Source organism: Pipistrellus kuhlii, unplaced genomic scaffold, assembly GCF_014108245.1.
Source record: "Pipistrellus kuhlii isolate mPipKuh1 unplaced genomic scaffold, mPipKuh1.p scaffold_m20_p_144, whole genome shotgun sequence".
Classification (NCBI taxonomy): Eukaryota; Metazoa; Chordata; class Mammalia; order Chiroptera; family Vespertilionidae; genus Pipistrellus; species Pipistrellus kuhlii.
In genome coordinates, this window is record NW_023425454.1 from 95,789 (window position 1) to 215,958 (window position 120,170).

Sequence of the window (120,170 nt, forward strand, 5' to 3'; positions counted from 1 at the left end):
TGACAATTGTGTCATCATCTTCTGAAACATCATCATAACAATCCAATTCCTGAATTCCTGGTGAATTTCTTGTGACTCCATTTCTTTCAGAATCAGTGGACCAATTTTCTCATGTTTAGCAATAGCACTGTCTTTAAATGAGTACTTGTTAAGGTAGCCTGCTCGCAGTGCATTTGCAATGCAACTGTCAGTGATTTTCTCCCATGAATTCTTCACCCAAGTCACACTTCTTGCAGTTTAGGTTTCATAAAGTTTCCACGCTGATTTCCTTCTATTCTATTTTCAATGTAGTCATTATTTCCATGCACAAATTTTCTTTGAATGGCTTGTTTATTGCAATATCAAGAGTCTGGAGATAGGCCGTCATTCCTGCGGAATCATTATCTGATCTATTTTTCTTTCGTGAACAAATGTCTTTCATGTCTTTAGCACAGTGAGTGCTGGCTGCATCCCAGACTAGTAGACCTCTTTGGCTCCCTCGCATAACAAGTGGCAGCATTAAACTGACCCACTTCCTTATAACTGCCTGTGTGGCCCAGGCTTTTTCAGTTTCAAGAATAAAAATGCCCAGAACACATTCAATCTTTTCCTTTTGCTCTTAGAAATGATTAAAGGTGGGATTTTAGTGCCATCCAGACAAATTGCCAAAATACAGGAAACATGTGCACTTTCGAAAGCAGTGGAGGGAATGTACACTAAGGAGGCACCCGCTGTTCAATTGTTGCTTGAGATGATTGGCCCATAAACACTGCAGTTTTATACATAGCAATCATGTTGGAAAGATTGTCTTTAGAGAAGTCAGCATCATCAATAAAGGACTTGAATGCAAGTGCTCGCTTAATAACTGAGTATCTTCCCCCCTAAACAATATTGTACCGGTAGATCTTCTTAAAGACAGTTCAATTCGCTGAAGGAAATTATCCAGCCAGTGTTGTGATGCTTTGAAGTCTTCAGGGGCTATGTCAAACTTGGTGCCATTGCAAGGGCAAATTCTTGAATCTGAGCCCTATTCACAACCAAAGCCTTTGCTCTCCTGTCAACAACACATTCACAGATCAGTCTTCAGCTGGGAAAATAATGGTTGCCGACCTGACCCACACTTGCGCTTTTTAGCATTTCCCTGTCCACTGTCAGTGAGGTTACCATACTCTGCTCACCATTTTTGGACCAATTGGATACTCAGCATCTTCTCTTTGCAGAAAGCAGTAAGATTTTGGCCCAAGAGTTTTCCATGATTCCTTTCTTGTACTCCATGGAGTAGCTTTTTTCTTTTTGCGCTCATTTCTAGGGGTAAAGAAAAGGAATTGGGGTATCAAGGTGGGGGAGGGAATCACTTAAAATGACATAGGGGGGATTAGAGGAGGAATCTAAATGGCATAGGAGAATCAGAGGGGGGATTACCATTTTAGTAACCCCTTTTGATCCTCCTGTGTTATTTTAAGTGATTCCCCCTCCTCCCACCCCTGTGCCACTGAACACCTTCACCAGTCATCCCCCCTACCCTTTTATCAGACATTTACCCCCTGGGGCCTGCCTGGGGACTGTCACTGGGCTTGCTGGGGCCTGGATCTGGGCTGGAGCAGGGTCTGCCACTGACTGAGAACCTTCGGTCATGAGGGCGGCCGCGAGCATCAGGTAGTGTCACCAGAGACAGACCAGCACTCACCAGCTTCACTGCGTCCCATCAGCTCTAATCCTCCTGTTCTTCTACATGCATCTGCGAAAGTCTCCTCCTCTCTCCCGCCCCAAGCTCACCGCTCACTCTGACCTCCGCTCCGCCTCCACACAGCAGTGACGTCAGGACTCCGAGTAACGTCACTGGTTGCTAGACGCCAGCCGGGGTGGCCCTAGCGACCATTTTATGATAAATTAATTTTCATTCTGAGACAGTTGACACTGGTTGCTAGACGCCAGTCGGGGCGGCCCTAGCGACCAGTTTATGGTAAATTAATTTTCATTCTGAGTCAGAGCCTAGGGGTGGGCCTTATTTTCTGGGGGATGCCTTATATTTCACTTAGGAGGAAACGTGTAAGTAGATCTTATTTTTGAAGGATGTTTTATTTTCGGGGAAACACGGTACTTTTGCTTACTTCCTCATGTAATTTTTGTCTTTTTACCCAATATAATTAGCTGGCTTATGGTCTGGTGGAGAGAAGATTTTTTTTTTTTAAATAGGTTTTTGTTTTTTATTGATTTTTTTACAGAGAGGAAGAGAGAGGGATAGAGTTAGAAATTTTGATGAGAAACACCGATCAGCTGCCTCTTGCACACCCCTCACTGGGGATGTGCCCACAACCAAGGCACATGCCCTTGACCGGAATCGAACCCGGGACCTTTTAGTCCGCAGGCTGACACTCTTTAGCTAAATCAGTTTCAGTGGAGAGCAGATTTTTGTGGATGACTTGCTGCTCTCCCATGATGCCTGTTTGTTCTTACCTAATAATAAGCAAATATGTAAATTGACTATACCTCTGTTATGCCCACAGCCAATCAGGAATGAGTGTGCAAATTAACCCAACAAAAATGGTGGGTTAATTTGCAAATGCAAAAGATCAGGTTGCCTGCTATGAGGGGGAGGCTGGGCAGCAGAGGGAGCTACAGGAGTGGTAGTCTGGCCAGGAGCAAGGACTTGCAGACTCCTGGGCAGCTTGGAGTGAAGCCAGGGGAAGAAAGACCTATTATTGCATGAATATCATGCAACATGCCTCTAGTATTAGAATAAATGTTTATATAGGATTCAACCCTGACTCTGCTTAATTAGCTCAAGTAGTGACAAGCAGCACAGACTCATTGATTGCTCAGTTACACTTTCAGGGTGCTGTCACAATTTCAATATAAAAGAAATTTTAATGTATAGTTATATTCTATGTTCCTTGTGTTTTACAATTTGGGAGCCTATGTTGTGTAGTGAATTTTTGTATTTCCATATTTAAGGTAGTAATGGATATGGATGTCTGTGTGTGTCTAACAACTGCTTAAATAAGTACTTATAATTTAAAGACATTTGAGGTGGAAAATGGAAAATGTATTGATTAAGCAGACTTATCAATTTCAAAAAACATATTTTACATTTTCATTACTTTACATTTTATGTGTCTTTTCATAATAACATAGAGGTGAGAAAACAAAATATAGATTTTTTTTTAATATGTATTAGGTTGGACAGGGTGGCAGGGTCTGAGCCATTCTAAATATCATTACTAAATGCTATTTTTGCTAATTGTTAAAAGGTAGCATAGTATTGAAGCAGGAATTTTAGGGGAATATAGTCAGGCTTAGGAATTTTTTAGAATTGGGGTTTATGGAAAAACACAGGACTATTGACCAGGAGAAGGTATATTTCCTTAAGACATGGGAGCAGCAACAGTTCCATTTACATAAGACAAGGGAACTGGAAGTAGCCAAGAAAGGTATATATTTACAAAATAAAGGGAAGAAAGCCATTTATTTAAATGGAAAGCAAGAAAGCCCAGAGGAATGGAAGGACTATAAGTGAGGAGGGTCTCAGGGATCACAGCAGCCAATTTGAAGGGGAATACTGACCAATCAGAAGGGATAAAAGGACAAAGGAACTTCAGCCTTTATAAACCATAGGAAAAGAAACTCAGAGGGGACCCTTTTCCTCTCCCTAGTTTGGGAGTCTATTCTGTGTTATCTTCCCTCTTCCCATGTGGGAGTCTGTACTTGTTCTTCAATAAATCTTCACATTTGCTATACAACTTTCTGTCCGTGGATTCATTCTTCAATTCCAGTGGACAAAGAATCTTAGTTCCAGTCCAAAAATTCGGTATCATTATTTTGCAGATTCAGATGTCTATAAATAGAATGAGCTTAACAGAAATCCAATCCCAAAGTAGAGCCAACTGCAAATAAGAAATCTGTTACAAAGCGAGTCCCCAAGAGATGGACCACCGGAGCCAATTTGATTAAGCATGCTAGAATTTATTACAGATTCGAATCTGGACTCAAACCATGGCTGACCCAACAGCCAGTAAACACCCAGGTAAGAGCCCCGATGGAGGGGCAGTCCCTCCAGAGCGCTCACACAAAAACACAGACAAACACACACCTACCGCGGCCAGTCAGGCTCTCCGGAATGGGGATCCCTCATGGTCCTGGCTGGGGATTCCAGTCATGATCCCCAAGGACCACCAGGGAGCCGAGTCCGATGCAATAAACAAAAGAGCCATCTCCATGCTAGCATGGGCTGTCCCACTCATGCCGGCAGCATGGCGGAAGAGAGCGAATTTCGCCCAGTCCAGGGGTTTTACTCAGGTCGGTGATGTCACTGCCTCGGCTAACCCTGATTGGCCCCTCAGGACTAAATTCTAAAGACTGGGGACAGCCTGCAGGGTTGGTTCCCAGTCACACCCTGCTGAACATTGGAATGTGGCCCTATTGTGCCCATAATACAAAAGCAGAACTAAAGGTTATCTACAGTTTCTACCCCTGAAGCTACTGAGTCAGTGGGAGTCAATCTCCTGCAACTACCCTATTGTTCAAGCAAGTAATCGAAGGTCGAAGTCAGATAGCAAGGTTAAAATTCAAACAGCAGTTTTTACTCAAGTGTGAGTGCTACCATATTTCAAAATCAACATGCAACTGACCAACATGCAATGGTTAAGCTTTGTATGTAAATCTCCCACCTCCTTTACTTGTTAGAGGATATAAAACTACCTAGCTGACAACCACATCAACATTGAATTCCCCAAGCAGGGGACCCTTTGAGTTCTGTAATGTATTCTCTCTTTTTTTTTTTTTTTTTTTTTTTTAATATATTTTATTGATTTTTTACAGAGAGGAAGGGAGAGAGATAGAGAGCTAGAAATGTCGATGAGAGAGAAACATTGAGCAGCTGCCTCTTGCACACCCCCTACCGGGGATGTGCCCGCAACCAAGGTACATGCCCCTGACCGGAATCGAACCCAGGACCTTTCAGTCAGCAGACCGATGCTCTACCGCTGAGCCAAACCGGTTTTGGCTGTAATGTATTCTCAAAACTACCAAAGTGCAATTTGTTCTCTTCTCATATATCTATAAATTTTTTTAAAGATAGGGAAAGGTACAATTATGTGGACTAAAAGGGGCCACATGCTCAACTGACTAACTCACGAAAGGCCAGTGTGACAGCCTTGCATACTCAAGAGCTCTTAGTAAATACAAAGATGATTTGAAATTAAACCTTGTTGTAAAAGAGCAGTTTACAATGGGTAGTCATTATGTAGGCCAATTGTTGTGTACCCCTCAAATTATACAAGGATACTTCAAGAAGTCAAATTAAGAAGCCACACTTATTTCATAAGCTAGTGACTATGAATGGTCATCCAAATCTCTCAGCCATGAATGGTAGTAGTATCAGGCTTATACAGGCAAATATCATTAAGGTATCAATTATATCTTTAGGCATGGAATGAAGAAACTGATTTGCAAAAAGCAGTTACAGAAGCTAAATTGAGCAATTTAGTTATCTACAAAGATTAATTATAGTTTTAGGTGTTGGAGTCACTGAGTCAATGAAAACACATTTCCTGGAGCCAGTAAAGCAATTTAATTGTGCTGTCCTGGTCTCCAAGTACCTAGAAATGGATTTTGAAAGACCAGTAAAACCACAATGAATGGGTATACAATTGAATTGGATATCTTAGAAAATCAAAATAACTTCTCTATCATTTTAGCAAGCAAACAATCACAGAAGCTAGAACAGCAGGATTTAAAATTAAACAGCAGGGTTTTTTTTGTTGTTTTGTTTTTTTAAATATATATTTTATTGCTATTTTACAGAGAGGAAGGGAGAGAGATAGAGAGCTAGAAACATCGATAAGAGAGAAACATCGACCTGCTGCCTCTTGCACACCCCCTACTCGGGACGTGCCCACAACCAAGGTACGTGTTCTTGACCGGAATCGAACCTGGGACCTTTCAGTCCACAGACCCACGCTCTACCACTGAGCCAAACCGGTTTCGGCTAAACAGCAGTTTTTAATCATGATGACTGCTACCATGCTTCATTATGACAAAGATCAACTTTGATCTTTACTAAGTTTATTATCTTTTTGCATCTAACATAATATATCTGTGGAATGACAGGGTAACTTCTAACTTCCCCTTTTCTAGACTCCCAGGATAAGAAAATGGCACATGAATACAAATAATTTTTTTTTTAATCTTTTTAAAAAATATATATTTTATTGATTTTTCACAGAAAGGAAGAGAGAGGATAGAGTCAGAAACATCGATGGGAGAGAATCATCGATCAGCTGCCTCTTGCACACCCACTACCGGGGATGTGCCCGCAACCGAGGTACATGCCCTTGACCGGAATCGAACCTAGGACCTTTCAGTCCGCAGACCGACGCTCTATCCACTGAGCCAAACCGGTCTCGGCAATTTTTTTTTATCTTAATCATTGTTAACTGTTAACTTATCGCATGCTTATTTATTTATAAAATATATTTTATTGATTTTTTTACAGAGAAGAAGAGAGAGGGATAGCGTTAGAATAATTGATTAGAGAGAATCATTAATCAGCTGCCTCTTGCACACCCCCTATTGGGAATGTGCCCGCAACCAAGGGACATGCCCTTGACTGGAATCAAACCTGGGACCTTTCAGTCCGCAGGCGGATGCTCTGTCCACTGAGCCAAACTGGTTTCGGCTCACATGCCCATTTAAATAAAACAAAGCATGTGCCTATCAGTTTACTTATTATCCAATCCCAGTGATTTCCCAGCTTTGCTTTCTCCCACCTCCCTAATATATCACTAATAGATTATAGGTAACCCACTTATGCCTCCTCCTTTGGTGGTAATTTATTAAAATAGATGAAAAATCGAAATAAGACACACTGGGTCTGGGGCCACCTGTCACTACTAGAGCCAAATTAAGCAGAGACAGGTTTAAATAATATATAACCCTTTATTCCAATAATGCCAGCAGTATGGGGAGAGCAGATGGTCACACTGAAAATTCTTTTCACACTCCCTTGACAGTTGGCTGATTATATACACACATGAGGTAGAATATAGAAACATATAGCTCAGAACTTCAAGTATAACATGGAAAGGGGAGGGGAGGGCCTGCAGTCTAGCCTTCAGGAACTCAAAGTCCAATAACAAGGTGATTAATCTTCTATGACATTAGGAACAGCTCAGCCCCTTCTTAAGACCAAAGAATGAAGAGTCCCAGAGGTCAGGGTTTGGGCACAGCCTCCAGATCAAAGCATGTCCTGACCTTAGTCTGTTCCCCAAATGCAATTCTTTTCTGAGTAATAGGCCCATTGATGCATCTTATTTTTTATTGTCCGTTTTATCCTCCAGTTTCTCAGAGTCTGTAAGAAATCTTATTTAGGAGAAACCAAGATGACAGCATAGGTAAACACCTAAACTGCTGCCTCACATAACAATTTCAAAACTACAACTAAAAGAAAAATAAACATCATCCTGAACCCACAGGAAGGCTGAATGAGTGGAAATTCTACAACTAGAAGGGAAGAGAAAAGCACACTGGAACTTACAGAAGCTGTGAAAGGCAGAGGTATAGAGATGGCTGGCAACTGAGTACGAGGCTGGCTTTCTCAATCAGAAAGGAGACAAAAGTTCCCAACTGCACTAAATTTTAGTTCTGGGTAAGACTCTGGGAACCCAGACTCATATGAGAAATTGGATTGTCTGGCAGCATGCACAACTTGAGGACAACTTTCCCTAAGAGGTGCTTGCAGGGATTCTGCGGGACACTAGGAGCCAGGGGCCTCTTAGCACAGGGCTGACAGGAAGCCAGAGCTGTTTGCCCTGCCCGGAGATCCCGCCTCATGAAGCCATAGTTTTTTGCTCCGCCATGAGACTCTGCCCCATCCAAGGTGTGCACAGAGGCTTTTGCATGTGACTGGCTGGATCTTTTGAATTTTGTCCTGTGGACCAAAAGGTTGCAGTTTCAATTCCTGGTTAGGGTACATATCCAGGTTGCAGGTTCCATCCCTAGAGTACATGCTGGAGGCAGTGAATCTATGTTTTTCTCACATCTATGTTTCTCTCTCTTTTCCTCAGTCAAAAATCAATTTAAACATTAAAAAAAAAGACAACATAAAAAGGAGGACCACAAAATGCGCAGGTGGGGTCCCCCCAACACCTGCCTTTTTTTTTCTGTTTTGAACAGACTCATGGACTGGAGCAGACTTGTAGCCTGATGGAGAAGGGCTTAGGTCTCTGTGGGACGCAGGGCCAGCTCACTGTTTACCCATCTGCCTGCCAGTGCCTGGGATCCCTCCTCTGCCCAGCGCCAAAGACACCTTGCAGAGCATTCTTACCTTGTGATGCTGCAGACTACCATGGCCATGACCCTTGGCCATCACCTCTTCTTTGACCATATTAATGATCTCATCAGGAATGTGCAAGTACTTTATGGTGCTGCTGCAGATGTGGCACTCAGGCATCTGCCAGAACTTGTCCTAAATCCCTCAATGTGTGTATCAACTAGTGCAGGTTGATGTTCATCCAGGTTCCCATTGTATGTCTCCCCACTCATATATATATATATATATATATATATATATATATATATATATATATACACACACACACACACAATTTTGTACAGAGAGGAAGAGAGAGGGATAGTTAGAAACATCGATGAGAGAGTCATAGATCAGCTGCCTCTTGCACACCTTCTACTGAGGATATGCCCACAACCAAGGTACATACCCTTGACCGGAATCGAACCTGGGACCTTTCAGTTCCCAAGCCGACGCTCTATCCACTGAGCCAAACCAGTTTCGGCTGTCTCCCACTCTTAAGCTTCTCTAACAGGGTGATTCTGAGCTGTCTTCAGCAGTGATAATGAGAGCATGGTGGCAGCAGGGACCTAGGCTGCCAGTCATTTGTTGCTTCTGTCCACATGCCTGCCAGGAGCTGCCCTGCTGGGCACCCTAAATGTTTTCTTATGAGAACACTGGTGCACCAGTGGGATCCCTCAGCCTGGCTTGCAGGATCAAGCTAAAACCAGCTCTCTAACAACCCCTGAAGAGTCCTAGATTGCACATGCCAGGCCAGGGGGCCCCACTGTTCTCATATGAAAACATTTATATTCCACAATCAAGGCCAGAAAGAGACTGGCAGATTGGCCAGCTGGAGAGACCACAGTAAGACTCCAAAGCATGTCCTCCCCATTTGGAGCTGCCTATTAGCATGGAAAGATTAACATCTTTGCTGCAGGAATCAGATCCCCAGCCCTTGAATATCATTAAGCCCTTAGAAGATCCACAATACTCTGCTTATCTATTAACTGCCAATTTTGCCCATCCTTTGGCTACTTGTCATGTAAATCCAGCCCTTGAATATTACTAAGTCCTTTGAAGACCCAGCCTTTTTGCATAGCTGTAAACTGCACATTTGTTCTCTCCTCTACTTTCCCAAGAAATCTAGCCAATATAAGCAGCGGCTTATGGTAGAAGGTAAAGCAGATTCTTCTGAACCTACAACTCTCTCATGCTGCTGGTAGTATGGAATAAACACTCATAATGACTCAATCCTGTCCCTGTTTAATTAGCTCAAGTATTGACAGGCAGCATAAACAAATTGTCTGGTTACATTTCTTGAAAGTGAGAGTATAATTAAAATGTGTTCATAGACATCAATCCAGGGAATGATGGCCTTTTATTTTATCTTTTGGTTATTATTAGAAATTAAGGCTTCAAAGACTTAGAAGTTCAACTTAAGTTGGAAACAATTATATGGTTGTGATAAAAAAAAAAGGTATAAGACATGGAGATTCATTTTTGAGGAAAAGGGAAGAAAACTTCTTCTAAGGACAATTATTTTTCTTAAATTATCTGTTAAGTAAAGCATTATAGGGCAATTATCTCTGAAGTAGAGGCCTGGGGCACAAAATTCGTGCATGGGGGTTGGGGTGTCAGCCCATCCTGCACCCTCGCCATTTGGGGACACCTTGAAGGATGTCTGACTGCCCAATCACAGTAGGGTCGAGCCTAAATGGGCAGTCTGACATGGGCAGTCTGACATCCCTCTCACAATCCAGGACTGCTGTGTCCCAACTTCCCTCCCCTGCAGGCCTGGTCTCCCAAATTGCCCTCCCCTGCTGGCTGGTCCCACTTCAACTGTTTTCCCTTACAGGATTCCCCCCCCCCCCCCCCCCCAATACCCTCCTTTGCTGCCTGGTCTCCCACAACTGCCCTCCGCTGAGTGCATGGTCACCCCTAAATTCCCTCCCCTTCTGGCTATCTTGTGGCAGCCATCTTTGACCACATGGGGGCAGCCTTCTTGTGTGTGATGAGCAATTTGCATATAACTCTTTTATTAGATAGGATGGATAAGGTTTGTGAAAAATTGTAAAAAGGTCTATGAAATGTAAGGTTTATAAAGCTTGTGAAAGCTTTATTTTAAAAAATTGTTGCATTTTCTCTGCAAAATTTAGTAATTAAAATTGTGTGTTCTACATACTGGAAATTAATTCTTTTCAATGCTCAGTGCATACTTCCAATAAGCCATGTGTAATGTTTTAAGACCTTAAATGTTATTTGTTCTGTATATGCTGAAATTACATATTGAATTTAAACATATATTTATAATAATAAAAGTATAATATACTAATTAGATTGGACAGCCAAAGCAAAACATCTGGTCACCTTATTTTAGGAGTGATGAACTCCTTTAGCTTTTTCTTATCTGTGAAGCTCTTTACCTGCCCTTCAATTCTGAATAATAGCTTTGCTGGGTACAATAATCTTGGTTGTAGGTTCTTGCCATTCATCACTTGCCATTCCTGTCTGGCCTGCATAATTTCTGTTGTAAGAAATCAGCTGACAATTGAATGGGTGCTCCCTTGTAGGTAATTATTTTTCTCTTGCTGCTTTTAATATTATCTCTTTGTCTTTTGCCCTTGGCATTTTAATTATGATGTGTCTTGGAGTGGACCTCTTTGGATTCCTTTTGTTTGGAGTTCTGTGTAATTCCTGGACTTAGTCTATTTCTTTCACCTCGTGGGTGATGTTTTCTGTCATTATTTCTTCAAAAAGGTTTTTGGTATCTTGCTCTCTCTCTTCTTCTGGCACCCCAATAATTTTGATGTTGGTATGCTTGAAGTTGTCCCAGAGGCTTCTTACACTATCTTCAAATTTTTGGATTGTTTTTGCTTTTCTTGTTGAGTGTTCTTTATTTCTTTGTATTTCAAATCTTTGACTTGATTCTTGCGTTCCTCTAATGTGCTGTTGGATCTCTGTAAAAGAATTTTTTTTTTTTTTTTAATTTCAGTCAGTGTATATTTAATTTCTAGTTAGTCCTTTTTCAGATCCTAAAGGGCCTTGCTAAATTTATGGGCCTTTTCTAGGAAATTATTGAAAAATCTTGTAACTGTGGTTTTGAACTCTATTTCCAGTCATTTGTTTTCCTCCATTTCCTTCATTTGTGATCTGTTTCTTTATCTTCACATTTTCGCTGCTTCCCTGAGTTGGGAGGAAAGCTTTGTGTGCTTGATGTCCTATCTGGACCAGTGGATTGGCCTCCAGAGGTGCCTGACCCTTTGTGAAATGTGTGTACAGCCTTGTTGTAGTTAAGTCTTGATTGCTGTTGGTATCACTGGAGGAATTGACCCCCAAGCCAACTCGGTGTGAAGGACAGCTGTATCTACTATGGGATACATTTCTGTGCTAGAGACAGCCTTCTGAGACAAGACTTGAGAAAGCCAGCAGCGCACTCAGGAATCAGTCCTCTCTGTGCACTTGCATGTGTGCCTCCAGACCTCTGACTTTTGCGGCTCCCCTAAGTTTCCACCTGACAGTCCAGATTCCCATTTAAAATCCTGGGTTTCAAGGGGCTCACCCAAAACTGGGGTTCAGTGCAGTCGTAACTGAGGTTCAGCACAGTTGGGAGCTTCTGAATCCCTCCTGCTAGGGAAAACCAGCAACCTCTTGCGTGTGCCTCAGACCACTGCCCTCCATAGCTCCCCCGAGTCTCTGTGTTCCTTCTCTCTGACAATCCAGACTCCCCCGTATGAGCCTAAGTACACAGAATCTTGCCCAGAACTGGGGTTCAGTGCAGTCAGAGCTTCCTTCTTCCTTCTGCCAGAAAAAGCTAGCCTTCTGCCAGAGAAAGCTAGCACCCTTCCTCTTTGTGCATGCATTTCCTTACCTCAGCCCTTTGCAGCTCCATCTAGTTGTAGAATTTCCATTCAGCCAGCTTTCCTGTGGTTCTGGATGATGTCCGTTCTTTTTGTTGTAGTTTTGAAATTGTTGTGTAAGGCAGCTATTTAGGTGCTTACCTATGCCACCATCTTGGTTTCTACCTCTAATTTACTTTCAATATACATGAATCTGTGCCCCAGGGCATTTGTAAGTATCCTATATAATAAAAGAGTAATATGCAAATCAATCATCACTCCATCACAAAGATGGTGGCACCCATAGCCACAAGATGGCAGCACCCAGTCCCCTCAGGCCTTTCAGCCTGCCCAGGATTTGTGGGGACCAAGCAGCGAGGCTAAATCTGCTCCTAGACATGGCAAACAGAGTTTGGACAGCAGGGCTTGTGGGCTTCCTTAGATGGCAATGGTGGGAACACCCCCAGGCCTAGCAGACACAGCCTGGACAGCTAGGGCATGGGGTCTTCCTTAGTGTGTCTGTATAGGTGAAGTCCCCAGGCCTGGCAGACAGAGCACACTGCAGCATATTGGGGCTTTGTTCACATGGCGATAGTAGATAGAGAGCAGACAGCAGGACATTAGGATTTCATATCTATGGCTGTGGTGAAGCCCCCAGATCCCAAAAAGAGCAGATAACTATGGGGAGTGGAACTACGCCATTAGTGGAAAATCCCCTGAGAGTTCCTGGATTGGAGAGGATGCAGGTTGGGCTGAGGGAACCCCATGCACGATTTTCATGCCCTAGGCCTCTAGTCCTACAATAAAAGTGTAGTATACAAATTGTCCCCTCAATCAGGAATTTGACCAGGGAGTACGTCGGCCAGGGGAAGGGAAGGAGGTCCTGACTGGCTGCCACTAGAGACCCTACTAGTGCACAAACTTTTTTGCCCTGGGCCTCTAATATATACACTGTATATATATATATATACACTGAGTGACCAGATTGTTTTGACCATCCCGTCAATAGTTTGATGGGCCCTTTCGCCTTCAATACTGCAGCCACCTTCAATACTGCAGCCAATCTTTTCTGGGCATTGACTCCAAGAGATGTTGAAAGGTGATGGAGGAATCTGACACCATGCCTGATAAATAGCACTGTCCAGTTCTGTGAGATTGGATGCTTGTGGAACCAGCTGCCTGATGGCTCTTTTAACTTCGTTCCACAAATGCTCAGTTGGATTGAGATCTGGTGATGGTGGGGGCCACCTAAGCAAGGTAATGTCTCCCTCATGTTCTTGAAACCACTCCTGCACAATATGAGCACCGTCTTGTTGGAGGAAGCCATCTACATTGGGATATGCCATCAACATGATAGGGGGTCAATTCCTCCAGTGATACCAACAGCAATCAAGACTTAACTACAACAAGGCTGTACACACAATTCACAAAGGATCAGGCACCTCTGGAGGCCGATCCACTGGTCCAGATAGGATGAACTTAATCAGCAATGATACTTAGACCTATTGTGCTATTCAGATGTTCCATATGAATTAAAGGGCCTAAATCATGCCAGGAAAACATGACCCAAACTATAACACTACCTTGAAGGGTTGTACCCATGCATGTGGGTGCATGGTTTCATGTTTTCTGCAAAATTCTCAACCTACCATCTGCAACTGAAAATGTGTTCATTGGACCATGTGACTTTTTTCCAATGTTTGACTGTCTAATCCTTGTGCTCCTGTGTGAACTGGAGAGTTTTATCTTAGTAATTGCAGATAGCAAAGGTATTGGAATAGGCCTTTGGCTTTTTATTCAATAAAATTGTATAGCAAATTTGCCTGCAAATTCAGGTGGTCATAATAATCTGGCCACTCGGTGTGTTTATTATGTATACACACACACACACAAACAAACCTCATATATATAGTGCGTTCAGAGATCATTTGAGAGGATTAAGAACTCTAGACTGAATTTGATGCACTGTTACCCTTCTGTTGTCTTGTACCAATCTTGCCACTCTCCGTTCTGCACTAACATTGATCAGTCGCTGACGACCACAATTCGCATGTTCAGACCCAGATTTTCGACTAACAGTCCAGTCTTTAAACACTTTAACAACAGCTGCTCTTGAACATTCAAGAAATTCAGCTGTTTTGCTGATAACTTGCTCCATGGCTCTAAGCACCAACAATCACCCCACGTTCAAAGGCTGTTGTTAATTCATGTTGTTTACCCATATCTTCAGAAAAACTCATTTCTTCAGAAAAAATCATTTCTACTGTCGTAGTAAACAACCTGCTTCCCTATTTATAATGGTCTGGCCCTCTAGCAACTTCAGCACAAAATTACAGCTAGTTTACCTGTAATAATAAACGTTAATTGGTCATAATAATCTGGCCAGTCAGTGGTGTGTGTGTGTGTGTGTGTGTGTGTGTGTGTATACAAATATATATTTTTAAAAAATGTAGTTGATATAAAGTTTAGTACTACCCACTGGGGTCTCAGAATTTACTTCCTGCTACTAAGGGCAAACTATAGTATATAATATCTATATATACTATAGATATTACACACTATAATATCTCTATAATAGTATATTATAGAGATATTATATATTATATAGAATCTAATACATTATATATTATATTAGACTCTAATCCTGCTCATTGTTCTTTACATACCTATACAGTATATATAAAGTGGTAATACGTATGCAAATTTGTCTGGGATTCCTTAACAGTCACGACTGGCTCCAAGTCTTAACAGTCATGACCAGCACAGCTCCAAGCATGCTCCCACACCAGTGGACACACACAGGGGGCCTCTGCATATGAGCTGCAGGGGAAACACTTTTCTGACAGCTCACTGGCTAAGCTCCCTGTACACCACTGGCAGTGTTCTTGGTAACTTGGGTTATAAGAATCCAAGAAGGTGATCCACCTCACTCCTGGAGGAAAAAACAAAGGTTCACTGCTGGAGGGGCTAAGAAATGTCATATCCTGCCCTAGTGGGTCTGGCTCAGTGGAGAGACAGCTTGGCCTGCCAACTGCAGGGTCCAGGTTCTATTATAATCAAGGGCATGTTCCATGGGATGCAGGCCTAAGCCATTACTAGGACATTCCCTGAAGGCTCTCCACTGTGAGAGTGGGCAGGCTGAGCAAAAAGACTCCCTCCCCTAGTGCATGAATTTCATGCACTGGGCTTCTAGTGTAATTATATATTAGAGGCCCAGTGCATGACATAAGAAGTGGGAGAGAAAAGGTGGGAAAGGGGGATACTAAGTCCAGCCCACACCTTCTTGCAGCCCAGGAGCCCTGAGGGGGTGTCCAACAGCTGTGAAGCAGGGGAGGCCCAACCACCACCGCTGTGCTCACTAGATATGACCCCAGCTTTTGGCTGGGTGGTACTCTTCCTGTGGGAGTGCACTGACCAACAAGGGAAGCCCCTGCACTGAGCATATTCCCTGTGGTGGTCAGTGCATGTCACAGTGACTGGTCATTCTGCCATATGGTTGATTTGTGATTTGCATATTAGCCTTTTATTATATAGGATATAAAAACCAGGAAAAGCCATTTCCTTTAATTTTCTCTACTGAAAATGCCCTCTGAAAAAAGTGATGTTTCTAAACCACTTAAGAAATCTTTTGTAGCCGAAACTGGTTTGGCTCAGTGGATAGAGCATCGGCCTGTGGACTGAAAGGTTCCAGGTTCGATTCCGGTCAAGGGTAGCTGATCGATGTCTCTTCCTCATCAATGTTTCTAACTCTCTATCCTTCTCTCTTCCTCTCTGTAAAAACTCAATAAAATATATTTTTAAAAAAATCTGTTGTATCCCATTATATAAGATTTAATTGTGGTTGCTATAATATTTAGCTCCTCCTTAATTCATTTTACTATAACTTTCAAAATGAACAAAATATTAAAAAGAAAGGTCATAATATAAATTTCTAATAAAATATACACAAAAAAATACACCAGTAACACAAACTAAGGCCAAAATATACCCAATGGGCATTTTATTAAATTTCTTAGCTGTGGTCCCTTCCTTTTCCTTATACCAGTTTATTATAAAATTAATTTTTCATTTATACATTGTAATTTAATTGTTCATAAAGCCCTAAACTATAGGTTACAAATGCATGAGTTTTGAAAATAAAATGACATGTTTTAACAACTTTTTAGTATAGTACAAACTGTTCTTATTTACCATTAAAAGTTGTCTTATGATATTTAAGAAAATTTGTAATCATAAGGTAAAAAAAACCCACTTTCGACTAGTATATCAGTAGTTCCAATTTTGAGTTACTATCTAGCAGTGAATTTTTGCAACTATTCATCTTATAAATTAAAAATTGCTACTCATGCTCAAGTTCTAAAATAAGCAGTTTATAAATGCTAGGTATTTAAGACAGCATGAGATGATGAAAAGAATGTTATCATAGTTGAAAATATAGTACCCAGCTATAGAAATATTAAAAAATAGCCCCTTTTCTTAACTTCAAATGTAAATTTCTAACTTCCTCAAATTTTTATCAAAAATTAAAGAGAACATCTAGGTAACATACTGAATGACTGAAAAAAATTACTTGGAACTAGGACTTATCACTGACCATAAAGATAAAACAATTTAGTCAAAACATTCATTAACTGGAAAAACATTTACTTTATCCATTCTCTCTCCTCCTCTTTACTATGTTTTAACAGTAGAGCTTGTGATCTTTTATCCCTAAATTCCATTGCATCAAAAGAATAAAGTGTTAACAGCTCATTTAAAGAGAACAATAAAGACTTAAGAACAATGAAAACAAATCAGTGTCTTAGCAAACTGCAATTATCCTGAAGTTTTAGTCTTCTTAACAGGTGGTGGCCAAAATCCAAACCATGGAACAAATACTCTGAAACTTTAAATTCAATTTAGATCTGCAAGTGAAAAGAACATCAGATTCATGTTAAAATAATTCTTATAATAAACATTCTACTGAACAAAAACCTAAGATAAACTAGAACAGTAGTTCCCAACTTTTTTTGGCCATACCCATCTAAGCATTTCTAAAATCCTGATGCTCCTCCTCCCACTGTGACACATAATTCTTATTATTCAAAAAGTGAACTCCTATTCATGTGGAGGAAGCCTAAAAGGCCATAAAACTTGGTTTACACAAGTTTTTTTTTTTTTTAAATATATTTTATTGACATATATAAGAAGCAACCAATGACTGCATGGGAAGACAAATCTGTTTCTCACTCTCAAATCAATAAAATATTTTTAAAAAATCAAGCTGCCCCCTGTGGGGCATATGCCCGCAACCAAGGTACATGCCCTTGACCGGAATTGAACCCGGGACCCTTCAGTCCCCAAGCCGACGCTCTATCTATGGAGCCAAACCGGTTTCGGCTAGGCTCTTTTTTAATACATCTGTATAAAGTTATAGTTTAAAAACCAGAAATCTAAACATAATAATAATGTCAAAGGGCATGGGAGAGGCTGGAAGAAATTACCCTAAAAACACATATGCACATATTCATAGCCCATGAATACAGATAAAAAATGTGGTGAGGGCCTGCAGAATGGGGGCTTTAAGGAGGCAAAGGTGGGGAGGAGGGGGGAGGGCACCTGTAACAGTATCAATTTCTTTTTCCTTTTTGTTAATATTCACCCAAGTATATTATTTCCACTGACCTTCCGCACCCCCCGCCCCCCCTTCTCTTTTAGAGTAAATGGTAGAGGAGAGAGAAAGAGAAATACAATGATTGGTTGCCTCCTGCACACACCCTCACCCAGGCTGGGATTAAATCCACAATTTTCTGGTGCTTAGGCTGATGCCCTAACCACTGAGTCAAGCCAGCTAGGGCAGCGTCAACAATTTTTTAAAAAATATATATTTTTATTGATTTTTTACAGAGAGGAAGGGAGAGAGATAGAGAGCTAGAAATGTCGATGAGAGAGAAACATCGACCAGCTGCCTCCTGCACACCCCCTACCAGGGATGTGCCCGCAGCCAATGTACATGCCCTTGACCGGAATCGAACCTGGGACCCCTCAGTCCGCAGGCCGATGCTCTACCACTGAGCCAAACCGGTTTCGGCAGTGTCAACAATTTTTAAAAAGAAAAGAAAAAAGAACATAGCAACTATTATTTAAAATTAAATTTGCAATATTCTTCAAATTAAGTAAATATAATGAGTGTTTAAATACTTAAATGGAATTTTTGAAAATGTAGCACAAAGGTTGTGCAGCAAAATTAACACAGCTTTTCAAAAATTCAAGGCCTTGGGTAAGTCTAAGTGGGGCACCACAAGTGATTGGAAGTCACTGATCTAGAACAGGAGTCTCCAGATTTTTCAATAACTGACATTTTTATTAATAGTATTTTCAGACATTCAGAGGAGTTAAAAGAACTTAAAATTCAAGAGAATACCAAAATATCTACCACAAGGGTATAGTTTAAAAACTACACATGATCATTCACATCTATTCCTCTTTTCATCTGTTAATATTTATTACATTAGTTCCTAATGTTATGTACATTTTAAAGCATATTCAGAAACAGGAAACGGAAAGGATGGGAACATTTTCACATATAAACACATATATACTACAAAGCAAAAATGTGACCAATAAGAACAGTGTAATCTCAATATATACTTTGATCAAAGATGCCTCCATTTTAATAAGACTTTTGAAGTAATTTACAATTTTAATGCTTCAGCAAATGGATTCAAACAAGATTCTTCTTTTAACATTTCATTTAAGAAAAGACATTCTCAAAATAATTTGCTATATTTCTAACTATAACTGTAGATACTCTTAAATGAGTTATCATTATGGACTACCATCTGTCAAAACTAATACTGATCATTTTAGAAAGAGATGTTTCAAAGGATTATAAAGTTTCTTAAAGAATAAAAAGTTAAACTAGCTGGTTTCTAAATATTAATGAATATTCAGATTCATGAACAATCTTATAGATACACGGAATTTAAGTGTGCAACATTCTTAGATTAAAGGAAGTTAGGGGAAACATCTGATTTCCTTGTACATCAATAAAACAAACCCAACAGGGTTTATCTACTACTTACATCATCAATGTCTTCATCATCATCTCCAATGTCATCAAACTGAATTTCATCATCATCTCCAGGACCAAATGTATCTGTTTCATTGATTTTAGCTAAAGATACAAAAAGAAATATAGTTTATATATATATATATATATATATATATATATATATATATATATATATGTATATAGTTAAAAAGGTGTTATCAGAGAAATTACCGATTAAAAGAAATGGGCCTGATACAAAATATCAAATAATAGAAGGCCACTTTTACAAGTCCTATTTCAATACAAATTATCTTTCTAACTTCGAAGAATTCAACACAAAGAAAATTCACAAAACTCCCAGAGTTCATTAATTATAATGAAGAATATATGTACTACAGTCTTACTTTGTTCAGAAAGGTATTATAAGAAAGGCAAGTTCTAATCACACTAACATAAATCTTGCACTTCCCAAATTAGCCTCAAAATGTAATTGAAAACATGGTGCATGTGAAGTTTTCCTAACTAAGAATAACTCATTCACCAACTATTTGAAAGACTTAGCAAATCAATTTAAAAAATCTTGGTCAAGCTATGCTTATCCCCTTAGCCAGCAATTTTCAACCTTTTTCATACCTAATTACTAAAATGCTGCAGTATACCAAAAAATATGTATTTTTCCCAATATGACCAATAAAAGGTATAACTTTAATTCATTCATACTAGACAGTTAGTGTGTGAGCTGCTGTTATTCTTAAATTTGACAATTTGGTGGAAAACAGGTCAATACCCTGACTAAAATACTCAGGTAAATACTGTATGTTTTAAAAATTATTGAGGCAATGGTTGAAAATTGCTGCTTTAAGAAACAGAACTGAAAGAGAAAATACTGGTCTGATATTTTTTTTTTTAAAGACAATTTTTTATTTTTCAATTACAGTTAACATACAATTTTATATTCGTTTCAGGTGTATAGCCCAGTGATTAGACATTTATGTAACTCACGAAGTAATTTACCCTGATAAATGTAATACTCATCTCACAGCACACACATAGTTATTACACTATTACTGACTGTATTTTCTATGCTGTACTCCACATGCCCATGACTATTTTATAACTAGCAATTTTTACTTAATTCCTCCCCCCTTTTCACCCATCCCTCAAAACCCTCCCATCTGGCCACCATTAAAATGTTCTCTGTAAATAAAAATTTTTATTTTGTTATTTTTTTATTTTTACATATTTTATTGATTTTTCCCCCTCCCTCCCTCCCACACATCCCCTCCCTCCCCAGAGCTTTATGTCCATTGGTTGTGCTTATATGCATGTATACAAGTCCTTCAGTTGATCTATTATCTCCCCCAGTTCCTGGTCTGATATTTTAAATACAAAAAAATTTTATCAAAATTTTCATGCTTATGTAAAGATCTTATATTTTCATTACAAAATGCAGTGAAGTAAAACAAGTAAGTAAAATAGCTGTAAAGTAAAAAATGTGGCTGTAGAAATAGTACATTTTCTCTTAAGGAACTTACTATATATTTTTAAGTAGCCATTAGGATAAAAATAACTCTGGCCAACACTGCTCATCCATATGCCAAAAGGTTGCAGATTTGATCCCAGGTCACGGTATGTATAGAAAGCAACGAATTGATGTTGTCTCACAGTTATCTCTCTCTCCTCCTTTCTCCCATCCTCTGCCCCTACCTCTCCCTTTCCATCTCTCGAAAGTCAAAAAACATATTCTTGGGTGAATATAAAAAAAGAAAGAAAAGAAATATCTGTTAAAAAGTACACACAGCCCTGGCCAATATGGCGTAGTTGGTTGCAACCCAATACCTAAAGAGTTGCAGGTTTGATTCTAATTAGGGCAATTACCCAGGTTGTGAGTTTAATCTCAGGTCCAGGACATACTGGAGGGAGCTGATAAATGTGTTTCTCTCTCATCAATATTTCTCTCTCTCTTGCTATCCCTCCCTCACACTCTCCCTTTCTTTTAACACAATGAACATATCACTGGGTGAGGATTTTTTTAAATTAAAAAATAGAAATTCTATAAAATAATATGCTAAGATATACTGACCACTGTTTCCTATAAATCCAATATTAGTATCATAATTGTTGCCCTAATATACCTGAAAACTGATACATCTCTTTTAAGAACTGTTAAAAACAATAAATAAAATGTACTTCCTTAACAGAAGTTATATATAGTCCAACCAGAATGGCTCAGTGGTAGAGTGTCAACCTATGATCTAGAACACATGTGTCAAACACAAGGCCCGCGGGCCAAATCCATCCCGCCAGGCCTTGCAATGTGGCCCGCACCGCGCTGTCATCACTGCACTCCGCTGCGTTTCCATCACAATGACAGTTTATGACTGTTCAGTAAACCATTTGGCCCGCGATTTAGGCTGGATTTTAGATTTTGGCCCCTTCTCTGATTGAGTTCGACACCCCTAATCTAGAAAGTCACAGTCCCCTGTCAGGGCACATGCTCAGGGCATGCAGGAGGCAGCTGATTAATGATTCTCTCTCATCATTGATATTTCTCTCTTTCTCCCACTCTCCCTTTCTTCTCTAAAAATTACCAAAAATATATTTCTAAAAAAAAAATAATTACACACAAGCTCAGAGCTTAAAACTTTTAAACTCCCGATCAAAAGAACATTTACTAGAAACAGAATGTTATTACTATTGTATAAATGCTAAAAAGTATAGATTGCTATTCTTAAAACTAATTTTTGTTAAGTACATACATGAAAAATAAGACAATTCTATCAAAACTGCTTCACCAAAACACCAACAAACTAGCAATACTATAACACGGAAAACATAACTTTGTCATTACCATGTTCTGGAAGCTCGCCATATGCCTTCAGACTTCTAGCTTCATCAGCATTGTACTTTAAAATTACATCAGCTTTGTTATCCTTAAAGGTAAACAAATACCTTTTAAAATTGGCTTTGCCAAAATACATCAATTGGTTAGCAAATTACTTTAAAATTAAACACATTAAGGAAAATCTCACTTAACTGTTACAAACTCTCTAAATTCCCAACATATTCTTGGACTTAAGTAGAAATCATTCTATATAATAGAAGGATAATATGCAAATTGACAGAACAGCAGAACCTCTGATTGCTATGATGTGCATTGACTACCAGGGGTCAGATGCTCAATGCAGGAGCTGGCCCCTGGTAGTCAGTGCACTCTTACAGGAAGAGCTCTGCTCAGCCAGAGGCCCTGAGCCAGGCTCATGGCTGGCAAGTGCAGCGGTGGTGGTGGAAGCCTCTCCCACTTTTGTGGCAGTGCTTCTGTGGCATTCGGACATCCCCTAAGGGCTCCCGGACTGCAAGAGGGTGCAAGCTGGGTTGAGGAGCGCCCCCCGCCCCCAAGTACATGGCACCAGGCCTCTAGTTTTTCTTCTTCTTTTTTTTTTAGGCCTCTAGTTTTTCATAAATGACTAAGTAATGATTAACCAACAGCCTGGAAAAACTGCTTGTATAATTAATTTTAATAAGCGAGGAAAAGGAGGAAGGGGGGAGAAAATAGAAAAAAATAAAGTTGTAGTGTAATTACTTCCCTACCACAATGATTACTTACTTGGTTTTTTTAAAAGGTAGTTATATCTCCTAAAGACTGATAGATCTGATATTAAGTCCAAAAACTCTGTATTTAAAAAGATATTTTTTGGCGTTTCCATTGCAAATGCCCTTAAAATATTCACATTTAGCCACTTTTTAAAATAAGTCATTTGGAGAGGAAAAGCAGTGTCTGAAGAATAATTACAATTAACCCCTCCTCATGCCCCCCAAAAAACATTAAAGAAAACTAAAATAATCAAACACAACTGTAGTGTGCTATAAAGCAATAGTTATCAAGCTGTAATGTGCATATAAAACAGTGGGACTGTATTAAAATTCAGATTCTAGCACACTAGATTAAAGACTAAGCTAAAAACTTGCATTTCCAATAAGCTACCAGATGGAGCAGCTAATCTAATCTTTGGATTGCTCTTTAAAACAAGGGAATAGAATGTTTCCAGCAAGGATATATATAGACTTATTCATTAAAGATTAAATGATGAGCAGGTGTTACAAAAAACAATACAAGTCAAAGACAAATACCATATCATTTTATTATACTTATATATGAGATCTAGAGAAGAGAATAAACAGAGATGCAAAATTGACATAGACCCATAGAAACAGAGAGTAAATCAGTGGTTGCTCAAAGGCAAGGGTTTAGGGGTGTGGTGAAGAAATAAGGAAGTACAAACTGATAGGTACAAAATACCATTTCCCTGAAAATAAGACAGTGTCTTATATTAATTTTTGCTCCCTAAGATTGCACTAGGTCTTATTTTCAGGGGATGTCTTATTTTTCCATGAGGAAGAATATGGTACACATTTATTGTTAAATGAAAATAAAGAAAATTTATTACCTGTATACGGTACGGTAGTACGGTAGTTGTCAACACAAACCAGACAAACTGAGAATCCTACAGTATCAAGAATTTACTCATTTATTCAATGACAATCATGTCATCGTCTCTGGAACAGCATCCTCACAATTCAATTCCTGAATTTCCTGGTGAATTTCTTGTGACTCCATTTCTTTCAGAATCAGTGGACCAAATCTCTCTTGGGGCAGGGGGGCTTATTTTCGGGGGGACGCCTTATATTTCACTGAGAAGGAAACCTGTAAGTAGGTCTTATATTCGGAGGATGTCTTATTTTCAGGGAAACACAGGAGTAATGAAGAGAAAACAAGATGGCAGCATAGGTAAACACATGAACTTGCTATCTCGCACAACCACTTCAAAACTATAACAAAAAGACAAAATGGACATCATCCAGAACCCCAGGAAGGCTGGCTGAGTGGAAATTCTACAACTAAAAGGGAAAAGAAAGGCACACTGAGGCTAAAAGGAAGTTCAGAAGTGAAGTGCAGAGGTACAGTAACACGTGTGTGTTCGGAAAGGACTGGTAACTGAGTATGCTCAGGAGGAAGAAACAAGCTCCCAACTATTCTGACCTCCAGTTCTGGGTGAAATTCATACAGGGAGAAGATGGACTGTCTGGCATCAGGCTGGAATATGAGGTAATTTTTTCTCAGAGCTGCTTGCAGCGATTACCAGGGGACACTAAGACCCAGGGACTTCTTAGGGCAGGGCTAAAAGTCAGCCATGGCTGTTTGCTTTGCCCTGAAGATACCCTGAGACCTCGCCCAATCCAACTTACAACTCCACCCCAGCTGTGCACAGAGGATTTTTGCTCATGAATGGCTGGTTCCTTTGCGATCTAAAATTACCTAACAAACTGCAGCTGAGTCAGTGAGATCCAGAACATCCAAAAGAAGGCCCAAGGCCACACAGCAGTTTGCATTGCTGCACATCTGGGCCTCATCTGGGCACCTCCAAAATCAAAATAAGAGGAGGAATCTGCAGATCTCTCCATAGCTCCTGCTGGGTAGCCGCAGGCAGAGCTAAATCTGCACCTCTTTGGAGATCCAAAAGCCAGTGTACACAGGTATTAAGAGTAGAACCAGCCAGGTTACAACTCCTCAGATCCAAAAGAGACAAATTCAGAGGCAGACTCAGTGAGTATCAAAGCCTCACTGAAGCAAGTCCTGCCCCATAAAGGTGTCTCCAGCACAGAAGTTCTCCCATAGTCACAGATGATCCTCACGATCCTCACAGCCAATTGGCCTGGAGGTCAATTCCTCCCAGTGATACCAACAATATTCAAGGCTTAACTACAAAACTGTGCACACAGCCCATAAAAGAATGCACCAAGAGTGTCCACCTCAGGTAATTGGGGAAGCTGAGCCACTGGGCCCTATAGGACACCTAGCACACAAAGTCACTCTATCAATTCAGGGAAGCAGCAAAAATGTGGAGACAAAGAAACAGGTCACAAATGAAGGGAATGGAGGAAAGAAAACTACTGGATATGGAGTTCAAAACCATGGTTACAAGGTTATTCAAAAGTTTCTAGAAAATGTCAATAAATTTAGTGAATCCCTCAGGGATATGAAAAAGGACCAACTAGAAATTAAGCATACACTAACTGAAATAAAGAATAATATACAGCCGAAACAGGTTTGGCTCAGTGGATAAAGCATCAGCCTGCGGACTGGAAGGTCCCAGGTTCGATTCTGGTAAAGGGCATGTACCTTGGCTGAGGGCACATCTCCAGTAGGGATGTGCAAGAGGCAGCTGATTGATGATTCTCTCTCATCGATGTTTCTAACTTTCCATCCCTCTCTCTTCCTCTCTGTGAAAAATTAATAAAATATATTTTAAAAAATATATATATCTTAAAAAAAAGAATAATATACAGATATTTAACAGCAGATGAGAGGATTGCAAGAATCAAGTCAAAGATTTGAAATACAAAGAGGCAAAAATCACCCAACCAGAAAGAAAGAATCCAAAAATATGAAGATAGTGTAAGAAGTCTCTGGGACAACTTCAAGCATACCAATATCAGAATTATGGGGGTGACAGAAGAGAGAGCAAGATACTGAAAACCTATTTGAAAAAATGACAGAAAACATCACCCTCCTGGTTAAAGAAACAGACTCTTAAGTCTAGGAAGTACACTGAACCCCAAACAAAAGGAATCCAAAGAGGACCACAACAAAACACAATATAATTAAAATGCCAAGAGCAAAAGACAAAGAGAATATTAAAAGCAGCAAGAGTAAAACAGTTACCTATAAGGAAGTACCCATAGAAATGTCAGCTGATTTCTCGACAGAAACTTTGCAGGCCAGAAAGGAGTGGCAAGAAATATTCAAAGTGATGAATAGCAAGAACCTACAACCAAGATTACTCTACCCAGCAAAGTTATCATTCAGAATTGAAGGGCAGATAAAGAGCTTCACAGATAAGAAAAAGGTAAAGGGGTTCATCATTGTCAAACCAGTATTATATGAAATGCTGAAGAGTATTCTTTAAGAAGAGGAAGAAGAAGAAAAAGGAAAAGATAAAAATTATGAACAACAAATACATATCAAGAAGTAAATCTAAAAATCAAGTGAATAAAATACTGATGAATAGAATAAACTGGTGAATATAATAGAATCAGGGGCATAGAAAGCGAGTGGACTGACAATTCTCAGTGAAGGAAAGAGGGTATGGGAATTGTGGGAAGAGACTGGACAAAAAATGTACACCTATGGATGAGGAGAGTGGGGGAGGGGTATAGGCAGAGGGTGGGTTGGGATCTGACTGGAGAGAAGCTATGCGGGGAAAAAGAGTGACAACTGTAATAATCTGAACAATAAAGATTAAAAATTAAAAAACAAAAACAAAACCCCCACACACAAACAAAAACAACCCAAGATAGTAATGAAGATATAAATGTAAACAAAGCACAGGAAACACAGTCAATATGTATTATCTATATATGGTGCCAGGTGGGGTATAGGAAATATCAAATGGAACACTATGTACACTATTAAAAGTGAAACAAGTAAACTGACTGTACCTCTGCGACATCAACCAGCAGTTAGGAGGAAATATGCAAATAAGGATGACAAATATGGCGGCCATGCCCCCAGCCCTTCAGGCATGGATCATCTGCTATGGCAAGGCAGGACACCTGCTATGAAGGGAAAGGTGGGGGTGGAGGGAGCTACAAGGTTGGTGCTCTGGCAGACACCGGCCAGAGTCAACAAACCCTGTAAAGACTTTGATTGTAGTAAAGGCTGGATCCCAGTTGCTGGAGAAAAACCCCCATATCTTCTGGCTGTAAAAACCAGTGGGGATTGTGGCTGAGTAACATGGAGGCTTCTGGGGTCCCAGGCAATTCCTCTTAAAAACCCACACAAGGACTTACTGGGACTTGTTCGCTCTGAGCTCCACTCCTGGGTCAGAAGCTTGAAAGAGACATTATGGGTAGGAACTAAATTGTTTTATATAACAGCATGAGTTGGGAGATTGAAAGGGAGAGACAAGCCTTCTCAAGAGACAAGTCTTTGATAAGCCCTCTCTCCACAGAGCCAGGAATATCTGTCTCCATTAGCCCAGCTCTGGTGATTCCAAGGTCCTGTCCTACCAAAACTTTAGTTCCACACAGCTGTTTCTAGTGGCTTTTCCCTACCAATGTCCTGTCTTGCCTCATGCTTCAGATTTTTAAAAAATCTTTCAAATATGCAGCATCTGGCCTCAGCAAGTTCTGGACCTCTTGCTAAGTTGGCTCCTTGTTTGGTATAAGTGGAAGCCAACCTTGGTTCACAGCTTGGCCACTCCTGGGCACCTCCAAGCCAGCACAAGTAGCAAGCATCTACATCACTTTTAGATTATGCCCAAACAGAACACAGGCAGCGCCAACCTTGTTCTGCACCTCACTAGAGGTCCCAGAGAAAGCACTCCCAGTAGATAGCTTCAAACCACGTTGTATCATCCAAAAACCTCCAGAAAGTGACACACTCAAAGGGTGAAGCCAGGCACCATAGATCTACTGAACTAAGTCCTGTTCTGTAGGGGGTCAATGCCTAGCTGATCGTCCATGGTGGCCAGAGATCGTCAGTAACTGTAGCCAGTTCTTGAAGTTGTTTGGCCTGCATGTAAATCCCACCTATTGACCTATTAACAGCAATTACAAATCAACTATAACAGGAAGTGTACAAAGCTTACATGGAGAGGCTCCTTGGTTGATCAGGAAGGCTATCCTAACCTACAAAACACCTATTTAATTAGACCACTCTATCAAGTCTGGGAGATATAACAGCACTACCTAACACATACTAGTGATATGGAAGATGAGGAAGCAAAAAAAAACAACACAACCCATCACACCCTGGCTGGTGTGGTTCAATGATTAGCATTAAAAGATTACAGGTTTGATTCCTTGTCAAGGACACATACCTGAATTCAATCTCCAGCTCAGTCGTTATATAGGAGGCAATCAATTTGATGAGTCTAACGTTTCTCTCCCTCTCTCAACTCTCTGTCTGCCACTCTCCCTCTCTCTAAATATCAAAGGGAAAAAAAATCCATGGGTGAGGATGAATAAAACGAAGGGAAAAAAAAACAACACCCAAAACACTCAGTCACAGCAAAAAAAAAGGGAAGAAAAATCCAAAACAATAAGAATACTATAAGGAACTTCTGGGACAACTTCAAGTGTACCATGGAGGTACTGGAGCAAGAAAATGGAAAAAGAAAAGAAAAGAAAAAAAAAAAAAGGTAGAAAATTTCCCTAACTTGATGAAGGAAATGGACATACAAATTCAAGAAACACAAGACGAAACTAAACAAGATGAAAACTAAAGAGACTCACACCAAGACATATCATAATTATAATGCAAAACCTTATAGACAAATACAGAATCTTAAAAGCAGCAAGATAAAGGCAGTCAGTTACTTAAAGGAAACTTCCAATATTATAGAGTCAGTTGATTTCTCAAAAGAAACTTTTCAGGCCAGAAGGTAGTAGCAAGAAATACTCAAAGCAATGAAAAATTACTCTACATAGGGCAAAGCAATAATTTAAAACTGAAGGAGAAATAAAGAGCTCCCCAGATAAGGAAAAGCTACAGGAGTTCACCACCAAAAATGAAGAATCTTCAGGAGGAAAAAAATAAAAAATGTAAATAAAATGGCAATATATATATGTGTGTATATACACATATATATCAACAATTAGATAAAAAATACTAAACAAGCAAGCAGAAACAAACTCATAGATACAGAACATTTTGATGGCTGCCAGCTGGCAAATTTAGGAGTCTGGGTGGAAAAAGTGAAAGAATTAAGAAGTACAGATTTATAGTTATAGAACAGTTATGGGAATGTAAAGCACAGCAAAGAAATATCCTTCTATCGATATATAATAAAAGCCCAATATGTAAATTATCCTCGAGCAATCATTTGACTGGGAGTTGGACCGCTCACTATGACATGAGCTAACCCCGTATAGGTGGCATGAAACATGGCAGGCATTGGCGACACAGTGCTGACAAGGGGCAGCAGTGAAGATACTGCCATCCCCAATGAACCCCAATAAGAGCAGGACCACAGTAGGATGGTGGACCAGATTAGCAGGCAGCACCAAGGCAAGGCAGGTGTGAGTAGGGGCCTGAATACCCCCCGCTCGTCCTACAGATGGTGACTAGCAGCTGGCAGCAGGTGGTGAGATTGCCTCCTGGCTCCCAGGGGCTGAGGAAGCTGGGAAGGAGGCCCAGCCTTGACCAATCGCTCTATAGGCAGTAGAGCAGAGCAGGTGAGGGGGAAGAGCCAAGCCAAGTTGGGGAGCCAGGCAGGGCTGTGGGGCTGTGAAGATTGGGTCTGATTTCTGCAGCCCACCCTGAGGGACCAGGCATTTAGTCTATATATATGTAAAAGGCTAATATGCTGCATTTCCCAGTCCAACCAGTCACTATGATGCACATTGACCATCAAGGGACAGACACTCAATGCAGGAGCTGCTGAGCTGCAGTGACTTGGCAGCAGTTCTTAGATGATGCATCCTGAAACCTGAAAGGAAGGAGCCTGATTCCTTGTAGAGCCATGTGATTCCATCTTTGGCCGTTGGCTATGTTGTTGTTGGTGCACTATCGATCCCGAATCTGGTTTATGCACACTTGCATTTATGTTCCACACCCTGTATGACAGCAACTCTGCAGAGTGCTCTTACACTCCAGGACCCCTCGGGAGATTCCCAAAGGCCAGGCTGAGGAACCTCACTGCTGGAGGGCTCCCTTCACTCCATAGATGCTGGGGAGGGACCGCAGGAGATTAACTCCAGGGCAAATCCAGTCCATCTCACCACGCTGGCCATCTTCTATTTAAATTCCTTTCAATGTGCAAGAATCCATGCACCAGAACACTAGAAAACAAGACTACTAAAGCATACAAGATCATACAAAAATAAACTATGTATGTAAGATGAATGTAAGTTTTATCAGGGTGATCACTTGTTATATAATGTCTAATCACTAGGGTGTACATCTGAAATATAATATTGTAATGTCAACTGTAATTGAAGTATAAAAATTATGTTTAAAAAAAATAGCCAAAAGCAGTCTTATTCTTTTGAGGCATTGTCTATTATTCTTTACTAGAGGCATACTGTACAAAAATTTATGCACTAGATGGGGTTCCATTAGCCTGGCCTGCAGCCCTCTTGTATTTACCAGTAGGAGGACATGCCTCTTGCAGTGCAGGACTGCTCGCTCCTTATCACTCTCTTGCTTGCTCATCCTTATGGCTTGGCTTGGTGCTCTTTAACATTGTCACTGTGGGAGCACACTGACCACCAAGGAGCAGCTCCTGCATTGAGCATTTGCCTCCTGGTGGTCAGTGTGTGCCATAGCAACCAGTTGTTCCGCTGTTCAGTCAACTTGCATATTAGCCTTTTATTATATAGGGTTGTTGACAGTATTATAGATGTCCCCCAATTTTCTGTCAAACCAATCTTGAGAAAGAACAAAATTTGCAGGCATCACATTTACTGATGTTAAATTACATTGTAAACTATAGTAATCAACACAATACTGTACTAACATTCAGTTGTAGGCTCCTCCACAGACATGGTCTGTTTGGGGCATGTGCAGGAGGCAACCAATCAATGTATTTTTCTCACATCAATATTTTTGTCTTTCCCTCTCTCTCTAAAAAAAAGAAAAAGAAAAAAAATCAATGAAAAAATATCCTCGGGTAAGGATTAATACATAAAAAGAACCAAGATGGAAGCATTGATAAATGTTGATACATGCTGCTTCTCACAACTATATAAAAATTGCAACTAAAATACAGAATCATTATCATTCAGAACAGTCTGAAAGATGGCTGGATGAAAGCTCTACAGCTAGAGAAGTAAAGAAGAAAGAACATAGTGACTGTGAGGGGTGCAGAGGAACAGAAAGTGCTAATCCAACACCCATGAGTCATTTTTTAATTTTCTCTGCGGAGGCTACACATAAGGAGAAAGGGGTCCCAGACCCACATGAGACCTTAACCCAAGGTTCCAGAGCTGGAAAGAAAATCCCCGTACAAACCAACAGGGACTATGGCTGAGTGACATGTAAGCTGCTGGAGACCCAGATGTTCATTTTAAAGGATGGGCATACAAATTTACTAGAACTTGACCCCTCTGAGCTCTGATGCCAGGTGGTGTTAGAGGACTCAGAGGCATATAGGGAGAAACTGGATTGTCTGGCATCGAGGAAGGAACTTGGGGGGTTTCTCCCAGCTGAGGGTGCTCACAGAGAGAAATTGTTCCTGTGTTGGGACCTCTCCTAAGGCAAAGCTGACTGGCAAGGGCCACATGTAAGTGTCCATCAAACTGGTTCACAGTTTGGTCCACCCTGGTGATTTCTAAGACACCAGGGTGGACCAAACTGTGAACCAGTCTGATGGACACTGGTTCATCAATTTACAGCTCCACCCAAGCTGTTATAAACTACAGTAGGAGCACTGTTGTGCAGAAGATAACCCTATAGAGCAGCACTTGCTCTAGTGGGGCTTTGATGCTCACTGAGTCTGCCTTTTGAATATGTCACTTGTAGACATGAAGAGTTATAATCTGGTATGGTCTGATGCTGTCCACTGGGTGCACTGGCTCTAGAGCCTGGGGATCAATTCTTTCCAGTGATAACAAAAGCATTCAAGGCTCAACTACAAGATTGTGCACACTGCCCAAAGAGGGGCTCACCTAGAAGTGCCCAGCTCAGGTACTGGGGAGGCTGAGCACTGTGCTCTATAGGACCTCCTACTACATAAGGCCATTCTACTATTTCAGGAGACATAGTAGTTGTACTTAATGCATAAAAACAAACACAGGAAAACCAACAAAATGTGGAGACAAAGAAACAAGTCACAAATGAAAAACATGGAAGCAAGTAAGCTTCTACATACAGAATTCAAAACTAGTTATAAGGTTATCCAAGGATTTTCATAAAAGCTTCAAGGGACTTAGTGAGATTTCCAAGAATCTTTAATAAGAATGTCCGAGATATGAAAAAGGACCAGTAAAAAATTAAACATACACTAGCTGAAATAAAGAATAATTCAACTGGAAAGTAGAAAATTCCAAAAACCAAATCAACAACTTAAAATATGAGGAAACAAAAAACCCTGAATCAGAAGAACAAAAATAAAAAAGAATAAAAAAATACTAAGATAGTATAAGGTGCCTCTGGAACAACTTCAAGTGTACCAACATTTTATTTTGGGGGTGCCAGAAGAATCTGAAGAAATTTGAAGAAATAATTACTGATAACTTACCCTACTTGGTGAAAGAAACAGACTTACAGGTCCAGGAAGTGCAGAGTCCCAAAGAAGAAAAACCTAACAAGACCCACTAAGACACATCATTAAAATTCAAAGGCTTAAAGACAAGGAGAGAATTTTTAAAGAGAAAGGCAGTTAGTTACCTACAAAGGAGCTCCCATAGACTGCCAGCTATTTTCTCAACAGAAACTATGCAGGCCAGAAGAAAGTGGCAAAAAAATATTCGAAGTAATGAGTAGCAAGGACCTTCAACCAAGATTACTCTAACCAGCAAAGCTATCATTTAGAATTAAAGTTTAGATAAATACATTATCAACAATTAAATCTAAAAATCAGAATTAAAGAACAAGAAATCTAATGAACAAAGTAAATGGGTGAATAAAATAGAATCAGGGACATGAAAACATGAACAGATTGACAAAACTCAGAGGGAAGAGGGGAGGGGAGGCCGGAAAGAATTAACTGAAGGGAAGAGATTAATTGAAGATCTTGGCTATAGAAACAGACAAGAGGATGGTGAAGGAAAAGGGTAGGAGCTGAGGATCGTAGGGGTAAAAAGGGGGGATATCTGTACTATTCTCAACAATAAAAATTAAAAAGTAATAGTAAATAATAATAAACAAAATAAAATAAAAATGATCTAGACTTTGACCAAAAATTAAAAATGGAAAATATATCCATTGACCAATGAAACAAAATCAAAATTCCACAAATAAATGTTTGCATATATGATCAACTAACCAAGAAAAATCAATTGTGCTCAGCCAGTGTTGCTTAGTGATTGAGCAGACCCATGAACTAAGGTCAGGGCTATTCAGGAAGGAGCCAACAGATAATGTTTTTCTTTCATTGATATTTCTTGCTTCTTATTCCTCTCCCTTCCTATCGCTCTAAAATCAATAAAATCAAAAAATGTTTTTAAGAAAAAAAAATTAGCTGTACCTGGTTTGGATCAATGGATACGGCATCCACTGAGGGTCCCAGGCTTCAATTCCAGTCAAGGTCACATGAACAGATTGTGGGCTCAATCGCCAGTGGGATCAGGAAACAGGCAGCCAATCAATGATTCTCTCTCATCATTGATGTTTCTATTTCTCTCACCCTTCTACTTCTCTTTTCCTCTGTGAAATCAATAAAAAATATTAAAGCCCTAGCTAGTTTGGCTTAGTGAATGGAGTGTTGGCCTGTGGACTGAAGGTCCTAGGTTTGATTTTGATAAAGGGCACAAGCCTGGATTGCAAACTCGTTTTCCAGTAATAGGCATGAAGGAGGCAGCCAACTAATGATTCTCTCTCATCATTGATGTTTCTATCTCTGTCCCTCTCCCTTCCTCTCTGAAGTCAATAAAAATATTTTTTTTAAATATTAAAAAAGAAAAGAATAATCAATTGGGAAAGAATAGTCTTCACAAATGGCATTGTGAAAACTGGATAAACACAAGCAGAAAATGAAATTGAACCCTTATCTTTTACCACTCACAAAAAATTAGCTTAGTAGATAAAGACTTAAACACAAGAATTAAAACCATAAAACACAGGGAGAAAGCTCCTTGACATTGGGGTTGGCTATTGTTTTTTTGTATCATAAGCAATAAGAGCGAAAATCATATATAACAACAGCAAACTAAAATTTTTCTGTATAGCAAAATAATCAACAAAGTGTAAAGGGAACCAACAAAATGGTAGAAAATATTTGCAAACCATCCTATCTAATAAAAGAGTAATATGCAAATTGACCATCACCCCAACACAGAAGATGGCTACCACAAGATGGTGAGCAGGAGAGGGCAAATGGGAAGCACCAGGCCTGCAAGAGAGGGCAGTTGTTAGGATGGGAATCATAATATTAATAGACAAGAGATAGCAAATGTGGTGAGATGTAAACTGGTAAAGCCACTATTGAAAACTGTAGGAAGTTTCCTCAAAAGATTTAAAATGCAACCACCATAAAATCCAATAGTACTCTTACTAGGTTTATGTCCAAAGAAAAAAATTGGCTATCACAAAGATACCTTCACCCCATGTTCACCATATCAATACATGAAAGCAACCTGTTTGAATGAGTAAAGATGTCTCTTACACATGCAGACACATACATCCAGGCACAGGTATATTCTTCAGCCATGAGATTTACTGACATTTGTGACATGAATGAACGTGGAAGCATTATGGTAAGTAAAAGACAGAAAATAGAAATACTATATGATCTTATATTTGAAATCTAAAAAAGCCAAACCAATAGAAAGAGAGTAGAGTGGTAATTGCCAGATGTTTTGATGAAGGGGGAAATGAAATGTTGGTCAAAGAATATAGTAAACTTCCAATTATAAGATGTTATTAGTTATTAGTATTAATTCTGGAGAGTTAATGTATGATAATGTTGCCTATAGTTATTATTTTTCTCCTTTGGTTCCATTTATTTTATATTCAAATAACAAATGTTTATTGCATACCTACTATAGACTAAACTCTACAATAGGTGCTGAAAATTCAGGGGAGCATAAGATAAACATATTCTGCCTCTTTGGCTCTAGCCAGGTAGCTTAGTTGGTTAGAGCAATTGTTTCAATAAATCTATCTTGAATCCATTGTAGAGTAGACCCTTGGATATTTTTTGAGATTATAGTTATCTCTTTGCAAAAATCATAAAATTAGACCCAAATTACTATGCTCAATTAATATTTGACAAATGAGACAAGAGCATATAATAAAGTCAAGACAGTATCTTCACTAAACGGTGTCGGGAAAACTGGACAAATATAGACAAAAAAATGAAACCAGACCACCAACTTACACCATCCACAAAAGTAAATTGAAAATGAATAGACAGAAAACCATAAAAATTTGAGTCCACAAATAGCAAAATCTCAGACAAATGCCAAAGCAATTTTTTCACCAATACAGCTCCAGGGGCAATGGAAACTAAAGAGAAAACAAACGAATGAGTCTAAATCAAAATAAAAAGCTTCTGTACAGCAAAGAAAATCATCAACAAAACAAGAAAGTCCACTGCATGGGAGAACATATTTGCCAATTTATCACAGATAAGGGCTTTATCTCCAACACTTATAGGGAAATCATACAACTTAAAAGAAGGCAAACAACACAATGAAAAAATGGGAATGGACCTAAATACTTTTAGAAAGAAGACATATGAAAACACTAAAGGCTCTGTGCACAAAATTTGTGCACAGGATGGGGAGTGTCCCTCACCCCACCTGTACCCTCTCCAATATGGGACCCCTTGAGGGATGTTTGGTGTGATCCAGCCTAAACAGACAGTTGAACATTCATCTAACAATCCCAACTCACCTGCTCGCTCCTGATCACCCCTAATCAATCCCCTGCCAGCTAGATCATCAAACTACTCCAGCCCATAATTGCCCTCCACTGATGGCCCAGGTCACCTCCAACTTGCATCCTGTGCTGCCCAGTTGCCCCTATCCTCCCTTGCTTGCCTGGTCACCCACAAATGCCCTCCCTTGCAGGCCTACCTGCCCCTATCTGCCCTCCCCTGCCGACCTCATCACCAACTGCTGTCCCCTGGAGGCTTGGTCTCCTGAACTGTCCTCCCCTGCAGGCCTAGTCATCCCCAACTGCTCTCTTGTGCAGGCTCGGTCACCTCAACTACTCTTCCTTGCTGGCCCCGTCATCCCAAACTGCTCTCCCCTGCCAGTGTGGTCACCCTGCCTTCCACTGTTGGCCTGGTCGCCTCCAACTGCCCTTCCCTGATGGCCATCTTGTGGCAACCTTCTTGTGTCTACATGGGGACAGCCATCATGTGTCTTGGTGTGATGGTCAATTTGCATTTACTTTTATTAGATAGGACGATCAAAGTAATTAATCATCTGAGAGATGCATATCAAAACGAGGTGCCATCTCACATATGTCAGAATGACTATCATCAAAAAACCAACAAATGACAAGTGCTGGGAGGATGCAGAGAAAAAAGAAGTCCCATGCACTGTTGGTGGGAATGCAAACTGATGCATTCACTGTGGACAAAAGCATGAGGTTTCCTTAAAAAATTAAAGCCAGTAATCCCACTTCTAGGAATATATTCCAAGAAACTAGAAATATCAATCAAAAAGGATATATGCACCCCTATGTTCATAGCAGCACAATTCACAATAGCTGAGATTTGGAAGCAGCCTAAATTCCCATCAGTAGATGAATGAATTAGAAAATGAATTAGAAAACTGTAGTACATCTACAAAATGGAATACTATGCTGCAGTAAAAAAGGAATTTTTACCATTTGCAACAGTTTGAATGAAAATGGAGAGCATTATGCTCAGCGAAATAAGCCAGTAAGAGAAACATAAATATCATATGATCTCACTTGTTTGTGTAATATAATAAACACAAACTAGTTACTTTATAGAAGATCTTAAATGTCTCTACATACACAAAAAAGTAATCATGTAAAAGAATAGAGGTGTTTATATATATATATATATATATATATATATATATATATATATATATATGTCATCTTTCCACATAACACACACACACACTTTCCACACACACACACATGTATAAGCTTAAGTGTCCCAAAGAACAGTTGCTATGATCCAAAGCTGCCCCCTGGTCAATATGCTTTCAAAGCCAACCTCTGAAGTCACTGTCACCAACCAGTGGACCCTGATCAGCCCCAATCCTTGTCCAGGCCAAGGGACCCACACACACGCAGTAATTCATGCACTAGTATAGTGTAAATAATTTTGAATATATAAATGGGTCAAATCACTATGCTGAACCATTTTTACAATACTATAGCTCAATAAACCTAGAAAAAAAAACCACCCAGATACAAATAGAATATTGCCAGAAAGATGGTTTAGGACAATCTAAAATACACTCCTTTTAGAAAGTGGAAAAAATAGTCAAAATCCATTTTATCTGAACTCTAGAATCAAATGCTTACATTATTCTGATAGTTTATTCCAAAAAAATTGACAATCATCTTAAGTGCAAACTTTATAGAATTTTACAACTTGCTCTATTCTCATCCCTGTGCCCTAGTTCCAGGCAGCCAATAAAATCAGCATCTCGTTGGTATTGGAAGGGCAAAATGATTTGGAGATCCTTCAAAAACACAATTTTTAGAGGATTAGCCTTTTCTATAAACTCTTACTTTAGAAATTATTATTTAAAAAATATTTTATTGATTTTTTTTACAGAGGGAGAGGGAAAGAAAGAATTATTGATGAGTGGGACATCGATCAGCTGCCTCCTGCACACCCCCCAGTGGAGATGTGCCCGCAACCAACGTACATGTCTTTGACCGGAATCGAACCCAGGATCCTTCAGTCTGTAGACCGATGTTCTATCCACTTAGTGGAATTGGTCTTGCCTAGAAATTATTTTATTAAAACCTGATTACTAAAATTTTTCCACTCAGGCTTTTATTCAAAAATTGTGGCAATTTGTTTTTTAATTTTATATTTTTATTTTTAAAAATTTAATAAATCTTATTTTTCAGATTATTGCAATTCTTTCTTATCCTTCCCCCCCTCAAAAAAAAAAAAGAAAACCCCTCCTCCTCTGCCCTTTCCTCCCAGCATTGTCCTCATCCATACGTATACAATTTTTGTCCAATCTCTTCCTGAACCCACTCTACTTTTCCCCAGAGAATTATCAATACAGTCCCTTTCTGTGCCCGATTCTATTATATTCACATTTGTTCCTCAGATTTTTAATTCACTTTATTTTTAGGTTTACTTCTTGATATATACATTTGTACATAATTTTTATCTTTACTTTTTAATTCTTCCTCTTGTTAAAGAATGCCTTTTAGCATTTCATATAATACTGGTTTGGTGGTGATGAACTCTTTTAGCTTTGTCTTATAAGCTCTTTATAAGCCCTTCAATTCTGAATGATATAGCTCTTCTGGGTAACCTTTTTGTAGGTTCTTGCTATTCATCACTTTGAATATTTGTTATCACTCCCTTCTGGCCTGCATAGTTTAAGAAATCAACTGACAATCTATGGGTACTCCCTGGTAGGTAATTTTTTCTTTTGCAGCTTTTAATATTGTCTTTTGCTCTTGGCATTTTAATTATCATGTGCCTTAGTGTGGCCCTCTTTGGATTCCTTTTGTTTGGGGTTCTCTGTGCTTCCTAAACTTTTACGTCTATTTTTTCACACAAAAATAGGGGTGAAAAAATTTTTCATTTTTTCAAATAGGTATTCGGTATCTTGCTCTCTCTCTTCTTCTGGCACCCTCATAATTCTGTTGTTGGTACACTTGAAGTTGTTTCAGAAGCTTCTTACACTATCAAAGTTTTGGATTTTTCTTCTTTTTTTCTTTCCCATTTGGGTGTTTTTTGCCTCTTTGTATTTCAAATCTTTGACTTGATTCTTGCTATTCTCTAGTTTGCTGTTGGGTCTCAGTATAATTTTTTTAAAAAAAATATATTTTATTGATTTTTGTACAGAGAAGAAGGGAGAGAGATAGAGTTAGAAACATCGATGAGAGAGAGTCATCGACCAGCTGCCTCTTGCACACCCCCTACCGGTGATATGCCCGCAACCAAGGTACATGCCCTTGACCGGAATCGAACCCGGGTCCCTTCAGTCTCCAAGCCGATGCTCTATTCATTGAGCTAAACCGGTCCCGGCTCAGTATAATATTTTTTATTTTAGTCAGTGAATGCTTAATTTTTTAGATAGTACTTTTTCATATGCTCGCGGTTCTAGCTAAATTTATTGGCCTTTTCTAAAAAGTTCTAGAAAACCTTATAAACCGTGGTTTTGAACTCTATATCCAGTCATGTGTTTTCCTCCATTTTTTTCATTTGTGATGTTTATTTAAAAATATATTTTATTAATTTTTTACAATAAAATGTTTTACAGAGAAGAAAGGAGACAGAGAGTTTGAAACATTGATGAGAAAAACACTGACCAGCTGCCTCCTGCACACCACCCACTGGGGTTGTGCTTGCAACCAAGACACATGCCCTTGACCGGAATTGAACCTGGGACCCTGCAGTCTACAAACCAATGCTCTATTCATTGAGCTAAACTGGTTTCAGAAAGTTATCTGTTTCTTTGTCACTGCATTTTCACTGCTTCCTTGAGTAAGTAGGGTAGCTTTGTGTGCTAGGTGTCCTATATGGCCCAGAATATCAGCTCCCTAGTTACTTGAGGTGGACACTCTTGGTGCACCCTTTGTGAACTGTGTGTACCGGCTTACTTTAGTTAAGTCTTGATTATTGTTGGTATCATTGGAAGAGTTGACCTCCAGGCCAATTGTCTGAGTAGCAGCTGTGTCAACGCTGGGAGAACTGTGCTGAGGACAGCCTTATGGGACCAGACTTGCAAAATTGCACAAGCTTCTGTGCTCAGCTTGGATGGGGCAGAGTCTCAGGATTGAGCATCCAGTCTTGACTTCCTGTTAGCCCTCTACTTGTGCATGTGCCTCCAGACTTCTGCCTTTCTCGGCTCCCAAGTTTCCACCTGACAGTTATATCCCCTTGGTAAGAGCATGGGTCCCCCAGGAATTGCCTGGATTAGGGTTCAGTGCAGTTGGGGGCTTCTGACTTCCTTCCCCTAGGGAAAGGCAGTGTTAACCTTAGCAGTCAGTCCTCTGCCTTTATCTCTACCTGATAGTCCAGACTCTCCCCATATGAGCCTTGGTACACAGGTTTTCACCCAGAACTGGGGCACAGTGCAGTTGGGAGCTCCCTTCTCCCTCTTGCCAGAGAAAGCCAGCCAGGCATTCAGCCACCCTACCTCTCTGCACACGTGACTCTGTACCTAAGCCCTTTACAGCTCCTCTGATTCTCCTTTGAGCTTTTCTCTTTCCTTCTAGTTATAGAATTTCCACTCAGCTTTCCTGTGGTTCTAGATGATGTCTGTTCTGTATTTTAGTTTTAGTTTTGAAATTGTTGTTCGAGGCAGCAGTATACGTGCTTACCTATGCTGCCATCTTCGTTTCTCATTGTGGCAACAGTTGAAGCAAGTACCTAAGAAACTTTTAAAGAAAACGTTTGGAATGAGATATCCATAGGACACTTAAAAAGTCTAACCTATTCTTGTCATATTCTTGATAAGAAGTATATTGTGTCAGATGCCATTTCCTTAACCAGCTTTCTAGCATTAAAAATACCTCAGTTATCTACTGATTTTGAATAAATCAATTCACTCTTGTCTTCATGACTGTATGCTCTAGAAAAATCTAGATAAAAATTATGCAAACATGGCTCAACAGATACTTGGAAAAGTCCAAAACGCTTAAGTATCAATGGCCTTGAGAATCTATATACATAAACATAAAATATAGAGTAAAGCATAGTTGTAAGCTATAAGCTTGATTGAAAGCATGCACCAACGTGCACACAATCCATATACAAAGGTTGGGAGGTTGCCAAAACCGGTTTGGCTCAGTGGATACAGCACTGGCCTGTGAACTGAAAGGTCCCAGGTTCAATTCCAGTCAAGGGCATGTAACTTGGTTATGGGCACATCCCCAGTGGGGGGTGTGCAAGAGGCAGCTGATCGATGATTCTCTCTCATCAATATTTCTAACTCTCTATCCCTCTCTCTTCCTCTCTGTAAAAAATCAGTAAAATATATTAAAAAAAAAAAAGTTTGGGAGGTTTACTGGTTTTAAAATCTCATGTGGCCAAAGATCCTTCCCCCATGTGAACACAAGATGATCACCAAAAGATGGCCATCAGGGGAGGGCAGTTTGGAAGCACCAGGCCTGCAAAGGAGGATATTTGGGGGTGATCAACCCTGCAGTGAGGGCAGTTAGGGGTGACCAGGCCTGCAGAGTAGGAAAGCTAGAAGCAAACAGGCTGGCAGGGGAGCAGTTAGACATCCATCAGGCTGGCAGAGGATTGGTTAGGGGGTGGTCTGGTAGCAGGCAAAAGAGGTTAGGGGCAATCAGGAAGGCAGGCAGGCGAGCAGTTGCGAGCCAGCAGTCCCAGATTGTGAGAGGGATGTCCTACTGCCCCTTTAGGCCCAATCCCAGTGGACATCCTAAACAGGCAGGCAGACATCCCTTGAGGTGTCCCAAATTGAAGAGGATGCAGGCTAGGCTGAGGGACATTACAACCCCTTTTCGCCCCCCTCTATGCACAAATTTCCTGTACCAGGCCTCTAGTTTCTAATAAAAGACATCATTGTTATCACTCTCATTTCAAAAAAAGAAATTATGGGAAAGTATTTTGCTTCATGAAAACATCACAAAATATCTATCTTCTAACTTCACCATAGAATAGTAAAAATTTCAGGCTGCATCAATAATATTTTACAGACTGGCATCACTCCTTGGAATACTTAATACACTACCTAGAATACAACTGGCTTTTAAAGAAATGAAAATAGAATAAACTTTGGTATTTACTGCAAACTTCTAAGAGATTATTGCATATCACATTTAAAATAAAAACAATCCTATATAATAAAGAGGTAATATGGAAATTGACCCTCGGGTTGTTGCATAAGATGGCTGCCCTGATGTGGTTAAAGATGGTCACCACAAGAAGATGGGTGGTAGGGGAGGGTAGTTGGGGGCAATAAAATCTGCAGGGAAGGGCTGTGGGGAGTGACCAAGCCTGCAGGGGAGGGCAGTTGGGGTGACAAGGTGGGCACAGGAGGGAAGTTAGAGGTGACAAGACCAGTAGGGGAGGGCAATTGAGGGTTACCAGCCCAGCAGTTGGAGGCCATCAGGCTGGTGGGGGAGCAGTTAGGCATCAATCAGGCTGGCAGGGGAATGGTTAGTGAGTGTTCAGGCAGGCAGGTAAAAGTGGTTAGAAGCAATCAGGAAGGCAGGCAGGCAAGGAGTTAAGAGTCAGCAGTCCCGGATTGTGAGGCAATCAGGAAGGCAGGCAGGCAGTCAAGGAATTGAGAGTCAGGAGTCCTGGATTATCCAACTGCCGGGCCTCTAATCTAGATAACAAAAGCCTAAATGACTGTGATGGTAGAACAACCAGTCACTATGATGTGCACTTACCACCAGGGGGCAGATACCCAATGCCGGAGCTAGCCCCTGGTGGTTGTTGCATTCTCAGAGGGGGAGCATCACTCAGCCAGAAGCTGGGTTCATGGCTGGCAAGTGCATCGGTGCTGGCAGGAACCTCACTTAGTACTCCGGGGTAGTACTAAGGAGCAACGAGGCAAGTGTAAAGAGAAGCGAGCAGGCAAATGATAACAAACATGAAGTTCCAGACTGTGACAGGGATGTCCAACAAAGGGTCCCAGACTGCAAGAGGGCACAGGCTGGGCTAAAGGACACCCACCCCCAGTGTATGAATTTCTGCATGAAGCATCTAGTATTGAATAATGAATATCCAGATGTGTTTTGTTATAAACACATAAACTATTAATCCATGTGGAAATTTTTCTGAATTAGGAAAACATCAGTATTAAACACAATTTATCCTTAGTAAATTTTGATGACAGAATGATAAGAAGGCATTATTGACTATAATTGGTCAAATGTTCATACTAGAGGCCTGGTGTAAGAAAATTTGTGCACCTGGGGGAGGGGGGGTCCTTTAGCTGGGCCTGTGACCTCTTGCAGTCTGGGACTCCTCGGGGGATATCCTACTGACGGCTTAGGCTGATCTCTGGGGGATCAGCCTAAGGTGACAATCAGACATTCCCTCTAGCAACACAGTAACCCTCAGGGAATATCTAACTAATAACCCTTAGTCTGTCATCCTTAGTGCTGCTATGGAGGCAGGAAATGTTCTGTGTCGAGTGTCTTCCCCCTGGTGGTCAGTACACATCATAGTGATTAGTCATTCCTGGTCATTCCACTGTTAGGGTCAATTTGCATTTTATCATTTTAGTATTCTAATATAGGATTATACATTTTAAATATTAATAATTTATTAAGTACAATTATACAAAACCAATGTAAATGTAATTATTACCTGATAGTCTCGAAGACCAACCAAGATAATGTCTGAGGTATTTATCCAAACCTATAAAAGAAAACACATTGCACATTATATTTAAAATAAAAACAAGTAATAAAGAATAATGTCAAACCATTCTTTTTTTTTGCACTCATCAGTTGCTTATTATTTTATTTTCATTGTTCATCAGTTTTTTTAATTTCCTTGTTTTCTTTTTTTGTGTGCGTGTGTTTTTTTTTTAATTAATAAACTTTTATACTTTTAAGAATAAATTCTGAAATCTAATAATTTTAAACCTTGTTTTTTCTGCCCTGGGAACTGAGAAGCAAACTTGTTTACATGTAAACTTGCCCTTAGGCTATCAAAAGGCGTGTAGCAATTCAAATGTAAATGGACACATGGTTTAAAGATAGCTGCTGGCTGGAATTGGATTACCTGTTCTGGGTGGGAAGGGCTTGTCCTCTCCTTTCTCCATTAAAATTAAGGTGTTAGCTTTAAAACCTCTTTTTGGCAGGAGACCTTAAACTTTTAGAAATTTAAATTTTTCAGGTAGCAAATCAATTACTTAGCATTGGCCTGGCCGCTCCCGGCCTGGCTGCTGCTGCTCTGGGCCTGGCTGCTCCAGGCCCTCAAACCGTTCTTGTCACAAAAAATATGTACTATTCACACAGTGTGGGAGAAAGACACAGATTAGGAGAAAATTATATTCATTTTCTTTGCCTGTGTAATAAATACAGGATAAAAAGACCTAAACAGATCTACCATATTCCAACTTAAAACTTCCCTATTGTTTTCCTAAACTAAAATCTAATCAAAGAAAATGCAGTATATTATTTTCAATTGGTAGTTTCTTTGGTCTCCTTTAATTAAAAAAAAATTCTGTAGCTTTTATTCCTTTACTAGAGGCCCAGTGCACTAATTTGTGCATGGGTGGGGTCTGTCCCTCTCATAAGGGAGCATTAGGCTGGGCCAGTTGGAGGGAAGGGCCAAAGATGATTGACCAGGGAGAGAGCCAATCGGGCAGGGAGGTTGGGAGGGAGGGTGCTCTCTGATCAGGTCAGTTGGCTGGCTACAGTGCATATGGCTTGGCTTTTATATAAACACACTTAATGGCATAGCTTATTTAAAAGTCCACTTTTTAAAATGTTACTTGTTTTTGTGTTAATCTTCACCTGAGGATTATTTTTCCCATTGCTTTTCAAAGAGAATAAAAAGGAAAAGAAAGAAAAGAGAGAGAGGGAGGGAGGAACAGAGGGAAGGATGCAGGGAGGGAGGGGAAAAAAACATCAATGTGTCAGACATATCCATTGGTTGCCTCCCATAAGTGGGGGCAAGGAGTGAACCTGAAATCCAGGCATGTTCAGCTGGCCACCCGATTGTGGCGGATCTGCGGCCAGCCTGCTTGGGGAAGTGGCCATGGGAGTTTGGCTGGCCAGTCCTGCACCCCCTGGTTGGTCAGCCACAGTACATGTCATAGTGACCAGTTGTTCTGATGGCTTGGTTTTTGTATATATAGATTATGAAAGTTCCCATCAAAGATCTTATTTTACACTAGAGCAGTGGTCAACTAACCGTGGCTCGTGAGCCACATGCAACTCTGGCCCCTTGCATGTTCTAATGCCACTTCTTCAAGATAGACTTGCCCAGGACAAAAACCAACTTCTGCGAATGGGCTATGAAGTTTTAATCACACTGTACGTGCAATTTATGCATGCGGTTTGTCCCTCACAGCCTCACCTGCCATCTCAGCCCTGGCTTCATCCAGAAGGTTGTCCAGATTGTTCTGTTGTTTGGTCTAATTAACATATTATCTACTTATTTTATAGCATTGTCTTATAAAACACTATTATTAGGATCATCTTTGGAAACTCAGAAAAATGAGTTGATTGGCCTATATAAAACAGAACAATTCTTTAAAAAAAAATTATATAAAAACAAACCTCCACACCTACCTTTTTTCTCAGTTTTCCTCTGATATGACATAACCTCTTTACACCATCAAAACACAATGCTTCTAAGCGTCCATTTCCCAACATTTTGATTACCTGAGCATACTCTAAGGTGGAAAAAAAAATGAAATATTTTTCTAAAAATGTTAACTGTAATTAACATAGCTGATAACTTCATTTTTTCTGCTAAATTCAGGCCAAGCTAACTATTTTTTTAAAAGGTAAAACTAGACAAGGAAAAAGCTTAAGAGATCTTTTTCAAGAAGACACATATTTTAATCAAAAAAGAAAACGAAAGAACTCTTCAACCATTACACTCTTTAATAATTTTTAAGGAACTTTAATTCTTTAAAATACTTGAATTTAAGGGTTTTCAATTCTGAAATCTATTATGTTATGGAAGAATTCTCAAATGACTTCTAAGGTTCCATCATGTGGTGTACATGCTTAGTATAATTTCCTACATGTAAGTGGAGATGCAACCTTTTAATATAATGGGCTAATCATATCCTTAAATAGATTATGACAGGTTGTGTCACATGGCAGTCACTTCCATGACTATGGTGTATGATATAAAAGTGGAGGGGGGTTTGAATTCAGAAAATTGAAAATATGAAAGGCTACGAAACAAGCCATGATAACGTTGTTCCCAGTGTATAACTAGCAAGCAAGAGTACAGAAGTGTTATTTGTCCAAACACAGGGAATTGAACTTAGTCTACAAAAGTGTAAAGTTAGACCTTTAGCATTTCTTGAATTTCTGGTTGATGGTAATGGTGGTAATATTTTAATTACGTACTTATTTTAAGTAAATCAGTTCACTCCTGTCTTCATGATTATATGCTCTCCTCACACTCGTTAGAATGGCTATCATCAACAAATCAACAAACAAGTGCTGGCAAGGAGGTGGAGAAAAAGGAACCCTCGTGCACTGCTGGTAGAAATGCAGACTGGTGCAACCACTGTGGAGAACCGTATGGAGTTTCCTCAAAAATTAAAAATGGATCTCCCCATTTGATCCAGTGATCCCATTTCTAGGAATATACCCCAAAAAAAACAGAAACACCGATCAGAAAGGATACCGTATTTTTCGGACCATAAGACGTACTTTTTTCCCCCCAGAAGTGGGGGGAAAAAGTCCCTGCGTCTTATGGTCCAAATATACAATAGCCTACACATATACTTTAAAAAAAAAGTTTTTTTACTTGCCCGGCTCTGTGTGCTCTGTGTGTGCTTGCCCGGCTCTAAAATGGTTCTAAATACTGCTGTTTACTTTACAGGGTTGATTACATGTGTTTATGACTGTGATGTTGGGTTTTAATGCACATAAAATATTTTAGGACACTATTTGTTTCAGAATCTTTTTTTCTTTCATTTCCCTTCTCTAAAAACTGGTGCGTCTTATGGTCCGAAAAATACGGTATATGCACCCCTATATTCATAGCAGCACAATTTACAACAACTAAGATTCAGAAACAGCCTAAGTGCCCTTCAGTAGATGAGTAGATTAAAAACTGTGGTGCAATCTCTCAATGGAATACTATTTCGTTGTAAAGAAGAAGAAACTTTTACCATTTGCAACAGCATGGATAGAACTGGAGAGCATTATGCTATGAGAAATAAGCCAGCCAGAGAAAAATAAATATCACATGATCTCACTCATGTGGGATATAATGATCAACATAATTTGATGAATAAGAATAGATTCAGAGACAAATTGCAGGGGAGATGGGGCATTAGAGAGCAACCAAAGGACTTGTATACATGTACCCTATATAATAAAAGAACAGGTGAATTGATCGTGCCTCTGCTAACCTCACTGCAAATCAGAAGAGAGTATGCAAATTAATCCAACAAAGATAGTGGTTAATTTGCATACACAGATGCTGAGCAGCCAAAAACATCCTTGGGACCCAGGCTGCTCCTATCCTGTAGGCCCACACTTAGGCCCTGAGCGGCAGGGGTCCCAGAACACCTCCCCTCCCCCGGCGCCAAGACAGTGCCCATGACATGGGACTGGCTGCTGGCCTCAGGGGCATGCAGAGACCCTGGTTGTTGCTGCCATATGTTCCGGGGTCCCTGCACACCCCCAGCCAGGAGCCCAAGATGCGAGGCTGGCTGCTGGCCTAGGAAGTGTGCCCTCCCCCCGCCATGTGGGGGGAACATGCCCCTAATTCAGTGGACACAATGCAGGGGTCCTCTGCCACATTAGCTGCAGAGAAAACACCTTTCCTTTGAAAAAAAAAAAAAAAAAAAAAAATATATATATATATATATATATATATATATATATTTTTTTTTTGCAGAGAAGAGGGGAGAGAGATAGACAGTGGGAAACATCAACGAAAGAAAAACATCCACCAGCTGCCTCCTGCACACTCCCCCTGGGGATGTGCCTCCAACCAAGGTATATGCCCTTAACAGGAATCAAACCTGGGACCTTCAGTCTGCAGGCCCTCGGTCTATCCACTGAGCCAAATCGGTTAGAGAGGAAACACTTTTCTGACAGCTCACTGGCTAAGCTCCCTGTACACCACTGGCAGTGTTCTTGGTAACTTGGGTTATAAGAATCCAAGAAGGTGATCCACCTCACTCCTGGAGGAAAAAAACAAAAGTTCACTGCTGGAGGGGCTAAGAAATGTCATATCCTGCCCTGGTGGGTTTGGCTCAGTGGAGAGACCCTTAGCCTGTCAACTGCAGGATCCGGGTTCGATTATGATCAAGGGCATGTACCTAGTAACAGGCTCCTCCCTGTCTGGGGTCCAGATCAGGGCTCATGCAGGAGACAACCAATTGAAGTATTCCTCTCACATTGATGTTTCCCTCTGTCTCTTCCTCTCTATTCCATATTCTCTAAAAGTCAATGGAAATATATCCTAATGTGAGTAGGAACAAAGGGAGGGAGGAAAGGAGAAAAGAAGGGAGGTCATATTCTATGAAAGAAACATCTTGAAAATGCCTAAAGAAGGTTGTCATTTTTTCACAGTGAAGAGACGAGAGTCTGTGGTGGCTGGCAATGGCAGTAGCAGGAGGTGATGGGGGTGGCACCTTCCCCTGATCAGCCCGGTTGCCTCCCGCAAGTGGATGGCCAGACTTCGAGTTAAACCTGCTCCCTATGGGAGTGGGGGTTTGCCTGAGATGGGAATGGCTTGGTGGGGGAGACAATTGGGAGAAAGAAGACATATGTAAAACTTTAGACAATAATAATAAAAAAAAAATCTGGAAAAAAATAGAATATACTCATAAATAAAAGGAACAAATTATTAAAAAAAAAAAAAAAAAAAAAAAAAGGTGAGGTTAAAAAAAGATCCAAGGCTCCAATAAAGAAACCTGGATAACATCCTAATTTCAACTTTAAGAGACTGTGAGCAGAAAAACTAATTTAGCCCTGCCCAGCCTTCTTATCTATAGAAATTGTAAAGTAATAAGTGGATGTTCTTTCAAGCCACTAAAAATAAAATTTCTATGGCCTCTTCCATATACTATTATTTACTCCACCTTTTTATTTATTTTACTTATTTTTATTTTTTATATATTTTATTAACTTTTTTCAGAGAGGAAAGAAGAGGGAGAGAGTTAAAAACATACCCACAACCAAGGTATATGCCCTTGACCGGAATCAAACCTGGAACCCTTGAGTCCGCAGGTGGATGCTCTATCCACTGAACCAAACTGGTTAGGGCTCCCCACCCCCCCGTTTTTTTTTACTTATTTAATTTTTAAAAATATATTTATTGATTTTTTACGAAGGGAAACACAGAGAGCTAGGAACATCGATGAGAGAGTATCGATCAGCTGCCTCTTGCATACACTCCACTAAGGATATGCCCCAAAAAAGGTCCATGTCCTTGACCAGAATCGAACACGGGACCCTTCAGTCTGCAGGCTGACACTGAACCAAACCGGTTTCAGCCCCCTTTTTATTTTTATTTATTTTTAAAAATATATTTTTATTGATTTTGTACAGAGAGGAAGGGAGAGAGATAGAGAGCTAGAAACGTTGATAAGAGAGAAACATCGACCAGCTGCCTCTTGCACACCCCCTACCGGGATGTGCCCGCAAACAATGTACATGCCCTTGACCGGAATTGAACCCGGGACCTTTTAGTCCACAGACCGACGGACGCTCTACCACTGAGTCAAACCGGTTTCAGCCCCCTTTTTATTTTTAAAGTAAATAAAAGCCTATAGAAATCAACGATTTGTTGTAAGTGAACTCTGCATTACAAGCCCTCTTTATTAGAAATATTTTAGTTATTTATTTATTTAAAGTAGTAAATTAGTTACTCTTATCTTCATGATTATATGTTCTCCTTTTAGACAACAAAGTAACTCATTCCAAAATGTATCATATAATTCTGGTTTATTAATCTTTCTCATTTAGCTCTAGCCCAATTATGGTTCTCATTTCTCTCAAAAATAAATGGCAAAATAGGTTACTTATAAACTTTTGTTTACTTTAGAATACCATAGTAATTAAAGTTCTTTTAAAAATATTTGTGGAGAGAAACCAAGATGGCGGCATAAGGCAGACACCCGAATGCAGCCTACCACAACAAATTTGAATTTAGAACTGAAAAACGGGGGAAACATCACCCTGAAGCGCTGGACGGCTGGCTGAAGGGAGGCTCTGCCATCTGGGAAGGAGAGAGAAGGCACGCTGAACCTCAGGAACTGTGAAGGTGCGGAGAACTGTGCGCGGGAAAAGGCAGCCGCAGAGTTCAGAGTTCGCTGCAGGCTTGCTTGTGGAGAGGGCGGGTTGAGTTCCCTGCTGGCTTACTCCCTGCGCGCAGAGAGGGCAGACAGCTAATGCGCGGTTGGCTTTCTTGTTCGGGAGGAAAACAAAATCACCCTATTGCTCTGATAGATGGCCCAGACAGGGAGAGGCCAGACTGTCAGGCAGTGGGCAGAGATCTCTTGGAGGTGTGTGAAGCCAGCGGCCATTATTGCAGGACTCAGAAACCAGACTCTCGTAGGGAGGGGCTGAATAAAGCTTGTCTGCACCATTGGAGATTCCGTCCCATCCAAGCGGAGCACAGAAGCCCTTCCAGTGGCTAGCTTCCTCGTTTGCTGCCATAGGACTCTCCTAGGGAGGGGCAAACAGGAATCTAAAGCTTGTCTGCAACCAATTGTGCGGGATTCAACAAAGCTTGTCTGTGCCACCCCGAGACTCTGCCCCATTCAAGCGGAAAACAGAAACCCTCCTAGCTGAGACACTTCTGATCCTCATAGCCAATTGGCTTGGAGATCAGTGCTTCTCAGTGACACCAACAACAAGCAAGGCTTAACAACAAGACTGAACACATAGCCCACAAAGGGCTACACCAAGACTGTCCACCTCAGGTAACTGAGTGGATGACTCACTGAACCATATAGGATACCTTAGCACACAAAGCCACCCTACCAACTCAGGGAAGCAGTGAAAATGCCGAGACAAGGAAACAGATTACTAACAAAAGAAATTGAAGACAACAAGAGACTGGATATAGAGTTCAAAACCACACTTATAAGGTTTTTCAAGTATTTTCTAGAAAAGGTCGATAAGATCTATGAGGAGATGAAAAGGGATCAACAAGAAATAATAAGGAATCAACAAAAAATAATAAGGGATCAATAAGAAAAAAAGAATACATTGTCTGAAATAAAAAACATTATGGAGTCCTAAAAACAGAATGGAAGATCGCAAGAATCAAGTCAAAGATTTGGAACCAAAAGAGCCAGAAAATACTCCTCTGCAGAAGCAAGAAGACAAGAGAATCCAGAAGGTTGAAGATAATGTAAGAAACCTCTGGGACAACTTCAAGCGAACCAACATCAGAATTATGGGGGTCCCAGAAGATGAGAGAGAGCAAGATATCGAAAACATACAGAAAGAAATAGTGACAGAAAACTTCGCCCAACTGGGGAAAGAATTAGACTTACAAGTCCAGGAAGCGCACAGAACTCCAAACAAAAGGAATCCAAAGAAGACCACACCAAGACACATCATAATTAAAATTCCAAGAGCAAAAGACAAAGAGAGAATATTAAAAGCAGCAAGAGCAAAGCAGGCAGTTACCTATAAAGGAGCACCCATATGACTGTCAGCTGATTTCTCAACAGAAACCATGCAGGCCAGACGGGAATGGCAAGAAATATTCAAGGTGATGAATAGTAAGAACCTACAGCCAAAAATACTCTACCCAGCAAAGCTATCACTCAGAATCGAAGGCCAGATAAAGAGCTTCACTAATAAAAAAAAGCTAAAGGAGTTCATCACTGCCAAACCAGAATTATATGAATTGCTGAAGGGGGTTCTTTCGGAAAAGAAAGAAAATAAAGATAAAAACTTTGAACAACAAATACGTAACTATCAACAAGTAAATCTAAAATCCAAGGGAATTTAAAAAATCTGATGAACAATATTAACTGTTGAATATAATAGAATCAGAGCTATGGAAGGGGAGTGAACTGATGATTCTCAGGGAAAAGGGGAGAGGGGATGTGGGAAGAGACTGAACATAAACTGTGCACCTATGGATGAGGACAATGGGGGGTGGGGAAAGGGCAGAGGGTGGGGTGGGATCCTGGTGGAGGGGAGCAATGGATGGGAACGGAAATGTCATAATATGAACAATAAAGATTTATCAAAAAAATATTTCTGATAAAATATCAAATATTTACTGAAATATTCCCAGTGTTCTCAAGAGGCCAACTAATTTCACTATTTCTAGGAAAAATCAATAATACAGGAGAATTAGAAAGCATGGGTCCTGGCCAGTTTGGTTCAGAGAATACAGAGCATTGGCATGCAGACTGCAAGGTCCTAGGTTCAATTACCATCAAGAACACATGTCCCGGTTGTGGGTTTGATCCCCAGTGGGGGTATGCAGGAGGCAGCCAACCAATGATTCACTCTCATCATTGATATTTCTCTCTTTTCTGCCTTCCTGAAATCAATAAAAATATATATATATTTTTTTAAAAAGGAAGTATGAGACAGTCTCTTTCTGGATATAAATGATAAAAGCAGAAGAGTGGAAGTAAGAAACAGGTAATTATTTTAAAATTCCACACTTACTAAAATTTGTACTAAGCACTAACCTAAAAAACCCCCCGACAAATCTATTATTAAATTGACAGATAAATGGCATATAAAGTGTGGGATTGATATTGGCAGTGAGTCTCTTTTATCACATCCAATGGGCCTTACTTACTGCTACTCAGCACTTCTTCAACATGGGGGAAAAGAAGAAAAAATTAGAAAATCAGCCTGAAAAAAAAAAAAAAAAAATCAGCCTGAAAACAAGCTTTTAATAGAAATGAAAAGATGAAAGCTAAATAACTGCTGGCCTCTCCCAGAAAACATGTTTAACATAACCAACAAAAATGTTGGCTTCCGGCAGCGAGCACTTTAGGACCCGCATAGGGCGGGGCTGACAAAAGCCAAAGCTGCAGGCTCCACCCTGAAACCCCGTCCCATCTGTAACTTCGAAATGCAACAACAAAATAGATCACAAACGAAAGAAATGGAGGACAAAAAGCATCTGGATATAGAGTTCAAATCTACGCTTATAAGGTTTTTCAAGAATTTCCTAGAAAAGATGGATAAGGCCTATGAGGATATGAAAAGAGATCAACTAGAATTAATAAGGAGTAAACAAGAAATGATAAGGGATCAACAAGAAATAAAGAATACATTGTCTGAAATAAAAAATATTTTACAGAGTCCTAAAAACAGAAGGGAAGATCGCAAGAATCAAGTCAAAGATTTGGAACATAAAGAGCCAGAAGACATTCCTCCACAGAAGCTAGAAGGCAAGAGAATCCAGAAAATTGAAGATAATATAAGAAACCTCTGGGACAACTTCAAGCAAACTAACATCAGAATTATGGGGGTCCCAGAAGATGAGAGAGAGCAAGATATCGAAAACATACTGAAAGAATAGTGACAGAAAACTTCCCCCACCTGGTGAAAGAATTAGACTTACAAGTCCAGGAAGCACACAGAACTCCAAACAAAAGGAATCCAAAGAGGACCACACTGAGACACATCATTATTAAAATTCCAAGAGCAAAGGACAAAGACAGAATATTAAAAGAAGCAAGAGCAAAGAAGGTAGTAACCTATAAAGGAGCACCTATACGATTGTCAGCTGATTTCTCAACAGAAACCATGCAGGCCAGACGGGAATGGCAAGAAATATTCAAGGTGATGAATAGCAAGAACTTACAACCAAAAATAATCTACCCAGCAAAGCTATCACTCAGAATCGAAGGCCAGATAAAGAGCTTCACTAATAAAAAAAAGCTAAAGGAGTTCATCACTGCCAAACCAGAATTATATGAATTGCTGAAGGGGGTTCTTTCAGAAGAGAAAGTAAACAAAGATAAAAATTATGAACAACAAATACGTAACTATCAACAAGTGAATCTAAAAACCAAGGGAATTTAAAAAATCTGATGAACAATATTAACTGTTGAATATAATAGAATCAGAGGTATGGAAGGGAAGTGAACTGATGATTCTTGGGGAAAAGGGGATAGGGGATGTGGGAAGAGACTGAACATAAACTGTGCACCTATGGATGAGGACAATGGGGAGAGGGGAAAGGGCAGAGGGTGGGGTGGGAACCTGGTGGAGGAGAGCAATGGTGGGGGGAAAAAAGGAACATTTGTAATAATATGAACAATAAAAACTTATTAAAAAAAAAAATGTTGGCTCCTTCGTGCTTTGCATGTATGGCCTGAATAATCATATGGTTTTGATATGAAGTGCTGGGAATTATTTAGTTAACTGGAGAAACTTGATATAGATTATATATTGGGTCAGGACTATCCAGACTTTTTTCTGTTAATGGAGAAATTAGATATCTGAATTGAACAGTATGAAAATCAATAGTTCAAAATTTGAATTTCAATTCACTTAACTATGTAAGACTAGTGGCTACCACACAGAATAGTACTAGAAAATGGTATAATTTTAAAGTAAAACTTTTTTGTGATAGTCCTATTATTGTTATAAAATAAAAAGAACTTGTTCTTAGAAAATATATGTCAAAGCAATTAAGGTTGAAATCTCTCTGTAAGATATCTATAAGAAAGTCTTAAAAGTTAGGGGAAAATGTACATGTGTACAATGAGAAAGAAAATGCTAAAAATTAGTGACTCTGAATAAAAAAAGATGGAAATTTATGGATTTATGACATTTCTGTAAGTGTAACATTTTTTAATGGGAAAACCAAATGCTTCAATTTATTTATTTATTGTTTAAAAATATATTTTATTGATTTTTTAATAAATAAAATTTTTTTAAGGGAGAGAGATAGAGAGCTAGAAACGTTGATGAGAGAGAAACATCGACCAGCTGCCTCTTGCACACCCCCTACTGGAGATGTGCCTGCAACCAATGTACATGCCCTTGACTGGAGTCGAACCCGGGACCTTTCAGTCCGCAGACCGACACTCTACCGCTGAGCCAAACTGGTTTCGTCAAATGCTTCAATTTATTATCATTTTTTTTGTATATTGTAATGAAGTTTTAATCCAATAGTATTATCATTTATTACATTATACTAGCATCAGAAAACTAGAGACCAAAAGTCCTCACAAATAACCAGTCTATTGAATAATGTATAATATTACTCATTATCACCATACTAGAGTATGGAATTTTCAACAATAGCATACAGACTTAATTTGCTCTCATCACTAAAATTAAAACTTACTGTCAGATCGATCATGCTCTTCTACACAAAACAAAGAAAACTACAGTTACAAAAATGCCACAATTAACCTTCTACCTAAACCTACATATTATATAATCAATTATTTAATAAGCACAGTTTGAAGAAGTAAAAGGATTACAAATGAGGAAAAGCAGAGACATTAGAATAACTACTCAAGATTATGAATTTGATCCACTTGATATTAAAAGACTAAAACTCATACTAAACATAAAAACATTAATAATTTTTTAAAAACTTACCTTGGCCATCCTCTTTAAAGACCAATTCTCTTTTTTCAGATTCATTCTCATTCTTACCTCTACGCCTATTTTTACCTCCTTTACCTAGTTGAGTAAAAAAGTGAATAAAAAAAGTCAAATGTAATAATGTATATTTTACATTAAGGCCCATAAGTTTACAAAATCACTCAAGAGAAAAATAGAAAATATAATTTAAGTCACAGTATGACACAGAATTCTAAGATCTTTAAGTATTAACTTTATTTGGTTAACTTATCAGTTATACCGTATTTTTTTATTTTATTTATTTATTTTTTAAGTATATTTTATTGATTTTTCACAGAGAGGAAGGGAGAGAGATAGAAAGCTAGAAACATCCATAAGAGAATCATCAACCAGCTGCCTCCTGCACACCCACCACCGGGGATGTGCCCGCAACCAATGTACATGCCCTTGACTGGAATCGAACCTGGGACTTTTTGGTCCGCAGGCCGATGCAGTATTCACTGAGCCGAACTGGTTTCAGCATCAATTATACTTTAATGTGCCAAAGATTCCCTTGTAGTCTTTTACCGAATTAAACTATATATTAACCCTCTATCCTTTCAACATTTGTATTTGAATTTTTGGGACATAAAAGTATGTCTTATATAAACATAAATATCTATTACCAGAGAAAACTATTAACATCTTATAACCTATGCTTTCTAAGTAAAAATAGAACTCTTTTATAATCCACCAAATAATTTGTGCTAAATGTCTTTTGCTGTCAATATCCAGAAACTGAGACAGTTTAATGGTTAGAGTATATTTAATCCCTTAATTTGGTTAATTCCAATGTTTCATTGTTGTTAAATAATGCTAAATTAAAAGTTATTCCACAAAAAACTTCCAAAGGGTAAATTTACATAGAATTTCTGGGTTAAAGGTTGTTTTCACTTCTATCAGCTTTTGATAAGCTATACTACTTTTTATTCCCATCATCAAAGAAAAAATATTATTTAGTCCTCTGCTTTAATCACCATGCTAAGATATAAAGTAGTTAAAATTTTTCAGCATTCTCTTTTATTATACTTGAATGTATTTGGATGGTATAATTTTATTTCACTGTGAGACTTTCTACTGAATAATCAAGAAACTTGAGGTCTTCTCCATAGCATCTTATTTCTATTTCAGGAACTAAACCACAAAAAGTGGTCATTTACAATAAATAGGTGAAAGAGAAGCTGTGACTGGTAATAATAACTCTTGGAAGAACACAAAACAAAATGTTCACATCCCAAGCACACTTAAAAATGTGCAACGGGCCACTGTAAAGACAACATATATGTTCCTGAATGTATCTTCTAGGATGATCCTTTCAGGAGCAGTCTCCCACTGCTCTGTACTATAGAAAAAGGGATGTGGGCCTCCCCAAGTTCTCAATCCATCTAGATTCACTCTTATGCATTCTTAGGATACATCTAAACTGATATCCTAGAAGGGAAAGCCCTTAGTTTTATGCTAGATCCTTAGAGCAAGGATTATAGCCACTCTGCATACACGCATACACACACACACACACACACACACACACACACCAGAGTTTGGCCATTTCCATTTCTAAAGGAGTGGCAATTTTTAAATCTTTTTTTTTTTTAATTTTTTAATTTTATTGATATTTTATGAAGAGGAAGGGAGAGAGAGAGCGAGCTAGAAACGTTGAGAGAAACATTAACCAGCTGCCTCTCGCACACTCCCTACCATTGAGCCAAAATGGTTTCGGCAGGAGTGGCAATTTTAAAATTATATGTAATAATACCATTAAAGTGTAGGAGCATTTTATCCCAAATGCTACTCAAGAACAGATCAGAAGCCCTAACCAGTATGACTCACTGAATAGAGTGTCTGGTCACAGGTTTGATTCCGGTCAAGGGCATGTACCTTGGTTGTGAGCACATCCCCAGCAGGGGGCGTGCAGGAGGCAGCTGATCTATGTTTCTCTGATAGATGTTTCTAGCTCTCTAGCCTCCTCCCTTCCTCCCTGTAAAAAAAATAATAAAATCAATAAAATATATTTAAAACAAATGAAAAGAATAGACTAGAGGATGCTTTTTTTTTTCTGATTTGAAGACTGGTTTCTCAGATTTCTGAAGAAAACAAGCTGAATGATAATGAGCTCAAAACAATAACATATGGCCCAATGTATAAAGAAAAAATAATAGAAAAAGATAAAAAATGTCCTGTAAACCTCATCTCAAAAAATTTAGGACTTCTAAAAATTACAGACTGTTTTGACATACTGATTTAAAATATAAAAATTCAGAATGATTACCTCTAGAAAACGAGAGAGATTTGAGAGATGGACACAGGGGACTTTAAATGAATTTTTGTTGTAATTTTTAAATTCAGAAGTAAAAGTTCCAATTTATTATTATACCCATTATGTTTGTTGTGCCTTTAATATAAAAATGACTTGTCAGCCGAAACCGGTTTGGCTCAGTGGTAGAGTGTCGGTCTGCGGACTGAAAGGTCCCAGGTTCGATTCCAGTCAAGGGCATGTACATTAGTTGCAGGCACATCCCTGGTACGGGATGTGCAGGAGGCAGCTGGTCGATGTTTCTCTCTCATCGCCGTTTCTAGCTCTCTATCTCTCTTCCTTCCTCCTCTCTGTAAAGTATCAATAAAAAAATATATTTAAAAAAAAGTCACTTGTCAGTTTACCTGAATTAACCATTCACTACACAACCCATTATTGTCAAGTCATGTAATAGAATATACTTTAAAATCTGTCTTGAAAAAGTAAGATTGGAACAGATCATATAAAGTGTGTATTCTAATATTTCATCTTGTCCTCTTTCTAAAAGTAAACTAAATCAAAATTCACAATCTTTCCTAAACAAATCATATCTTTCTTGGGCATTTAGTCCTGAAGAACCAAGGGATAAACTTATTTACCCAAGAGTAGATTTGTACAGAGAAATAGCATCAACATTTATTAGACAGCTATTAAGTACCAACTTGTAGTAATACAATGTCCATAAAATAGGGCTATTCATTTTAGGGTATACAAATTAATGAATTATATACTTTAAAAGCCTTATCACTAGGTAAGATACCTTTTAATGTAATCTACATATATTCTGTGAATTAATTTTCAATTTTAGAGACTAGCAGAAAGCTAAAAGCATTTCTATCATATACTTAACAAAATAGTCTTAGTCTGTCCCAGAAATTAGCAGTAAATATTGGTACAAAAAGCATTTAGACAATTGGTTTGGGGGAACCAGACAACAGTGCACTGAATGCACAGAACTGGAACCAAGAACCGCTGGTGATATGTAGGAAGTGAAGAATTACTGGAGCCACTTCTGAAGCAGGAAAGGAGTACATAGGTAGGTCAGAGCCTAAGAATGAATTATTAAAGACTTCTTGTGGGCTGTGAAAAAAAGGCCGTTTCTTGTAAAAAACACATTCGCAGTTTGTACTTAGTTGCGTTTTTCTGGAGATATTATTAGGACACTTAAAATATCAGAACATCTCTGGTCTGTAAAAAGTTGCAGAATTTATTTTATAAATTAGTGTGCAAGTGTTTTTGGAAGGCAGCTATGCTAACCACTATACCACCAACGCCCCCGGAATCTAATTTTGGAAATTCTAAGTATTATAAATATGTTCTCCATTATGATGCTTTGTGAATGGTTTAAAGTCTTAGTAATATAAAAAAGCAGGCAGAAAATTTTACGCCACTTTTTTACTAGAAACGAAGGATGAAAACTCTGCCCAATATGTAACACATCTTTTAGAAAAGAGTTAAACTCTGTGAATGGCTGGAGTAAAGTGAATTTCCAAAAATTAAGCTAAGTATGTGACAAGAATTCGCATATTGTTAAGAGGGAGTATCTTCAACAACAGTTAACTGCCCATAAAGAAACCAGTGAAGCAGGAATTAATCCTTGAAAGCTAAAAACTTGGGAAATTTTAGTAATTCCTGAAAGGTCAGGTCTCACTACAGATCCTGTAGCGATACAGGAATCCCTACAAAAATGGCGTCGGCTCCAACCCAATGTGACTAAACGTCCCAGCTCTGCTCCCAGATCGCCCAACCGCAGAAGGAAAGGAAGACTGGTAAATACTGTTTGGTCCCGAATCAGAGCTGACACTGAACTGATACCGAGAATTACCTTTATTCTTGGGCATGATGGTGCCGGCTTTCTGGCGGTTCCAAAAGGCCCACGAGATGAAACAATCTCAGAAGTCGAGTGACACTGACGCAACTGAGTTTCACGCGATGCGGAGACGACCACGCTCCTACCTAAGCAAAAGGCGCCGCAGCCGCTGGCGTCATTTTTCCGCGCCTACTCTTGGGCCCGCCCCTCTTCTCGCTTCCTTCCTCTTCCTCATATTTTCCCTTCTTCTTAAGCGCCTGCGTACCAGAGTGATTGACACCTGTTAAAGCAAGAGAAGATCAAGTGATAATGGGATGAAGGGCTCAAGTAAATGAATCATTGGAAAGCCCCCGAGAGAATGAGGGAAAATAAAAAGCCGAGTCAACGATGAAGTACATGGAGCCTTGGCGTCCATGTTTCAGGGAGGATGAAATATTATCTCTAGCGACTGAAACGAGACATCTGCTTTGTAATAGTCCTATCTAGCAGTTCCTAGAAGTTGCTGATTCATCAGCTCTGACTTTTTACCTGAAATCGCTCAGCTAAACTTGCAATACTGATGAAGGGCAAAACACCCAATGTATAAGACGTTTGTTGCTACTTTTTCTTAATTTCCCTTTTTTATTTTCAAATTTAAATATGTTTTTATAATATTGTGTAAGTTTCTTCAATAAATTGTGTTTGGAGAAACAGGACAGATACATGTTAAAAGTTTAAACTAGATCAACTTATACCATACATAAGAATAAACCAAACGTATAAAATAATTAAATATAAGTCATGAAACTGAAAGTTTCAGCAGGCCAGGGTCACGCACCTATGACATAAGGCCATAATATATAAAAAAGATTTTACTTCCAACACCTGGGTGCAGGTGGGCTGAGACAAAGAAAGGCATCAGCCAAGAGAGCAAACAGATCAATTTTTATTAATCCTTGCTGGCTTCAAGCCACTCTTCTGATGTAAGGTTCTATCTAGTCCATCCTTGGTTCATTCAATACCAGGTGTCCGCTAGTTATCTGAGTTATGCTGTACTCAAGACTGCAAGCTTTCTTCAAGATATCTGCTAAGCACAGTAAGTCTTTCTCTGACACATTTTATTATTTTTAACCCTTTCAGAAACCATAAAAATCTTTAAAGAAACCATAGGCAACAAAATATCTGACATCTCTCCTATCAAAATGTTTTTTGTTTGTTTTTTAATCTCTCCTAGCAATATGTTTACTGATACATCTCCTAAAGCAAAGAAAATAAGCACATGGGACTATCTATATGTAAAAAACCTAAGCTGTAAAAAGGAAAGAACTCTTACCATTTGCAAGGGCATGGATAGACCTGAAGATTATTATACTAAGTGAAATAAGTTAGAGAGAGATAAATATCAATTACCTCATATATGGAATCTAATGAACAAAATAAGCTGTTGACCACAACAGATCCAGAGACATAGAAGCACAGAACAAACTGATTTCAGAGAGAAGTTAGGATGGGAAGTTAGGAAACAGTGATTAACTAGGGGACTTATATGCATAGTCCATAGATAAACAACAAAATTGTGATGTGTTGGTGGGCCATGTGCATGATGAAAGGGGTCAATGGGGGGTGTACAGGAAACAAAGAGGACATTTGAAATATTTTATTTAAAAATATATATTTTACTGATTTTTTTTTTAATTTTTTTTTTTTTTTTTTTTTTTTTTTTTTTTTTTTTTTTTTTTTTTACAGAGAGGAAGTGAGAGGGATAGAAATTTGCAAACATCAGTGAGAGAGAAAAACATTAATCAGCTGCCTCCTGCAACCAAGGAACATGCCCTTGGCCCTTGACCAGAATCGAACCTGGGACCTTTCAGTCAGCAGGCCTATCCACTGAGCCAAACCAGTTAGGGCAGTAATTTTTTAAAAAATAAATCTTCATTGTTTAGATTATTATAATTGTTCTTCTTTTTCCCCCATTGCTCCCCTCTACCCAGTTCCCATCACACTCTCTGACCTTACCCCTTCCCGCCACTGTCCTTATCCATAGGTGTCTTTCTTTCTTTCTTTCTTTCTTTCTTTCTTTCTTTCTTTCTTTCTTTCTTTCTTTCTTTCTTTCTTTCTTTCTTTCTTTCTTTCTTTCTTTCTCTCTCTCTCTCTCTCTCTCCCTCCCTCCCTCCCTCCCTCCCTCCCTCCCTCCCTCCCTCCCTCCCTTCCTTCTTTCCTTCCTTCCTTTCTTAAATACACCTATTGATTCTTCACAGAGAGGAAGAGAAAGGGATAGAGAGCTAGAAACATTGATGAGAGAGAACATCTATCAGCTGCCTCTTGCACACCCTCTACTGGGGATGTGACCACAACCAAGGTACATGCCCCTGACTAGAATTGAACCTGGGACTTTTCAGTCTGCAGGCTGACGCTCTATCCACTGAGCCAAACCAGTTTCAGCAGGTGTACGCTTTCTGTCCAATCTCTTCTCGCATGTCCCATACCCCTTTGCCCTAAGAATTGTCAATCCACTCCCTTTCTATGCCCCTGATTCTATTATATTCACCAGTTTATTCTGTTCATCAAATTTTTTATTCACTTGATTTTTAGGTTCACTTGTTGATAGATATGTATTTGTTCATAATTTTATCTTTTCTTTTTTCTTCTTCTTTCTCTTCTTAAAGAATACCTTTCACCATTTCATATAATACTGGTTTAGTGGTGATGAACTGTAGCTTTTTCTTATCTGTGAAGCTCTTTATCTGCCCTTCAATTCTGAATAACTTTGCTGGGTAGAGTAATCTTAATTGTAGGTTCTTGCTATTCATCACTTTGAATATTTCTTGCCACACCCTTCTGGCCTGCATAGTTTCTGTTAAAAAATCATCTGACAGTCATATGATTAACTGTTTTTCTCTTTCTGATTTTAATATTCTCTCTTTGTCCTTTGCTCTTGGCTTTTTAATTATTATGTGTCTTGGTATGGTCCTCTTTGGATTCCTTTTGTTTGGGGTTCTGTGTTTTTTCTGGATTTCTAAGTCTATTTCTTTCATCAGGTGGGGGAAGTTTTCTGGCACTATTTCTTCAAATAGTTTTTCAGTATTTTGCTCTCTCTCTTCTTCTGGCACCGCCATAATTTGGATGTTGGTATGTTGAAGTTGTTTCAGAGGTTTCTTACACTATCTTCAACTTTTTGGATTCTTTTTCTTTTTGCTTTTCTAGTTGAGTGTGTTTTTCTTTTTCTTTTTTTTTCTTTCTTTAAATCGTTGATTTGATTCTTGTTTTCCTGTAATCTGGTGTTAGATCTCTGTATAATATTTTTTATTTCAGTCAAAGTATGCTTAATTTTTAGTTGGTCCTTTTTCATATCCTCAAGGCACTCGCTAAAGTTATTGGTCTTTTCTAGAAAATTCTTGAAAAACCTTATAACCATGGTTTTGAACTTTAAATCTAATTATTTGCTTTCCTCATTTCTTTCATTTGTGATCTGTTCCTTTTGTCTCCGAGTTTTTGCTGCTTCCCTGAGTTGATAGAGTGGCTTTGGGTCGTAGATGTCCTATAGGGACCAGTGGCGAGGCCTCCTCAATTACCTGAGGTGCACACTCTTTCTTTACCTCTTTGTGGGCTATGTGCACAGTCTTGTTGTAGTTAAGCCTTGATTGTTATTGTTATTACTGGGAGGATCAGCTGTGTCTATGATGGGAGAAATTCTATGCTGGAGAAATCCTTATGAAACAAGAGTTGCAAAGCCTCTGTGCTCAACTTGGTTGGGGTGGAGTCTCAAGCTGGAGCAGACAGCATTTGTTTCTCCTTAGCCCTGCCCTAATAAGCCCCTGTGTCTCAGTGTCCTATGATAATAATTGCAAGCACCTCTGAGAGAAAGCCACCCTGGAGTTCTGCCTGCTACCAGATAGTCCAGTTTCTCCCCGAATGAGTCTGGGTTCCCAGAATTTCACACAGAACTGGAGTTCAGTGCAGCAGAGAGTTTTTGTCTACCTCTTGCTTGAGAAAGCCAGCCATGCACTCAGTTTCCATTCCTCTCTGCATGCACGTCTCAGTATCTCTGCCTTCTGCAGCTCCTCTGAGTCTCAGTGTGCTTTTCTCTAGTTGTAGAATTTCCACTCAGCCAGGCTTTCTGAGGTTCTTGATAATGTTTTTTTTTTTTTTCGTTTAGTTGTAGCTTTGAAATTGTTAAGTGAGGCAGCAGTTTAAGTGTTTACCTATGCCATAATCTTGGTTTCTCTATTTCTTAGGTTAACATTTTGAACATACTTTAAATCTACTTTTTCTTTCATGAAAATATACCTTTAACAACAAATGAGACCTTCCTTCTGTAATAAAATTAAAAGCAGGAAAGTTAAAACTTGCCTAGAAAGTTAATGTTCAGATTTTTTTGCCTTTCTTATTTTATGTATCTAGATATTCTGCGCTTCTTTTAACAGCTTTTCTGTACTTCTGCAGGTGGGCTGAGACTAAGGAAGGCATCAGTGAAGAGAGTAGGGAGAGATGTTTTTATTGATCCCCCCCCCACCTCCAAACCACTTTGTTGACAAGGGGTCTGGTCCATTTTTGATTCCTTCTACTACCCTACTTTATTTTCTTTAAGCCTTTAGGATTTGGATCTTAGGATCCCTTGAATCAGCAGCAAGCCTTAAACAAAGGCTCCCCTTTTTAAGACAGTCTTAGCAGACCCCAATTCACCCCTCTCCACTTCCTACCAGGAAAGGCACTTGCCTCTGCTTCTTGCCAGCAATGGCAAGGACCTCCATGCAGGCCAGAGAAACATGTCCTACAACCAGACCCTGTCTTCTCTGAAAAGCCCCTTTGCTTTTCTACCATCTCCCCATTGTGCCCTTTGTCTCCACATGGTGGAACTCAAGCTTTTTTGTTTTTGTTTTTTCCCCCCTCTCATTTTTCCCCCTGACCCACTCTCCCGGCATGAAAAGATAAGGTAACTATCTGTTTCGTTAGGTGATTTGGGTAGGATTGCAATTAACTATTTAACTTTGTTTTAAACTTCTCTTTGACATTTTAATGATTTTAATTTTTTTTTTTTTAACTCTAGAATTCATTTTCCCCCCTTGCTTTTCCTTACAAGTAGTTTGGAATTTACCCAGCTTTTGTCTTGAATTACAATCTTTACAGATTTTGTACCTTTAAATTAATCTCAGAATTTTAACATTTAGCCGAAACCAGTTTGGTTCAGTGGTAGAGCGTCGGTCTGTGGACTGAAAGGTCCCAGGTTCGATTCCGGTCAAGGGCATGTACCTTGGTTGCGGGCACAACCCCGGTAGGGGGTGTGTAAGAGGAAGCTGGTCGATGTTTCACTCTCATCGACGTTTCTAGCTCTCTATCTCTCTCACTTCCTCTCAGTAAAAAAAAAAAAAAAAAAGAATTTTAACATTTAGCCTAACAGAGCAAAATTCCCCACCAGAGCAGGACTGGCTTTCTCTAAACAAATTAAACAAAGAGACAAAGACATCCACACATACTCTTTATGTTTTTAGCCAGACATTTCTTAGAGTTAACAAAGCACACAAAAACACAGGACAAATCAAAGTAGCTCTAAGACTTTATATACCAGTCAGTTTGCCCCCAAAGGCAGGCTTGAACTTGGACTATACTTCAGCAGGCAAATTCTCAGAAGTTAAACAGTTAATTGCATTCCTGCCCAATTCCCTTAAAAAAAACAGACTTGGAGGCCTAACAGAAGCAGATGTGGGGGCTCTTCCTAACACAAGCCTCAATAACAGGATTTTTTACCTATGTCTCAGTGAGAACTAACCAAAGAAGTTATAACTGTGTCTAATCTCAGTAACCAAATGACTAGTCACATAAACAAATAAGCAGGAAAATGAACTCAAATACACTTAATCAGATTTACCCACCTCCCCAAAGTTTGTTGTTGCTGTTGTTATTTTTTGATTCTGAAAAAATACATGGTCATGTCAGGTGTTCTCTGTTTGGCTGTCAGAACCACTAAGGAGTATCTCATGGCCCTGAAAGCTTTCCAGAGGGTGCCTCCTTGGGGACCTTCCCCAGGGGCGGGGGAAGTGGGTGGGGAGCAACAGGCAGGTAAGGGGAGGCCTTTGGTCCTTGGTATCTGAGACCGAGTGCTGGTAAGCACTCCCCCCGGGTGAGCCCCCAAATGTCATATTGTAAATTGAAAGATGCCGTAATTAGCTAAATTTGTTTTGAGTCTTTTCATTTAGCTATTGCTATTGGTCCAGAGAAAATATTGCTTCTCAAATTCTGGCGCCCCAAATAGAGGAAGCCTTTCCTCTATATACCTTTTTCAGTTCTTTGTCTGAAACTTTTTAGTGAGACTTCCAGACCTTTTGAGGAAAAGTCCAGTGTGCTGGGTCAGGGCCATGAGACCATATTTCAAGACCTGGCCTGGTGCCAGCACTGATAACTCTGTCTGGGGCATAGTTTATGACCTCTTTGGAATGAGAGTAGTCTTATTTTTCCTATTATAAAAGCAAGCAAATGTTTACAGAAGCCAGAATAGCAGTGTTATAATTTTTTTCTCTTTTTTATTAAATTATTATCTGTGTACATATCTTATGATTGCCCTCCCCCGTCCCATACATGCCTTCCCTCCCCAGAGTTTTGTGTCCATTGGTTGTACTTATATGCATGTATACAAGTCCTTCGGTTGATCTTTTATCTTATCCCTAGCTCTTCCTCCCCTCCCCACTGTAACTTGACAGTCTGCTTGTTGCTTTACTGTCTCTATATCTGTCTTTTGGTTCATCAGTTTATAATGTTCTTTATTATCCATAAATGAGTGAGCTCATGTGGTGTTTCTCTTTCATTGACTGGCTTATTTCATTCAGTATGATGTTCTCCAATTCCATCCAGGTTGTTGCAGATGATGAGAATTCCTTCTTTTTTATGGCAGCATAGTATTCCATTCTGTACCATAGTTTTTGAACCAATCATCTGCTGATGGGTACCTGAGCTGTTTCCAAATTCTAACTACTGTAAATTGTGCTGCTATGAACATAGGGGTGCATATATCCTTTCTGACTGGTTTTCTAGTTTCTTGGGATATATTCCTAGGAGTGGGATTACTGGGTCAAATGGGAGTTCCATTTTCAGGTTTTTGAGGAAACTCCACACTGTTCTCCATAGTGGTTGCACCAGTCTGCATTCCCACCAGCAGTGCACGAGGGTTCCTTTTTCTCCACAACCTCGCCAACACTTGTCGTTTGTTGATTTGTTGATGTTGGCCATTCTGACAGGTGTGAGATGGTACTGCATTGTCATTTTGATTTGCATCTCTCAGATAATTAGTGATTTTGAGCATGTTTTCATGTGCCTCTTGGCCTTCCTTCTGTCTTCTTTTGAAAAGATTTTATTTAGGTCCATTGCCCATTTTTTAATTGGCTCATTTATCTTTTTTTTATTTTATTAAATTGTATAAACTGTCTGTAGATGTTGCAGATTAAACCTTTATCAGTGATATCATTTGCAAATATGTTCTCCCATACAATGAGCTTTCTTGTTGATTTGTTGATGGTTTCTTTGGCTATACACAAGCTTTTTATTTTGATGTAGTCCCATCTGTTTATTTTCTCTTTAGCTTCCATTGCCCTAGGAGCAGTGTCAGCAAAGAAGTTCTTTCAGCATATGTCTGAGATTTTGCTGCCTGTGGATGCTTCTAGTATTTTTATGGTTTCCAGTCTTATGTTTAAGTTCTGTATCTATTTTGAGTTTATTTTTGTGTATGGTGTAAGTTGGTGATCTAGTTTCATTCTTTTGCATGTATCTGTCCAATTTTCCCAACACCATTTATTGAAGAGATTGTCTTGACTCCATTGTATATTCATGCACCTTTGTGAAATATTAATTGAGCATAGTGATTTGGATTGATATCTGGAGTTTTGATTCTATTTCATTGATCTATATGTCTGTTCTTGTGCCAGTACCAGGCTGTTTTGAGAACAATGTTTTTATAATTCAGCTTGAAATCTGCTATTGAGATCCCTCCTACTTTACTCTTCTTTCTCAGATTTCTGTGTCTATCTGGAGTCTTTTATTATTCCAAATGAATTTTTGGAGAATTCTTTCTAGGTCTGTGAAGTATGCCATTGGTATTTTAATGGGGAGTTTATTGAACCTTTAAATTGCTTTGGGAAGTATGGAAATTTTGATGATGTTGATTCTACCAATCCATGAACATGGAATGTTCTTCCATCTGTTTACATCTTCCTTTATCTATTTTTTCAGTGTCATGTAGTTTTCTGTGTCTAGGTCTTTTACATCCTTAGTTAACTTTATTCTTAGGTATCTTAATTTTTTGGTGCGATGGTAACTGGGATTGCTTTTTTAAATATATATTTTTATTGATATTTTTACAGAGAGGAAGGGAGAGAGATAGAGAGCTAGAAACATCGATGAGAGAGAAACATCGACCAGCTGCCTCTTGCACACCCCCTACTGGGGACATGCCCGCAACCAATGTACATGCCCTTGACCAGAATCGAACCTGGGACCTTTCAGTCTGCAGACCAATGCTCTACCACTGAGCCAAACCGGTTTCGGCTGGGATTGCTTTTTTAGTCTCTGTTTCTGTAAGTTCACTATTGGTGTATAGAAATGCCACCGATTTCTTGGTGTTAATTTTGTATCCTGCTACATTGCCAAATTCATTTATTAAGCCAATTAGTTTTTTAATGGAGTCTTTTGTGTTTTTTTTTTATGTACAATATCATGTCATCTGCAAATAAGGATAACTTTACTTCTTCTTTTCCAATTTGAATGCCTTTTATTTCTTCTTCTCTAATTGCAATGGCTAGTACTTCCAGTACTGTGTCAAACAGGAGTGGTGAGAGTGGGCATCCCTATCTTGTTCCTGTTCTTAGAGGGAATGTTTTTAGTTTTTGCCCATTGAGTATGATGTTAGCTGTGGGTTTATAATAAATAGCTTTTATTATGTTGAGGTATGATCCTTGTACACCCACCTTGTTGAGAGTTTTTATCAGGAAAAAGGGTTGGATTTTATGAAATGCTTTTTCTGCATCAATTGATATGACTATATGATTTTTATCTTTCAATTTGTTTATGTGATGTATCACATTTATTGATTTGCAGATATTGTACCATCCTTGCATTCCCGGAATAAATCCTATTTGGTCATGGTGTATGAGCTTTCTGTTTTGGCCTCTATATTCATGAAGGATATTGGCCTGTAATTCTCTTTCATTTTCTCATCTTTATATTATTTTATGGATAATCAAGATAAGTTTACAAGAAAGAGAGACCAATTAGTTAAACCTAAGCTGAAAAATCAAATTTTCCAAAGAATGACTGTATATTAGAATAAAATCATTACATTTGGCCTGAAACCGGTTTGGCTCAGTGGATAGAGTGTCGGCCTGCACAGTGAAAGGTCCCGGGTTCAATTCTGGTCAAGAGCATGTACCTTGGTTGCTGGCCCATCCCCAGTGCGGGGTGTGCAAGAAGCAGCTGATTGATGACTCTCTCTCATCGATGTTTCTGACTCTGTCCCTCTCTGTTCCTCTCTGTAAAAAGTCAATAAAATATATTTTTTAAAAATAATTACAATTGGTCGTTTTCTTTTTCAGGTTTCTTTTATTTGCAACATTGCTGTTTCTTGTTTTTTAGGTAGGAAAAGAATAAAGACATCCTGAATTCTTTTTTAACATTTTGGATTTTGGAATGTCTTGACTCTTGATAAGAGGAAACTCACATACACTAAGTGATGTATGTGAGTGTTTGGATTACCTAAGGAAAATTTAAAGCATGAGCATATGAACATACAATTTTTGAAAATTGTGACTGAATACACAGTGTCTTGTTTATTTTTAAGTACTGCCTTATATGCATTAAGTTGGCATTTCCATTAGTTTTTCAAGATGCTAGATATTCTTCGGCAATTTTTTTTTTTTTTTTTATGTAACAGTTCCCATTCTGATAATACAGTTTTGTGCTTCTCCACCCAAGCAATTAATTTATTTAAAATGATCACAATTTGCTGAAACTGGTTTGGCTCAGTGGAAGAGCGTCGGTCTGGAGACTGAGAGGTTGCGGGTTTGATTCTGGTCAAGGTTGTGGGCACATCCCCAGTAAGGGGTGTGCAAGAGGCAGCTGATCCATGTTTCTCTCTCATTGATGTTTCTGGCTTCCTATCTCTCTCCCTTCCTTTCTGTAAAAAATAAATAAAATATATTAAAAAAATAAAATAAAATGATCACAATTTTACTCCCAGAAAAGCATATATAAAATATTTTCAGCAACTTTATTTTCTGTAAGTTTTAAAGGCTTAAACTAAAATTACAATTTATATATTTATATGGTGATGCCTAGTAATTTTTTTAAGTATCTCATACTTAAATTTATAAATTTTGCATATGTAATATTCTTTCATTTTCCAACAACTCTACTCCATATTTTTTCATTTCTAATTTTAAATTATAAACTAACAGGAATTGGAAAGGTAGCATATTCCCAGTCAATATTAAATAGAATATAGGGAATTCTACCCATGTAAATAGACAGCATAGATAAATGCATTGACTAATTTCTCAAAAATATGTACTACTGCAACTAACCCAATATGAATTACATAATTTAAGTAGCCATGCAGGTATTAAAGAAATTCAATTTATTTTTTAAAAACTTTGGATAAAGAAATATCTAGTCCCAGATGATTTCAATGGAGACTACTACTAAACATTAAGAATTAATATGGATTTGATGCAATAAAAAAGGAAAGAACAGTTAATAGCTCATCTAAAGTAATTACAACCTTAGTAGCAAAAGCAAACATTTCAACAGAAAATAAAAGTACAGCCTAGTATAATTACTATAGGTCTTGTAAAATGTTAGCAAATAGAATTTAATAATGTTTAAAAGATATATATTATAATGAACAAATAAGGATTTATTTATAGGTATATAACAAGGCTGATAAGACTGATTTAGTGTTTCATGAAAGTGCTCTGTATGCATGTGCCCTGACAATATCAAATACTATATTATAAAATTCTTATATGCAAATTGACTGAACAGTGGAACTACTGGTGGAATGGCTGGTTGCTATATTGGTTGCTATGTCATGCACTCATGAACAGGGGACAGATGCTCGAGAGCAGCTCCTGCACTGAGTGACTACCCCCATCCCCTCCAGAGGGAGACGGCCAGTGATGGCAATGGGAGGGTGGGGCTGGCCAGCAGGCAGTGCCAGGCTGCCAGCAACATGGGTGCCAGTGTGGGCCATCCAATTGTCCCACCCACCAATCATCCCACAGATTGCCCTGATCATCAACCAAGCTTAGGGATCCTACCGTATATATTGAGAACAGTCTCTTAGATTTAAAACAGTCTCTTAAATATAATTAAGACCTGGCAAGGCTACTCTACCACTGAAAAAACAAGATGATGCAGCAATGACATGCATGGACTCTGACTTGCACAGCCCTGATTCTGACACTTATAGCTGTGTTGACAAAGCCAATTACTGAACTTCTTTGCTTCAGTTTTTCCACCCATAAGATGGGGAAAATGGCACTACTGCCTCAGAAGGATCATTCATATACTACTTTTTATAATTTTAAGATGCCTTACACCTGAATGAAAAGTATGGTCATTGGTGCATGCAGCATTCCAGATTGCAAGAGGGATGTCCAACTTCTGATTTAGCCTGACTTCCCCTGAGGGGTCCTGGATTGCGAGAGGGTACAGGCAGACCTGAGGGACCATCCCACCCTCCATACATGAATTTTGTGCAGCAGGCATTTAGTAGAATATAAAATGCAAAGTAGCATCAAGTGTCAACAAAACTGAGAGGCCAAGGAATGATGCAGACAAATTCAGCTTGTAGATTTAAATAGGGAATTTAATTACAGAGATGCAGTCCTGGGAGGCAACAAGACAAAATGGATCCCCCACTCTTTCCAAATCACAGACCATGTGTACATTCCTCTAAAATCTATGTATTAAAAAAAATGCAAGGATAATAAGAGGACACCAGGAAGACCACATATCCATGGTCCTTACTCCATATTAAAAGCTAATTTGAAACCTCTACACATTCCACAGTCCATGAGGGTAGAGAAATACAGGGGTTTAGATGAATCAGTTTTTACATGAAGTCAGCCTTTCTATGTACATATTTAGTATTTTCACATCATTCATTTTTGTTCTCCTATAGACAAGCTAAGAAAGAAACATTGCATCCTATCTAACAAAGAGGGAATAATTGACCCTCACGCAGTTGCAAAGATGGTGGCGCTGATAGCCAGTAAGGAGGAATATGCTAATTGACTGCCATGCCCTCAAAGGTGGTGCCCACAGCCACAAGATAGTAGTGCCCCATCCTCTCAACCCTGCCAGGGTGGAAGGTATGTGGCAAGGCTGGGCCCATCCCTGCCATGTGCCGGTCTCCCAAGTCCCCCAGTCCCCTCAGCCCCATCCAGGGTTGGCCTGAGGTGCAGGAAAGCCTTGGATGGCAGCTTCCCAGCTCCCCAAGGCTTTCCCAAGATGAAGGTAAGCCTCAGATGGCAGCTGTCCAGCCACCCAGGGCCAGCCCAAAGTTCAGGTAACCAGGACTAGTTGAGGCTTGCGCTGCCAGCAGTGGTAGCAGCAGAGGTGTGATGGGAGGTGTCACCTTCCCCTGGTAGCTGTGTTGCATCCCACCCTTGATAGCTCCTGGACTGTGAGAAGGGGAAGGCTGGGGCAAGGGACCTCTTCTAGTGCATGAATTTTCTTTTTCTTTTTTTTAAAATATATTTTATTGTTGTTTTTTTTTTACAGAGAGGAAGGGAGAGGGATAGACAGTTGGAAACATTTTATGAGAGAGAGACATCGATCAGCTGCCCCTACAACCCCTCCTTCCTCCCCCCCCTCCACTGGGGATGTGCCTGCAACCTAGATACCTGCCCTTGACTGGAATTCGAACCTGGGACCTTTCAGTCTGCATGCTAACACTCTATCCACTGAGCCAAACCGGTTTTGGCTAGTGTGTGAATTTTCAAAAGTGTATATAATAAAAGGCTAATATGCAAATTGACCAAACAGCAGAAAAACTGGTCACTATGATGTGCATAGACCACCAGGGGGCAGATGCTCAATGGTGGTCAGTGCGCTCTCACAGGGGGAGTACCAGAAGCTGGGCTCATATCTGTCAAGTGCAGCATTGATGGTGGGAGCCTCTCCTGCCTCTTTGCCAGTGCTGAAGAAGTCTGAATGCTAGCTTAGGCCTGCTCCTTGCAGAGAGCAGGCCTAAGTGATCAGTTGGATATCCCCCAAGGGTTCCTGGACTGTGAGAGGGCACAGGCTAGGCAGAGGGACCACCCCTAAATGCATGAATTTCATGCACTGGGCCTCTACTATTTACATAAATTAATAGGGAAACCTACTGTGATAATTAGGAATACAGGTGAATTTTTTCAACTTGATAAACAAACTTTCACTTAACATCAACTGATGAAAGAATGAATGCTTTTAGTTCAGGCAAAAGGCAAGACTATCTTTCCCCATTTATTATGCATAGTACTAAAAGTTCTGCCATAGGCCGAAAAAGGTCCTCTTTCCAAATTGGAAAGAGAAATTTTATTTCTTTACATAAGGCATAGTTATCTACATAGAAATTCCTAAGGTGTCTACTACAATTTTAAGTTTACCAGGGTTGTAGAGTACCAGGTCAATGTACAAAAATTAATTGCATTTCTTTTATATTAGCAATGAATGCATACCAGCATTTTATGTATTTTAAATCTCCTAAAAAGATGCAATTCTTCCGAAATCGGTTTGGCTCAGCAGTAGAGCATCAGTCTGCGGACTGAAAGGTATCAGGTTCGATTCTGGTCAAGGGCATGTTCATTGGTTGTGGACACATCCCCGGTGAGGGGTGTGCAAGAGGCAGCTGGTTGATGTTTCTCTCTCATCGACGTTTCTAGCTCTCTATCTCTCTCCCTTCCTCTCTGTAAAAAAATCAATATAATATATTTAGGTATAAAACACATAATTTGTTCTGTGAATATTACACAGCTCTGAAAGAAGTCAAAAATCTAAATGGAGATGCTGTTTTTCATAGATTGGAAAATAATAGTAAATAAGCTAATTCTGCTCAAATTGATATACACTGAGTGGCCAGATTATTATGATCATAATAATCTGGCCACTCAGTGTAGACTGACCACAGAGTTGGAATTTTAAAGTAAGGTTTTTCCATGTATAAGGAAGTGGTTAGTTATAAAGAAGCAGAAGACTTACTAGCCAGAGGCTGGGGGCCACTATATTCTGGTCCCATGACATATCAAGTTTTGCAAGCTTTCCCTTATACATAAGCACACTGAGTGGCCAGATTATTATGCATTAAAAGATCAAATAGTCTGGCCACTCAGTGTATATGCAATAACCTATCAATTCTGCAAGGGTTCTTTGGGATAGATAAAAAACATTTTATTATTTATTAGGAAAGAGAATATAACTAGATAGCTACAACCATTTTATACAAAAAAGTAAGTAGCAAGAATTGGTTTAATTTGAAAACTTAGTAGCTACAATAATAATGGCTTGTGAGTGGATGGTAAATTAGTGGAAGAGAATTAGAGAACTTCGAAATAGACTTGCTCATATATATTGACTGATTACAAAGACAAATAAATTTTGTGGAAGATAAGTTTTTTTTTCTTTTTAGAAAACAGGACTACTGCAGTAGAATGAACAAAAAACTATAGATTTAAATCTAACACTTATGTAATAAAAATGTAAACTTTACACTCCACATTTTGTATTCTCATATACTTTTTTTTAAATCAATCTTTATTGTTCATATTATTACAAAGGTTCCTCATTTCTTCCCCCCTCCACCAGGATCCCACCCCATCCTCCGCCCCCTCCCCATCCCCCATTGTCCTCATCCATAGGTGCACAGTTTATGTTCAGTCTCTTCCTCCCTCCCTTTCCCCGATAGTAAATCCCTTTTCAGATAGTAAATCAGTTACTTAGCATTTTCTCATATCAATAACACCTCCACATGCCCAATGTGCTGCTGCGGTTAGATGTCTATCCGAGCAGCCATCTTGGATCCTCTTCTCATATACTTTTGAATATTAAATGGATCAAATAAACTAACTTAGAAGAAAATGCAAGCAAAATAATTTTAGGATCTTAGATTTTTTGAGGTTTGTACATATTATGCTAAATTACACTTTTTAAAATATTAGAAAGTCACAACTCACCAAAATTAAAAATAATTGTTTTACAAAAGATTTGTTAAAAAAAATAAAGCCTTGGGAGATCAAGATGGTGACCAGCAAGAAGGTAAGGAGGGAGAGAATATGAGAGACTGAGGAATCTATACAGGAGAGTGTAGACATGTGTGGTGTGTGTGTGTGTGTGTGTGTGTGTGTGTGTGTATGTGTGTGTGAGCTAGGGACAATTAGATTCTGCAGGTACTCCAAGGAGCTGCTAAATCAGGCAGTCTTAGACAGTTGAGCCCTGCCCATAAATTGGACACTTCTGGGTGACTGGTGCAGTCATGGAGACCATGCCATCTTGAGAAACAGAGCTGCTTGAGATTAGGACCTTGGCCTCAGACACAAATCAGGACCCTGAGGCCACTAGGAACAGAGAACTGTGAACATAGCTTCAGATCAACAGAAAACAAGAATCCAGACTTCCCAGCAGCATATTTGTGAGTCAAAGATCCTATCCCCCTTTGGTGGGGAGCTCCACAGTAACTAATAGACCTTCCCCTCACTCGAGCCACAGTGTGGAATTGGAGCTTGAAAGCACATGCAGGACATAGCTCCCCTAAGAGGAATTTGAGCTTGAGAGAGCACGCATGGACGTAGCACTGCTACTGGCATTTGAGAGACTGGAATCTGCTCCTCACAATGCAATTGGGCAACCAAACCCGAAGGCCATGCAGGGCAGCAGTGCCACCTTTGATTCTGGGCAAGCACACACGTGCCAGGTTTCTGTGGTGCAGGCACCCCACAGAGCTACTGTGCAACCCAGTCCCCCATGGAGACTGGAACCCAAATTCTCCCAGCAAGAGGCAGCACTGAGCATCATTGACTTGACTGTTTCTTACCTTGTGTGCCTGGGATCCCTGACTCACAGTATATTCACATTAAAAGTCAGTAACTCTAGTTCGTGGTGCACATGCACATGGAGACCCTGATTCTCAGTGAGAAGCCACATGAGGCAACAGAGACTTTGATACTCAATTCTTGGTGCAGACACAGGGAAAATGACACCTGGCACATGCTAGGGAACTAATTTTTTGTACATATCAACAGTGTGGTGCAGGCAGGGTCCATGACTCTTAAGTGAGCACATGAGGCCTCATTTAATGCTGCGAACACTGACCCTGGGCAAGCATGGTTCCTACAATGGCATCCACATGTCCTAGTTTCAGAGCACTTCAGTGAAACTTGGATGGTGTGAAGCTCCCATGACATATGGCCTAGGTCCACACAACTTGAAGTTTGAACCTTTTGGAGATAGTCAGAATGGGAAGATGACACTATCCCCAGAGGGGGGAAAAATGAGGAGTCACAAAGAAAAGAAATTAGTGAAATTAAAGCATGCAACATGACTGAAAAAGAGTGCAAAGTAATAGTTGTGGAATTTACAAATCAGATGGATGAGAAAATCAACAATCTATACAAGCATCAGAAAGAAATGAAAAGTGATATAGCTACAATCAAAAACACCACGGAAAGTTTCAACAATAGACTAGAAGAAGAGGACCGACAAGCTCAATCTGAACAGCAATTGGAGAAAAAAATTAAAAAGCAGAACGAAAGCCTAAGGGAGCTTTGGGCAACATGAAATGAAGTATAATAAGGCTACCAGAAGGAGAAGAAGAGCAGCAAAGATTAGAAAATCTATTTGAAGAAATAATGGTAGAAAATTTCCAGGATTTGGGAGAAAAGTTACACAAGTACAAAGAGTCTCAAGCAGGATCAACCAAAAAACAACAACAACAAACAAACAACAACAAAAAAACAAACCCACACCAAGATACGTCATAATTTCAATGGTGAACATCAGTGACGAAGAGAGAATCTTAAAGGCGGTAAGAGAGAGATGAGTTACCTACAAAGGAACACCCATCAGATTATGAAATTATTTCTCAATAGAAACACATCAAGCTATAAGGGAATGGAAGGATATATACAAAGTGTTGCAAAGCAAAGGACTGAATCCAAGAATACTCTATTTAGTAAGACTATCAGTCAAATTTGAAGGGGAAATCAGAAGCTTCACAGAAAAAAAGGCTAAGGAAGTTTATCACCACCAAACCAGCAATGCAATAAATGCTAAAGGAAATACTGTAAAAAGAAGAAATGAACAGGTAAGAAGGAACACAGACAAAAAATAGATATAACTACAAATTCCTTTCAGTAATAACTTCAAATGTAAATGGACTAAATGCTCTGACCAAAAGACATTGAGTGGCTGAATGAATAAGAAACCCATGGTCCATATATATGCTGTCTTCAAGATACTCACCTCAGAACAAGAGTCTCACACAGATTGAAAGTGAAGGGATGAAAAGATATATTTCAGGCAAATGGCATAAAAAAAAGCTGGGGTAGCAATACTTATATCAAACAAAATAGACCTTAAAGTAATGCCAAAACAAGAGATAAGGAAGGCTACTTCTTAATACTAAAGGGATTGATTCAACAAGAGGATAGAACCCTGATAAACATATGCACTCAAATGCAGGAGCATCCAAATACATAACAAAACTCCTGGGAGATATCAAGGGAGAGATCAACAACAATCATAGTTGTTTACTTTAATACACCACTGATATCACTTTATAAATCCTCTAGATAAAAAATCAGCTAAGACACAGCAATCCTAAATGACTCACTATATCAGATGGACTTAACTGACATCTTCAGAATATTTTACCCCAAAGCCATGGAATATATATTCTTGTCAAATGCACATGGGACATTTAAAAAGAAATAGACTTTGGGTCACAAACAAAGTCTCACCAAATTCAAGAAGATTGAAATCATACCAAGCATCTTCTCAGACTGCAATACTATAAAATTAGAAATAAACTACAATGAAAACAATAAAAAAATCACTTGGAAGCTGAATAACATACTATTAAATAATTGGTTACCAATGAGATCAAAGAATAAATTCAAAGCATAATGACAACGAAACACAGCAATCCAAAATCTATGGGACACAATGAAAGCAGTCCTGAGAAGGAAGTTTATAGCTCTACAAGCCTACCTAAACACACACACACACACACACACACACACACACACACACACACAAAAATGGTAGTAAATCATCTAACTCTACAACTCAAAGAATTAGAAAGAGAGCAAGAAGAAAAGCTCAAAGTGAGCAAAAGGAAGGAGATAAAGATCAGAGCAGAAATAAATGACATAGAGACAAAAACCAAAAAACAACAACAACAACAAAAACAATACAAAAGATCAATGAAACCAAGTGCTGGTTCCTTGAAAGGATAAACAAGATTGATGAACCCCTAGCCAGGCTCACCAAGAAATAAAGTCAGAGGACTAAAATAAACAAAATCAGAAATGAGAGAGGTGAAATAACAACCCCACAGAAATACAAAGGATTGTTAAAAAATACTATGAACAATTCTCCAAATAAACTAGACAACCTGGAGGAAATGGACATATTTAGAAGGTTGTATTTTTCTACCAAACATTCAAGGAAGAACTATAAAATCTATCCTCCTCAGACTATTCCAAAAAATTCAAGAGGAGGGAACACTTCCAAGATCATCACCATAATACCAAAATCAGATAACACAATGGAATAGAATTATAGACCAATATCCCTCATGAACATAGATGCCAAAATCCTCAACAAAATTCTAGCAAATTGGAGCCAGCTATACATCAGAAAGATCATACACCAGGACCAAGTAGGATTTATCCCAGGAATGCAAGAATGGTACAATATCCACAAATCAATAAATGCAATACATCTTTGAGAGATAAAAACCACATAATCCTATCAATTGATGCAGAAAAAGCATTTGACAAAATCCAACACCGCTTTTTGATCAAAACACTCAGCAAGGTGGGAATTGAAGTATCATACCTCAACATAATAAAAGCCACATATGAAAAACTTACAGCCAACAACATACTCATGGACAAAAACTGAAACCATTTCCCCTAATTAACAGAAACAAGTCAGGGATGCCCACTCTCACCACTCCTGTTCAACATAGTACTGGAAGTACTGCCATTGCAATCAGACAAGAAGAAGAAATAAAAGGCATCCAAGTCAGAAAAGAAGAAGTAAAACTGTCCTTATTTGCAAATGACATGATATTGTACATAGAAAATCAAAAAGACTCCATAAAAATTATTAGATTTAATAAATGAAATAGACTACTATGTATTTGTATACAAAATTAATGCCAAGAAATCTACGGCACTTCTTTATACCAATAGTAAACTTATGGAAAGAGAGACTAAAAAGCAATCCCATTTACCATTGCACCAAAAAAATTAAGATACTTAGGAATAAATTTAAGAAAGTAAAAGACCTATATTGAAAAAACTACAGGAAACTGAGAGAACAGATAGAGAAAGACATAAATAGATAGGAGAACATACCGTGTTCATGTATTGGTAGAATTAACATAATCAAAATATCCATACTACCTAAAGCAATCTACAGATTCAATGCAATCCCCATTAACATACCAATGGTATATTTTACAGACCTACAACAAACTTTCCAAAAATTCATATGGTATATAAAAAGACCCTGAATAGTTGCAATCTTTTTTTTTCAATCTCGAGAAAGAAGAACAAAACAAGTTGTTTCTCAATACTAGATATCAAGCGTATTACAAAGAATATCAATCAGACTGCAAGGTGGAGGAAAGCAGGAGGTGGAGGAAAGGAGCAGAGATCAACCAAAAAACTTGTATGAATATAAGTCTAACCAATGGACTATGAACACCAGGGAGGTGAGGGAATGAGTGGGCGAGGGTGGGTTGGGGAATTAATGTAAGGATGAGGACACATATGTAATATCTTAATCAATAAAGAAATTAAAAAAAGAAAGCCTTGATTGATTGTTGGCCAGTGCTCAAATGGTCACCAGTTCCATTCTCAGTCAGGGCATGCAACAGACAGCTGATTGATGTTTCCTCATAGATTTTTCTTACTCTCCTATTCACTTCCTTTCTCTCTAAAATAAATGAAAACATTCTTAAAATAAAATAAAACAAATAAAAAGACAAACTATTGACCCAAAGATAATATTTATAAATCACATTTCCAATGAAGGACTAAAATATATAAGGAATACAAAATAATTCAATATCTAAAAAGAAAATGATAAAAATGAAATGATCCTATAATACTAGGACATGGACAAAATACATGAAGGACATATAGGTAGGCAAATAGTTTTTCTATAATTCATTACTATATGTTTTTATAAATTTTATATTTTATTTTAAATGGGTTCAAATTCCCAAGCAAATTAGAGCCTTATCTTTTTTAGATAAGTAACATCTACACATAATTTTATCTGCTTTGTAATGAACTTTAAGCATTTTTATTTCACTGCTAATCTTGCTTCAAAATCTGGAAACATCAACCCTTAAAATCACTTTAGAGCAAGATTACTTTGGAGGTGGTTTAACTTTAATGAAGTCTATAGCCCTTACATTTAAGTTTTAATTTATCTGAAAGCTGGTTCTTATATTTTGATTATTGACATGTTTCTTTTGTTGACTGTCCTGTCCATAATATTTTGATGGCTACTGAGCTGAATGGTACAGCAGTGATGGATGATGCTCTTCTGTAAATAGATTAATACTATCAGAATTTATTTTAAAAATAATTGTAGAGTCAATCTAAGATAAATATTTTGAGGAAATTCAGGTTTTTACTGGTCATACATTGAAAATAATAGGGCATCCGAATTAACATCTATGTCTGCCTATAAAATACTAAGGACAGTGATAGATTGATAATTTTTATGGTAGTAATATCCTATCTAATAAAATAGCAATATAAAAATTAACCATCACTCTGCTACACCCACAAGTCACACCCATCAGCCAATCAGAAATGAGTATGCTAATTAACCCAACCAAGATGGCTGTGGCCACAGAGAGCAGGAGGGAGGCTTGGGTTTCTCCATTGATGGAGGAAGACATGCTTTCCACACACCCTGGCCAATCCAGGCCTCCACTTAAGGCTATAAAGATTCAATTATAGCAGATAAATAAATACCAAAAGAAGTGGCTGCTGGCATGGAATGAGCAGAAGGCTTGGCTGTGATCCAGGCTACAAAGTTTCAATTGCAGAAAATAAATAAATCCTAGATATCAGGGACTCCAATTAGGTTGACTGGGGGCGTGGCTGGCCTAAAAACTACCACAGGCCCCTCACCCAGGCTGCCCCACACACCAAGGGACATCACAGCTAGCCCCCACCCATGCACCATGCCTCTATCCTATCTAATCCTCTCTAATAAAAGAGTAATATGCAAATTAGCCATCACTCCACTGTACACATACACCAAGTCCACAAGCCACACCCATTAGCCAATCAGGAGTAAATATGCAAGAAAACCCAACCAAGATGTCTACGGCCACAGAGAGCAGGAGGGAGTCTTGGGTTTCTCAGACAATGGAGGAAGCCTGCCCTTGCCAGCCTAACCTTCCACTCAGGGCTATAAAGTTTCAATGGTAGAACACAAATCTAAACAGAAATGGTGACAGCTACAGAACTGGAAAGGGGGAGGATAGGGTTTCCCTTGGTAATAGAGGAAGCCAAGTTTTTGCCACACCCTGGCTTTCCCAGACCTCTGCTTATGGCTACAGATTTTCAATTATAGATGATACATAAATCCTCACAGAAATGCCTGTGGCCATGGAGTGAGCAGAAGGCTTGGCTCTGCTCCAGGCTACAAAGTTTCAATTGTATAAGATAAATAAACCCATGGTACCATGGCCTCTGCTTAGGTCTCTGGCGGGGTGGGAGGAAGTGTGTGTGGTTAGCCTGCAAACCACCACAGACCCCTCACCTAGGCCACCCCATGCTCCAAGGGGACCCCCACCCTGATCCAGGACACTCTTCAGGGAAAACAAGCTGGCCCTCATCCCATCTAAAAAAAAAGAGTAAAATGCAGATTGACCATCATTCCAACACAAAATGGCTGCTCCCATGTGGTAAAAGATCCTGTCCCATGTGGATATAAGATGGCCACCACAAAATGGCCAGTAGGGGGAGGCAGTTGGGAAGGATCAGGTCTGCAAGGGAGGGCATTTGGCAGTGACCAAGCAGTCCTGGATTGTGAGAGGGATTTTGACTGCTGATTTAGGCCTAATCTCAGTGGGACCCCTTGAGGGGTCCAAGATTGGAGAGGGGGCAGGCTGGCCTGAGGCAACCCTCTCCCCACCTGTGCATGAACCTCTAGTAATCTAATAAGAGTAATATGCAGATTGACCATCACTCCAACACAAGGTAGCTGCACTCATGAGGCAGAGATCCTGACCCCATGTGGATCAGGATGGTGATCACAGTTGGCCAACAGGGAAGAGTAGTTGGGTGAGACCAGGCCTGCAAGGGAGGGCAGTTGGGGGGTGACCAGGCTGGCAGAGGAGGGAAGTTGGGTGCAACCAGGCCTGCAAGGGAGGACAGTTAGACATCAACAGGTTGGCAGGGGAGCAGTTAGACATCAATCAGGCTGGCAGGTAGAAACAGTTAGAGGCAATTAGGAAGGTAGGCAGGTGAGCAGTTGGGAGCCAGTAGTCCTGGATTTCAAGAGGGATGTCCGAACACCCATTTAGGCTCAATGCCTAAATGGTGGTCGGACATTCCTTGAGGTGTCCCAGGTTGGAGAGGGTGCAGGCTGGGCTGAAGGACACCTCCCTCCCCGCCACACACCCCGTGCATGAATTTCTGCACCAACCTAAATGGGTTGTCGGACATCTCCCTCACAATCCAGGATGCTGGGTCCCAAACACTTGCCTGCCTGCCTGCTTCATTGCCCCTAATTGCATCTGCCTGCCAGCCTGACTACCTGCTAATAACTTTCTGCCAGCTAATAACTGTTCTCAGGCTGGCCTGATTGCTCCTAATGGCCTTCCCCTGCTGACCTTGTCACCCTGAATGCCATCCTCTGCCAGTCTAGTAGCCCCAAACTATCCTTTCCTGCTGGCCTGCTCTCCCCCAACTGCCTCCCTTGCAAGTCGGGGTTCCTCCACCAATGCTCCTCCCTTGCAGACCTGTTCGCTTCCACCAACTGCCTTCCCTTGCAGGCCTCAATGGCCTCACTGCTGGCCTGAAGCCCACAACTACCCTCCTCTGCAGACCTGGTCACTCCCAATTGCCCTCTTCTGCTGGTCTGGTCACCCTTAATTGTCCTCCCTGCCTGATTGCCTACAATTGCCCTAACCTCCTGGCCTGGTCCCCTAAACTTCCCTCCCAGGCAGGCCTGCATCCCCCTCAACTGTCTTCCCTGAAGGACTAACTGGCCTCCCTGCTGGCCATATAGCCCATAAATGCCCTCTCCTGCAGACCTGGTCTCCCCCAACTGCCTTTCTCTACCAGCACTGTCACCTATAACTGCCCTCCCTGCTGGCTTGATTGCCTACGACTGCCCTACCCTGTTGGCCTGGTCCCCCCAACTGTCCTCCCCTGCTGGCCTGGTCTCCCTTAACTGCCCTTCCTCTGGCCTGATCACCTACAACTGCCCTCCCCTTCAGGTCTGGTCCCATCCCCATCTGCCCTCCCCTGTAGGACTAGTTCCTCCCAATTGTCCTCCCCTGCAGGTCTGGATCCCTCCACCCCAACTGCCCTCCTTTGCCGACCTGGTCACCCTCAACTGCCCTCCTCTGCTGGCCTGTTCACCCCCAACTGCTCAAAAACTGCTGGCCATCTTGTGGCTGCCATCTTGTGTCTACATGGGGGCATTCATCTTTGACCACATGGGGTGGCCATCTTGTGTCTTGGAGTGACAGTCAATTTGCATATTATTCTTTTATTCAATACAATATAATTTTTATTTATCTTAGAATTTTTTTTATAGAAGTATGGGAGAATGGTTAATTTTCAATATCTCTGGGCTCCCCACAGCAATATCAACATAATGGTTTTTTGTTTTGTTTTGTTTTTTAGATACAAACTCATTCAAATGAAAAGCTGATGTCAAAATTTGCAAGGATATTTTCAAAGCTAGGGTTGTATTTTCTTCCCTATGTAAATTGTTAAGACATTTTGTTGTTTGAGGCCATATGGAGTTCAAGTTAAATGTAATTATAGAGTATTTTCTTCACACAAGATTGCCTTTACCTCTGACATAATTTGTTAGACTCATAGATTTCACAGTTACAATTTATTGCAGAAAAAAGATGCAGATTAAAGTCAGCTAAAGGAAGTGAAGCAGAAGGCAGAGCCCAAGTTTACAAACATAGTTTTCATTGTCTTCTCTCCAGATACTGGGATAACTCTCCATGTTTCAGTGTGTAACATTACACATGAATTATTTACCAACTAGAGAATCTGAGTTTCAATATTCAGAATTTTTATTGAGGTTCATATATATATATATATAAAAGCCCAAGAGACTGGCCAACTGGCTGACTAACAGGTAGCTATGATTTGCTGGTTCCCCCATCTGCCCTCCTTTCAATCACCAGGGGGCAGATATTCAATGCAGGAGTGGAAATCACAGGTATGGAAACATGGACAGACTGATTAATCTCAGGGGAAAGAGGGGAGGAAGGAGGACAAGAAGAGATCTACCAAAGATCTTATATGCATATTAAGGGCCTGGTGCACATTGGGGTCCCTTGGCCTGTTCTATGTGGGTCAGGCTGAAACTGGCACTCCAACATCCACTGAGGGGTCCTAGATTGTGAGAGGACACAGGTCAGGCAGAGAGAGGGGGCCTGTAGTATAGGCATAAGTGATTGTCTGTTCATGTGATTGATTTGAGTCTCTAAATCACACATGTCAAACACAAGGCCCGCAGGCCAAATCCAGCCCGCCAGGCCTTGCAATGTGGCCTGCACCGCGCTGTCATCACTGCACTCCACTGCGTTCCATCACAATGATGCGCGGTGACATAGGAGGCTTGTGATCTCGCCGGCCGCCATACTTGCTATCTATTATGCATGCGCATAGATAACAAGTCACGTGAGATTCAGGAGGCATGACCTATAGTCCGGCATCCGATGTGGTTGTGCGGGTGGCAGAGCAGAGGAGAGAGTGAGTGTGCGGGCATAAAAAATACACAGCAGAAGCTGCCAGTTCCTGGCATAAAGTGCAGGCATAAAAATCGCAACAGAATCTGCTATCTGTACCCAGCCAGGCATTTATTGACTGACTTTTTTTTTCTCCACTCCATCTGCCAAATCAAGCTATCCCTGTGCAGTTTTCAACTTTTTCCTTCTTTGTTTTATATATTTTATTGATTTTTGTACAGAGAGGAAGGGAGAGAGACAGAGAGTTAGAAACATCGATGAGAGAGAGTCATCGATCAGTTGCCTCTTGCACACCCCCTACCGGGGATATGCCAGCAGCCAAGGTACATGCCCTTGACCGGAATCGAACCCGGGTCCCTTCAGTCCCCAAGCCGACGCTCTATCCATTGAGCTAAACCGGTCCCGGCCAACTTTTTCCTTCTAACGCAGATTTCCAATAAACTACATCTTTTACTGCCAATGTTGATCCCAAAATGTCCAGGAAAAGAAAAGTTGACGGTGAAGGCAGACAATTTAATGACAAATGGGAAAATGAATACATGATTGTGCTTAGAGGGGGCAAACCAGTGTGTATATTGTGTTATGAGACAGTGTTGGTGATGAAAGAGTACAATATACGTCGTCATTTTGACACCAAACATAATGTTAAGTATGGCAAATATACTTTGGAAGAAAAGCATAAAATTGTTAAAGAACTAAAAGGCAAACTACAATCACAGCAGCAAATGTTTACAAAGGCTACAGCGAAAAATGATGCTGCAGTGAAAGCAAGCTTTATAGTGGCTGAAGAAATTGCCCATACTTCAAGGTGTTTTTCAGAGGGTGCCTTTTTGAAGCAATGCATGCTAAAAGTGTGTGAGCAGGTATGCCCAGACCAGATACAGAGTTTTCAAAATGTCAGTTTGTCAAGAAACACCATTGCAGATAGAGTTCAAGAACTCTCAGGAAATCTATCATCACAGCTGGCCAAACAGCCATGCAGTTATCTCGCTTTTTCACTTGCTATCGATGAAAGCACAGACAACACTGATACAGCGCAGCTGTCCATCTTTATACGTGCTACGAAGACCGACCTCTCTGTCACTGAGGAACTTTTGGATGTAGCTGCCATGCATGGGACGACGACTGGTAGAGATATATTTGAGGCTGTGGAAAAATCTATAAATAATTTTAAATTACCCTGGGAAAAGTTGGTGGGGCTAACTACCGATGGCGCACCTTCAATGTGCGGAGAAAAGAAAGGCTTGGTTGGACTAATGAAGGAAAGAATGCAAAAAAGTCACTGCCACACACCCTTGATTACTTATCATTGCATTATCCACCAAGAGGCTATGTGTGGAAAAGTTCTGGACATGAATGACATAATGACCACAGTCATTAAAACTATTAACTTTATACGGGCACGTGGCCTGAATCATCGCCAGTTCCAGCAGTTTTTACAGGAGGTGGGTGCAGAGCATGGAGACGTGCCATACCACACAGAAGTAAGATGGCTGAGCAAGAGCGCAGTCCTCAAAAGGTTTTTTGAGCTCAGAGAACAAATTGCTCTTTTCATGGAAAGTAAAGGAAAGCCCTTGCCTGAACTGTCGGATCCCGCCTGGCTATGTGATTTTGCTATGATGTGTGACATATGCGAGCGAGCATCTCGCCCAACTGAATCTGAAGCTGTAGGGACGCAAACAAGTCATCACGAAGATGTCTGACATGATCACAGCATTCCAGCGTAAACTTCAACTATGGAAGTCCCAACTGGAACAGGACAATCTTGCCCACTTTCCCATTTGTTTGAGTATCTCAACCACTATTTCTGGTACTTTTCCTTGCAGTCGGCTGGCTACCAAAGTTAGCCGTTTACTAAGTGAATTTGAGCGGCGCTTCTCTGACTTTAGAACACAGCACTCAGGCTTTGACATCTTTGCCAATCCTTTTACAGTTGATGTCAACAATGTGCCCCATCACCTTCAGATGGAGATAATCGAGCTTCAGTCTGACAGTGGCCTGAAATCAAGGTTTCAGGATGTTGAAATTGAGGACTTCTACCCTCTACTGCCCCCTGACTCAATGCCAGAGCTCCGACTTCATGCTGCCCATATTCTATCCATGTTCGGGAGCACCTATCTTTGTGAACAGATGTTTTCAATAATGAATCTGAACAAAAACAAGCACAGATCACGCATACCGATGACAACCTCCATGCTGTTTTGCGGGTTGCTACAGCCCAAGAAATAAAACCGAACATTGACTCATTGATCTGGGGAAAACGGTGTCAGACATCTAGCCAGAAAACAAAACAATGAGCATTTTAGGTACATTCCAATATTACTGTTTTGCTTGATACCAATATTACTGTTTTGCTTGATAGCATGTGAGTTGGTTAACAGCACTGTTAAGGAAAAGATTGTTCCACTCATTTTAAATTCACATTTCTGGTTAACATTGTCAGTTTATGACTGTTCAGTAAACCATTCGGCCCTCGATTTAGGCTGGATTTTAGATTTTGGCCCCTTCTCAGATTGAGTTCAACACCCCTACTCTAAATGATTAAAATCTCATGATCCCAAACTCCACCCTAAAATCTCAATGATCTTTCTGGCGTGGCCAGCCTAGTTGAAAGACTAGTATGTCAGCCACAGTTGATGTCTGCTGTATTCAGCCTTGCTCTAAGGGAGAATACTATTAAGGATTATATGGCTTATCTTTAAGAAGTCCAGGTCAACTGTAATCCCTTTTTTAACAAGGTCAAATGCTTTATTATATCAGCTGTGTTTTTCAATAAGCATACTACTTATTGTACTACTTAATGTACATGCTGCACATTACAATTTGGAGAAAATAATAATTGGACTACTAAACAAAACACAACTAGAGGTTCTGTGCATGAATTAGTGCGTGGGTGGAGACCCTTAGCATGGCCTGCAGGAATTAGCCCAAAACTGGCCGTCCAATGCTGCCTGATAATCCTGCTCATCTCGACCTGTGGAAGGTTCATATCCAGTTAGTCCTAATAGGGAGAGGCTAGCGCCACTACAGTGGCACTCGCTAATCAGGAGCCCTGCATCTGGTACTGGTCCAGAGGTGGTGGAAGAGGGCCAGGATGCAATCGCCCTTCTGGGCAGGCAATAGAATTTCCTTACCAGCCCAGGAGCCAGATCCATCCTGCTGATGTTCATGCTGGTTGTCAGGAGCCATCTGGCGGTGCTTTTATATTGTTTCTTCCTTGTGGAGTAGGGGTGTTGAACTCAATTAGAGAAGGGGCCAAAATCTAAAATCCAGCCTAAATCGCGGGCTGAATGGTTTACTGAACAGTCATAAACTGACAATGTTAACCAGAAATGTGAATTTAAAATGAGTGGAACAATCTTTTCCTTAACAGTGCTGTTAACCAACTCACATGCTATCAAGCAAAACAGTAATATTGGTATCAAGCAAAACAGTAATATTGGAATGTACCTAAAATGCTCATTGTTTTGTTTTCTGGCTAGATGTCTGACACCGTTTTCCCCGGATCAATGAGTCAATGTTCGGTTTTATTTCTTGGGCTGTAGCAACCCGCAAAACAGCATGGAGGTTGTCATCGGTATGCGTGATCTGTGCTTGTTTTTGTTCAGATTCATTATTGAAAACATCTGTTCACAAAGATAGGTGCTCCCGAACATGGATAGAATATGGGCAGCATGAAGTCGGAGCTCTGGCATTGAGTCAGGGGGCAGTAGAGGGTAGAAGTCCTCAATTTCAACATCCTGAAACCTTGATTTCAGGCCACTGTCAGACTGAAGCTCGATTATCTCCATCTGAAGGTGATGGGGCACATTGTTGACATCAACTGTAAAAGGATTGGCAAAGATGTCAAAGCCTGAGTGCTGTGTTCTAAAGTCAGAGAAGCGCCGCTCAAATTCACTTAGTAAACGGCTAACTTTGGTAGCCAGCCGACTGCAAGGAAAAGTACCAGAAATAGTGGTTGAGATACTCAAACAAATGGGAAAGTGGGCAAGATTGTCCTGTTCCAGTTGGGACTTCCATAGTTGAAGTTTACGCTGGAATGCTGTGATCATGTCAGACATCTTCGTGATGACTTGTTTGCGTCCCTACAGCTTCAGATTCAGTTGGGCGAGATGCTCGCTCGCATATGTCACACATCATAGCAAAATCACATAGCCAGGCGGGATCCGACAGTTCAGGCAAGGGCTTTCCTTTACTTTCCATGAAAAGAGCAATTTGTTCTCTGAGCTCAAAAAACCTTTTGAGGACTGCGCTCTTGCTCAGCCATCTTACTTCTGTGTGGTATGGCACGTCTCCATGCTCTGCACCCACCTCCTGTAAAAACTGCTGGAACTGGCGATGATTCAGGCCACGTGCCCGTATAAAGTTAATAGTTTTAATGACTGTGGTCATTATGTCATTCATGTCCAGAACTTTTCCACACATAGCCTCTTGGTGGATAATGCAATGATAAGTAATCAAGGGTGTGTGGCAGTGACTTTTTTGCATTCTTTCCTTCATTAGTCCAACCAAGCCTTTCTTTTCTCCGCACATTGAAGGTGCGCCATCGGTAGTTAGCCCCACCAACTTTTCCCAGGGTAATTTAAAATTATTTATAGATTTTTCCACAGCCTCAAATATATCTCTACCAGTCGTCGTCCCATGCATGGCAGCTACATCCAAAAGTTCCTCAGTGACAGAGAGGTCGGTCTTCGTAGCACGTATAAAGATGGACAGCTGCGCTGTATCAGTGTTGTCTGTGCTTTCATCGATAGCAAGTGAAAAAGCGAGATAACTGCATGGCTGTTTGGCCAGCTGTGATGATAGATTTCCTGAGAGTTCTTGAACTCTATCTGCAATGGTGTTTCTTGACAAACTGACATTTTGAAAACTCTGTATCTGGTCTGGGCATACCTGCTCACACACTTTTAGCATGCATTGCTTCAAAAAGGCACCCTCTGAAAAACACCTTGAAGTATGGGCAATTTCTTCAGCCACTATAAAGCTTGCTTTCACTGCAGCATCATTTTTCGCTGTAGCCTTTGTAAACATTTGCTGCTGTGATTGTAGTTTGCCTTTTAGTTCTTTAACAATTTTATGCTTTTCTTCCAAAGTATATTTGCCATACTTAACATTATGTTTGGTGTCAAAATGACGACGTATATTGTACTCTTTCATCACCAACACTGTCTCATAACACAATATACACACTGGTTTGCCCCCTCTAAGCACAATCATGTATTCATTTTCCCATTTGTCATTAAATTGTCTGCCTTCACCATCAACTTTTCTTTTCCTGGACATTTTGGGATCAACATTGGCAGTAAAAGATGTAGTTTATTGGAAATCTGCGTTAGAAGGAAAAAGTTGAAAACTGCACAGGGATAGCTTGATTTGGCAGATGGAGTGGAGAAAAAAAAAGTCAGTCAATAAATGCCTGGCTGGGTACAGATAGCAGATTCTGTTGCGATTTTTATGCCTGCACTTTATGCCAGGAACTGGCAGCTTCTGCTGTGTATTTTTTATGCCCGCACACTCACTCTCTCCTCTGCTCTGCCACCCGCACAACCACATCGGATGCCGGACTATAGGTCATGCCTCCTGAATCTCACGTGACTTGTTATCTATGCGCATGCATAATAGATAGCAAGTATGGCGGCCGGCGAGATCACAAGCCTCCTATGTTACCGCGAGTCATTGTGATGGAACACAGTGGAGTGCAGTGATGACAGCGCGGTGCAGGTCACATTGCAAGGCTTGGAGGGCCGGATTTGGCCTGCGGGCCTTGTGTTTGACATGTGTGTTGTGGAGCATCTAAAGAGGGGAAGCAGTGCCAGAAAGCAATCATTGTCTCTCTAATAGAAAGAGGCTGGTCAACCTTGAGGCTCTGGAAGGTCAGAGCCAACCACACCCTATCTAATTGAGACAATAGTAACTGAGGCAACTTCCCCATCTTGTAATCATGAAAATCCATACTGATATGATAATCCACTTATTACCTGCCTAAGGGCTATGGGTGTTTCCCAAAGCTGCTTAAGGGTAATGGGTGTATCCCATAGCAGCCTCAATAAAAGGGATAGCCAGGCCAGAGAGCCTGGAGAGTCTTCCCACTAGAGGTTGACTCCCGCCTGGACCCCCATTTGCCCCAAATTAACTTTTCTAGTCTCTCTCTTCATTTTAGTATGTGGCCTCCTCCAGAAACCAGACCCTGAGTGGGCCCTAATCACGCAGGTCCACATCGCAACTGCTGTACCTGAGGCTGACTTCCAGAAGACCAGTGGTGCTATTGGGATTGTGTTGGTGGTACTGGATCTTCATTAACTGGCCCATTCTCTGGAGATTGGACCTGCATGGTTACTGAGGCAGTGAGAGGCTGCCACTGACTGGTGGGCCACCAGGATGAATTGGTCAGCTGAGCAGCGCTCCTGCTGTGGGAGCACACTAATCACAGAGAGCAGCTCCTATGTTGACCATCTATCCCCTGGTGCTCAGTGCCTGTCATAGTGACCAGTCATTCAATCACACACACACACACACACACACACACACACACACACACACACACACATATATATATATATATATATATATATATATATATATATATATATATATATTAGAAGCCCTGTGTAAAAATTCATGCACGAGGGAGAGGGGTTCCCTTAGCCCAGCCTGTGCCCTCTGGCAATCAAGGACTGCTGGCTCCTAACAGCTCACCTGCCTGACTGGCCCTAACCACTCTGCCTGCCTGCCTATTCACCCCCTAACTGCCTCTGCTTGCCAGCCCGATTGCCCCCTAATTGGTCACCAGTTGGCTTGGACACCCCAAACTGCTCCTCTGCTAGTCTGATTACCTCCTAACTGGTACCCTGCTGGCCTGGTTGTCCATAACTGCCCTCCCATGCTAGCCTGATTGCCTACAACTGCTCTCCCCTGCCAGTGTGATCACCCCCAACTGCCCTCCACTGCCAACCTAATTGCCTCCCTTCCAGTCTAATCACCCCTTATCTGATCCCCTCCTGGCCTGGTCACCCCCCAACTGCTCCCCTGCTGGCCTGATTGGTCTTAACTGGTCCCCTCCTGGATTGAGGTTGCCCCCTGTCTCCTGCCAGCCTGGATGCCCTCTAACTGCTTGCTCCCTGCTGTCCTGGTAGCTCCCTAAATGCTCAGCTGTGGCCTGACTACCCTAACTGTTCCCCTCTCTGCCCCTTGGCAGCCTGGTTGCCTCCTAACTGCTCCCCTGCCCTAACTGTCTCTGCTTTAGCCCCCACCACTGTGGCTTAGCCTGGAAGGACATAGAGTTGTTCATAGTATTTTGTAACAATCTGTTGTATTTCGGTGGGGTCTGTTGTTATTTCACCTCTTTCATTTCTGATTTTGTTTATTTGGGCCCTCTCTCTTTGTTTCTTGGTTAGCCTGGCTAGAGGTCCATCTATCTTGTTTATTCTTTCAAAGAACCAGCTCTTGGTTTTGTTGATCTTATGTATTGTTTTTTTGGTCTCTATGTCGTTTATCTGTGCTCTGATTTTTGTTATTTCCTTCCTTCTGCTTACACTAGGCTTTTCTTGTTGCTCCTTTTCTAACTCTTTGAGTTGTAGAGTTAGATCATCTGTTACCCTTTTTTCTAGTTTTTTGCAATAGGCTTGTAAGGATATAAACTTCCCTCTCAAAACTGCTTTTGCTGTGTCCCATAGATTTTGGATTGTTGTGTTTTCATTGTCATTTGTTTCCAGGATGTTTTTAATTTCTTCCTTGATTTCTCTGGTAACCCAATCCTTGTTTAATAGCATGCAGTTTAGTCTCCATGTGTTTGATTTCTTTGGATTATTTTTATTGTAGTTAATTTGCAGTTTTATGCCATTATGGTCTTAGAAGATACTTGATATGATTTCTATCTTCTTGAATTTGAAGAGACTTTGCCTATGTCCCAAAATGTGATCTATCTTTGAGAATGTCCCGTGTGCACTTGAGAAGAATGTATATTCTGTGGCTTTGGAGTGGATTGTTCTGAAGATGTCAATTAATTCCATCTGGTCTAGTGAGTCATTTAGGATTGATATTTGCTGATTTTTTGTTTAGATGATTTGTCAAAGGATGACAGTGGGGTATTAAAATCTCCTACTATGATTGTATTACTATTAATCTCTCCCTTAATGTCCTTCAGCAGTTGTTTTTATTTTATTTTATGTATTTGGGTGCTCCTGTATTGGGTGCATATATATTTACCAGGGTTATTTCTTCTTGTTGGATTGTTCCCTTTAGTATTATGAAGTGGCCTTCATTATCTCTTGTTATGTCCTTCACTCTAAGATCTAATTTGTCAGATATAAGTATTGCTACCCCAGCTTTTTTTTTTCATTTCCATTTGCCTGGAAAACTTTTTTCCATCCCTTCACCCTCAGTCTGTGTGCATCTCTTTTTCTGAGGTGGGTTTCTTGTAGACAACAGATGTATGGGTCTTGTTTTCTTATCCAATCTGTTACCCTATGTCTTTTGATTGGAGCATTTAATCCATTTACATTTAAGGTTATTATTGATAGGTACTCATTTGACGCCATTTTTATTCTATACCCGTGTTCCTTCTTCACTTCCTATTTCTTTATTTTTACAGTAGACCCGTTAGCATTTCTTGCATTGCTGGTTTGGTGGAGATAAATTCCTTCAGTCTTTTTTTGTCTGTGAAGCTCCTGATTTCCCCTTCAATTTTGATTGATAGCCTTGCTGGGTACAGTATTCTTGGATTCAGACCCTTACTTTGCATGACTTTGTATATTTCATCCCATTCCCTTCTGGCCTGATAAGTTTCTGTTGAGAAATCAGTTGCTAGTTTGATGGGGGTTCCTTTGTATGTAACTTTCTGTCTCTCTCTGGCTGCTTTTAAGATTCTTACTTTGTCTATGTTGTTTGCCAATTTAATTATAATGTGCCTTGGAGTCTGTCTTCTGGGATTCATTTTGCTTGGGGCTCTGTGAGCATCTTGGATTTGTGTGGTTTTTTCCTTCTCTATCTCAGGAAAGTTTTCTGTCATTATTTCTTGAAATATGTTTTCCATGTCTACCTCAGTTTCCTTTCCTTCTGGAACCCCTATTATTTGAATATTATTTTGTTTTGTATTGTCCCAAAGCTCCCGTAGGCTCTCCTCCTGCTTTTTAATCTTTTTTTCTAGAAGTTGCTCTACTTGGGTATTTTTTTCCATCTTATCTTCTAGCTCACTGATGTGGTCCTCTGCTTCATTTAGTCTACTCTTGATGCTTTCTATTGAGTTCTTCATGGTAGCGATGTCATTTTTCATTTCTTCTTGGTTCTTCTTCAGTTCCTCATGGCTCTTCTTCAGTTCCTCATGGTTCTTCCTCATTTCTTCTTGGCTATTGTCAAATTTCTCTTCCATTCTTTTTAGCCATCCTATGATCATTACTCTGAATTCTTGCTCTGGTAGGCTGCTTGCCTCTGACTCATTTACTTCCTTTTCTGGTGATGCCTGCTTTTCTTTCATGTGCGGACTATGTTTTTGTCTACCCATGGTCTCTCTTTTCAGGATGTCTGGTTATGTGGTGTTCCTTCTCCTGCGTTGATTTAAAGGTACAAAATACAACAATACCAAGTACAACACAAGAGGCACTTAACAGGAATGTATTTACAATATTAATAACCTCTAATAAAGGTGACCACTAGAGAAAGGCAACTTAGGGGATAGGAGAGAAGGAGGAAAGGTAAAAATAAAATAAAGAGAAATTTTTTTAAAAAATTAAAATTAAAATTAAAAAAAATTAAGTAAATAAAAAAAAGAGGGATAAAGAGATTGAAAAAGAAGAAAAAAAGTAATGATAAAATGAAGTTGGAAAATAGGGGGAAAAAGAAGAGAGAGAGAGAGAGAGAGAGAGAAGAAGAAGAAGAAGAAGAAGAAGCAGCAGCAAACTAAAAGAGCAATGGGAAACAAACTATATATATGTGGAGAAAATTGCCATAGAACAACGTCTGAACCCAGCCAATGCCAGTAACAATACTTGGAGATTAATTCAAACTACAATATCCAATATTATTAAGTAAGGCTATGATATACAGAAGTAAAAGAAACAAACAAAAACAGCGGATTTAAAAAAAATACAAAGCAACAATAACAATACAGGAATAAGCATAACAATTTCACTAAAAAGCATAAAAATTCACAATAATCAACCTTCACACAAACAATGCAAAAAGGATAGAAGGGAGAACAGTTGTTTTTTTTTTTTTTTAAACTAGATAATATAGTGCAGAGATTGGTATTTATACACTTGGATCAGGGGTTGGAACTTAGGTCTATAAGTATAGTGAGAGCTTTAGCAGGGGGTATACAGAAAGAATAGAGGAAAAACTAAAGCAGGAAAGGGATAGGATAAACTGTAGACTAAAAGGGTAAAGTTTAGTACGAGAGTGATGGTGTAAAGGTTGAATTGAGATAGGGTTGAATGATGCCATAGTAGAGATTAAAATAGAATGAAGGTTACTCCCAATGTAAAATAAAGAAAAAATAAAATGGTACTGGAGAGGAAAGAAAAAAAAAAGAAAAAAAAAGAAAAAAAAATTGCAAAATAGCAGTAGTAATAGAGATTGAAAAATGTAGTAATTGAAAAGGTAAAATCAAGTAAGGAAAAAAGAAAAAAATTATTTCTTAAGTAAAAGATATGAAAAAATGAAAATTAAATAAAAGATGTAAAAAATGAAAATAAAATGAAGATTAGTAAAATTAGCATAAAAATGTCCAGTAGTGGTCCTTCACTTCCTCAGTTTATGTATTTGGCACTCCTGATTTTCGGACCAGACAGTCTTGCAGTTCCCAGCATTCCACTGCACCTCAGTTTTGTAAGGTAATCCTTAATTTTAAGTAGGCTATATCTTAGTTATTAGTGTCCATTTATTTTTGATTAATTAAAAGAAAAAAGAAAAGAAAAAAAAAAAGGCGGTTTGTAATTCAGCTCTTAGGTGTCAGTGTTTCCGGTTTGACCTCCCAGTCCTTTTGGTTGCTCTGGCCTTCTTTCTCTATGGCTCTAGCTGGCAGGGTGCCAGCTGGCTCCCAGACTCTCTCTTCTGGCTCCGATCCCTTGTTTCCAGGAAGGCAATTTCCCCCTGCAATTTCCAGGATATGCCCAACTGGACAGCCCTTCCCTAGTATTCAGAAGCAAAGGGGTGAAGGGGATCAGGCGCCAAGGTGTCCAGATGTTCCGCCCTTGGCGGGACAGCCGTGATTCTTAACACTCTGTCCCCTGTCCCCTGGCGTTTTTTTTTAAAAAATCCCGCTTCTGGGGAAGCTTACATCAAACCCAGCACTAGGTGTCGCTGCAGCCTTCTTTGGGCTCACCTCAGCGGGCGCTCCCCCCTACAGTGGAGGCGGGGCCTCGCCGGAGCTCCGGCTATGGCTGCCTGCACCACGGGACCAGAAACCTTTAGGCTGTCCCCGCAAACTCTGACCTTTCCGTGGGTGACCGAAGAGCTCCCTTGAATCCACGTGTCTGCGCTGATTCGGGTTTCTCAGCTGCTCGATGGACCTCTCCGCTGGGTTTTCCAGGCCTCAGAGAAGCTACTCCTTTCCTGGTAAGGTGGCGGAGCCCCCGAGCCGCAGCCCTCAGCTCGCCACAGCCCTCAGCTCGCCGCCACCTCCGCCGCCCCGGCAGTGCTGGCCACCCGGCCAGGAAATCCTGTCCAGCGGACAGCTCCCTACCTTCCTTGAGAACTCCGCTGCCCCTCAGCTGCCAATCAACATTCCCTGAGCTGCTCAGACGCTACTTTTGTCTGTTCTGGGACCAGAGTCAGAACAAGTCCGACTGTTCAGTCGCCATCTTCAAGCTCCGCCCCCCCCAATATCTATATTATAAGTATTTTTATAGTAAGGCTGATTACTAATTTACTTTCAAATTTAACATTTTAATAACAATCTTACCTTAGTTTACACCGTAAACATAAATGAAAGAGAATTCAGAATTTTAAAATTTCTTATTTTTATTAAAATTATAATTATATTTTAAAGTATTCTCTTAGGCTTATTTGTATATACAGAGGGATCATGGGTTTATTTAAAGAAAGGGGGTTGCCCTTTGTTATTTCAAGCCATGTGGCCAGAAGGCAGCTGCTCAATCTGTTCTTTTAAAAGACAGTCAAACTTATATTGTAAACAAAAATTTTACTAGTTGTATCTGGTCTTTATTAGAATTGTTTGTAGAAATATTGGCTTTTTATTTAGTTGAAAACCTTGATTATAATTTAATAAGCTAATTTATTTAAGTAATTGAAGTAGGTATCTTTATTTAAAATAAAGTAAATTTACATCTGATTATACAAGCCTTAAATGTTGCCCCGCCTCTAGCTTAATATAGGAGGGTACATAAAGTTAAGTATTATTTAAATATTGCCTTCTTGCCAAAACCAGTTTGGCTCAGTGGATAAAGCGTCATTCTGCAGACTGAAAGGTCCCAGGTCAAGGGAATGTACAGTGGTTGTGGGCAGATCCTTGGCAGGGGGTGTGCAGGAGGCAGCTGGTCATTGTTTCTCTCTCATTGACATTCCTAGCTCTCTATCCCTCTTCCTTCCTCTCTTTGGAAAATTAATAAAATATATTAAAAAAATATATATTGACTTCTTATGTAACTTAATTTATATGAGACCTTGATTATATTTTAAAAGTCTAATTTATAAAGTAACTTAAGTAGGTATCTTTAATTAAAAAGTAAGGAAACTTATTCAGTAAAACTTGTGGGTCTGATACTTTATTGGTCTTATTTAAAGCATGGCTTTTGTCTCTCTAGAAATTCTACCGCTGTTGAAAAATTTGGCTATATTTAAGAAATATATTGTTTTTGCCCTTCTTACAGGTGAAAATCTTTATAACATTTAATATATATTTATTAATTTTTATTTGATAATATTTTCCAGGCAATTTCAAGTATATTAGATCTGTTAAATTTAGAAAGATTTCCTTTAAGAAGAGAGAATAAATTTCTTGTATTACTCCTGGCCCTTGGAGTTTTCCAAGAATCATCTCTGATAAGGTCTTGACATTTTAACATGGAAAAAACTTACAAACAAATATCTACAAATTATTTAAATATTATAATACTTTTTATTATTACCTGAAGATATCAATTAGATTTTAAACTAGTTTTTGCATGGAAAAATTTTGGTTGGGATCACAGAATTAATACTTTTTTAACTAGACCAATAAAAAACAACTTACTTATTTTTAATTCCTAATTATTTTCAGAGAAAACATTTTATTTTCTCAAAAATAAGTTCTTATACTTTTTAAAAAATATATATTTTATTGATTTTTTACAGAGAGAAAGAGAGAGGGATAGAGAGTTAGAAACATCGATGAGGGAGAATCATTGATCAGCTGCATTGAGGATGTGCCTGCAACCAAGGTACATGCCCTTGACTGGAATCGAACCTGGGACCCCCCAGTCCTCTGGCCGAGGCTCTATCCACTGAGCCAAACCAGTTTCGGCTAAGTTCTTATACTTTTGACATTTAATTAACACAACTGTATAATTTCTCCTAATTAATTTGCACTTTGAATTTTTAAAGCTGGCAAGTTAAATATATTTAGTAGTTCCTAGATTAATAACTTTATATTTCTAAGAAAAATACAAGACATAATCAATTAATAGATTAAATTCTATCTTCTAGGTTTTTCATGAGGCAAATTTAAACTTTAATTTTTATTTACTAGTAGCTCTGGAAAACTAGGTTTGGTTTATTCAAATGTAAATTATCACATTCTTCAAAAATGGTTCCTGGCAGGACACTATATTACCTGTCTGCTGGAGGAAGGGCATCTATCCTTTCTACCATTTAGTAAAGGATGTAGCCAGTTACCTGGGCTACTTAGATCTTTATAATTAATATATTATTTATCTATATTTTAATAATTTTTGAGATTTAAGTCCAATTCTAATTATTTTAAGGCATTTACTTTGGATAAATTCTATAATAGAGAATTTACTGGTTTTCTGGAAGGCCTTAAAAGTTAACTTTTTAATAAGGTTCACTGGCATTTTGAAAACTACTCTTCATTATGGAAATGCAAATTTTGTTGCTGGAATTTAAAAGATGAAATAGAGAAGGGGCCAGAGACCGAATGCCAGGACAAAGGCTTTATTGAAGAGAAGTACCACTGCCAGCTGTTTCCAGAGAGAGAGAGCAGAAGAGAGTGAGGGCCTGGATCCATGTACTTTAAAGGAGAGAATAGGGGACGGGGCTTAGGGCACTTGGCACATGCTGATTGGTGGTTTCATGTAAGGCACATGATTAGGGACCGAGGGACTTAGGAACCCGGGGCTTAGGGTATTTGGCAGGTGCTGATTGGTGCGTCAGGAATGTCTGGCTGTAGGTGGAGTTTATGTCTGTCCATCAATTGGAGGAAGGGAGGATCTATCAGAATTAGCTTGAATTTCTTTCAAGAAGATTTTTTCGCTGTTTTTCTCAGGAAAAAGAACCAGCTCTGGGTTTTTTATTTCTGTAGTCCTTGTAAAGAGCTAAGTCCAGTTCAAGACCTATTTAATATCCAAAGTCGAACAGTGTGAACATTTGGTCTTACACTAGATTTCTTTTTACACATGTACAGATATCCCAGATGCATTTCTAAACTTTTAAAACTTTTTCATGGCAAGAAAGAAAACTTTTAATTTAATATAATAGGGGAGTGGGCTTCTATATTGGATCGCCCCGTGTCCCTCCCTTCCCCACATCCTGCTTACTTCAGGGGAAACATCAGCAACAGATCTGGCTGAATTGCTTTTCATGCTTAAAAGATAGACAGATCTCAAATTTTTCTTTTCCACTTTCTGAAGTAATAATTTGGCCAAGATTTGCAAATCCCTGGGAGTTCTCTTATAATTTTTAAACAAGACATTAAAAAACTTTATTGCAAGTAATCTTATTGTGTGAGAGCAGATAGCCCTGCCCTCTCGTTGTCTTTGAATTTCTCCACACCAGAGGCAATTTCAGCAGTGGAGTTTTGCTATTTACAGATTTTAAATTACACACACCCACTAAGATTCTAATTTGAACAAGAAACATCATTATTTTGTGATCACATAGACTTCAACATTCACTCTAAAGAGCACTTTCACTTTGTCCCATGCTTTACTCCTGACTATCAAAAAATTGCTTCTCTCCTACCTTAATGAGTGTGCACTCTTGATCCGGAGGAGTTTCTTATCATCTGCTTCCCAAGTCCTCAGGTCCCTGGATTTGGGCGCCAATTGCTAGGGGCAGCCTGACAGTTGAAGTGGGCTGATGTAGGGAAGTGGGAATTGAGAAAAGAAAGACAGGAGGATCTGGAGAACTACAGGTAGCCATTGACTGATTGTAGCCAGTTTATTAACTGCGCAATGCTTTTTATACACAAAACACTGAGAAGGAGGTCTGTCAAGAAAATGTATTCTTTGTTCCTCTTAATCTCTAAGGGAGACACAGAGCAGAAGGTCAAGTTCTTGGTACAGCAAATCTCAGTAAATACAGGCTTGTTGGCAAGCCATGAAAGGTTGCTCTCATTCTACTGATAGTAGCATCCAAACAAGTCTGGGAAAACTGTGTGGGTAGGGCTAGCCCTTTTGAGTGCAAGGACCATGTTAGCTTTCATCCTGTATCCAACATGTCAGAACCTAATAACTTAGAATAACTGACATTAGAATAACTTAGAATAACTTCTGTAACAGGAATTTTCTTTTAAAAAAATATATTTTATTGATTTTTTTTTACAGAAGGAAGGGAAAGAGCTAGAGAGCTAGAAACACCCATCAGAGAGAAACATCCATCAGCTGCTTCCTACATTCACCCTACTGGGGAGGTGCCTGAAACCAACTATGCCCTTGACCGGAACTGAAGTGGGACCCTTGGGTCTGAAAGCTGATGTTCTATCCACTGAACCACACCAGTCAGGGCTGTAACAAGAATTTTTTTTTATCTCTGGCTGAAGATTTCAGGTTATAGTAATATGACAGAAATTAAGTCAGAATTTATTTGGTATTGAAGAATCTGCTTTTAAATTAACTCAAACCTTGATTCCTTCTCACATGGGCCTCTCTATAAATTGCCAAACTGTCATATGACATAACTGTTTTTTGTTTTTTTAAAAAAATGCCTTCTGAAGACTTTATATATATATATATATATATATATATATATATATATATATATTCAATATATATATTATATATATATATATGTAGATAGAGAGAGAGAGAGATTTTTTTTTTTTTTTTTTTTTTTACAGAGAGGAAGACAGAGGGATAGAAAGTTAGAAACATCAATGAGAGAGAATCATCCATCAGCTGCCTCTTGCACCCCCCCCCCCCCCATTGGGGATGTGCCCACAACCAAGGTACATGTCCTTGACCAGAATTGAACCTGGGACCTTTCAGTCCACAGGCTGACGCTCTATCCACTGAGCCAAACCAGTTTCGGCAACAACTGTTTTAAGGTAGAAAAGCTTTAAAGTTGGAAGCCAAAGTCTCTGTAATTTGACAAATGACATCTTATCACTCTATAATACTGTATTAGAAATTAAATTATTAGACCTATTCCACAGTAAAGGGAAGCATTTCACAATGATGTAAATTCCTAAAAATGGGGATTGTTAGGGACCATTTTTGTGGTCTTCATTCTTAGGCTGGAGTTAGAAAGGGTCAGAATATCTAAAGATTGGATAGAACCAGAAGGAGATACATTATGCCTGAGTAAAAGCTGTGAATAAACTTGAAAAAGGCCAGATATCTTAATTCTAAGCATTGTGCTTGTGCCTAGCAATGGGAGTTAAAAAGCTTGGAGAATTCAAGAAAATTTGCCACAGTACTTAATAAGGGCATACAAAAAAAAAAAAAAAAACACACAACACCCAACAACAACAACAACAACAAAACAAACACTTGGCAGTAGTGCCAAGGAATTTGCCTTGAGTAGGATATCAAAACATCTATTAGGTAACAACAATTTCATATTATTCATTGTATTTTATTTATTTTTTGTTCATTATATTTAGCTGGTAATGAATCTTGCCCTCAACTTCAGACTTCTGAACAGCTAGCTGCCAAAGAAATTATAAAACTGAAACATATTTTGATTCTACAAAATAAAATTGATTTGGTAAAAGAAAGTCAGGCTAAAGAACAGTATGAACAGATCCTTGCATTTGTACAAGGTAAGAAGCTGGAATATTTAATAAATTATGAATCATTTTAATCCAGATATCTTGATAGTGAATTTAATAAGCTCTAAGTGAATTTAATAAGCTGTAAGTCATATTTATCTGTCTATATTTAATGGCTTTGGAGTTTTTAGCCATCTGATTGAAATGAAATATGTTTCTGGACAGAAAAGTATATATTAACTAGAAAAGTTATATTCTATATAAATGCTACCAAGTGAGGTTATTTTTTTCAAATGTAGAAACATTGCTTTTAAAAATATAATAATAACAACTTCATTTTTTATACATTTTTAAAATATACATTTTTATATATTTTCTAAAAATATATTTTTATTGACATCAGAGAGGAAGGGAAAAGGAAAAATAGATAGAAATATCAGGGATGAGAGAGAATCATGGATTGGCTGCCTCCTGCACATCCCTTATTGGGGGTCAAACTACAGTCTTGATCAGAATTGAACCCATGACCTTGCAGTCTGCAGGCCATTACTCTATCCATTGAGCTAAATTAGCTAGGGGTACTTTATCAGATAATAAAATGCCAAAAACTTCACAGATGTGCAATCAATTTTAGTATATGTGCTAGTAAAGTCAGTGCCATTTAGATGGTTTTAATACTTTTTCAGTGATAGTAAGTGAATAAAATATCTTTATATTTTGGTTTGCTTTCTAATTATTTTGATTCTTTCTTATCAATGACTACATATTTCCAGACTGAAACTGACAACGAATAACTTAATCTCTATAGTATCTCTTCCTCTAAAATGTACTATTTTCATTTTGGATAAGAAAATATGCATTTTTTTGACATTTGATTTCTTGTCCTTTTTATTGTAGTTATTGGAAATATTGACTCTCTTAGCCACATTATTAGGGAGAAAAAGTACACCTACAAAATATTTTCCTATTTGGTCTATTTCATGGGCCAGATTGTCTGACGTTTAATTAATAAAAAGCAAATTTGTCTTTGCAAGCAATTTTTGAGAAGTAATTGTAAAAAAAAAAATCTATAATTTCCTCTTGACATGTATTGAGGTATAAATTACATGTTATTGGAAATCTCTTCAGCTACCAAACTTTCCCAGTAAATCAAGTATTTATTTCTTTTAACAGTATTTTTTAGAAAATTATAGACTAGAAGCACAGTGCACGGAATTTGTGCATAGGGAGTGTGTGTCCTTCAGCCCAGCCTGCACCCTCTCCAATATGAAAACTCTCCAGGGATGTTCAACTGCCTGTGTAGGCCCAATGCTACCAGGCAGTTAGACATCCATCTCATAGTCCAGGACTGTTGGCTCCCAACTGCTCACCTGCCTGCCTTCCTGATTTCCCCTAACCACTCTGCCTGCAAGCCTGATTAACCTCTCACCACTCCCCTGCTAGCCAGATTAATGCCTAACTGCTCCCCTGCCAGCCTGTTTGCTTCTAACTGTCATCCCCAGGAGGCCTGGTCCCCCCAAAATGCCCTTCCCTACAGGCCTGGCCCTTAGCAACTGCCCTTCCCTGTAGGCCTGGTGCCCCCAATTTTCCTCCTTTGTTTGTCTGGTCCCTCCAAACTGTTGTCCCCTGCTGGCCTGATCATCCACAACTGTCTTCCCTTGCAGGCCTGGTCCCTCCCAACTGCCCTTCCTTGCTGGCCAGCTTGTGGTGGCCATCTTGTGTCCACATGGGGCAGGCATCTTTGACCACAGGAGGGCAGCCATCTTGTGTGTTGGAGTGATGGTCAATCTGCATATTACTGTTTTAATAGATAGGAGAGAGGTCTGGTACATGGCAGGGGGACATCTGGTTTTCCCCAAAGGATGTCCCAGACAGGGTGGGGGTTCCCTTGGTGCATTTTGTGGCCTGGGTGAGGGGCCTATTGTGGTTTTCAGGCCAGCCATGACCCTGGCAACCCAAGCCAAGGCCCTTGTATCTGGGATTTATTTATCTTCTACAATTGAAACTTTGTAGCCTGGAGCGGAGCCAAGCCTTCTGCTTGCTCTGTGGCAACAGCCATTTCTGTTGGGATTTATTTATCTTCTACAATTGAAACTTTGTAACCTTGAGTGGAGGCCAGTGCAGGCCATGGTGGGCGGAAAGCTTATCTTTGTCCATCACCAGGCAACCCAAGACTTCTGCTCTCTCCAGCTCTGTGGCTGCTGCCATTTTTGTTGGGATTTATTTATCTTCTATAATTGAAACTTAGTAGCCTTGAGCGAAGGCCAGGGCCTGCCAGAGTGGGCAGGAAGCTTGGCTTCCTCCATTATCAGGGAAACCCAAGCCTCCTGATCACTCCAGGGCCGCAGCCATCTTGGTTTGGTTAATTTGCATACTACCTCCTTATTGGCTGGTGGAGATGGTTTGTGTGTGTAGTGGAGATACAGTCAATTTTCATGTTTCTTTTTTTTTTTATTAGTGTAGATATTAATCTAACTTTAGAGAGTTCAGTCTCAAGAGAAAAAAGAAAATAGTTGTAATCTTTCTAAACAGAGTGATCTTATATTATGTAACATGTGCAAAACAATTTGTAAAATTTTGATCATTTTGAATTTTGTCATATAGGTATAGTGGCAGGACTTCCTATTATTTTAATTTCTGTTCAGTTGAAATACCATATTGAAGTCTGTGAGTATATTGTAAAGAAAATTTCAGTACCTTTAAGAGACTTTACCTCAGAACCTCAACTTATTGGTACGTTCTTTAACCCATTGATTTTTTTAAAAGAAATTATCTTTATTGCCAAAACCAATTTGGCTCAGTGGATAGAGTGTCAGCCTGCAGACTGAAGGATCCTGGGTTTAATTCTGGGGAATGGTGTGTACCTTAGTTGTGGGCACATTTCCAGAGGAGGGGTGTTCAGGAGGCAGCTGATTGATGTTTCAATCTCATCAATGTTTCTAACTCTCTATTCCTTTCTCTCTCTTTAAAAAATCAATTATATATATCTTTATTGTTTAAGTATTATAGAATTCCTCCATTTTATCCCCATTGACACTCTTCATCCTGCTCCCACTTTTTCCAGATGTCTTTACAGCTCTATTTCCATAGGTAATGCACATATGCATGTAAGTTCTTTGGTTAATCTCTTCCCATTGCCCCCTTCTTCTCCATTTAAGATTCATAAGTTTGTTCCATGCTTCAATGTCTCTAGTTCTATCTTGTTGGTCAGTTTATTTTGTTCATATAGGTAAAATCATGTCTTTCACTGACTGATATTTCATTTAGCATAATATATCCAGGTCCCTCCAGCTAACTCAAAGGGTAAGAGATTTTTTTTTATAAATCAATCTTTATTGTTTATATTATTACAAAGGTTCCTCATTTCTTCCCCCCTCCACCAGGTTACCACCCCACCCTCCACCACCTCCCTACCCCCCATTGTCCTCATCCATAGGTGCACAGTTTATGTTCAGTCTCTTTCCGCATCCACCACTCACAAAGGGTAAAAGATTTTTCTTTTTTACAGCTGTATAATATTCCTGGCTATCCTTTATAATTAGAGGCTAATAAGCAAATTGACCCAACAGTGGAAGGAAAGGTCGCTATGACACACACTAACCAACAGGGGGCAGATGTTCAATGCAGGAGCTGCCTCTTGGTGGTCACTGCACTCCCACAAGGGGAGTGCCACTCAGCCAAAGCTGGGCTCATGGCTGGTGAGTGCAGTGGCATTGGTGGGAGCTTCTACCATCTCTGTGGAAGCATTAGGATGTCTAACTGATGATTGAGAGTGGGTGCCGGCCAGGCTAAGGGACCTCCCCTCGAGTACACATATGTTGTGCACTGGGCCTCTAGTTATAAATAATGCTGAAATGAACATTATTTTGGAATTCTTAGGAAGTATAGATAAAATGGCTTATAGGGTCAATAACAATTCCATTTTTAATTTTTTGAGAAAACTCTATTCTGTTTTCTAGTGGCTGCCCAGTCTACATTCTCACCAGCAGTGCATAAGTGTTTCCTTTTCTCCACATCCTCACTAGCACTTGTTGTTTGTTGATTTGACAGTAGCCATTCTGACAGGTCTGATGTGATACCTCTGTTTTAATCTTCATTTATCTGAAGCATTTTTTCATAGGTATGTCCACTTTGGAGAAGTGTCTATTAAGTTCCTTTGTCCTATTTTTTGTTTAAAACTTACATACTATAAGTCCGGTGAACAAAATTTGTGCGGGGGGTGGGGAGGTCTGGTAGTAAGGGGAAAGAAGGGTGTGATGGTGTCCCTCAGCCCAGCTTGCACCCTCTCCAATCTGGGATCCCTCAAGAGATATCCGCAAATGATGAGAATTTTTTCTTTTTTATGACTGCATAATATTCCATTGTGTAAATGTACCATAGTTTTTGGATCCAATCATCTTGGGAAGATCTGAGGGAGATAATAGATCAACCGAAGAACTTGTATACATGCATATAAGTACAACCAATGGACACAAAACTCTGGGGAAGGAGGGTATGTATGGGAGGGGGGCATTGGTATATGTACAAAAATAATAATTTAATAAAAATATATTTTTAAAAAAGAGAGATAAAACAAAACAAAAAAAAACAAAAAAGAGAGAGAGAGAGAGAGAGATATCCGACTGCCCATTTAGGCCCTATCCCAGTGGGCAGTCAGACATTCCTCTCAAAATCCAGGACTGCTGGCTCCCAACTGCTCGCCTGTCTCCCTTCCTGATTTCCCATAACTGCTTCTACCTGCCAGCCTGCTAATCCCCTAATCACTCCCTGCCAGCCTGATTGATGTCTAACTACTTCCCTGCCAGCCTCTTTGCCCCCAACTTCCCTCATGTGCTGGCCTGGTCACCCCTAACTGCCCTTCCCTTCAGGTTTGATCATCCCCACTGACCCCCCAGCAGGCCTGGTCCCTCCCAACTGCCCTCCATCCTGGATATCTTGTGGTAGCCATCTTGTGTCCACATTGGGGCAGGATCTTTGACGACATGGGGGCAGCCATCTTGTGTGTTGGAGTGATGGTCAATCTACATATTACTCTTTTATTAGATAGACAGAGGTCTGGTGCATGGGTGGGGGCCAGCTGGTTTTCCTGAAGGGTGTCCTTCAGGGTGGGGTTTCCTTAAGGCAGTGTTTTCCAAACTTTTGACATATGTGTGCCCCTTCTATAATTTTCATAATGCTGAGTACCCCTGTACTCATGAGAACGTAGAATTAGGTGCAACTAAGCACAGTGCGGTGCACATCCCCACCAAACTTCGGTGCAATGAGTACCCCCACCAAACTCTTCCCATATCCCTAGGGATATGCATAACACACTTTGGGAAACACTGCCTTAGGGCATGGGGTGTCCTGGGTGAGGGGCCAGTGGTGGTTTACAGGCCAGCCATGTTCCCCTTATCTCCTCCATTCCCCACCCTCCCAAGCAATCCAAGCAGAGGCCCTGGTATCTAGGATTTATTTACCTTCTACAATTGAAACTTTGTAGCCTGGAGTGAACCCAAGTCTTCTACTCTGTGGCTGCTACCATTTCTGTTGGAATTTGTTTACTTTCTTTTTTTTATTTTTATTTTATTTTATTTATTTATTTATTTATTTATTTGTTTATTTATTTATTTATTTTAAATCAATCTTTATTGTTCATATTGTTACAAAGGTTCCTCATTTCTTCCCCCCTCCACCAGGTTCCCACACCCCCCTCCGCCCCCTCCCCATCCCCCATTGTCCTCATCCATAGGTGCAGTTTATGTTCAGTCTCTTCCTCCCTCCCTTTCCCCGATAGTAAATCCCTTTTCAGATAGTAAATCAGTTACTTAGCATTTTCTCATATCAATAATACCACCACATGCCCAATGATACATTTCACACAAAAGACATTTCCAAATAGGTCAACCAGCCTCATCCAGGCCCCACCCAAGGCACTCACAGATCAACACCCCAGCCCTATACTAACTCAACACATCCAGATCTAAGCCTTCATCACTTGATTCAGCAGACCCTCAAGTTCCCACAAAAGTTTCCAGCCATGTCTGAGAGGCAGCCGTGGGGAAGGGTCAGGCGAGAAGCGAGCTGTTCCGGGCCTGGCTGCTCCGGGCCTGGCCTCTGTTGCTCTGGTTCGTTCCACAACCAGCTGCTCCGGGTCTGGTCACCGCTGCTCCCAACCTAGTTGCTCTGGACCTGGCTGCTGCTGCTCTGGGCCTGGCCGCACCCAACCCGGCTGCTCCGGGCCTGGCTGCTCCCAGCCTGGCAGCTGCTGCTCTGGGCCTGGCCGCACCCAGCCTTGCAGCCGTTGCTCCGGGCCTGGCTGCTCCCAGCCTGGCAACCGCTGCTCCGGGCCTGGTCGCTCCCAGCCTGGCAGCTGCTGCTCCGGGCCTGGCCGCACCAGACCCGGCTGCTCCGGGCCTGGCCGCTCCCAGCCTGGCAGCCGCTGCTCCGGGCCTGGTTGCTCCCAGCCTGGCAGCTGCTGCTCTGGGCCTGGCCGCTCCCAGCCTGGCAGCTGCTGCTCTGGGCCTGGCCGCTCCCAGCCTGGCAGCCGCTGCTCCGGGCCTGGCCGCACCAGACCCAGCTGCTCCGGGCCTGGCCGCTCCCAGCCTGGCAGCCACTGCTCCAGGCCTGGCCACACCTGACCCGGCTGCTCTAGGCCCGGCTGCCCCGGGCCCGGCCGCTCCGAGTCTGGCCGCTCCCAGCCTGGATGCTCCGGGCTTGGCTACTGCTGTTCTGGACCTGGCTGCTCCCAACCCGGCTGCTCTGGGCCCGGCTTCTCCAGGCCCGGTCACTCTGGGTCTGGGTGTTCCTGGACTGGCCTCCCTGGGCTTGGCTGCCTCCGCCTCAGGCCTGGCTGCCACTGCCCCAGGTCTGGCTGCTCCAGTGCTGGCTGTTGTTGCTCTGGTTCTGGCTGCTGCTGCTCTGGGGCCTGGCCGTTGCTGCTCTGGGCCCGGATGCCACTGCTTTGTGCCTGGGCACTCTAGGCCTGGCCGCCGCTGTTCCAACATTCTGTCCTGTTTTTTAAAAAAAACGCATTTATGTTGCAATGTTGGCTGGTGAGTTGAGTTATGACTTAGTCTTTGAATTTTCAAGATCTTCTTTGTATTCTTTCCTAAGTAATTTTTCTATCTTTTGCTCTCACTTGATGTCTTCACATTGAGAACTTTGGTTTCTTCCTCCTTGTCCTGGGAGCTTAGCAGATTGGCCTGTGGCACCCCTTTGTTCTCCGTGGGCTCCCACGCTGCTCCAGCCTGTTGCCAGGGTCGGCACCGCCCAGGAAGCAGCCCCCGGCCTTGGCTCCATTGCCCGTGCTCAGAGGTCGATGGCTCAGGGGCACCCCCCTCCTGGGGGCCCTGTCGCCCGGCTCCCTGCCGGCGCCCAGCTGGCCGGTGTCTGGCAGGGGCTCCTGCTCCCTGTCATATTCCTCCAGTCTGGAGCTTTTTTTTTTTTCCTCCTTCCCGCTAGGGGAGTCTAGGATCAGAGTCAACAGACTGTCCTCTGCGCGCAGTGTGCGCGACTCTGGAGGCTCCGCGTTTTGCCACTCCTCTGGGGTTCCGCCTCACAGCCCCATCTCCCCCTGCCCGAGCCTGGGTCCCCAGGGTCTGGTCCAGGACTGGGGTTCAGAGCAGTCCGGACTGAGGCTCAGCGCCGCCGGAGGCTTTGTTTCTTCCGGCTAGGGTAATCCAGCATCAGAGTCAACGTTCAGTCCTCTGCGCACAATGTGCGTGTGACTCCGGGGGCCCTGCTTTTCGCTGCTCGCTTGGGATTCCGCCTCACAGCCCCGTCTCCCCCGCTGGAGCCTGGGTCCCCAGGGTCTAGCTCATATCTGGGGCTCAGCGCTGCCGGTTTGGGGGTTTAGCCCAGGCTGGGGGTTTTATTTCCTTCCTGCTAGGGAACGCCAGGCAGCACCCAGCCCTCTCCTCCTCTCCGGCTGCGACCTCTCTGCGCGCGCGTGCATGTGAGCGCGCAGCATGTCTCCGTACCTTAGGCTTTTTTTCAGCTCCTCTGATTTTCCTTCTGGTTTTCTCTTTCCTTCTTGTTGTAGAATTTTCAGTCAGTCGTCTACCTGTAGCTCTGGGCGATGTCCACTCTACATTTTAGTTGTATTCCATTGAAATTGTTGTGTGCTGCTGCGGTTAGGTGTCTACCCGAGCAGCCATCTAGGATCCTCCTCCCTCTTTTTCTCTTAAAAGAATTTGTTTACTTTCTATAATTGAAACTTTGTAGCCTTGAGTGGAGGCTTAGGCCAGCTAGGGCAAATGAAAAGCTTGGCTTTCTCTGTTGCTGGGGACACACAAGCCTCCTCCTGATATCTGTGGCTGCAACCATCTTTGTCTAGTTTAATTTGCATACGTGCTCTGATTAGCTGGTGGGCAAGGCTGGTGGGTATAGTGGAGGTACGGTCAATTTGCATATATCTATTTTTTAAACTAGCTATCAATTTATTTTTGAATACATAAGATTTTGGTTACATTTTCTGAGAGAAATTCGTGATAGTCCCCTACTTCTTTGCCCCATCCATGTTCCTCCTGGATACTATTAATACAATAGGTGGGGGATCAGCCCATGAAAGGGTTCTTACCCATGAAGGGTCAGGAGCATACGTATGAAATACTTCCACATTTGTCCCAGGTAATATTACCATACAGATGATCACTGTTAGCATGGCAGGAAAGATGTTCTTGGGCGTTAGGAGTCTGTACTGTCTTCTTTACCATGCGTCAGGTCATCTCCGGGCTGTTTGTTGTCCGGCTCATCCTCCTCTTGCTTCTCATCTTCAGTGGACTCATTAGAGTTGCTGCTCCCTGTGGCTGAGGTAGTTGATTGTCTACAGCTGCATAGTGTTGCTCCAGGTGCAAGGTCCTCATTAGCCTGGCTAGTTTCTCTCTTGGATCCCTGTTGCAGCTTAATATTTCTAGGAGGAATCCACACTGATTTGGAAAAATTCTCTGGAAATATACAAGCATACCCTCTGCCAAAGGTTAACAATGGATCAGGTCCTTTCCATAAACCAGATTCGGGATCCTTCCATTTAACTAGACCATTTTCTTCTGCTTTATTCTGACTCCAGTGTAATTCCATAGGCGTCCTTCCTTCATCATCACAAGTGAAAAAGTTTAAAGTAATTAAGGCTTGGTGCAGCCTACCCGCAGGCGATTTCTCCTTCATCCCCTTTTTTGTTTTTCAAGTTGGGATTTTAGCCGCTAATGCTGTCGTTCAATAATGGCCTGTCCTTGGGAATTATATGGTATTCCTGTAATATGCTGAATTTCCCACCTTTTACAAAATTCCTAAATTTGACAGCTTGTGTAAGCAGGTCCATTATCAGTTTTAATAATTTTTGGAATTCCCATGATGGCAAACGCAGCTAAGCATTGATTGATGACCTATGTTGACATTTTTCCTGTAGATGCAATAGCCCATGTTACTTTTGAAAAAGTATCTACAGAGACATGTAATGCACTGAGGCATCCAAAGGGATTATAATTTGATACATCCATTTGCCAGAAATGATCTCTCAGCAAACCTCTGGGGTTGACTCCTGTGTTAGGCCCTTGAGGTAGATGTAACATGCAAGTTGGACACTCCTTAATAATCTGTTTTGCCTGTTGTCGAGTGATTGAGAATTGTTTAGACAACATTTTGGCAGGCTGATGTAAAAGCTGATGAGATTCTAAGGCTTCTTTTAATAAAGCAACCAGGTGATCAGCCTTGCGCATTTCATTTGATTAAAGGACAAGGCAAAACACTATGAGCCCTGATATGAGTGATATAAGAAGGATATTGTCTCTTGTACAATCTGCTGAACTTGTTTAAATAGTAAAAATAAACTTTGGTCACTAAGCCATTTCAACAGGGCAGTTTCAATTCTATTCACTAAGTTTGCAGCATAAAAGGAATCAGAGACTATATTAAGAGGCTCTTGGAAATCCTGCAATGCAGCCTTAATAGCTTCTAGTTCAATTCTCTGTACAGATGACTGGTCAGTATGACTCGGTATGAATTTATTGTACAGTATGATAGGCCGCTTTCCCATTTGATGATGCATCAGTAAAAACAGAGCTCCAGGAATAGGTTCCTGCCTAGTATTTTTTGGTATAATGATGGTGGTATTATATAAAAACTATAGTAATTTATGTTTTAATAGGTGACAGCAAAGTTCCCCAGAATATCCACTTAACCCAATTTGCCAATTTATATCAGTCTGAAATAACATTTCTAATTGCTTCCCAGTGAGGGGGAGGTAGATACACTGGGGCTCTTCCCCTCTAAGATGTTTACAACGTTTCCTAATTTGAAATAATAATTGGGCTAACTGTTCTACATATGTAACCGCAGTTTTAGAGGATTGATGTCCTAGATGGACCCATTCAATAATGGCAGGAGAATTTTTATTTTGAAAGATAATTCCAGTGGGACTATTTGCAGTGGGATTAATTCGTCCAATAAAGGTAATTTGTCCATGCTACTTGGGCTGAAAAAATTGCCTGCTCAACTCTTAACAACTCATTCCTAGCTTCATCAGTTAATGTTTGGGGAGAGGAAAGAGTAGAGTCACCTCTAAGTAAACTAAATAAATTTGTAATTTCTCCTGTAGAGATCTTTAGATAAGGTCTTAACCAGTTAATGTACCCTAATATTGTAATTTCTGAAAGTCATTTAAAGTTTTAAGACAATCTTTCCTTATCTCCACCTTCTGAGGCCTAATGCATTGGTTTTCAATTATGGTTCCCAAATATTGAAAAAAATGTTTCTTTTTGTACCTTTTCTGGAGCAATTCTTAAGCTCCATTTAGGGAGTTCCTCTTCTAATTGGGAAAACATGGCCAAAGTCCGCTCTTCCAGTGGGCTTGCTAAGAGCAATACATCCATGTAATGAATAATGTAACATTGGGAATATTTGTCTCTTAAAGGATGAACAGCTTGGCGTCGGTCTGCAGACTGAAGGGTCCCAGGTTCGATTCCAGTCAAGGGCATGTACATTGGTTGCGGGCACATCCCTGGTAGGGGGTGTGCAAGAGGCAGCTGGTCGATGTTTCTCTCTCATGGACATTTCTAGTTCTCTATCTCTCTCCCTTCCTCCATGTAAAAAATCAATAAAATATATTAAGAAAAGAAAAGAAAAAAAAAAGAAAAAAAAAAGGATGAACAGCTTGAGCCACATATTTAGAGTAGGGCCATTGGCCATTCCTTGAGGTAAAACCTTCCACTGATATCTTTTCATAGGTTCTATATTAATAATAGATGGCACTGAAAATGCAAATCTTTTTTATCTTGAGGTGCTAAGGGAATGGTGAAAAAACAATCTTTAAGATCTACTATGATGATAAATCAATTTAAAGGAATCTGTGAAGGCGCTGGAAGTCCAGGTTGTAAAGCTCCCATGGTATGCATAGTAGCATTAACTGCTCTGAGATCATGTAACAATCGCCATTTTCCTGTGGCCTTTTTAGGGATTGTAAATATAGGCATATTCCAGGGACTATTGGAAGGTTCTATGTGGCCAGCCTCTATTTGTTCTTGTATTAATTCATGAATATGACTTAATTTCTCCTTGTTTAAGGGCCACTGATCCCACCCATATAGGTTTATCATCTTTCCATTGTATAGGATCAGCATGAGGGTGAGGAGACTGAGCAGTGACCGCTCCTAAAAAGGTTGATATCCCATTTGAGTTATTAACTGCTTTCCTTTGCAGGTAACAATACATGCCTGTAAACCTTCTAAAACGTCCCGGCCCCATAAGTTGACTGTAATTCCAGAGATGACATAGAGCTAAAACCACCCTGTCTGTCCTTCCTCATCTTGCCACCTTAACACTGCAGCACTACATTGTGTGTCATTAGGAACTCCTACCCCCTAACTGAGCCCATAGCTTCTACCGTGGACCAACTTGGAGGTCAGAATTCTTTACTTATAACACTAACATCCACTCCAGTGTCCACTAGACCCCTAAATTGTTTTTCCTCAATCTTAAATTAATCATGGGATGGGTTTTGCTAATTTCATGTATCCGATAGATGTCTGAGCTTCCAAATCCTTGCATTCCTCTTTTCTTGTTTGTAGCCTCACCTTGCTGAACATAAGGTAGAAGTAGTATCTGAGCAATTCTTTGTCCTGGAGTAATTTGCATAATATGATTACATTCTAGTATAACTTTAATTTCTCCTTCATACACTGAATCAATGACTCCAGGCAGGACAGTTAGTCCTTTCAGAGTGTTTCCACTCCTCCCTAAGATTAATCCTCTTGTTTAATTAGACCAATAATAAGCAACTTATTTTGAATTCCTAATCATTAAAGAAAACCCATTTTAACTATATAACTTCTCCCCATTTAATTTGCACTTTGAACTTTTAAAGCTGGCAAGTCAAATATATTTTGCATGTCCTAGATTAATAACACTTTACATTTCTAAGAAAAATATAAGACATAGTCAATTAAGAGCTTCCATTCTGTCCTCTAGATTTTTTTATGAGGCAAATTTAAACTTTATTTTTTATTTATATAATTAAGCTAAATTCCAATAAAAATTTTGACACAGGAGTTGGAGAAAGTTTATAGCCATTCAAACGCAAAATACCACATTCCTCAGCACACTGGAGAGTGGGCTTCCTGATTGGATCTCCCAAATCCTCCTTGCTCTGGGGGAAGTTTCAGCAACAATTCTGGCCACACAGTTTTTCATGCTTAAAAGATAAAAACAGGTCTTAATTTTTTTCTTTCTTTTTTGCTTTCTGAAGTAATAATTAGCACCCAATTTGGCCAAGATCAGCATTTCCCTGTGAATTCTTTTATAATTTTTAAAGAAAACTTTAAGTAATCTCATTGCAGGAGAGCAGATAGCTTTGCCCTCTCCTGCCACCTTTGAATTTCTCCACACCAGAGGCAGTTTCAGCTGTGAACTCTCATTTCTTATTACAGATTTTAAATTCCAAATACAAACTAAGATTTTAATTTGAACAAGAAACCACATTCTTTAAGTTTACAAACCAAAAATCTATAATAAAGTTTACTTTATATTTATAACCTAATTCTCCCCCATTAGCCTGGCTGAAAAAGACATTCCCACCCTACTAGCAGTTCTCGACTCTGCAGCTGGCCGTGGGCTTTGAGTGCAGTGAATTTCCCTCACCTTTTTTCTGGTGAATCTTCCACACCTTTTCTCGGTGTATTTTTCCTCCTTCGCTCTTAGGCGAAAACTGTCTTCTCCTCCAGAAGTCCCGCGTTGAAGGCGCCAGATGTAGGCCTCTCTTTCACGGCCCATGTAGAAAGAGTTCCAATTCAGGGTTCAGGTTCCGGAGAAGGGCGCACACAAATGAAAAGAGACTTGAAGAAATTCAACTTGGCGATATGGGGGGCAGGCGGTAGTCCAACTCTAGTGGGAGAACTACTACTGCTCTGGCGTGCCAATCCTTTTATGCAGGTTTTGGGGAAAACATCATAGGCAAAATAAACAGACATTTACATGGAGCCTTGAGGCAGGAAATAACAGAAACTTTCAAGGGACAAACAAGCTAGCTTCTGCTTCAGCTAACAATATTCAACTAAAGGTTAGAGCAATTAAGGTCGTTGACCAGCCTTCCTGGCTTCCTGTCAACATCTCTTTTTTAGTGAAACTGATTTGTTTTCCAGCATAGCAGTTTTTGTTTGTTTGTTTGTTTGTTTTTAATGTATTTTGGTGCTCCTGTATTGGGTGCATATGTGTTTACCAGGATTATTTCTTCTTGTTGGATTACTCTCTTTAGTATTATGAAGTTATCTTGTTATGTCCTTCACTTTCGTATCTAATTTATCAGATATAAGTATTACTACCCCAGCTTTTTTTTTTTTTTAATTTTCTTTATTTCGATTCGCCTGGAAAACCTTTTCCATCCCTTTACCCTCAGTCTGTGTGCATTTTTTTTTTTTTCTGAAGTGGGTTTTTTGTAGACAACAGATAAATGGGTCTTGTTTTCTTGTCCAAACCATTACCCTATGTCTTTTGATTAGAGCGTTTACATTTAAAGTTATTATTGATAGGTACTTATTTGACGCCATTTTTATTCTATACCCCTGTGTTCCTTCTTCATTTCCTATTTCTTTATTTTTTACAGTAGGTCCTTTAGCATTTTTTGCATTTCTGGTTTGGTGGTGATAAATTCCTTTAGTCTTTTTTTTTTCCCCCCTTCAATTTTGTTTGATCGCCTTGCTGCATACAGTATTCTTTGCATGACTTTGTATATTTCATCCCATTCCCTTCTGACCTGATGAGTTTCTGTTGAGAAATCAGTTGCTAGTCTGATGGGGGTTCCTTTGTATGTAACTTTCTGTCTCTCTGGCTGCTTTTAAGATTCTTACTTTGTCGTTGGTGTTTGTCAATTTAATTATAATGTGCCTTGGCATCGGTCTTTTGAGATTCATTTTGCTTGGGGCTCTGCGAGCATCTTGGATTTGTGTGGGTTTTTCCTTTTCTATCTCAGGAAAGTTTTTTGTCATTATTTCTTGAAACAGTTTTTCTATGACTTCCTCCATTTCCTTTCCATCTGGAACCACTTTATTCTAATATTGTTTTGTTTTGTATTGTCCCAAAGTGCCCATAGGCTCTCCTTCTGCCTTTTATTTTATTTTTTCTAGAAGCTGCTCTAATTGGGTATTTTTTTCCATCTTGTCTTCTAGCTCACTGATGTGGTCCTCTGCTTCTTCTAGTATATTCTTGATGCTTTCTATTGAGTTCTTTACAGTAGCAATGTCATTTTTATTTCTTCTTGGTTCTTCATTTCCTCTTGGTTCTTACTCATATTGTCAAATTTGTCTTTCATTCTTTTTAGCCATCTTAGATCATTACTCTGAATTCTTGCTCTGGTAGTTTTCTTGCCTTTAACTCATTTAGTTCCTTTTCTGGAGATGCCTGCTTTTCTTTCATTTGTGGGCTATTTGTCTCCTCATGGTGTCTCTTTTCAGGATGTCTGGTTATGTAGTTCTATTTCTCCTGCATTGATTTAAATGCACAAAATACAATACTACCAGGTACAACACACAAGGCACTGAACACAAATGTATTTGCCATATTAATAACCTCTAATAAAGAAGACCACTAGAGAAAGGCAAATTAGGGAATAGGAGAGAAAGAAGAAAAGTAAAATAAAGAGGGATTAATAAAGAGATATAAAAACAGTAGTGTTGAAATGAAATTCGGAAACAGGAAAAAAGAGAGAGAGAGAGAGAATATAAACAGACTAAGTGAGAAAAGGGGAACAAACTATATATATGTGGAGAAAATTCCAATAGAACATCCAGCAAATGCCAACAACTGTACTTGGAGATTAATACAAACTACAATACCCACTGATATCAAGCAAGGCCAGGATAAACAGAAGTAAAAAATAAATAAAAACAAAGCAATTAAAAAAATACTAAGCAACAATAATAACAAAAGAATAAGCATATCAATCTCACTAAAAAGCATAAAAATTCAATATAATTAACATTCATGCAAATAACAACAAGAGGACAGAGAAGAAAGTAGTTATAATTATTTTTTTTAATAGTTAAGATATTCACTTGGACCCCATGGCTGCCTCTCAGACATGGCTGGAAACTTTTGCGGGAACTTGAGGGTCTGCTGAATCAAGTGATGAAGGCTTATATCTGGATGTGTTGAGTTAGTATAGTGCTGGGGTGTTGATCTGTGAGTGCCTTGGGTGGGGCCTGGATGAGGCTGGTTGTCCTATTAGGAAATGTCTTTTGTGTGAAGTGTATCATTGGGCATGTGGAGGTATTATTGATATGAGAAAATGCTAAGTAACAGATTTGCTAACTGAAAAGGGATTTACTATCGGGGAAAGGGAGGGAGGAAGAGACTGAACATAAACTGTGCACCAATGAATGAGGATGAGGGGGCAGAGGGTGGGGTGGGAACCTGGTGGAGGGGGGAAGAAACGAGGAACCTGTGTAATAATATAAACAATAAAGATTGATTTAAAAAAAAAAAAGATATTCACTTGGAGCAGGGGGTTGGAAATTAGGTTGAAAATTTTAGCAGGGGTATACAGAAAGATTAGGGAAAAATTAAAGCAGGAATGGGTTAAGATAAACAGGACATGAAAAGGGGAACGGTTAGGAAGAGAGTGACGGCGTAAAGGTCGAGTTGAGATAGGGTTGAATGATGCTATAGTAGAGATGAAAATAGAATGAATAACTCTAATCCCAATGTAAAATAAGGAGAAAATAAAATGGTATTTTAAAAAAAGGAAAAAAAAAGGAAACAAGAAATGCAAAATAGCAGTAGTAATAACGATGATTGAAACTAAAAATTGTAATAATTGAAAAGGTAAAATCAAGTGAGGAAAAAACTTGTTTCTTAAGGAAAAGATGTAAAAAATGAAGAAAAAAAGAGAAAAATTAGCATAAAAATGTGCAGTAGTGAAGGTCATTCACTTCCTCTGTTATTCTATTTGGCACACCTATTTCTCAGTCCAGACAGTATTGCAGTTCCCTGCGTTCCACTGCACCTCAGTTTTGTAAGCTAGTCCTTAATTTTAAGTAGACTTTTTCTTAGTTATTTGTGTCCGTTTATTTTTGATTAATTAAAATTAATTAAAAAAATTTATTTTGCAATTCAGCCACTAGGTGGCAGGGTTTTTGATTGACTTCCCTGTCATTTGGCTGCTCTAGGCTCCCTTCTCTATGGCACTTTCTATGATTTGTCAAGGTGGGCTGTCTTGATGTTGGCTCCCAGATTGTCTCTTCTCGCTCTGATCCCCCGTTTCCAGGAAGGCAATTTCCCCTTGCAGTCTCCCAGGATATGCCCAACTGGGCAGTCCTTCCCTAGTACTCAGAAGCAAGGGGATGAAGGGGATCAGGAGCAGGATGGGTCTGCGCCAAGGTGTCCAGATGTTCTGCTTTTGGCAGGACGTCCCAATTCTTAACAATTTGTCCCGCATCCCTTGGTGTTTTTAAAAAAAGTCCTGATTTTGGAGATCCTGCCAAACCCAGCACTGGGTCTTGCAGCATGTGATTCTCTCTGCAGCCTCTGCCTCTTTCAGTGCTGACCTGGCCGTGGAGCCGCCTTGGCCATGTAGCCGCTGCAGCCACCGCTGCCAACTCCACAGCAAGGACCCAGATCCCTCATTTTATCCCCAGCAAACTCTGACCTTTCCATGGGTGATTGAAGATCTCCCTTGAATCCATGTGTTTGCACCAATTGGGGCGACATAGCTGTTTGGTGGTCTCCACTGTTGTTATCTGAGGCCAGATAAGATCCTCTGTTCTTTGTAAGATGGAGTAGTTTTCCGTCTGAGCCCATAGGTTCGGAAGAGGTCTCCGCTGCAGTGAGGGCTGCTTGGTCAGGAAATCCTGTCCAGCAGACCCTCACGTTCTCTTAGAGTTCTGCTGACCCTTAGTTTGCTAACTAACACTCCCCGAGCGATTCATAGGTGCTCCTTCTATCTGCTCTGGGAGTAGGCTCAGAACAGGTCCATCTGTTTGGCTGCCATTTTGTCTCCTCTCTAGAGTTTTATTCTTAATGTTTTAATTTTACTTTGATTATAGCAGCTAGAAAGAAAGAAAGAAAGAAAGAAAGAAAGAAAGAAAGAAAGAAAGAAAGGAAGGAAGGAAGGAAGGAAGGAAGGAAGGAAGGAAGGAAGGAAGGAAGGAAAAGGGTGAGATGAATGCGGGGGCCTGATGTGTCAAAGATCTCCTTTTTCTGCATCCCGCATGGAAAGAGCAATGAACAAACTGGTTCTAAGTTGAGGTGGCCAGGGATTGAGAAATAATGAAAATAAAGAGAGAAGACACAGAGATAGATTTTAAGCTGGGAGCTGGGAGGACTGCTGACCTCCTCTGCTGGAGAGGCAGACAACGACCCTCTGAGCCACGCAGCACACCTATTTATTCTCCAGTCCAACAAGGGGGTTTCACAGGAAAACAAGGAGCCTGGGAGGCTCCTTCCTCCTGGATAAACACAAGCCAGGAGCTAAGAACATCTCTGTACTCTCAGGGAGTGCAACTGACATGATTCTGTCAATATCCCTGGCCCAGTCAACAACAATCTATTCAGAATGTCTAAGTGTCTTCCCAGGTGGCCCTCTACATGTCATAGCCTTCTGACTTTCAGTTTTTTGCTTTACAATGCTTAAAAAAATATTCTGGCCTGGCTTTAAGCCTCCTGCTGGCCAGAATTTCCATCTTTTGCTTTTACAGTTCCCAACTACCCCTTATTCTCTATCACCTATTTTCTACTTTATTTTATTTTCTACCTATTTCTAGCTTTTATTTCTAACCCCCATGTCTCCCTCTTATTTTTACCTCTTATTTGTACTTATTTTCTACCTCTATCTGTGAACTATGTGTAAACTTGGCTGCCTCTGCCCAAAGCTTCCTGGGTTTCAACCCTCATAAATTCCACACTTTAACTGAATTCACAAAACCCCAGGAGGTCCAGTGCCTATGAGCTAATAAATAACCAAAATTTTACCTAAACTATCTTCTGCTTCTAGTTTTCTACAATACTTAGTCTGCATCTATCTTATTTTCTATATTCTATTTTCTACTTTATCTTTAAGACATTTAAAAATGCTTCTATTTATTTTCTCCTTAAGA

At 40.1% G+C, this 120,170-nt stretch overlaps 1 protein-coding gene and 1 long non-coding RNA gene across 2 annotated transcripts; one reads left to right on the top strand and one right to left on the bottom strand.

Moving 5' to 3' along the window:
• Positions 1-16,077: 16,077 nt before the first annotated feature.
• Positions 16,078-59,535, bottom strand: LOC118718766 (eukaryotic translation initiation factor 1A, Y-chromosomal). Its single transcript, XM_036437613.2, has 7 exons — positions 59,324-59,535; positions 55,182-55,265; positions 45,219-45,322; positions 43,282-43,332; positions 21,990-22,071; positions 19,170-19,261; positions 16,078-17,009 (listed from the first exon to the last, which is right to left on the bottom strand). Exons 1-7 carry the CDS (start codon positions 59,337-59,339, stop codon positions 17,004-17,006), a joined length of 435 nt encoding a protein of 144 aa, XP_036293506.1. The 5' UTR covers positions 59,340-59,535; the 3' UTR covers positions 16,078-17,003.
• A 41,875-nt stretch (positions 59,536-101,410) lies between these two features.
• On the top strand, positions 101,411-112,198 carry LOC118718764. Its single transcript, XR_004987917.1, has 4 exons — positions 101,411-101,661; positions 104,215-104,343; positions 112,115-112,119; positions 112,187-112,198. It is a non-coding gene; the product is annotated as an uncharacterized LOC118718764 (long non-coding RNA).
• Positions 112,199-120,170: the final 7,972 nt, after the last annotated feature.

What these genes read in the sequence shown, in the direction of transcription:
- LOC118718766 (XM_036437613.2), bottom strand. An exon ending in CTTTAAAGAGGATGGCCAAG is followed by an intron (nt 45,323 to 55,181) that starts GTAAGTTTTTAA and finishes TTTCCACCTTAG; the next exon opens with AGTATGCTCAGGTAATCAAA. An exon ending in TTGGTCTTCGAGACTATCAG is followed by an intron (nt 22,072 to 43,281) that starts GTAATAATTACA and finishes TTTACCTTTAAG; the next exon opens with GATAACAAAGCTGATGTAAT.